Source organism: Staurois parvus, unplaced genomic scaffold (assembly GCF_062004578.1).
Source record: "Staurois parvus isolate SC_StPar_1 unplaced genomic scaffold, SC_StPar_1.0 ptg000813l, whole genome shotgun sequence".
NCBI lineage: Eukaryota > Metazoa > Chordata > Amphibia > Anura > Ranidae > Staurois > Staurois parvus.
Window position 1 is genome coordinate 1,861,116 of NW_028318609.1, and position 144,179 is coordinate 2,005,294.

A 144,179-nucleotide genomic window follows, 5' to 3' on the forward strand; every position below is an offset into this window, starting at 1 on the left:
ATACTACCCCCATCAATACACAGCACCCCTCTCCCATACTACCACCATCAATACACAGGACCCCTCTTTAATTGAACAAACTACAAATCCTGTCTGCCACTGTAGCAGTGGCCTTGGTGATCACTCTCATAGCTCAATGACACTTCCTATGGCTTTAAAACAGAAAGCCTGTACAGAAGTACGGGTAGCTGTGTGCAGCGACAAGGGAGCCTGCTGCATGGTGACATTAGAATTAGGGGGAATTAGGTCTTTCTGCAATGTATGGAAGGTTTGGGCAGTGTAACAGAGCTGTGTAAATCCCAGATCTAGATAGACAGATAAATCCTTTGGCAGTTAAAACAACTTCCTTATCTGTATGTCATCTCTGTATCTAGAATTATGGCTTGAGATCAGATTTATTGTTCTAATGCTGTCACATATCTGGTTAGTGAGCCTGAAGTGCAGAGGAAGGCTTCTCGTACAGCTCAAGGGCCACTAATAGTGGAAGAGTAACCATGAGAGCATGGCGAGGTATGAGGGCCTATGGTCAGTCCAGTGATCTGCGTGGGTAGTAGCCAACACTTTGCTGGAAGGATGTCAGGAACAGCGCAGCTGGTGGAAGGCAGTCATCTCAGCAAGCAGGCTGGCAGCAGGCAGATGTCACAGCAGGGTAGGCTGGATGAGCAGGATGCAGGATTCATTACACAGGACTCCTCCCTCATACTACCACCATCATTATACAGGACCCCCTTCCCTCATTCTACCCCCATCATTACACAGGACCCTCTTCCTTCATACTACCCCCATCATTACACAGGACCCCTTCCCCTATACTAACCCCCTCCCCCTATAATACCCCCATCATTACACAGGACCCCCTTCCCTCATTCTACCCCCATCATTACACAGGACTCCTCCCCTATACTACCACCATCATTACACAGGACCACCTTCCCTCATACTACTCCTGTCATTACACAAGTCTCCTCTCCCATACTTCCACCATCATTACACAGGACGCCCCTTCCCTCATTCTACCCTCATCATTACACAGGACCTCTCCCCTATACTACCACCATCATTACACAGGACCCCCTCCAATATACTACCCCCATCATCACACAGGCCCTCCTTCCCTCATAATACCCCCATCATTACACAGAACCCCCTGTCATACTACCTCCATCATAACACAGGACCCCCTTCCCTCATTCTACCCCCATCATTACACAAGACTCCTCCCCTATACTACTACCATGATTACACAGGACCACCTTCCCTCATACTACTCCCATCATTACACAGGACCCCTTCCCTCATACTACTCCATCATTACATAGGACTCCTCCCCCATACTACCACCATTACACAGGACCCTCTTCCCTCATTCTACCCCTTTCATTACACAGGACTTTCCCCTATAATACCCCCATCATTACACAGGACCCCTTCCCTCATACTACTCCATCATTACATAGGACTCCTCCCCCATACTATCTCCATTACACAGGACCCTCTTCCCTCATTCTACCCCTTTCATTACACAGGACTCTCCCCTATAATACCTACATCATTACACAGGACCCCCTTCCCTCATTCTTCCCCCATCATTACACAGGACTCCTCCGCTATACTACCACCATCATTACACAGGACCACCTTCCCTCATACTACTCCCATCATTACACAGGACCTCTCCCCTATACTACCCCCATCATTACGCAGGACCTCTCCCCTATACTACCACCATCATTACACAGGACCCCCTCCACTATACTACCCCCATCATTACACAGGTCCTCCTTCCCTCATACTACCCCCATCATTACACAGAACCCCCTCTCATACTACCTCCATAATAACACAGGATCCCCTTCCCTCATTCTACTCCCCATCATTACACAAGACTCCTCCCCTATACTACCACCATCATTACACAGGACCACCTTCCCTCATACTACTCCCATCATTACACAGGACCCCTTCCCTTATACTACTCCCATCATTACACAGGACTCCTCCCCCATACTACCACCATCATTACACAAGACCTCCTTCCCTCATACTACCCCCATCAATACACAGCACCCCTCTCCCATACTACCACCATCAATACACAGGACCCCTCTTTGAATGAACAAACTTCAAATCCTGTCTGCCACTGTAGCAGTGGCCTTGGTGATCACTCTCATAGCTCAATGACACTTCCTATGGCTTTCAAACAGAAAGCCTGTACAGAGGTATGGGTAGAAAGCTGTGTGCAGCGACAAGGGAGCCTGCTGCATGGTGACATTAGACTTAGGGGGAATTAAGTCTTTCTGCAATGTATGGAAGGTTTGGGCAGTGTAACAGAGCTGTGTAAATCTCAGAACTAGATAGACAGATAAATCCTTTGGCAGGTAAAACAACTTCCTTATCTGTATGTCATCTCTGTATATAGAATTATGGCTTGAGATCAGATTTATTGTTCTAATGCTGTCACATATCTGGTTAGTGAGCCTGAAGTGCAGAGGAAGGCTTCTCGTACAGCTCAAGGGCCACTAATAGTGGAAGAGTAACCACGAGAGCATGGCGAGGTATGAGTGCCTATGGTCAGTCCAGTGATCTGCGTGGGTAGTAGCCGACACTTTGCCAGGGTAGGCTGGATGAGCAGGATGCAGGGTCAGGCAAGCCGGGTCCCACGTGGAAGAAAAATATATTTAAAATATATTCTTAAAATATTCTTCCCAAGTATATTGACATATAATTGAAATACTACAATTTTGGTCATAATAAATATATATATATATATATATATATATATATATACATTGTGGCAGTGCGGTATCCTGCCACGGTGGATTCTCAACCATACAGGTTGAGGGGCTTCAGGCACTTCTCATCGTGTTGAGGAAACTGGTTTATAAGTTTCCTTTTTGGTTTGTAAAGCCTGCTTTGGGACCTGTAGCCTGGAGATTCCTAAGAGATTTGGGAGGGAGGAAATCTCTAATCCTGGGCCCATGTTTTGAGAGCAGCTGGCGTGCTGATTGCACAGCTGTGTGCAGGCCTTTTTGTGGAGGCCGGGCCATGGTTCTGGGCTCCACCCCAGCAGACAGGAGGGATCCACTCTGGCAGACAGGAGGTCTCTGCCTTGGAGTCAGGTGGGCTTCACCTAGTAGAGGTGGAAGCCAGACAAGCTGTGTGCGATTGGCTAGCTGTGTGCGGGAAAGCCATTTTTGGATAGAGTCTGCAGGAGACAGATAGAAATCGGTGTACCAGCCAGAAGGCTGAATATCATTTGCATTTGTTTGATGTGGACACCCCTGTGTGGGAAGATTTAAGGAACTTTTTCTTTCAAATAAAATTGGGCAAAAAGGCCCTTAATAAGAAGCGAGTTGCTGTGTTTTTTTAAAAAAGCTCTACCATCTGAAGCGAGTTCTCACATATGGTGGAGGATGCGGGCAGAATTGGAGATCCCTGCAAAAGAAGTAAGTTCATCAGTTATATGAACTGTGTTTATGTGCAATGGACAGCACAATTTGTGTGTGCAGGTGAGGAGAACCTGCCTTAAAGAGACAGTGCTTCATTTCTTGGTTGCTGGACTGTGCAAAAGTATTGTGAAGTGACTGTGAAGATGGGGCAGTCAAAGCAAACAAAAGAAGCAAGTTTTGCTGAAATGAGAGACAGAGCCCTGTGGCTGGAGGGGTTGTTATCACCAGAACAAGCCCCATACATGGCTGAACAGAGTTTGCCACAGTGGGAAATGCATGCTGTTGCTCCTGGCAACACTGGTGAAAGGAGACCAGCTATGAATGTGCAGAGTCCTAAGCTGGAAAAAGGATGCAATGTGAAGAGCCTGGACAAGACACGCTGGCAAGAGCGATGCTTGCGGTGCAGGGAGTGGGGGCACACTGTCTCCACATGCCCTTTGTCTCAGCCTCCATTGCAAAGTTGCATAGCAAAGCAAAGGACTGCGTCTGTGTTTAGCAAGCTGGCTCTGAGTGCAAGGAAGGAGCGACAGGCTGACCACAAGTTTGAGAGAAGTGTGGTTGCTCGTAGCAATAGCTGCAATGTAAAGTCCACGGTGAGAGGTGCTGAGTTCTCGGCCTCGGATTACATGCAACCCATGCTACCTACAGAGGGGGTTGGGGACTTCCTTGAAAACTTTGAAAAAGGTTACACAGAGAAAATGGCCTAGGGACCGGTGGCCAGAGTTGCTGCAATCCTTATTACCGAGGGAGTTCCGGTCGATTTACCATTTCATGGATTGGGACCAGGATGACTACTGCACCTTTAAAGAGGAAATCCTTCTTCGAGGGGAAGTTTGGTGTGTCATGGCTGGCCAGCAATGCTCCAGGTTAGGAGAGGTGTCACTGGAAGGCCAAGAGATCAGAAAGCCAGAGAAATGCAAGGTTTTGTGTTACGGCCGCTTAGGTGAAGTGGTCAGCCCAGAACAACAGTCTGCATCCGACATGAGGTATAGCCAATTGCCTTTTGAGAGCGAGTCTACTGTTACCCCTAGCAACAGGGATCTGGTGTTACCTGCAGGGGGTGTAAGTTGGTCCAGAATGGCTGCAGTGTTGCCCCATGACCACACGGGGAAGTCAGCCTGTGGAGACAGCACAGAGGAGAGACTACGCACTCAAGTGAAGGCTATGACACCTGCTGCAGGAAATGGTAAGACTGTTTCGGTTTGTGGGACTGATTCCAAGGAAGTGAGAGTGTGTCCTTCAGGGAGTTCCACAATACAGGTGGACATGGACTGACTGCTGTGTGCTACCCTAAGTAGTGGGGAGGCACAGGGAGAAGCCCAATGATCAGCAGGACTAAATATGGAAAAGGACATGGGGACTCTGCAGGTGCCTGCTATAATCCAGCAGATGGCTGGGGAAGTTAGACTAGGGGTGACCAAAACTGTCTTGTCACCATGCTCCCTAGTGATAGGTGCTGCAGAGATGCCCAGGGAAACCTCCCAGGAGCCCGCAGGGACGGAGCAGAGGATTTCCCAGGTCAGCTATGGAGCTGCTAAAACTGAAAATACTGCTCCTTTAGAGAGAGGGAGTGCGGTGAGGCATGGCTCACAGGCTGCTCAGCTGGGTAATAGCCAGGGACTACCTGCAAAAGCCACAGTCATGTCTATATGCAATGAGAATGCTGATGGTCATGCCGACAAAAGTGTTACGGTTGGTAAATGTAATGTTATGGTTGGTGATGGGCTAGCACAGCTCACTAGAGATAACCGTGTTGATGTGAATATGAGTAAAGATATGATGTTGCCCTTGGCAACAGTATCCAGGGCTGCAAAGGTGTCCATGGAAACCTCCTAGGAGCTCTGTGTGTTGGAGCCAGAGGCTACCTGGGACAACTATGGTGCTGCTCTGGACAAGAGAGTACTTGAACCAAATGATTTAAATGCTAAAACTGAAATATTTGAAAATGCTCATGGTGAAAATGGGTTAATGGAGTCTGTCAGTACTGACAATAGAATGTATGGAAATGTTCATGAGTTGAATGAAGCGCCATCAGAGTACGGTGGTGAGGGTGTAGTATTGTAACCTGTTGAGGTTACAAATTTAGTGCCACAGTTTGGTTTGAACAAAAGTGAGATATGTGATGTGTCTTCGGCTGCTGAGCCACTCTGTCCTGTGTCTCCTCCGGCAGTTGGTGCAGTACTGCGTAGTACCTCCTGATTGGAGCGCAGAGAAAGTAGACTGGGAGAGATGGGATGAAAACCTGTTGGCTTTGTTGAAAAGGACCTCTGTTGCCAACAATGGAGTGGACACGACTTCTGCTGTGCTAAATGGAGGGACTGCAGAGCAGCTTATAGACAAGGGCGCACTTGCTGTTGCTGCAGATGGTCTCCCTCCCAATATGGACGGGCCAAGTGAGATTGAGCACATAGCAGAGATCGTGCCCACAACCCACAAAGGATCCAATGGTGTGGTAATGAATAGTGTGATACCAAATGAGCTGGTGTTGTTGGAAGTGTCAGATGGCACAAATCAAGTGATTGGGGTCAGTAAACCAAATGTAGAATTATGTTATGATGGTCAGGTGTTAGGACAGCTGCTGGAAGAGGTTCATGTGCCAGTGGGGCTGGTGGATAGTGACGTTGCCATGGGAGACAACCACTCCGCTGTGTGCGCTCGGTCTCCAGACACTGCCCTGCCAAACATTGAAATGAGTTCTGACAAAGGTGTTAATGTTTCTGACCATGAGGAAAAATGCAAGGCCCTTGTAAATGATGATATTTATGATGATGAGCAAAAGTGCGAGGCACTGGTAAATGTTGAAAAATATGATGAGGAAAAGTGCGAGGCACTAGTAAATGTCGATCATTTAGTTTCTGTGGGTGACCATAAGCCTAAAGATGGACCTGAAGGTCATGTGGACATGCGTGCTGATAACCCTGAAACATGTGATGTGACGGGTAAGGAGGTGGTAGTCACAGCTGAGATAAAAGCTGCAGTAGAATTAGGCCCCCTACAGGTTCAGGAGGGTAGTCTGGGAAGGGAAACTTTAAATGGCTTATCTCCCCCGAGCGAAAACTTGAAGGAAGTGGAATATTTAAAGAGGTCCCCTGACATAAAAACATCTGAAGGGAAAGACAATCGGTCTGTCCTTCAGAAGGAGAGTAGGACATTGCTGTTGTCTGAGAATCTCAGTGACAAAAGGAAGCATGCAGTCTACGTGGGGAAACAAGCAGAGCTAAGTTTGGTCAGTAAGAAGATGCCTGTACATAGAATGCAGAGAGGGTCTAAGGTAACCCCAATAAAAGAACCCACACTTTTTGTGTTTAAAAGCGTGGCCCTTTCAAAGGTAAAAGGAAACCGGCTGTTGAAAGTGCAGCGTAGCTTTAATGTTATCCAACTCCTAAAACTCAGGCATCATCCTCATCCTCAGAAAGGTACCAAGTTTTGGAAATTCCTTAATAGTAAGGTGACTTGGGTGGCCCCTAGGAAAATAGAGAGGCAACGCTTTTGGAAGCGAACTCGTAAAAAGGCACAGTGTCTTTATAGAGGTCGCGTCCATGTAGTAGGAGAACACAGGGAAAGTCGCCTCATAAGACAGGAAGGAAAGTTTCCCTTTGAAAGCAATGTCAGTCAGGAATAGGCTCATATGGGTGAAGGCTGGCACAGAGGTGCCAAATTAAAGAGTTTGGGCTTGTGTGTTCTGCCCCCTACGGGATCAAAACAAAGGGGGGGATATGTGGCAGTGTGGTATCCTGCCACGGTGGAAATCACGATGGAGACCCAGGATTCTCAACCATACAGGTTGAGGGGCTCCAGGCAGTTCTCATCATGCTGAGGAAACTGGTTTATAAGTTTCCTCTTTGGTTTGTAAAGCCTGCTTTGGGACCTGTAGCCTGGAGATGTCTAAGAGATTTGGGAGGGAGGAAATCTCCAATCCTGGGCCCATGTTTTGAGAGCAGCTGGCGTGCTGATTGCACAGCTGTGTGCAGGCCTTTTTGTGGAGGCCGGGCCATGGTTCTGGGCTCCACCCCAGCAGACAGGAGGGATCCACTATGGCAGACAGGAGGTCTCTGCCTTGGAGTCAGGTGGGCTTCACCTAGTAGAGGTGGAAGCCAGACAAGCTGTGTGCGATTGGCTAGCTGTGTGCGGGAAAGCCATTTTTGGATAGAGTCTGCAGGAGACAGACGGAAATCGGTGTACCAGCCAGAAGGCTGAATATCATTTGCATTTGTTTGATGTGGATACCCCTGCGTGGGAAGATTTAAGGAACTTTTTCTTTCAAATAAAATTGGTCAAAAAGGCCCTTAATAAGAAGCGAGTTGCTGTGTGCTTTTAAAAAAAGCTCTACCATCTGAAGCGAGTTCTCACAACATACACACACATTGTATGTTGAAATGCTTTTTTTATATATCAAAACATATATGAAAAATATTTTAAAAAATACATTTTCAAATATATGTCTTTGAAAATACATTTAATCTTCATTTTTGGAATGCATGTTAAAAACAAAATCTGAAGAATATATTTAAAAAATATATATTTAAATTTAAATTTTTTAGAATACATGTTAAATATATTAGTGTAGGTCAATAATTTGTAAATATACAGGTGAAACTCGAAAAATTAGAATATGGTGCAAAAGTTCATTTATTTCAGTAATGGAACTTAAAAGGCAAAACTAATATATAAGATAGACTCATTACATGCAAAGCAAGATAGTTCAAGCCGTGATTTGTCATAATTGTGATGATTATGGCTTACAGCTCATGAAAACCCCAAATCCACAATCTCAGAAAATTAGAATATCACATGCAATCAATAAAACAAGGATTGTACATAGAATAATATTGGACCTCTGAAAAGTATAAGCATGCATATGTACTCAGTACTTGGTTTGGGCCCCTTTTGCAGCAATTACTGCCTCAATGCGGTGTGGCATGGAAGCTATCAGCCTGTGGCACTGCTGAGGTGTTATGGAAGACCAGGATGCTTCAATAGCGGCCTTCAGCTCTTCTGCATTGTTCGGTCTCATGTCTCTCATCTTTCTCTTGGCAATGCCCCATAGATTCTCTATGGGGTTCAGGTCAGGCGAGTTTGCTGGCCAATCAAGCACAGTAATCCCTCGGTCATTGAACCAGGTTTTGGTGCTTTTGGCAGTGTGGGCAGGTGCCAAGTCCTGTTGGAAAATGAAGTCAGCATCCCCATAAATCTCGTCTGCAGAAGGAAGCATGAAGTGCTCCAAATTTCGTGGTAGATGGCTGCATTGATCCTGGACTTAATGAAGCACAGTGGACCAACACCAGCAGATGACATGGCTCCCCAACACTTTTGAATGGCCTTTTCCTGAAAATCCTCTCCAGGCTGCAGTCATCCCTGCTGCTTGTGCACCTTTTTCTTCCACACTTTTCCCTTCCACATAACTTTCTATTAATGTGCTTTGATACAGCATTTTGGGAACATCCAACTTCTCTTGCAATTACCTTTTGAGGCTTTCCCTCCTTATGGAGGGTGTCAATTATGGTTTTCTGCACAACTGTCAGGTCAGCAGTCTTTCCCATGATTGTGATTCCTACTGAACCAGACTAAGAGACCATTTAAAGGCTCAGGAACCCTTTGCAGGTGTTATGGCTTAATTAGCTGATTAGAGTGGGACACTTTGAGCCTAGAATATTGCACCTTTTCACAATATTCTAATTTTCTGAGATTGTGGATTTGGGGTTTTCATGAGCTGTAAGCCATAATCATCACAATTATGACAAATCACGGCTTAAACTATATTGCTTTGCATGTAATGAGTCTATCACATATATTAGTTTCACCTTTTAAGTTGCATTACTGAAATAAATGAACTTTTGCACGATATTTGAATTTTTTGAGTTTCACCTGTATGTTAAATATATAATTTTTTTTCTAAATATATTGGAAATATATTTCTCTGCCATGTGGGGATGGCCACAGCCAGGCAGATCAGACATAAAATGGTAGACACGAGGGAAGTCGGGTCACAGGTCAGTGTCTTATATCAGTGGGAGGAATAGTGAACCAAGGGCCAAATTAAGCCAGGCAAAGGACCGTATATGGCTGCTGTTTGGAGATCACTGTTGTATACAGATGTCTATGTATATAATGATATTTATATTATTTGATCTAATGTGGTAGAAAAAACCTCTGTATGTAAGTCAAGTCCTTAATGTTAAAGTGGAGTTCCACTCAAAAAATAAAAGTCAGCAGCTACAAAAACTGTAGCTGCTGACTTTTAAAAAACACACTCACCTGTCCCTTGGTCCTGCGGTGTGTCCCCTGCAGCCCATTTTACCGGCCGTCTTCTCTCCCTGGGCGCCGGCATCTTCAGTGTGGGCACCTGGCTGTGAGAGCTTGTGGCTTCACAGCCGGGTACCCACTGCGCATGCGCGAGTAGCGCTGCGCTTTCTAAATGGTCCTGTAGTTTTCTGGGACCTGTCACGTGTCCCAAAAGACTACGGGGAGGGAGGAAGGGAGGACACCTTCCACTTCCGATCGCCTAGGCCAGGGGTAGGCAAACTGCGGCTATCTAGATGTTGTGGAACTACATTTCCCATGAGACATTGCAAAATTGACAGTTACAGCTATGACTTGCAGAGGCATGATGGAACTTGTAGTCCTGCAACAGCTGGAGAGCCGCAGATTGCCTACCCCTGGCCTAGGCGATCGGAGCTGAAGTGGGAGTGGGTACCTGTCAAATTCGGGTACCTGCTCCCCCCCAAAGGTGCCTATCCTTAATGGGGAGCGGGGAACCAGTCTTTAAAGCGGAACTTCCCCTTTTGGGTGGAGCTCCACTTTAAGTAAAATTCCAAACTGGGCTTTAAATTCTAACAGAGCATAAGGTTTGTTTTATTCCCCCCTTTGCAGCAGCACATACTTACCTTTTCTTCACTTTCCTACTGTGCATTTCAGCCTGTAGGAGCAAGGGAGAGATACCCATACCTCTACGTGTAGAGGAAACTGTGACTTTCTCCATTGGACCGGTCACCAAGCATTTCACTGTCAAACAGGGCAAGTCCTAAGCCCTGTGTAAGCAAACTGAAGCATGAAAAAGAGTTCTCCTTAAATACTCTGAGCTATACAATACCTTTGGAAAATAAGATACACAATAATTATTGCTTCTGCAGGTATTATCATTAAAAAAAAATCATTGTTTTAAATCTGAAACTTTTCCATTTACAAAGTATGTGTAATTTTAATGCTAAATGCTTTAGTCTGTATTAAAGTAAATTTAATGTAGACTAAATTTGGAGGAACTATCCTGCCTTTTAAACCGAGTCTCCTTTGCTCCTCAAATATTTATCTTTCTGGCAAGCCCCAAATTATTACATTTATAAAGGGAAACGTGTTAAAAAATGTAACTCCAGGATTAGCCAACCGTTTTTATGAACAAATTCTTCATAGTCTGTGCAACTGGAGGCATGGTGGAGGTGTGTGCTTTGCCTACATACTTTGTGATAAGAGGTGTCACTCTTTGTCATCTCAGGGAGGTTTGCAATTTATAAAATCTCATATAAGCTTTAGGATGTTAATGTATTTCTTTCCTCTTAAGAAAGATGTCTTATGACAAAACACATTGAGGACAGAGTCTGACAGCATCTGACAGCGTGTGGTGTGTGGGAGAGCAGGGAGCAATGCCTTCTTATACAGTGGTCAGCCAATAAGTGAGCTCCATCAGAGGTCTGTGCCTGCTACCTAGGACAGTGCTGATGTTGGTTTCCGTTGATGTACTTTGCATAATTGTTAGGAAGTGCAATCTTACTTTTAAATAAAACTTTTTGAACCTCTTCCTGTCCATACAACATATCCACAGCTGCAGCGATGTCCGGGATATCATTTTTTAGAGCCCGCGATTCTCTTCAATGTAAAAGTAATCCTAGCGGCTATAGAGCCCCAGGATTACTTTTAGAGGAAGCAGAAGGGGTCCCCCGCCACTGCCGCCTTTCCCAGGCTCTTTGGTCCCATAGGGGAGGTTGGTAAGGATGCGATAAGCGACATCTACTTCCTGGGACATAGCAAAAAGAACTGATATTGTTCCTCCCACTGTGTGATGTCAGAAACCAGAAGCGACAAGCTGTTACTGGCTTGTGAGCGCACTTGATTAAACCAATCTCAGTTTGATCAGATGCCTTGGAGGGTAAAGGAGAGATATGGGATCTACTAGACCCCTGTTCTTTCCATAAAGAGGACCTGTATTGCAAGGCATGTTGTTCATCCCTTGTGATAGAAATAAAAGTAATTAAAAAAAAGTGTAAAAAAGTTTAAATAAAATAAATAATAAAATAAACATTTTCAAAGTGCCCTCGTTCCTCCCGTGCTCATGCACAAAACATGCATGTCAGTCCTGCACGCACATGTAAACAGCAATCACGTGTGGTATAGCCACGAATGTCAGAGCGAATGCAATAATTTTAGAACCAGACCTCCTGTGAAACTCTAAAGTGGTAACCTGAAAAGGCTGTTAAAGCGCCATCTATGGAGATTTTTCAGTAGTGTCGTTTGGTGCTATTCCAACGGAGTATGAAATTTTAAAGTGACATGTTTGGTATCTATATGCTAGGTGTAACATCATCCTTTATATTTTACCAAACAATTGGATATTATATTGTGTTTTTGCGCCTTAAATTTAATTAAAATATATTTTTTCCCAAAAATTGGAGTTTGAAACATTGCTGTGCAAATATTGTGTGTCATAAAAATATGCAACACCAACCATTTTATTCTCTAGGGCCTCTGCCTAAATAAATATATAACGTTTGGGGGTTCTAAGCAGTTTTCTACCAACACATTTTTTTTTTACATGTAAGAGTGGAATGTCAGAATTGATCCGGACTAGAAGTAGTTAAACTACATTACCTTATGTGTATTTCTGCTCTATTTTTGTGCCTGTTATCTGTTCGTCTCATGGGCCTGGAGAGGCTACCAGTTAGTCCTCATGCACACTGGACATTTTGATAACGCTGGTAACATTAGCTGTGTAAAGTCATGTTAAAAACATGAGTTTTTCAGCTTTTTTTAGCATTTTTGCATTGGTGTTTTCCCGCGTCTTTCTGCGTTTGCATTTTTTAGCATTTGTTTGGTCAGAAAAAATCCAAAAACGCCGGTTTGCGGCGTTTTACCACGCTTTTCAGCTTTAGAGAGTTTTTACCATTAAAAAACTCCTCTAGAAACCCATTAGTCCTGGGTTTTTTTTCCAGCCAAAAAACGTCCCTGACAAAATTTGTTGATTAGAGTCTATGTGTGCATGGACACAGGAGAACATGCTGGGTGGTTTACTGGCTGTAGAAAAAAATGTCAAAAGCCGAAAACAGCAGCTGTAAAAATGTCCAGTGTGCATGAGTCCAAAGTCAGAGGATCAGCAATGATCTAACCAGAGGGCATTCACCCGAGTCACCACTCTTTATGCCTGTCTTGAGAAAGAGAGACTAAATGAGAGGTTCAGTGAATTTACAACCTAAGGTGGAGGTACTCACCTTAGAAAGAACTAAACACTGTCTAATTGGATATGTATATATTTATGAAGATTTGATGTACATTTATATATATATATATATATATATATATATATATATATATATATATATATTTATGCTTAGAACCACTTTAACCACTAAGCCTTCCTTACGACTATTCTAAATATGATATTTTTAAGGTCCTCTTGGTTGTGAAGTATTCGCTTGTTGATCCTGCCAGTCCCCCTGGCATATTTCCTGTGCCTGGTTGGCAATGCCATGGTCCCATTAATCCATTTTTTGCATTGTTGGCCCACAAATCTGTGCCTTCCCAGTTATCTAAATGGCAATGTCATCATATCACCCCATTCATTACAATACTAGCATTATTATTCCATTAATTAAATGGAGACATCATCACATCACCTTCTCTCCTCACAGTCTAGAAGTGACGTAGGATCTTTCTTAGAGCCAACCCACAGAAACAAGTGATTGTAAAGGATCAACAGTCATGTGACTGAAAATAACTAATAAAAAAGGTATTGACAAGTGTTTTTTTTATTGTATAAGTTAAAAGGACAATGAATTATGGTAAAGGCGAGAGACTCAGTTTAGTGAAATTCAATAAATTATTGGGAGAAGGCAGCAACTTGAGTAAGCTATTCTGTGAACTTTGATATTGGAGGGTTACCCTGAAAAGGGTTATCAAATGACTCGTCACACCTTTCTTTCTTCAAATAGTAGTTTTGAAATTGCTTACCTGGTAGCATTTGAATAGATCTGGACACAATGGGGGAGGTTTACTAAAGCTAGTTTACTCAGAATCTGGTGCAGCTGTGTATGGTAGCCAATCAGCTTCTAACCTCTGCTCATTCGAATAAGTTTTAGCAATAAAACCTGGAAGCTGATTGGTTTCCATGCAGAAGTGCACAAAATTCTCAGCTAACCAGTTCTAGGAATAAACCCCAATCTGTTTATAAACGGTTCCTATTGACTGAATCAAATCATCTTCCAGAATCTTGCTCTGGCTATACGGTAATTCAGCTTTAGAAGATTTAGCCATAAACACCCCCCCCCCCCAAATTAAAGACTGGTTTTTTGAAAGAAAATATTAACTCTAGTTTTTTTTTTATAGAAGATGAATTCCTGGTATGGGAGAACTTTGAATTTATCTATTTTTTATAAAATTATTATTTTCAATATTTTAAGAATTAAATGTGCTAATGTCTACCCAATCGCATCCAATTTCCTGTCATTTATACTTCATTGCAATCTGCTACCATCCTTTTATTTCTTGTTTCCACCTCAAATAGTTTTTAGGGAGTCAGGCATGGATTTATATTGATATCAGATAAAAATGCATACATTTTTATGTTAAAATATACTGCATGTAAACCATAATCCTTGGTCCTATTAATAGAACAAAATGTCTCAATTTAGTGTTTCACAGTGTTTATTGGTACAATATAGAGTAGTTAGTCAAAACATAATTTGTAGAGTATAGCAGTTTTAAGCATTCCTCTGCTTCAGACCAATCCCACTGAAAAAATTCTCCAGTATGGGCCCTTTCACATGGGTGTTCCATTTTTTTTTCATCAGTTCAGTCATGATTTTTCCAAGAAAAAAAGGAATCAGTTTTTAATCCATTTACATCAGTTTACATATGTTGTCCGTTTACACCCATTTTATATCCGTTTACATCCATTTTTCATCCGTTCCATTTTTTTTAATGGAAGAACAATAGAGTTTTCTTCCGTTCAAAAAAAAAGTATATTAATGGAATAGAAGAGAGGAGGGTGGTTCCTTAGGGTCGGTTTTTATTCTTAAGGGGGAAACTGTATGAAATGGAATGTACTCTTGCTAATATATATTGCCCTAATAAGAATCCAACGATTTACCTAGAAGAAATCCTGGGGGAACTGATGGATTTTAAGAAAGGGGTATTTATTGTAGCAAGAGACTTTAATTTTTGTATGAACCCTCAGATTGATACATACGTTGCGTTGGTAGAGGGATGGAGGTAGAGATCTGAGAGCTGTCAAAAAGAAGCTGCATCAATCAGTTGGTGGATGTATGGAGAATTAAGTATGCAGGAATGAGAGATTATACGTTCTATTCCCCTGCACATGCGACATAGTCTAGGTTGGATTACATTAAGGTAGAACATTGATTATTAGAGCTGGTTGTAGATTCCAACAAAGAGGTTGTATCTTTATCTGATCATGCTCCTGTTACGATGAGATTGAAAGTGAGTGGGGTGCAGAATAAAGCATATGCATGAAAATTAAATGAGACACTTATTCAAGATCAAGAAATAGATTCAAGATCAAGAATACAAAAGGAGAGAGAACAATATTTCCTAGCGAATGAAACGAAGGGTATTTCGGCAGCCACAGTATGGGAGGCACACAAGGCGTATATAAGGGGCATTCTGATCGCTATAGAAGCAGAAAAAAAGAAAAAAGCTCAGAAAGGATAAAAAGGTTAATAGAGGAATTATTTACACTGGAGCAATCGCATAAAAAGAGAACAGAAATAGAGGTACAACATAAGATTGTTATAAAGAGAGAGGGACTAAGTAATTTCTTAGAACAAGAAACAAATAAGGTGTATAATAGGGTGCTTAGAGAAAGATATCAGTGGGGAAATAAATTCTTGGGATAAAATTCTCGGCAAGGTTAGTAAGAAAAACGAAATCAATAAATTATATAGAGAAAATCAGAAATGAAACAGGAGAATTAGTGTAACCAACTAAAATAATTGCTAGTGTATTTCAAAAATATTATAGTTCCTTATATGCAGTTAAATCCAAAAAGAAAGATCTGGAAGGAGAGAGAAACAAAAAAATTCACACATATTTAAAAGAGGCGGGATTACCTAGAATAGATCAAGAAAGATGGGTTATATTAGAGAGACCAATAACACAAGAGGAAGTACAAGTTGCGATAAGGAGTACAGCAGCAGGAAAGAGCCCCGGACCAGGTGGATTCACAGTGAGATAATACAGGAAATTTAAAGAACTATTAGTGCCAAAAATGGTTATTCATATGAATGCACTGGGAGAAGGAGGACAGATGAGAAGAGAGTCGCTGATGGCACATATTACAATATTACCAAAAGAAGGCAAAGATTTGTCGCAATGTCCCAGCTACAAACCAATCTCATTATTAAATGTAGATATGAAATTATATGCTACAATTATTGCTAATAGGTTTAGGAATAATAATGAGATACATATGGGTGAATAAAAAACCAAAGAACTGATACATCTAGATCAGGTTGGGATTATACCGGGGACGGAAGTCAGAGATAATGGACTGAGATCGCTATTACTCTTACAAAAAAGGCAAGAAAGAGAAATCCCCAGTGGTATTCCTGTCGATAGATGCTGAAAAAGCTTTTGACAGGGTAGATTGGGGATTTATGATGAGTACCCTAGAGGCAATAGTGCTTGGGCCCAAAATGTTTCAATGAATAAAATCTTTGTACTGCCACCCGGCAGCAGCAGTAAAGATCAATGGTACATTGTCAGGACCCTTTGAAATGTACAATGGAACGAGGCAGGGCTGTCCACTTTCACCTCTTTTGTTCGTGTTAACTTTGGAACCACTGTTAGCAATCTTAAGGAAAAGTGTAGACATAAAAGGGATCCGGATAGGAGAAGTAGAACATAAAGTGGCAGCGTATGCAGACGACATGCTATTTTATGTGGTTAACCCTAGAATAACGCTGCCAGATTTAATACAAACGTTAAAAAGGTTGAATGGACACTGAGTGATGTACAGTTAGATAAAGTAATTTGAGTTCCACAACAACACTGAAGGATTTCTGTAAATACGAGCACTTTTACTAAGAATTTATTTAGGATATGGGATGTAATGCGCAAACAAAATGGATGGGGGTACAACTCTCAATTAATACCATTGGTGGGAACAAATTATTTCCCACCAGGGATGACCAATATCACAGGAAATTGGATTATAGATGGGAATGCATGGATAAAGGATATTATGAAGGAAGAGGAGTTAAGCACTTTACAGGAGTTGAAGCAGAAAAAAGAAATGATTCGGAGGATGCATGAGTGGCGGTAACTTCAACTGAGACATTTTGTTGGTTCACTCCCACAACCACTGAGAAAGGTTAAGAAATTGTATCCAATAGAACAGTTACTGAATTTAAAAGGAACACAAAAACATTGCACTTCGTGAATTTATAGGACATTGACTGCTATGGCTGAAACAGTAGTACCACCGTTTATGAGTAGATGGGAGAAAGAAGTGAAAACAAAGTTAGGTGATCAGTAGAGAAAAATTTTTGAAATTGCACATGAGGCAGTTGATATAAATATTGTTGAGATGAATTATACATTGCTAACAAGATAGTATAATACACTCAGTAGAGCTCATCCAGAGAATTCATGTCTTTGCTGGAGGGGATGTGGGAGGGAGGGTACAATGATACATACAGTATATGGTGGGAGTGCCCCAAATTCAGGCGTTTTGGCGAGACGTAGTTCAACAGATAGGAGAAATCACAGGAGAAGAAATAAGTAAAGACCTTTGGGTGTGCCTATTCCATAACACTGACCTAACAGTTAAGGGGGTTGGAAAATTTTTTATAAATTGTAGATGAGTATGTATAAAAAGGTTTTTTGTATGTTTTGTAAGCTGCAATTAAAAAAAAAAAAAAAAAAGTATATTAATGGATGCAGACATTAACAGATGTAAACAGATGGTCATCAGTTTACATCTGCTAGTCCAATGGTCTCCAAACTGTGGGCTGGGGGCTGGATTTGGCCCTTTACTTACCTTTATCTGGCTCTTGAGACACTATTCCACCAATTGTCACTAGCGATGGAGCACCATTCCCTCTACTGACACCCTCAATGGGGCATTATATTTTTCATTGATATCAACACTGGAGCACTATTCTTCTCACTGATATCAACAATGGGGCACTATTATTCCTATTAAAACCGATGATGGGGCACTGGTGCCGGGGCATTTTCTACTCCCACCAGCTACAGTTCGCCCTCCCCCCCATAGTCTGAAGGACAGTTAACTGGTCCTTTGCTTAGAAAGTTTGGAGACCCCTTCGCTAGTCCATAGAAATACATCAGCATCCGTTTTTCATCCATAAACGGACAGATGAAAAACGGACATATGGAATGTCCGTGTGAAGGGGCCTATGGCCTATTATAAGAGAAGCCTCTTGACAAAACTGTCTGCAGAAAAAGAAAAAAAGGGTATGCAAAGTATATCCTAAAACAGAACAATTTTCTCTAGACCCGTAACAACTCAATCAGTGGCTCTAAAATACAGTACTTCAAACAAAATCCATATTTTTCACAAGCATTTTTCATCTGAGCTGGTTCTTCTCCTTTTGAAACTCCAAGATCTTTTGACACATTAGCCATTCAAGTTGTTGTTGGTACAGAAAAGTCTTGTATTCCAGACAGCAGAAAATATTGTAGACCTTCTAGGCGATGCTATATAGTTCAAGCAAACTGGCAGCAGAGTGCATCCGGTAAAAAATTCCAAAGGGGAGGCAGATATTGGTTATTATGGCCCACATAGAAAATCCATAAAAATTCACCTCCAGTCCTGTGTCAAACATGACCCGAGCTCCAAAGGCTGGCATAATCCAGAACTGTGGAAATATGACAGGCAGGTTAATAAATAACTGCTATAAAAAATCATTTATAGTATCATTAGCATGATAGTTTGTTCTCAATTAATATTGCAGATTCATTTCAGGTAAACTAAGTGAATAAAAAATGTACGTATTACCCATAAACTATTATCTCCTTCTTATCCTGATAACATTCCTCTCTTGAAGAGATTGATCTTCCATCTTTGAGGATGGTGGTGATAATAATGGGGCAGTCAGTAGGATTACATAAGAAGATAGCATGCGAGCGCAAGGTCAAATAAGCAGCTAGCATCAAAGGTAAAACCTCTTAACCTCAAAATAGTCCAATAAATATAAATGCAGCGCTAAAAGTTGCAGTAAAAAAATAACACAAAAAAAAATAATAATAATATTGATAATGAAGTGGGCACTATAAAGCACTAAAAGGTGTTAAAATATAAAAAGTGAGCCGTCATGAAATGACGCATACAGATAATAAAGGCAACTGATATAAAGTGACTAAAGTGCGTTTTTAGATAAAATGCAAAAAGTCCAAATATAAAAGGTGATCCGTGCTGGTGATCTCTGTGATATGGACCAGTAATGTGAATGCACTCACCAGAAGCGCAAAAGATATGCGCATGTATATATAATATCCAAGTGTGGTCATCTGGGTGTAGGCGAGGATAGCGGAATCATCTGGCACACCATAGGCACACAAGGCAACTCCAATCACTCACAGGACACTCTCTGCTCCCAGGGACAGCTCCAAGTAAGCGTCAGATCACCGGATCATTATCACCAAAAATTAGGGAAATCTCCACCTTTGAGGCTGTTCCTGTTAAGCCACCTTCCAGCTTCTCTTCTTACATAAGAAAACTTTCCTAGAATACTTTGTGTTTTTTTTTTTTTCGCTACTGTAATATGGATATAGAGCCCAATAAAGGCCAAAGATGTTTTTTAACCACTTGAGCTCCATAGGGTTTTAGCCCCTTCATGACCAGGGCATTTTTTTTGCTATTCAGCACTGTGCTACTTTAAACTGGCAATTACTTGATCATGCAACACTGTACCCAAATTAAATATATATTTTTTTCACACAAATAGAACTTTCTTTTGGTGCTCACAACTGGGCTTTTTATTTTTTGCTATATAAAAATGGAACAAAATACAAACAATTTTGAAAAAAAACAGGATTTTCTTGGTTTCTGTTAAAAAATTTTACAAACAAATAATCTTTCTTAAATTTAGGCCACAATGTAGTCTGGTACATTTGTGTGTGTATTATTTAGTTTGTGTTAAAGTTAAAGAATCTACAAACTATGGTGTATATATATTTGCAAATTTATTATTCCCAATGTACTGAAGGCTTATCTCATTTCTTGAGGCCCTAAAATGCCAGGACAGTACAAATACCCCCCAAATGACCCCTTTTAAGAAAGTAGACAGTCCGAAATATTTAGTAAGAGGCATGGCATGTTTTTTGAAGACTGGTGTTGCAGTGATCAGGGATACCAACTGGTGACATTATGTTAAAAAAATAATATTAATGTTAATTTAACATTTTTTTTCTTTTTATTTTTTTTTTTTTACATACTGTCATCAGAGTAGTCCAGTGTCACCATAGTGACACTGGACTACTTCGGGGAGAAGATCAGGGATGTTTTTTTTACACTGATTGCTTATAACAGTGATGATCACTGTTATAAGAAATCTTTTTTTTTATAAAATAGTGAAAAAACCTCAGCACAATCACCCTAAAACAGTGCAAACTAATGAAAGAAAAATATATCTAAAAGCTATATAACACGAATGTTAGTATTGCTGCTCACACTTTGTGTTCCCACAAGAAAAAAAAAAGAAATAAGTATGAGTGAGTCAGTGCCGCACAGTGCTAGATCTTCCTAGTGGTAAACTCTCATGTGCCGTGCAACATCACACAAAATCATATAATAAAGCAAATTAGGAGGACATGTGTATATCCTATGTGTTTATGTCCAAATATAGAACATGCATAGAACGTATGCATTATGTCATCACAATTTATCTAGAACAATACTAAACTGAATCTTATAATAAGGTATGTACAGTGGACATGCATATATGTCAAAATAGAATTATGCATAAAATATATGCGTTTAACTCATCCTCATATATACAGGTGAAACTCGGAAAATTAGAATATCGTGCAAAAGTTCATTTATTTCAGTAATGCAACTTAAAAGGTAAAACTAATATATGAGATAGACTGATTACATGCAAAGCAAGATAGTTCAAGCTGTGATTTGTCATAATTGTGATGATTATGGCTTACAGCTCATGAAAACCCCAAATCCACAATCTCAGAAAATTAGAATATTACATGCAATCAATAAAACAAGGATTGTACATGGAACAATATCGGACCTCTGAAAAGTATATGCATGCATATGTACTCAGTACTTGGTTTGGGCCCCTTTTGCAGCAACTACTGCCTCACTGCGGCGTGGCATGGAAGCTATCAGCCTGTGGCACTGCTGAGGTGTTATGGTAGACCAGGATGCTTCAGTAGCGGCCTTCAGCTCTTCTGCATTTTTCGGTCTCATGTCTCTCATCTTTCTCTTGGCAATGCCCCATAGATTCTCTATGGGATTCAGGTGAGGCGAGTTTGCTGGCCAATCAAGCACAGTAAACCCACGGTCATTGAACCAGGTTTTGGTGCTTTTGGCAGTGTGGGCAGGTGCCACGTCCTGCTGGAAAATGAAGTCAGCATCCCCATAAAGCTCGTCTGCGGAAGGAAGCAGGAAGTGCTCCAAAATCTCCTGGTAGACGGCTTCGTTGACCCTGGACTTAATGAAGCACAGTGGACCAACACCAGCAGATGACATGGCTCCCCAAATCAACACAGACTGTGGAAACTTCACAATGGACTTCAAGCATCTTGCAGTGTGTACCTCTCCATTCTTCCTGCATATTCTGGGTCCTTGGTTTCCAAATGAGATGCAAAAGTTGCTCTCATCAGAAAAGAGGACTTTGGAGCACTGAGCAACAGACCAGGTCTGTTTTTCTTTAGCCCAGGTAAGACGCTTCTGACGTTGTTTGTTGTTCAGGAGGAATACGCCATTTGAAGCCCATGTCCAGGATCCGTCTGTATGTGGTAGCTCTTGATGCACTGACTCCAGCCTCAGTCCACTCCTTGTGAAAGTCCCCAACACTTTTGAATGGCCTTTTCCTGACAATCCTCTCCAGGCTGGGATCATCCCTGCTGCTTGTGCACCTTTTTCTTCCACACTTTTCCCTTCCACATAACTTTCTATTAATGTGCTTTGATACAGCACTTTGGGAACATCCAACTTCTTTTGCAATTACCTTTTGAGGATTTCCCTCCTTATGGAGGGTGTCAATGATGGTTTTCTGCACAACTGTCAGGTCAGCAGTCTTTCCCATGATTGCGATTCCTACTGAACCAGACTGAGAGACCATTTAAAAGCTGAGGAACCCTTTGCAGGTGTTATGGCTTAATTAGCTGATTAGAGTGGGACACTTTGAGCCTAGAATATTGCACCTTTTCACAATATTCTAATTTTCTGAGATTGTGGATTTGGGGTTTTCATGAGCTGTAAGCCATAATCATCACAATTATGACAAATCACGACTTGAACTATCTTGCTTTGCATGTAATGAGTCTATCTCATATATTAGTTTCACCTTTTAAGTTACATTACTGAAATAAATGAACTTTTGCACGCTATTCTAATTTTTCGAGTTTCACCTGTATATATATATAACAAGATGATATAGAAATGCAGCGCTAAATAGCGCTAAGAATAAAAACATAAATAAAAACCATCAATAGTATAACCAGCATTAATCAATCGACAGTAATAAATAGAGTCTATAGCAGTGACACTATAAGGTGCATATAGTGACTGATATCTGTAAGTTATCACATCCCGTGACGTGATGGTATAACGTTATTAGTGATTCCTGTGCTTTAAGTGGATATATATTATGCACTAACCAGATAGCGCACACATCTGCACATTTGAGTTATCAGACCACTCCTGGAAGGGGAAGATTCTGGAGATCATCTGGCAAACCAGCAGCCCGGTAGGTGATCAGCATATCATCTATTCCAACTGTGGTAACTCATCCATCCAGCAGGGGGTCATCATCCATGTATCATGAATCCTCAGATGTCTAGTTAGGAATCCCACCAGTTTACGCATAGAGCGTCAAAATAGGAACCCATCTTGAAGGAGGGGGGGGGGGGCTCGTGGCGCAGCGAGCCCAAAACAGAAACTTTGATAGTGTAGTATTTTGGATTCTTTATTGATATTTGTCAAAGCAGATATACACTCACATGTAAAGGGATATAGCAGATTCAAAGATGGCCGCCGGCCTCCGCGTGGCTCGAACAGCGTGACGTCACTGGCTAGGCTCCACCCTAAGCATCATTCAAGCCTCTTTCCCTGAGCCCAAGTTACTCTGGACCTTCCATAGAATGCGACTAGACAGTGAAAGAAGAAGCAGCACAATGATGATCTCATCTCTCCGATCCTGCTGTACAGGGACTGCAAGAGGCTGACACCATGTCAAATGCAGGTACTTACCCACATGGAAGAAAAATATATTTGAAATATATTTTAAAAATATTCTTCCCAAATATATTGATATATTTGAAATACTACAATAATAGCATATTCAATATATTTCATATTGCATGTTGAAATGCGTTTTTTATATATTACAAAATATATGAAAAATATTTTTAAAAATATATACTTTAAATATATTCTTAAGATTTTTCACATATAAAAAAGTCATTTTAACATATATATTTACATTTATTTGTAAATGCATTCCAAAAATGTAAATGAAATGTATTTTTAAAGGCATACAGTATATTTGAAAATGTATTTTTAAAAATATTTTTCATATATTTTGTAATAAAAACGCATTTCAACATAGAGTATATGTATATATATATATTTATTGAATTATATTTTGAAATATATTGAATACGGCCAAAATTGTAGTATTTCAAATATATGTCAATATATTTGGAAGAATATTTTTTAAATATATTTAAAATATATTTTTCTTCCATGTGGGTACAGCTGCTTTTATTTAAAAAAAAAAAAAAAAAAAAAAAAACACATTTAATGATGCATTAGTGATTATATTTGTGTCTTGTACTGTATGTCTGCCAGATGTTTGCTTTAATATTTCCACACTTAAAGCAGAACTCCGGGAAACAACTTTATTCCATGTCCTTGCTGCTGATCTTCTACCTTCACTGAATATGTCCTCCATCTTCTGGGTCATTCAGTAGTTGCTCTAGAATAAGCTGATGATTTTTTAATGAAACCATTAATCCCCTGTGGTTTCCTGTTTGTAAAACCAGTGGCTGCTATTCCTCCTATTCCCCTGGTCTTGGCCCCACCCCACTGTAGTTCTGATTTTAGTAACGATTTTGCCATGATTTTACCTGGACTTTGACTGCGATTTTGCCATGATTTTACCCGGGATTCTGTTGCAATTTTAACTCATCCTGTGTGTGTTATCCACACTGCTTATACTTGCTGTATCTTTTCTTTTAAGTGTCGTGACACAGAGGATCAATTAAAATTGTACCAAAAAGCGGTTTTATCACGTTTGCCATGTGATTGCACTATAATACATTTAAATAAATACATTTTAAAGGTGATAAGGCACTATATTATATTCTTTGATTGCATGACATCTACATTCATGGAGCAACAAGCCAAAAAGGAGTGAAGAGATCCCCCTAGAGGAGAGAGGGATAACTCCATCCTTCCAACTCCAGGAGGAAAGGTTCATAGGAAACAGTGAATCCTACTGTTGGAAAAAGGGAATATTCCATCAATCCATCTGGGATAGGGATACTTAAATCCATTTATTTCCAAGTCCAATTAAAGGGACACAAGCTGTTTATGACCTCACTTGACGGTTTGGTCATATAAATCAGGTAAGCGCACACTGGTGAAGGAGTACATAAGTTAAAGTTTTTGTGGACCTTTTTTTTATGTTTCATTAGAGGAAGATACGTAAAAAGAACACAGATTGTGTCTTAAAATAAACACGCAGTTTTTGAAGGACTGCACACTAAAATTGGACTCACACATGTTATATAATTTTTTTGAAAAAGGTTTTTTGAATTTTATATTGTTTATGAATAAGTTTGTCGAGCATATTGCATATTTATTAGTGGAGCGCGACACGTTTTGCATTTGTTTTTACCGAGAATTTTGCTTCAACTTTACCCGGAATTTTGCTGTGATTTTACCTGCGATTGTGCCACAATTTTAGCTGCGATTTTACCCTTAATTTTGCTGCGACTTTACCTGTGATTGTGCCGTGATTTTACCTGGAATGTTGCCACTATTTTAACTGTGATTTTACCCAGAATTTTGCCATGATTGTACCGGCAAATTGTGCAGAGATTTTATCACTTTTAGGGTGCCTTTTTCATAGGTCATGTGACTCAAAAATGCAGCAAAACCGCAGCACGTATGTGTTTTTGCTGCATTTTCAATGCATTTTAAGCCTGGTTGACACCAATGCAGTTTGCATTGTGTCAGTTTTGCAGTGCTTTGTGTTTTTTGATGCAGTTTTTTTTTTTTTTACTTGTTGCTGGGCAGATTAAAAATGCAAAATGCATCAAAGATGTAAGAAAGGAATGTAAGATGTAAGAAAGGAATACTGAATATTAACACTGGCCACATAAAATTACAGAGTGGGGTCAGCACATGCTGAAGCGCACAGTGCGCAGAAGTCGCTAATTGTAGAGTCCATAGCTAAAGACCTCCAAACGTCATGTGGCCTTCAGATTAGCACACCAACAGTGCGTAGAGAACTTCATGGAATGGGTTTCCATGGCCGATCAGCTGCATCCAAGCCTTACATCACCAAGTACAATGCAAAGCACCAGATGCAGTGGTATAAAGCACGCAACCACTGGACTGTAGTGCAGTGGAGATGTGTTCTCTGAAGTGATCAATCACGCTTTTCTGTCTGGCAATCTGATGGACATGTCTGGGTTTGGCGGTTGCTAGAAGAACGGTACTTGCCTGACTGCATTGTGCCAAGTGTAAAGTTTGGTGGAGGAGGGTTATGGTGTGGGGTTGTTTTTCAGGGGTTGGGTTTGGCCCCTTAGCTCCAGTGAAAGGAACTCTTAAGGTGTCAGCATACCAAGACATTTTGGACAATTTCATGCTCCCACCTTTTGTAGGAACAGTTTGGGGATGGCCCTCTCTTGTTCCAGCATGACTACGCACCAGTGCACAAAGCAAGGTTCATAAAGACATGGATGAGCGAATTTGGGGTGGAGGAACTTGACTGGCCTGCACAGAGTCCTGACCTCAACCCAACAGAACACCTTTGGGATGAGTTAGAGTGGAGACTGCAAGCAAGGCCTTCTCATCTGACATCAGTGCCTGACCTCAAACATTCCCATAGACACATTCCTTGTGGACATTCTTCCCAGAAGAGTTGAAGCTGTTATAGGTGCAAAAGGTAGTCAAACTCAATATTGAACCCTACAGACTAAGACTGGGATGCCATTAAACTTCATGTGCGTGTAAGGGCAGGTGTCCCAATACTTTTGGCAATATAGTGTACATTAAACTACAATTCTTTTGGTTAAGATTTTGCATAATTTACCCTTCAAGACAGTTATACAGTTTTCACAAAGTCCAATTTGTTATACTGAAATTAATCTTTCCTTATAACAAATGAGTTACTTCAATTTCAAGGAAACTCAAAATAGTCAGGACTTATCTTAGAGTGACACTCAGTGGCAAAATGATGGTAATACTAAAACAAACATTAGGTGGAGTCTGAGACAAAGTCACCAATCTAGGTAACACCTACAGGGATATGTCTTAGACTGGTATATGCTAATTTTATAAATGTATTGTATGCCAACAGATAAAAGGGAAAGTCGCGTAGACAGATCATATAAGATGATATCATCAGATTCATTGACACCTTCACAAGATAAAACCCCATCCATCTGATCACAACATTCCAATGGGGACACAATTATCCATCTGACCATCCCTCTTACTGCATATCTGGCACACAACTCTAGCCTCCACTCGCCATTTTGTGAGAGCTCAACTCCATTCCAACTCTATTTTGGTAATTTGGCTTGACCAAATTAATAAGTTTTTTTTTTGTCATTTTGTGGTAACCTAATTGTCTCCTTATGATAAAATAATCACCCACCTTTATATAGTTTAGTTTTTGTAGTATTCTTATTCCTATTTTGTTCTTGGGCCATGTTGGCATACGGTTTTGTGCATTTTGGCGCTTCTTCCTTCTGCAGTGGAATAACCTCTGACATTTTGTAAAACACAGACTATTGTTTGATAGTTAGCTATTGATGGTTATTTTGTCTAGGGCGAGAAATGAATTATTCCTTTTATTTATCATATATATATATATATATATATATATGTAAACTAGTGATACGGAAACATTTTTAAAGTTTATGCAAACTATCTTGGGGTCTATGTGCATCACACTCAAGCTATTACATTATGTGTTTCTATGTGACTTATTGTAAATAAATAATAATTTATTTCATAATCTGTAGTCCAGAATTACACTGATCTAATCTGTGTTTTAAATGATTTTGGTTGACTCTTAATTACTAAGAATTATTATTTAAGTCAGTTAAATTATTCTAAAAATGTTTGCAATATTTGCAAGCACCTTTAGCTGACTGAATTAATTGTCCAGGCGTTACCTGGCAGAATATATTATTTTTGGAGGTACTGCTGGATGAATTATTAATTCATAATTCATCAAAAACACAACAGCCAGCTTGTTGCTGCGCAGATTAAAAATGCTAAACACATCAAAAACATAACACGTTTGCATTTTCTATGTGTTTTCAATGCATTTCAGGCTTGGTTCATAAAAATGCAAAAAGCAATGCAACTTACATTTTGTTCATTTTGCAGTGCGTTTTGCATTTTTGTATGTGCATTTTTTTTGTCAACTTGTTGCTGAGCAAATTAAAAACACAGATTAGGACTCCAGTCACATATTTTCACATAGAACATTTCAAATTATGGGCCCACGATTTGAAAACATGTTGTGAAAATGTGTGATTGCCTGTTCACGTGCCATTCATTTCAAAGGCACTTGAAAATGCGGGACGTTTTTGCCACAAACACGTTGCGATCGTGCAAACAAAATTGCACGACGTGCGACAACCAAAAACTTTTGGCCGACCTGTAAAACAGACAAAACGCATTGGTTTTTGTGGTTTTCTGAACTGAACCAGGGCTGACATGCATTGAAAATGCAGCAAAAAAGCACACGTTACATTTTTGATGTGCTTTGCGTTTTTAATCTGCCCAGCAACAAGCTAACCAAAAAAAATAAAATTTCAGAAAATGCGAAAAGCATCAAGAATGTGCATTCAAAAATGCAAAATGCACTGCAAAATGAACAAAACACAAACTGCACTAGTGTGAGCCAGGCCTGAAATGCATTGAAAACTCAGCAAAAACACTTAAAAAACACACACGTTACGTTTTTGATGAATTTTGTATTTAGCAGCCCAGCAACAAGTTGAGAAAAAAAAAAACATTAAAAAATGTATCTATAAACATGTTAAAGACGCGTGTGCAAAAATACAAAACGCACTACAAAATGAACAGAACACTAACTGCATTGGTGTGAACCAGGCCTGAAATGCATTGAAAACGCAGCAAAAAAGCATTAAAAACGCACAGGTGCTATGGTTTTGATGCATTTTTTAGGCACATGACCTATACAAAAAAAGTGGTAAAATCATGGCAAAATTGCGGGTACAAATCGCTGAAAAATTCCAGGTAAAATCATGCAAAAATTGTGGAAAATTTTGGGGTAAAATTGTGGCAAAACCTCAGGTAAAATTGCAGCAAAGTCGCAGCAAAGTCACAGTTAAAATCGCAGCGAAATTCCAGGTAAAATTGCAGGTAAAATATATAATTTATGCATATATTAAAAAGTAAGTGACCCAACACTGAACCTTGGGGTACACCACTGACAACCCCAGACCATTCAGAGTATGAATCATTAACCACTACTCTCTGAATACGATCTTTTAGCCAGTTTTCTACGCATTTACATATGGATTTTTCCAAGCCTGTTAAGGGGGTACCACTGGGCCTCCTGTAGGGGGCTCGGGCCCCATCAATAAAAAAGGGAGCCCAGCCAGTACATGTTCCATACAGGGGTGGACTGACGATTCAGTCAGGGGGCCTAATGAGAGGCTCCATCAAATGTTCCTGCAAAGCAGCCTCTGTTCACTCTCTCACCCCCTCTCTCTCTCACCCCATCGCACTCTCTCACACCCCCCTCTATCTCACCCCTCTCTCTTTAACCCTCCCTCTCTCCCTCTCACATTCCCTTCCTCTCACCCCCCCCCCCTTACGCTCACCCCCCTATTTCTCACCTCAATCCCCCCTACCTCTCTCACCCTTCTTTCACCTCCCCCTCTTCCCCCACTCTCTCTCTCTTACCACCCCCTCTCTCACACCCCCTTCTTTCTCTCACCCCCTCTTTCCCCCTCCTCTCTCCCCCTCCTCTAAACCCCCTCTTATTCTCATCTCTTCCTCTCACCTTCCCTCACCTCCCCCTTTTCTCATCTCCATCCCCCACCTCTTTCTCCCCTCAAGGCGTGTGGTCGGACAGGGGTCAATCCGCCCACCAATAAGGACTGTCCCCTGTCTGATCTATCTGTCCCATTCTAATCTAATTCTTCCTTCCCCCTTGATCCTAGTTTAAATACTAATCCAGCCTCCCCATAAATCTCTCCCCCAGTACAGCAGACCCTCTTCCATTTAGGTGCAAACCATCCCTAGCATATAGGTTGCACCCCAATGAAAAGTCAGCCCAGTGCTCTAGAAACCCAAATCCTTCCCTCTTACACCAGGTCTTTAGCCATGCATTTAGTTCTCTAATTTTCCCGTCTTTCCTGAGTTTCGCATAGCACAGGTAATATTTCAGAGAATATCACCTAGGAGGTCCTTCCCTTCAACTTGCAGCCTAGTTCTTTAAATTCTTAAGAAGCCTCCACCTTCCAAGTCTTCTGTCATTGGTTCCAACATGGACCAAGACAGCTGGGTCATGTCCAGCCCCTCCCAGTAATTTATCAAGCGGTCCACCACATGCCGAACCCTGGCACCAGGGAGACAGCAAACCATTTGGTTGAGGTGATCCTGGTGACAAATTATTCTATCAGTCCTTCTGATTATAGAATCCCCTACTACCATCAACTGTCTAAGCCTTCCTGCACTACCCTCCCAGATGTTCTGCTCTCCCGGCTGTTAGGGATAGCAGTGACATCCAGGGCTGCCACCCCTGAGCTTGCCACCCACACATCTTCACCCAACTTGGCAAAACTGTTTGGGTACACAAACCCAGGGCCGGCCTTTCTTTTCTGTGAGCCGCTACCACTCCCTCTCGTTACAGTAACCCATCTTCCTACCTGATAATCCTGATTAGCCCCTCCACCCTCCACATCAATACCATTAGCTACCTGCTCAGAGAGCAGAACACCCCTTTCAAGGTTGTTGGTTCTGCCCAGTGTTGCAACTTGCTCCTCCAGATCTCTAGAAGGGCAACCCGCTCACATCTGTCGCAGCGGTATCCATTCTGGAGCTGTTGCTACATTGTTGCATACCTGCGGCACACTATGCACTGCACAAAACCTTCAACCCTGCTAGCACTCATATCCCAGTTACAATATTAATAATAGGAAATATCAGTTGTCACTTACAGGTTAAGTAGACTCCTGTAATCTCCTGTTTTCTACTCTGGTTTTTTTAACAGCAAGCAAAATAAACAAAAGCTCAAGAATGAGCAAGTTCAGAGTGAGCTCTACAGAAAGTTATATAGTACCTGGAGCACCTGTGACTAATTAACTCCTCCGACTAAAGAAAGGAAAGGAAAGGGAAAAAAATGCTATATAAAAAGTGACAGAAAAAGTGATTAAAAAAAGTTTATCAGTGAAGACAAGTTTCTGACTTGATATTTAGGAACAACACTTTAATGATAGAGACCCCTATTGTTTCTCCATTAAGAAATATCAACAACTGAAGGACACATTGAAAACAATAACATGGTACAGCTTTTTGGAATGCTCCTGCAAGGGCTTAAAAATAAAGGAAGGTTAATTAGGGGTGAATGGACTACAATTTACTAATATGAAAACAAAATAATTCAAACCTCATGATCCCTATTGCAAATCATACTTTTAAAATATTAAAACACTTTCATTTTCTGCATATACTGTATAGACATCATACTACTAGCTTTTTACTGTAATATTTATAACAAAACATATGTGTGTTTTGCAATCTATATGTTTTCAGAAGCAAGATGGAAAATAATGCAAAATGTATACAAACATCCATTGGGGAGTAAAAATTAATGCCTTACATGAATTGCTGGATAAAATCACACACCTTCAGCCAATGTTACATGATTAAGATGATTTTACACCAATGATTGATATTTCAAATAATATTAAACATGGCAGGGAATATATCCCTATATACACCCTATAAGAAAAATGACATATTTAAATTAACCCAGGAATAAATATATATCTCTTTTAAGATTGAATTGAATGAAATCCAGATTTATTCCCAGAAGACCTAATATAGGGCTTCTAGTCTTAGAGTGCCATCTGGTGGGCAAGTGAAACCACTGACTATGCAAACAATCAGTACATTTTTAATATTATTCTCCAATCAGATGTGAGTAAATATTCCAAACTAAACCCTATAGGCTAGTCCCTAGATAAGAGAATCTCTTCAGTTTAATCCTCAATCAGCATCTTCTTTCATCATCATTATCCTCATCATCATCTCCTGCACTCATCACCATTAGCTTGCTCTTCTACAGCATGCTCTCAGTCTGAGATGCTCAATTGATTTCCCTGAAGGTCCTACTGCAGTGTGGCTCTTAGTACAACACCAATCACTTGCTGTGTAAACCATATATTGATCATTACTCCTCAGCATAACTTATCTATATATATTTCCTTATTTGTTTACTAGATTTTGACATTACCTGCCACTTACAGTATCACAATCCCTACCTAGGGAATAAGTAATCAGATCCAGCTGTATCATCATAGCCTGTAGATAGACTTGACCCCTTTATTCTGTTGCAGAAGAAGGTCTGATAAATGCACACCTAGCTGGTCTTCTGGGTTAGTTAGATTATTGGTACTCTGTACCTTGCTTTTGAAACCTACAAGTAGACAGTAAATTATCCAATTTATCCTAACATTAGGTAAACAATTTTAGACATATAAGTCATTGTTTTAGTTGTGAAATACATATTTTTTGTGTCTAAGTTATTCTTATATTTATGCTGTTATACGTCATTGTTAGTGATTTACTGGTTAAATAAATCTTAATTTATTTTTCTATTTCTATAGTCCATAGTTTCACATAATTTTATTGTGCTTAAAAATATCTACATTTCCTTGCTTTGTACAGATGTTAAGTGTTTGTTGAGTGTTCTGGCCACCAGATTAAGTAAGGCTATACATACTTTAGTACATCAAGATCAATCTGGGCTTATTCCTGATAGGTCAACTACCTTAAATATTAGGAGAGTATTTTTAAACTTAAAGATTCTACAGATGTGAAAGGGGCGAGAGAAATTCGCTCTCTGCTGCCAAGCATTTGACAGTGTGGCAAGTATTGTCAGCCTTTAAACTTGGTCCTTTTTTTATAAATTGGATAAGGCTGCTTTCTACTGCTCCTAAGACAAGGGTGAAGATTAATAATGAATTATCAGACTTTTTTTCTTTGACTCACCCTGGCTATGTCAGGAGGAAGCCCTGATAAATGTGCCAATGCTCAATATGGCCGCTCCAATTTGCGCAAAAATGTGCGCATGTGCATAGGCGGGCGACACATATTTGCGCATTCCTGTGCGCGAAAGCGCACCGGCACACGCAGGGCGCAATAATTACTGATGCTCAGTGGCCTTTATAAGGACTGCAGCTCTGCTCAATATGTGCTGGATTATCGTCAGCCCCCTGTTCCTGTGTATACTGCTGATTACCCCTTACCGACCCGGCTTGACCCTGACCTTGCTTTGGCTCTCTTCCTGGCTCGCTAGCCTGGCTTGATCCTGACCTCGCTCTTGTCTGCTGCTCTGTGTATGACCCCGGCTTGATCCTGACCTTGTTCCTGTCTGCTGCTCTGTGTATGATCCCGGATTGAACTTGATGAAGCTGATGTGGATGCCTCTGTTTCTTTATATTTTACCAAATCCACCAGCATGGATTGCTGGGACATGGTTTAGGAGGATAGATACCCTGTTTAGGGATCTAGTGTGGAGGCGGGGACAAGTTAGGATACGTTTTCATGCATTACAGTTGCCAAATGATAAGGGTGGATTAGCTTTGCCCAGCCTTTGGATCTACTTTTTAGCAGCTCAGCTGCAACATTTACAGAACTGTGTATTGATGGAGGGTAATTCTTTTTATAGTGGGCTTGCATTGCTGGCTTGTAGCCCTCATTCCACTATTTGGAAGTAGGGTCACTGAGATTCGATTCACAATGCGCTACAATTTACTTATTACTGAAGCTGTGGCAGACTATATGCTCTTTGTTTTGATACACAGGGTCTACAGAATATTTCCCCATATGGGATAGAAAAAACTTACCAGAGCTTAAGGGGTTAGAAAATGTTAATAACTGGAAGCCAAACAACTCTCACAATTATATACCTCTCTGACATTGAAATATTTTCAGGAGTTGAGGGATGAGTATTGCTTCTCGAATAATTGCTTTTACCAATATTTGCAGTTGATACATGCATTAGAAGCTCAGTCCAAAATGAAGCCACTGGAATGAAGTAGTGTACCCCTTTTAAAATCCTTAGTAAGAGCTACTTCTATAAAGGGTTAATATCAAAGTTATATGCCAGTATGCATTTTGTAGCAATGGAGAAGGATGTAGATCTTCCATGTAAACCATGCTGGTTAGAAGATTTGGGAGACCTGACAGATGAGCAGTGGAACTATATTTTATAGTCAGTGGATTTAATATTATTATCCTTGTCACAAAAACTGACCCAGATTTGGCAGGGGTTAAGTCCAGTGGGCACACAGCAGAAGGGGCAGCTCTGGCAGGCAAGCGTTAAGTCCGGCTTGGCCGTAGCGTCTGGCCGCAGCTCAGACCACTCACAGCACCCTGGGTTGCGAGCAGGGGAAGATATCCCTGCCCAGGTCTTGCTCCGGTCTTTTATCTTTGGAGCAGGATGCTCCCAGGTTGGTAGGCAATGACCACCCTGGCGTCGTGTTGCCATGGTAACAAGCCCCACCCTCTCACTCCGGCCATGCACAGGGAGAGCGGCCTATATCTCCAGAGGGTGCAGAGCGCGGGAACCTCGGGGCCATGCTGTGCCTGCCAAGACAAGGGAAGGGGGTGCACGGTGACATCTAGGTGGCCTGCATGTGGAAAATGCAGGTACAGTGGGGTGGCAGACTCCTCGGTGCACGGCCAAGGAGAGGTGTGGTGCCCAGCACACCACTTTATGAGATTCCCCGCCAGCACCCAATGATCGCTGAGGAACAGTAATAGGGGAGAGGTTTGTGATCAAACAACACAGATTTACCCCCTGTCAGCACAAACAGGCTGCTTTGTATTGCTCTGCACAGCTTGTCTACATAGTAAAACACATACAGTTGCAAGAAAAAGTATGTGAACCCCTTGGGATTACGTGGAGTTTTGCATGAATTGGGCATAAAATGTACTCTGAACATCATCTAAGTCACAACAATAGAAGAACACAGTCTGTTGAACATAATACTAAACAAACATGAGATGTTGCCATGGTTTAATTGCACATAACATGTAAACATTCACAGTGCAGGGAGGAAAAAGTACGTGAGGCCCTAGCTTAATGACTTCTCCCAGAGCTAATTGGAGCCAGGAGTGAGCCAACCTTGACTCCAATCAGTGTGATGATATTGGATATGTTGCTGGCAGCTGTCCTGCCCTTAAAAAACACACACCTGTTTTGGGTTTACTGGTTTCAAGAAGCACTGTCTGATGTGAACCATGCCTCGCAGAAAAGAGCTCTCAGAAGACCTACGATCAAGAATTGTTGACTTGCATGAAGCTGGAAAGGGTTACAAAAGTATCTCCAAAATCCTTGATGTTCGTGTGTCCACGGTAAGACAGACTGTCTACACATGGAAGGTTTACATGGAAGGTCTACAAATGGAGAAAGTTTAGCACTGTTGCTACTCTCCCTAGGTGTGGTCGTCCTGTAAAAATTACTGCAAGAGCACAGCGCAGAATGTTGCATGAGGTAAAGAAGAATCCCAGAGTGTCAGCTAAAAACCAACAGAAATCTCTGGCACATGCTAACATTTTTGTTGACACATCTACAATAAGGAAAACATTAAATAAGAATGGAGTACATGGGAGGACACCATGGAGGAAGCCATTGCTGTCCAAAAAGAATATTGCAGCACGTTTGAAGTTTGCAAAAGAGCACCTGGATGTTCCACAGCACTACTGGCAAAATATACTGTGGACAGATGAAACCAAGATTAAGTTGTTTGGGAAGAACACACAACACTATGTGTGGAGAAAAAAAGGCACAGCATACCAACATCAAAACCTCATCCCCACTGTAAAACATGGCGGAGGGAGCATCATGGTTTGGGGCTGCTTTGCTGCCTCAGGGCCTGGACGGATTGTTGTCATTGATGGGAAAATTAATTCCAGAGTTTATCAAGACATTTTACAGGAAAACGTACGACCATCTGTCCGCCAACTGAAGCTCCGCAGAGGATGGATGATGCAACAGGACAATGACCCAAAGCTTACAAGTAATTCAACAAAACAATGGCTGCAACAGCACAGAATATGCCTTCTGGAGTGGCCCAGTCAGAGTCCTGACCTCAGCCTGATTGAAATGCTGTGGCATGACCTTAAGAGAGCGATTCACACCAGACATCCCAAGAATATTGCTACACTGAAACAGTTTTGTGAAGAGGAGTGGTCCAAAATTACTCCAGATTGTTGTGCAGGTCTGATCTGCAACTACAGGAAACGTTTGGTTGATGTTATTGCTGCCAAAGGAGGGTCAACCAGTTATTAAGTCCAAAGGTTCACATACTTTTTCCTCCCTGCACTGTGAATGTTTACATGTTATGTGCAATTAAACCATAGCAACATCTAATGTTTGTGTAGTATTATGTTCAGCAGACTGTGTTCTTCTATTGTTGTGACTTAGATGACGTTCAGAGCACATTTTATGCCCAATTCATGCAAAACTCCACATAATCCCAAGGGGTTCACATACTTTTTCTTGCAACTGTATGTTGTTATCTTAAGTAATGACACATTTTCTCCTAGAACATAGAGGTCCACAACAGAAATGTAAAAAATTGCTGTGATCCATAAGGACCCATACAGTGAGGAACAGAAGTATTTGAACACCCTGCGATTTTGCAAGTTCTCCCACTTAGAAATCATGGAGGGGTCTGAAATTCACATTGTAGGTGCATTTCCACTCTGAGAGACAGAATTTAAAAAAAAAATTCAGGAAATCACATTGTATGATCTTTAAAGAATTTATTTGTCTTGCACTGCTGAACATACGTATTTGAACACCTAAGAAACAGCAAGAATTCTGGCTCTCAAAGACCTGTTACTGTGCCTTTAAAAAGCCTACCTCTACTCCACTCATTAATCTAATTTAGTAGCACCTGTCTGTCTTAACCTCCCTGGCGGTATGATTATTTCAGATTTTTGGTGTTGAAAGCGGTACCATTATTTTGCATGGAAATATGTATTTTTTTTATTGTTGGCTGTAATCTTTAGGAAAAACTCACTGAAATCTGTCCGAACAAGAGTCTAGTAAACATCCCGGGTAGGATAAAACTTGAAACATGAAATCATAAATTATAATTTAATAAATAATCATAAAAAATAATAATATAATAATAAATTTAATTCAATAATATAATCAAACCAAAAGCACATCGCTGAGCAAAGTCGCAGAACCGTTTTCAGTGTCTGATGACGAATTTCCCCACAAATCATTATCACTCAATTCTGCAAGTGGTTCTGATTTACTATCGCTGTTCTCTAGCTGGTCTAAAACCGCTTTTGACATAAAGGGACGCTTTTTGGACGCCATGGACTTTTCTAAGTTTCCAGGCAGAAAGAACAGTCAAAATGCAGGCAGGGCACAGGACAAAGCAGTAGGCACAAAATGTATGTGAAATGGTTTGAAACAGCAATGTTTTACTATGTAATATTTGCTTACAAAAAAATTATATTTTTTAAAAATTTTAAATTTGCAGCCGGTTACGGCAGCCGTACGTCCCAACGTCACAACGTCAGAATGGTGAGGAATCAGCCCAGAACTACAAGGGAGGAGCTGGTCAATGACATGAAGAGAGCTGGGACCACAGTCTCAAAGGTCACTGTAGGTAGAACACTACGCCGTCATGATTTCAAATCATGCATTGCACGGAAAGGTTCCCCTACTCAAGTCATCACATGTCCAGGCCCATCTGAAGTTTGCCAATAACCATCTGCATGATCCAGAGAAGGCATGGGAGAAAGTCATGTGGTCAGATGAGACCAAAGTAGAACTTTTTGGTCTAAACTTCACTCGTTGTGTTTGGAGGAAAAAGAAGGATGAGTTGCATCCCAAGAACACCATTCCTACTGTGAAGCATGGGGGTGGTAACATAATGCTTTGGGGGTGCTTTTCTGTGAAGGGGACAGGACAACTGCACTGTATTAAGGAGAGGATGAATGGGACCATTTATTGTGAGATTTTGAGCAACAACCTCCTTCCCTCAGTCAGAGCATTGAAGATGGGTTGTGGCTGGGTCTTCCAACATGACAACGACCCATAGCACACAGCCAGGATAACCAAGGAGTGGCTCCGTAAGAAGCATATGAAGGTTCTGGAGTGGCCTAGCCAGTCTCTAGACCTAAATCCAATAGAACATCTTTGAAGGGAGCTGAAACTCCATGTTGCTCAGCGACAGCCCCGAAACCTGACAGATCTAGAGGAGATCTGTGTGGAGGAGTGGGCCAAAATCCCTGTTGCAGTGTGTGCAAACCTGGTCAAGAACTACAGGAAACGTTTGACCTCTGTAATTGCAAACAAAGGCTTCTGTACCAAATATTAACACTGATTTTCTCAGGTGTTCAAATGCTTATGTTCAGCAGTGCAAGACAAATACATTCTTTATAAATAATACAATGTGATTTCCTGAATTTTTTTTTAAAATTCTGTCTCTTAGAGTGGGAATGCACCTACAATGTGAATTTCAGACCCCTCCATGATTTCTAAGTGGGAGAACTTGCAAAATCGCAGGGTGTTCAAATACTTCTGTTCCTCACTCTAAGTGTGCCGCATCCTTAACAACCGATCACTCAGGTTCCCCTGATGACAGCTGAACAGCTGAACTGTAAACAGAACAGTTGCCAGCAGGTATTGGTAACTGGTATCAGTGAGTACAAAACAAAAAAGGATTGGTAATCATACTTGCTATATAAAAAAAAATGGTATCGGTGCATCCCTACTAGCTAGGGAACTTGGGTAAGAGAGTGGCAGCAAAAGACATTTGGCCCGGGGGTGCAAAAAGTTTACATCTGGACATTCCTAAAGAAATAGGCGATGTTCACTTAGTGAAGCTGACACTGAAAACCCAATCATGTAAGGGAAATGGCATTATTGAATTCAACCTTGGTCATAGAGTCTGTGAGAAAAAGCCGGTTCACTTGGCTGTCTCCCTGGAACCCCTGAAGATAACAACATCCGGGAACGGTGTGGGAATGGCGCAACTATCTTAACATTTACATCGTAAAGACTTGGGGTTTGCCCTGAAGAGACCAGCTTCTGGAACTTGCCTCTGTTGGATGACACAACTACATGGACCTCTGCTGGAGCCTTTCAGCTTTTGCAGCCTCAGAGTGACCCTTGTACCAGCTCCAGAGAAGGGGAATTACCTAATCCACACATCTCTGCAAGGATATCTCTGGCCTGTGGGACTTCATCTTCACCACACGAGGGCGCTTCATCACCACATTTTCCAGCTCCTATCCATTTTCTGACCAGAAAGAGAGGGGATTCTTCAGGATATTTATACACATGCGTATTACCAATACGCTTCTGGTTAGTGCGCATTTCTATCATTTGCACTGGAGAACAGCGAGCACTATTACAGGACTGCATTTCATTCATTTATGAATTAAATTCCATAATTTCATGTTTGGTTTTATTTCTATATTATTAAAGTTGCCTATAGTAGGGCAACACCACACAGCGCTGCATTTTATATTTGGGCATTATTGAATTGCACACAATAGGATGAATGAAGCTTCATCTTAATCTGCAACCTATAGCGATTCTAAAGGCTGTAATAAAACAAATATTATAATAATAACAAATGTTATACTAACCTGCTCTGTGCAATGGTCATGCACAGAGCATCCTCTTCTTTTTGGGTCTCCCACCGGTGGCCCTGGATCCTCCCTCCTGCCTCCCCCCCCCCTTTTTTTTTTAAAATCAAATCATTTTTACTATTCATTTTCAGTTTTTATACACACACAGCTGCATTAGCACCACTACATACACAAAAAAGAAAGGTAAGCATACAGTGATAGTTCAGGTAATCCAGAAATATTAGAAACAGCTTCCATAAGCATATGGTTTGCAAAGGAAAGAGCACTTTAACAACGTAAAGTTACGTCCATCAAGTCACTTATATATTCCCAGCAGAGTAGGTACACTGTATGAACATGGACCCGTAGCTATCTAATAACCTCAACCTAATTTAACGTAACATGAACAAATAGACCATAATACTTGCAGCTACATATGCCTTGTGTTGAAATAAGACCTCTTCAAGATTGTAATGCCAAGACTGTAAATGTATGTGAGGACTCCATGCTCAGAAGGAAATTACCCTGTCAGATTTCAGGTGGAATGTAGCCAGACCAGGAATTGCCAGGCAAGGGGACCATAATCTATCACATTTTTGGATACAATTCCTATGTTAATATATAAGCTTTTCTCAGGAAATAACAATATTAACATGGTTTTTCCACAGTTGTAGTGATATTAGAGAACATACATTTTTGGGCAATCATTTTCCAGGTCATGTAAAGCAGACTAATTATATAATCCACCACCAGGTCAGGTACTATAGAGTCATCAAAGATATTGAGAAGACACAGTTTATGATCTATCAGTAGAGTAGTTTGAAATATAGAGGATATACTGTAGGGAACATAACCTCCGGCCAATACCTATAAAGTTTTGGGCAATGCCATATCAGGTGATTAAAACCTAAAGGACCTCTAGCATATCTGGGAAATGCATCCTTGTCCCTATGCTTCCACCTATGCATTTTAACAGGGGTATGGTAAACTCTATGAAGGATGAAAAGTTGGGTGAGCCGCTGAGTTGGGGACAAAGGCACCAGGGAAAGAGAGGTTAGTGCTTGCTCTCATAGGTCCCCTACTAATAGACCCAAATCCGTCTCCCAGCCTTTGACTATTGCACCAGAGATAGGCTCGTCCACTTCCCCATTACCACCATTACCGTTCCGCACCAACCCCCTTCCCCTTAACCAATTCTACTAACAAAAGACATAACACCAATTTTGGAGTAAATGGCCAACATGGCCTTTTAATAACAACTCAAGTTACAATACACCAACCATTCCTTATAACAGAAAAACCCCCAGAATTGTTGTTGGTCTTCGAAGGCACCCGAAAATGATCCGAAATGCACCTGCGGGCAACCATATACACTAGGCCTCCAGCCGCTACCAACCAGCTCGGAGACAACCATACCGTCCGCAGTGCAGCACCACCACCTTCCAGTTAAACCTTGGTTAACTGGGAATGTCCCCGGGCATCCCATACCACGGATGGGTCCCACACCATTGTTGTTTACCTTCCAAATAAGAACCGCCTCCAAAGACCAACAACCGCCACCAACCAGACCGTATAACAGAAACCCCCAGAATTGTTGTTGGTCCTCGAAGGCACCCCAAAATGATCCGAAATGCACCTGCGGACAACCATATACACTAGGCCTCCAGCCGCAACCAACCAGCTCGGAGACAACCATACCGTCCACAGTGCAGCACCACCACCTTCCAGTTAAACCTCGGTTAACTGGGAATGTCCCCGGGCATCCCATACCACGGATGGGTCCCACACCAGTGATGTTCACCGTCCAAAAAAGAACCGCCTCCAAAGACCAACAACCGTCCATTAACCAACATAGTCCCCCCCTTCTACCCGGAGGGACCCAAAACTCACCCAAACAGGGAGGGCGGGAGGGAAGCTCACACTCTTGCCGTCCAGCTAACTGACGCCCCCTCACAGAACCTCCCACCCTAAGGTGCAGCAAAACCCCACCTACACAAACCTCTACCAATCAGCTACCCCCCACTAACAATAACAAATCCCCCTGGAGCTACCTTAACCCTTTCTGCTCTTCCTTCCCCCACTCTGGGCCTAGTCATGTATGCCCTGCGCTATTTCTTCTTTATTTCGCTACGGGCATTTCTTGACTATTGCACCAGAGATAGGCTCGTCCACTTCCCCATTACCACCATTACCGTTCCGCACCAACCCCCTTCCCCTTAACCAATTCTACTAACAAAAGACATAACACCAATTTTGGAGTAAATGGCCAACATGGCCTTTTAATAACAACTCAAGTTACAATACACCAACCATTCCTTATAACAGAAAAACCCCCAGAATTGTTGTTGGTCTTCGAAGGCACCCGAAAATGATCCGAAATGCACCTGCGGGCAACCATATACACTAGGCCTCCAGCCGCTACCAACCAGCTCGGAGACAACCATACCATCCGCAGTGCAGCACCACCACCTTCCAGTTAAACCTTGGTTAACTGGGAATGTCCCCGGGCATCCCATACCACGGATGGGTCCCACACCATTGTTGTTTACCTTCCAAATAAGAACCGCCTCCAAAGACCAACAACCGCCACAGCACACTGGGTAAGCCCTTACCCATGCGTGCCACGCCACAAACGAACAGCCCGCTGTATGCCATCCTGCTGATCCAGGGACCATAAATCCGTCCCAACCGCAGTCAAAATGCACCCCCATCACACCTGAGATACCGCCAAGTATCCACCTCCAACTCCAAGTGCCGGACCACCAACCCCCCATGGTGACGAAAGAAACGCCCCACCTCTCTGTCAACCTTGATCCGAGCCTTGTTGAGCCTCTCCACCGACCGCGCCCAACGCCAAGAGGTACGGGCGACAATGTCGGACCACACCACCACCATTCCCGGATAAGCCCGCCGCAACTGAAGAAAATCCAGCTTTACAATCTCGCACCAGCTCCCGCTCAGCGTGCCTGAAAAAACACCCCTGCCCCACTGGACAAAAATTCCTGAACCGCCCGCACTGGGCACACCAGCGAAGCCGGAATAACGAAAAACGACCACCACGTCCCAAGTGGTTCGTCTTAGACCGACGTACCAGCACCTCCACCCAGTCACCTCATCCACCAATAACCCCCCAAGAACCGATTTGGACGGACTAACTAGCTCCCCAATACACAACGCCCCAAAAAAAGGCCACCGCAAAAGCCGCCTGAAATAAGCACACCTCAAAGTCCGAAGAACACACAGACCACAAATGCACAAACAAAGACCCCAACAACTGAAAAGACACCGGACGACGAGAATCCGTACACCGAAGAGCGCTCCGGTAACCCCGGAGAGCCTGCCGAACCCAAAAATCTTCAGTGAAATCCAGACACCCTCGCAACTGAAAGAAGAATGCCAAACCCGCCAGTCGGCAACCCACCGCAGCAGCCGACACCCCCCGCTCAAAATTCCGTCACAAAGTACAATACCACCCCAAAACCACCTCCGGCCCCCAGGGATCAATCTCAACCCGCTGTAGCAGATCCAGCCAGACCCTAGAGTATGCAGACCAAGTCGCCTCACTCACCGAACGCCGGATCCAGCCCGCAAGGACTCCAAGGCAATCTCCCACAGCCCGTCGGGACAATTAACCCCGCGTTGCTCCGCCGCCGGCGCCACCTCTCGGAATTAGTCCCACCGAAAGCGAGACAAAGCGTCAGCCACGGTGTAAGCAACCCCCACGGAGACGCAGCGCATGGAGAAAAAACATTCAGACGCAGACAACGCAACCCTAAATGGCAAAGCAAGGCCACCACCAGTCGTGAAGAAGCTGAGACCCGATTGATGACCTGAACCACCCCCAAATCGGCACAGTGACCACGCACGGTTAGATATCGAAAAAATTCTTTTCCCAAACCCCAACCGCCAACACCACCGGAAAAAATGCCAACAACACCAAGTCGCGAAGAAAAACCCTCCTCCCGCCAGGAAGCAGGCCACAAAGCCGCACCCCATCGACCCTGGAAAAAAGCCCATAGCCCGCCGAAGCGTCCGTGAACCATTCCAAGGCAAAATAGCTAACAGGGCCAGACATCCAGAGAACCCGCCCATTAAACGAAGCCAAAAAGGTGTGCCACAAATGCAAGTCCTCCCGATGATCCCGAGTCAACCGAATAAAATGTAAAGGGGAGGTAATCCCTGCCGTCGCCGTCGCCAACCGGCAGCAGAACACCCCACCCATGGGCAGAATCCGACAAGCAAAGTTAAGTTATGCCCAACAACGACTGTAAGGCCCGCAGCTGAATTTCTCGCTTGCCCCAGCACCCCACGGAGGTCCCCCCGTAGAGCCACCAGCTGAACCTCAGGCAAGCGGCACACCATCGTGCCGGAATCCAAAACAATGGCCCAAGAAAGTCATCACCGTCGCCGGGCCCACAGGTCTATCCACCGCTAGAGGAATCCCGAAACGTACCGCAACGTGTTGCAAAGTGGCCAGCAAAAACTGCCCATACTCCGGAATCCGGCAGACCCACGCAAAGAAAATCATCCAAATATTGGAAGACCGAAAATCACCCCTGAGACATCCCGCACCACCCCACTCCACGAAGGAACTGAACTGCTCGAACAAAGCGCAAGATATAGAACACCCTATGGGAAGGCACTCATCAACGCAAAATTAGCCCTGCCAATGACAACCCAGAAAAAAAACGAAAACTGTCCAGATGGACTGGCAACAGCCGAAAACGCCGACTCAACGTCCGATTTTGCCATGAGCGCACCGCGCCCATACCGACGGACCCAGAAAAGAGCCGCATCAAAAGATGCGTAAGACACCGAACACGACTCTGAATCAATAGCAGCATTCACCGACCCCCCTCCCTTAGGGAAGGACAGGTGGGGAATTAACCTAAACGCAGTCGGCTCCTTCTGGGGCACAACCCCCAAGGGAAAAACAACCAAATCCGAAAACGGAGCGCAAGCAAACGGACCCGCCATGCGTCCCAACCCCACTTCCTTACGCAACTGAGCCGAAACCCCCCCCCTCATGCCGCAAGGCCGACCGCAAATGCCGAGCTAAGGAATCAAAGTCCAAGTACACGGGATGCGGAAACCCCCCGAAAAAACCCGCCGTCAGCAGCACTGAAGCTGCCCGATCAGGAAACCTCTGTAAGAAAGGCCCCATCCTTTGCACTCGCACCGGAGTAGGCCCGCCTACCAGCATGCTCTCCGGGAAGGCCTCGACCCCACTGGAAACAGCGCGACAAGGGATGGGAGCCCCCGCACCTGGAATATTCGTGCCGAAAATGGCAAGACCCACCAAATCGACACGTCCCCTCTCGGAACTGCCAGCAGAACCCCCGACGCCTGGAGGCCGATTGTCCCGGGGAGAACGAACCGCCGGCCCCCGCACTGAAAAAACAAACCAGGGGCCTTCGCCGGTGTCAGGAGTCTCATCCAGAGGCCAATGGCCTTATGATCCCAGCGCAACGACTGGCGAACCGCCCTCCGCTGCCTAAACCGCCATCGTACCGAAGCCACGCAGTACCCCCATAAACCCTGTGAGCCCCACCAATGGCATCAAGGTAACAGACCAGTGTCGAGCAACGTTCAGAAGCCTGCTCCCCAATCACACTAGCCAAGATCGTGAACGCCTGCAACCAATTTGCAAAGGCACGTGGGAGAAAACGAAAAAAAAAACGCCACAGCTCCGCTTCCACACGCCAACTCTCGTCAACCCGGGACCCTTCAAAAAGGAAAACGCCCCAAAGGCAAGAGTGAGAATATATCAACATACTCCCCACTCCAAATCTGCTCCCGTACCTCCGACTGTAAGTGCGCACCCAAAAGGCCCACAAAACACCCGTACACTACGCCCCAGGCTGAGTCCGCCAAGCCGACAGGCCCGGACACCCACGAAACCGCACCCAACACCGCGGAGGGGGCCGCAGAACCCCGATCACCTGTCGTGGCCGGAACAACCCCTAGCCCAGACCCCGGAGGAGAAGAGACCCCCGGACGCCGCACGTCCCCGCAGTCCTGTACAAGAACCCCGAAACCTTCCCCACCATCCGGTGGGAGCCACGCAGAGGCAGGCCCAAGCGCCCCACCACCGCCCCACTCAAGACGCCGCAACAGGTCCCGCAAACCGGAAATACATCACCGAGACCCCCACCCATACCCGACGAGGGAATGCCGACAGCGCACGCCGCAGAGGCCGCGCCCACCGTAGCGGCCCTACCACCCCCCAGCAGGTCCCGTAACGCAGAAGAAAAAGAGATAGACCCCAGAACAGGTAACTCACCAGGCTGCCCAGGAGATGCCCCTTCAGCCACGCGCTCACGATCCACCGTTGTAGAGCGGCCAGCCGTCGCCCCCGCATCGGGTTCCGACAGTTCGCCCTCCGACCTCTCTTCCTCCGCACGCTGTTCAGATGGCCTCCCGGTCCCAGGAGCCACGGGTCCTGCTGGTCTGTGCCGCACACGACTCCGCCTCCCGGCACCAGACACGCTCACCGCCGTCCCTGGGCTCCGACCTGCAGCACTTCCAGCTGCCCTCCGCCCAGCTCCAGTCTTCCACTGATGCTGCTGTGGAGCCAGAGCACCAGACCGTCGGGGGGCCCGCCGGCCGCAGCAGTATACAGCCCAGCAGCCGCAGAACTCCCGCTGCACTCCGTCCAGTGCCGATCCCACACTGCCGCCTCACCGGAGCCAGAGCCCCAGACTTCTCAGGGGGCCCGCCGGCCGCAGCAGAAGACAGCCCGGCAGCCGCAGCTGTGCGCCCCCCACGCAGGGCTCCCTCCCTGACCGGCACCTTGTCAGTGGAGGAGCCGCAGATTCCAAGTCTGACTCCATGCTGTGCGGGCGGGGGGAGGGGCTTCCCCCACGCGAGGCCCCGCCCACCGAGCTCCGCCGATGGCGGGGATTCCCCCTGGCTTCCCCGCTAGAAGAGGAAAAGGAACGCCCTGCAAGCGGAGCCGGAGGGGCCCGAGCGGGGCTCCCATGGTTGTGCAGAGCTCTGGGAGGGGCGGGGCTACCCCCGCGCGAGGCCCCGCCCACCGAGCTCCGCCGATGGCGGGGATTCCTCCCGGCTTTCCCGCAAGCAGAGGCAAAGGAGTGCCCTGCAAGCGGAGCCGGAGGGGCCCGAGCGGGGCTCCCATGGTTGTGCAGAGTTCCAGGAGGGGCGGGGGGGAGGGGCTACCCCCGTGCGAGGCCCCGCCCACCGAGCTCCGCCGATGGCGGGGATTCCTCCCGGCTTCCCCGCAAGCAGAGGCAAAGGAGTGCCCTGCAAGCGGAGCCGGAGGGGCCCGAGCGGGGCTCCCATGGTTGTGCAGGCTCCAGGAGGGGCGGGGCTACCCCCGTGCGAGGCCCCGCCCACCTGCAAGAGATCCGAGCCACGGCTCAGCAGCCAGTCCATCCCCCTGTCCTCTGCTGCCTCCCGCAGCCGAAACAAAAGGCCGTCCATGGCAGGGCTAAAGGTGGCCTGAAGCAAGGTGTGCGAAACGGACACCAAGCTCACACTCTTGCCGTCCAGCTAACTGACGCCCCCTCACAGAACCTCCCACCCTAAGGTGCAGCAAAACCCCACCTACACAAACCTCTACCAATCAGCTACCCCCACTAACAATAACAAATCCCCCTGGAGCTACCTTAACCCTTTCTGCTCTTCCTTCCCCCACTCTGGGCCTAGTCATGTATGCCCTGCGCTATTTCTTCTTTATTTCGCTACGGGCATTTCTTTCTCATACAATTGGAACAAATATATCACAACCTTCTCCCTCCACAGCCAAAAGTCCCGCAATTTAATGAGCTCTGGTAAACATTAGTTATTCCATAAAGGAGTATGGCTATTATAGCCCTCCCACTTCATCAGGTTCTTTACCTGTAGCCAGAGGCAGTGAAAAAGCAGTAGTGTGGGTATTGCTGATTTGCAGCAAACGTATCAGCCTTGAGTTGGGAAAGCAATGGATAATCAGGGTTATGGGAAAGCAGGATTGCTTGGGTAGGATCCTTTGGATCGTCTTTTGCTAGTTGAACAGTGGATAATCTAATTTGTGGGGGCTTCGTTTTCCGAATAAGTTCCCAAAATAAGAAGTCTATTTGTTTATACCAACGCTGCAGTAGCCAGACTGGGGCGTTGTGAAGTATATACAGTAATTGGGGTGTCCAAATTATTTTAATGAGATTAGAGCAGCCGTCCACCCCGAGAGGGAGCTTGCACCAGAACTTAAGTTTCCACTTAAATCTAACCAGTAGTGGGGATAAATTTAATTCAAAATACTTAGGGACTGTTGGGTGAACAAACACTACCAGATATTTAAAGGAGCCAACTATTTTAATCATAGAGGTGACGGAGGGCAGGTCCCTCATTAACGGGTCTAAGGATAACAGAATGGATTTATCCCAGTTTATTCTAAAACCAGAAAGGTTGCCAAAAGAAGATATCATATACAGTACATCAATAAGATCAGTGATTGTTGGGTGTCACCTAAGTAAAGAAGAATATCATCTGTATATAAACTAATTTTATCTTCCCCAGTATACCACTTGAAGCCAGAGTGCCCCCATTTGCACACAGAGTGTGGCTCACCCCCATCCCCCACTTTCTCCTCATTGACTCACTGGCTGTAATTGACAGCAGCAGGAGGCAAGGGCTCTCACTGCTGTGTGAGCCAATGAGGAGAGAGAGGCCCAGAAGATCTGCGGCTCTCATGCACATTGCTGGATCGAGATGAGGCCCAGTTAAGTATAAGTGGGCTGAGGTGGGAGTGGTACCCAAAAGGTTTTTTTACCTTAACGCATAGATCTGTTTATGACTAGGACACAAAGACATGGATTACTTACTGTAATGTTACAGAGGAAGAGAAACAGGTAAACATCCTTCATTGTTTTCCTTTTCTTCAGATGGCTCCTGATGCTTCCCACCAGAGTTGATCTTCTCGACATTCTTTGATTCCTTGGAGGGCTTGTTGGGGACAATTTGTTTTCATTCTCCTGCACAGATGTACGTCTAATAGAATCATGTTGTTCCACAGGCATGGGAGAACTCGTTCCTGAATGAGCATTAAGTAAGTTGGTGGGGGGAAGACGGTGCAGTCCTTCTATTATAAAATCATTTTGAAGGAAGTGTTGAGTAATCATCAGTACAGAATAGGAAAATGATAAACCACACATGAGGCTTAAGGGAACGGTGGATACCATCGCTATAAGAGAATAATATGAAATTCCATATTGGCCTAATGTTGCCAACACAAGTAGAACCGTATCTAAGCTCCGACTTGGGTTCTTCTGATTGCACATGTTTCTCTTATCCAGCTTGAAAATGACGATTCCCACAACATTGGCCAGGCACATAAGAAAAAGACTGATCAAATGAAAGAAGTAGAAAGCAGTCAAAGATACCCAAAGTTTATGAGGATTATCTCTACTCACTTCATACAAGATAAACATTACTAGTCCTGTAATCAGAATGGCCAAACCAGAAAAAAGACCCAGAAGTGGAATGTGTTGACGAACACCTGGCCCCAGCCCATGGTGGAAAAAAGCATTTTCGTCAATCTTGCGTCCGACATTCTTCCACATGATATAGATCATTGCTGCAGCAAAGAGGTTGTACTCAATATTAAAGGGGTACAAGTACATAAAAACTCTTTTGTTAATGCCACATTTGTATGAGCATCCACATCTGTTGTCATCTTCATCGCCATCTGTTGAGAAAAGACATATGGAATTGTACGTAAATATAAGTCCAGTTTCATGTTGGAAACAGTTTTAAAAAATTAGGTAAAATTAACCCATAGAAAATGTACTTCAGTTTCTAACCTTGTTGCAGTCTGTATCCCTACTGGTGAGATTTCCCATCAACATCTGTTTTGACAGGAAGAGAAGAGAAATCTCCCCATTTGGGGGCTGCAAATGAAACCTTACAGATATATTACACCTTTCCCACCCGAATGTCTAATGTCAAAATCATAATTCCACAACAATAGCAGTTCCACATACCAAATGCTGTATAAATCTTATTATAACATATCAAGGGAATAAACTCCCTTGCATAAATGTTAAAACCACAATATGGGTCTATCAGTTTTTCTTTCTTTTTAATCAGTTAAATATGGAATATATCAAGTGAATATTTCATTTTTTAACTCTTGCAGTCAGGAAACTGCAACAGCTGAATAGTAATATAGATCAGATCTTACACACACCATACCGAATGACTCCAAAAAGGGACAGTTCCTGACCTATCAGGATTAGTCAATTAACAGAGGCTACCAACAAGAATGCAGCCCATGTTGGGTTTTCTATTAGAAAAATCAGATTAATAAACATAAACAGTATTATGATTTTTTCTTTTAATAAAGGATTAGTTTTAAAAAGAAAAAAATAATAGAAGCATCATTTTTCTAAAGCTTTAAACAAATAAATACAAAATGGTCTTTAAACCAATGTACATTCTCTCCAAAAACAAAATTATAGTGCACATTGATCTTTGAAAGATGAGTGCAAAACAATATAATAAACATTTAACCACTTGTCCTCCAGAAGGTTTTATCCCTTTCATGACTAGGGCATTTTTGCTATTTAACACTGTGCTAATTTAACCACTTGCCCTCTTGAGGATTTACCCCCCTTCATGACCAGGCCATTTTTTGCGTTATGGCACTGTGTTATTTTAACTGACAATTGTGCGGTCATACAACGATGCACCCAAATCAAATTTATGTCCTTTTTTTCCCACAAATTTTGGTGGTAATTGATTGCCTGTGCCTTTTTTATTTTTTGCATTATAAGCAAAAAAAGACAGAACATTTTGAGAAAAAAACAATATTTGGGACTTTTTGCTATTAAACATGTCCAGTAAACAAATTAAAAGAATCTAATTTCATCATAAATTTAGGCCAAAATGTATTGTGCAACATGTCTTTGCTAAAAAAAATCCCCATACGTGTAAAATTAACTGGTTTACGTGAAAGTTATAGCGTTTACAAATGGTGGCGATCAGTAACTTTTACTGCGGCGGGCATTCTGACACTGGGGGGAACTAACGTGGTGTCACTGATACCCCAGTGACACCAATATAGTGATCAGTGCTAAAAAAAAAAAAGCGCTGACACTGGGCAGGAAGGGGTTAATGTGAGGGGAGATCAAAGGGTTAACTGTGTGCTGGGAGTGTTTTACTAGGGGGCGGGGGGGTGTTCTTCACTGTAAGCACACTGATCAGGATGGCTGTACTGTGCACAGCCATCCCAAGCAGTGTGCTCGAGCTGACAGGGAGGAAGATTGTTTTTAAACAAAACAATCTTTCTCCCCGTTGGAGATGCTCGATAATCAACGGGCACCAGCTGGTAATTACCGGGCGGGACGCCGTGATTGACATCCGTGCCCACGAATGGTGGCGTGGGTAGGGACCCCTACCTGGACATGCAAAATCACGTGTATATATACATGATTCTGTGCACAGGTGCTGCACTGTATATCTGCTATACGGCGGTCCTTAGTCCTTAAGCGATTAACTGGCAATTGCTCAGTCATGCAACATTGTACCTAAATGAAGTTTTTTTTTTTTTTACACAAATAGAGCTTTCTTTTGGTGGTATTTGATTACCACTGGGTTTTTTATTTTTTATTAAATAAACAAAAAATTTTTTGACATTTACTACTTTCTGTTATAAAACACATCCAATAAAATCACATTTCTTCAAAAAATTTTGCCCAAATGTTTTCTGCTACATGTCTTTGGTAGCAAAAAAATCCCAATAACTGTATAGTATTTAGTTTGGATGAAAGTTGTACCATCTACAAACTATGGTATAAATACTGCAATTTATGTGGCTATAACCACTATACTTGCAATGGCGGTGATCAACGACTTTTAACATGACTGTGTTAGTGTGGTGGACAATCTGGCGCTAACAGACACTGGCTGGGAGAGACACTGACTGACACTGATGACACTAGTGACACACAGTGATCGATGATACTTGTACACTGTACTAATAACATTGACTGGGAAGGGGTATACATTGAGGGGTCAATCAAGGGGTTACCTGTGTGCCTAACAAGTGCAATGTGTGTAATTTGTGCTGCTTTTACTCACAGATCTGGCTGCTATTCTCCCTGAACTCATGCTTGAGAAGAAACAGGGGGAAGAAACAGCCAGATCACTGTCTGTGTACAGAGTTCTATGTTTTTGTAAACACAGAACTCTGTGCTATGATTGGCTACAACCGATCAGCAGGTATACAGCCAAAATCATTGGCTGAAACCTGCTGACAAACCTTTGCTCTAGCCAATCACAACACAAGTCAGCCGGGGGTGCATGCATGCACTCGCAAAACCCCAAAGATAGGACATCTAGAATGCCCACAAAATATATACAATGTGTTTGAATGACCTTCAAAGACAAAAAGCTCACATTGTATTTTCACAGGAAATGCATTTCAGGTCTGATAAAATTCCAAAATTGCATATTAACTGTTTTCTATGGTATACCAAAGTGTATCTCAATCCTCCAGATCAAAAGGCACAAGCATATTGTTTTCCAAATCAGTACCCTGGCAGATCCTTGCCTTGGATATAGAGGAAAGATTCTTGTTTCTGAAGAGTCACATTATGAAAAACCCTTTCTTCAGACAAATGTATACTTTATGATTTCTGACCAGATCTCCTTTCTTGAATCCATCCTTTCTAGACTAGAGGAGTTTATGCAAGAAACCCTTATTTTAGGCAGTGATTTCCTACAAGCTTTAGACCAGATGGTATAGGACTTCGATATTCCTTGCCAAACTTTTTCCACACAATAACCCACTTTGCTGGAACTGCAGCAGCCAACTGGGCTACCTTTTACTGTACATATATTCTGGAAATGTCTTATATTGCGCCCTTTTTGGCAGTCAGTCCTGGAGATCATTCAGCAAGTCATACGTTTTATGCTGGATGATAAATCTGAAGCGGTATTGCTTCACCTCAAGCCCATGTCTCAGAAGAGACTTAAAAAGTCACTTGTAATCCACTTATTGAATGCTTTCAAGGCTTGTATCTTGAGCTCCTGGAAACAAGGAAACATACCCACCGCTGACCTTACTACAATGGTTTTCCAGGGTGAAGGACTGTAAGGTACCTGTTGTAAGGCAGAGCCCAAAGTGGAGCTTAGGCTGAGGGTTTGGCATAAGCATAGTTATGCAGGCCGGGTCAGCAACAAATCTGGCAGAAAGGCAAAAAGTCTGAATCTGGAAGACTAGTCAAGGATAGGCAGAGGTTATACACAGTCTGGCAGAGGAAAGCAGAATCATCAGGCAGAAGGGTAGTCGAGTAATCAGGCACCCAGGGAACAAATTCACACAAATGGGCACAGAGCTATTTAAAGGCTGAGCTGATTGCAGATTGACTGCATCTGGAAGGCAGGTGGAGCTAAAGAGTCCAAGGGGCAGAAGCACCAAGCAGAGTACATGTTACAGAGTCTCAGATCTTTCTGTTTCAGAGTGAATAGAGGTGCAGCACCAAAACCAGAAGGATCCAGGTTCAAAGCCACCTAGTTGCATGACAGACCCCCCCCCCCCCAATTGACCCCTCCGGGGGTTTAGTGGGGAAAGCGGTATGAAAGTCACAAGAGCATGCAAATCTTTGGTAGGAACCCAAGACTGATCAGTCATAGGATAGCATCAGCTTTCTTGTTCTTGTGCATAAGAGAGGATAAACATAAGAGAGGATAAAGATTGAAATGTGAAAAGAAAAGAGCCCATTGGGCTTGACATGAATTCAACAGTTTAGCTGCCTGAAGATACAACAGATTTTTATGGTCTGTCAGTATGGTAAAAGGCTTTTGAGTTCCGTCCAGAAGATGACTCCATTCAGACAGTGCGAGTTTAATAACCAATGGTTTTTGATACTCTACATCATAGTTGACTTCAGCAGGAGAAAATTTCTACCTGATTCTGGTTGTCTTTGAGACAGCACTGCACCAATCCCTACTTCAGATGCATCAACTTTAGCAATATACTGGAGTTCTGAGTTAGGACGCTGAGGAATTGGAGCCTTGCTAAATCTGGAAAGCTGGCACTGCTTCAGAAGACCATACTTTGTAATTCACCCCCTTCTTGGTCATACAGTAAGAGGTGCAGCAATAGAGGAAAAATCTTTAATGAAACACCTGTAGTAATTGGCAAATTCTAAAAACGTTGATGCCCTCTCAAGGTGTTTGGCTGTGGCCACTGCGGGACAGCAGCAACTTTTTGAGGGTCCATTTGAAAACCTTCAGGGCTTATAATGTAACTCAGAAATGGTATGCTGCTCTGATGAAAGCTACATTTTTCACTTTTGGTGTAGAGATGAGTCTCTGTCGCTATAGTACTTGTTTTACATGTGAAATGTGTCCTAGGTGAGTCTTAAAAAACATTAAGATGTCATCCAGGTAAATTGTCACAAACTTGTTTCTGAAGTTAGGAAATACCTCATCCATGAAACACTGGAAGACAGCAGGAGCGTTACAGAGTCTAAATGGTATGTGAGTGTTGAATGCAGTCTTCCGCTCATCACCTTCTCTTATATAAATCAGGTTATAGGCTCCTCGCAGGTCCAGCTTAGTGAAAATAAAAGCTCTGTTAAGAACATCAAATAACTCTAGCATAAAAGGCAGAGGATAAGAGTTCTTTACAGTGATTTGGTGTAAACCTCAATCCATACATGGGCAGAGACCCCCATTTTTTTTTCAACAAAGAAAAAAACCTGCCCCTACTGGAGAAGAAGAGGCACAGATTACATCTCTCTCCAAGTTGTACTAAACTCCTCCATGGACTTTTGTTTAGGTGGTGTCAACAGATATGTCTTTCCCTTTTGAAGAGGTGCTCCAGGGATTAGGTTTATTGTACAGTCAAAAGAACGATGTTGGGGTAGAACCTCTGCTTTTTTCTTGCACAACACATCTGCAAAGGTGTGGTATTTTTGAAGCACGTTCGTTTGGAGGTATAGTTACAGAAGCCAGTAGACTGTGAGATAGTCTTTTGGGATGATGTATACCAGTGTTTCTCAACTCCAGTCCTCATGGACCCCCAACAGGTCATGTTTTCAGGATTTCCATTATTTTGCACAGGTGATTTGATCAGTTTCACTGCCTTAGTAATTACCACAGCTGTTTCATCTGAGGGAAATCCTGAAAACATGACCTGTTGGGGGTCCATGAGGACTGGAGTTGAGAAACACTGATGTATACAGTTTTGTTGACAATACGACCCCTAGGAGGTTAAATCTCCATTAACCCAGTCAAAAGAAGGGTTCTGTTTTTTGCAAGCACAGATACCCAAGGATAACAGGCAGAAAGGTAGAGTCAATCAGGGATAGGATCATTTCCTCCTTGCAGAGTGCTCAAAACCTGAAAGGTGACTGTAGTGGGCTCCCTGGACGGGAAAGGGATAAAGGCTAAGCTGATTGCAGATTGACTGCAGCTGGAAGGCAGGTAGAGCTAACGAGTCCAAGGGGCAGCAACGGTAAGCAGAATACATGCTGCAGGGACTCAGATCTTCTTGTGGTGAATAGATGTGCAGCACAAAAACCAGAAAAATCCAGGTACAAAGCGACAGATGACAATGACATCCAAGAAATAGAAGATCTTGCTTCTGCCCTTAGGCACAAGGGTTCTAAATAAACCAAAAGATGGTTTTATTGGGAGGAAATTTAAATTCTCATCCAAATACAAACAAGTGTTTTGAGCCTTTGTCACACCTCCCCATTTCTGGGAAAATATTATGACTGGTACATAGTGAACCGTTACTGATGCTGGGCCCCATCAAATTACTCTCTGCTCTTTGGGTCATGCATGAGGGGTTAGGAGAGAGAGAGGGAATACATATTTCCCTCTTACCCAAGTCCTTCTATCCCTCTCAGTCCTTTTTTTTACCTTCTACTGTATGTACCCTTTACCACCTCTAGGTTTCTTTGGTTCTGTGTTCCCCTGGATTGGAGTATATACTTCCCTTTCCTTACAGTCCCCTCTTCCCTGGCTCTACCTTCCCCTGACTCCCTGCCAAGTCATAAGTATTCCTTGAGACGATTTTCAAAATCAGAATTTTGAGAGTTTTCCTGAATATTTCATGCCAACATTTTTTTCTTTCTCCTATCATGTCACAGTGCAATGTTTTGTATGCTCCTTGCGAATAGAGAGAATGTCAGATTTGTATTTTATAATGCATCCGAATGTGTATGAAAAATGTGAATTTGTTGGGCTGGATACCTTCATGAGTATCTCTTGTTATTGTGAACTTCTCTTATAAAAAAAAAAAATAGAAATGCAAGGCAAAATGTTTTTGTGTATATACTGTGTATATATATATATATATATATATATATACCCTGTTCCAAATGATTATGCAAATTCTATTTAAGTGTCACAAAGATTAAATATTTTGTTTTTCAGTTTAACTCATGGATGGCATTGTGTGTCAGGGCACTTTTGATCACTGAAAACAATCTCGGACACCTGTGATAATTAGATTGGCCGGTAAGCCCAATTTAAGGAAAAACTACTAAAGGAGGGTGTTCCACATTATTAAGCAGAGCACCATTTTCAAGCAATATGGGGAAGAAAAAGGATCTCTCTGCTGCTGAAAAGAGTGAAATAGTTCAATGCCTTGGACGTGGTATGAAAACATTAGATATTTTATGAAAACTTAAGCGTGATCATCGCACTATTAAGAGATTTGTGGCTGATTCAGAGCACATACGGGTTAGTGCAGATAAAGGCACATTGAGGAAGATTTCTTCCAGATCCATGCATCGGATCAAGAGAGCAGCTGCTAAAATACCATTACATAGCAGCAAACAGATATTTGAAGCTGCTGGTGCCTCTGGAGTCCCACGGACATCAAGGTGTAGAGTCCTCCAGAGTCTTGCAACTGTGCATAAACCTTCTATTCAGCCACCACTAACCAATGCTCACAAGCAGAAACGGCTGCATTGGGCAGAAAAATACATGAAGACTAATTTTCAAACAGTCCTGTTCGCTGATGAGTGCCCGTCAACGGGACTTGGAAAGAACATACCAATCACAATTCTTAACCTTTCAGGCTCATCCCACTCTGTATAATAAAACTCAGCTCGATAAGACCAAAGTGGAACTAGGTTTGCAATTAACAGAAGGAGCCGAAAAAGCACTCAGAAGATCCCACTATAATTATTATATGAAAGCTAACAAACCTGACACTTTATTGGCTTTATGCCTCCGACAGCTAGACAGAGAGGAAACCTATCTGTTTGAAATTGGCTAAAGATGTTTATACGAGTGACCCTATCAAGGTCCTCCATCAGTTTCAAACTCGTCTTTCTCACTTATATGCTGATCGCACAACATTTTCTTCTATTCAAGCTGACACTCTTTTTGCTAATATGCCACTGCCATCCCTGAAAGCGAATCACCGTTTGTCAATTGACTGCTCGATATCTACTGAAGAAGTACTGCAGGCCATTAAATCCTTAAAAACGAAAAAAAATGCCCTGGACCAGATGGTCTACCTGCCTTTATTATAAAAAATTTCCAGACTTTTTAACTTTGCTTATGACTAATTCATTTAATGCGCTACTCAGTCCTTCAGCTTCAGCAGCAGTCCTTCAGACCAGAAACACTCACAGTAATCATCGCCATGATCCCTAAGCCTAACTCAGACATAACTATATGGTCTAATTATAGACCGATATAACTACTTAATTTAGATGTCAAGATCTTGGCCAAGATCCTGTCTTTCCAATTGAACCCTTTTATTGGTACCCTAGTTCAGAAAGACCAAGTAGGTTTCATCCCGCAGACGCAGCTGATAACATGCACTGTGCTTCCCTCTTGGCTTATGTGGTACATCACCATCACCTACCTGCCTACTTTTTATCTCTAGATGTGCATAAAGCATTCGATACACTGTCATGGTTGTACTTGCACTCTGTATTAGAAAAATGGGGCTTTGGTCCCAATTTCTTATGGGTCTTATCTCTCTACTCACACCCTCAAGCATATATTAAATATGCTGGATACAAGTCTAATCGCTTCAATATCTCACGAGGAACTAGACAGAGCTGCCCCCTATCGCCACTTTTATTTGCACTCACTATAGAACCACTGGCTGTGCTGATTTGCATGAATCCCAATATCCAAAGCATTGAAGTGGCTGGTTATCAACACAAATTATGTCTGTTTGCAGAGGATATCCTATTGTTTCTTACTGCACCTCTCATAACTACGCCTAACTTATTCCATACCTTGGAGCATTTTACCCTGGTGTTGGGTTTGGAAGGGAAACAACAAAAGTCAAAGGCCTTAAATCTTACTCTCCCCTCCTCAACCCTTGCACAACTACTATCTGCACTTTCGTTTAAATGGGTGTCAAATTGACTTCCCATCCTTCTACTTTATGTCAAGCAAATTACCTGGCGATGCTAACCCATCTAACCACATTAATTTCCAGATGGTCCCCATTTATAAGTCTCTTGGCTAGGTCACGTAATAGCAGTTAACATGATTCTACTCGTTAAAATATTATACCTGTTTAAAGTTCTGGCCGTTACGGTTCCCTCACATTACTTGAGAATACTACAATGCCAGGTTAACTCTTACAGTGAGGAACAGAAGTATTTGAACACCTTGCGATTTTGCAAGTTCTCCCACTTAGGAATCATGGAGGGGTCTGAAATTTACATTGTAGGTGCATTCCCACTCTGAGAGACAGAATTAAAAAAAAAAAATCAGGAAATCACATTGTATGATTTTTAAAGAATTTATTTGTCTTGCACTGCGGAACATAAATATTATGTTCTACATAAAAATCGCAGGGTGTTCAAATACTTCTGTTCCTTGCTGTATATTAGGGGTCAGGTCAAACCGATTTTGCCTAAGGAGGTTCTTATGCGTTCAAACCTCAATGGTGGCTTAGGGCTACCTAATTTTTTTAAATACTATCAGGCCGCTCAGTTAGCCTATCTAGCCCAATACCACACTGTGAAGGAGGCCCCACTCTGGCTAAGCCTGGAAGTGGCAGAATGTGATCCACTAGTAGTGGACAACCTCCTTTAGCTTCACCCCAAGGAACATAGACTAGTTACGAACCCCATTACATTACACTACTTGTCAATATGGGACTTATTAAAAACCTTTTGTAGCCTACAATCACCGCATATCCACCTCTTATCTTTCCTCCATAATCAAGCTTTTTATCCAGGTACTGTGTCCCCGGCCTACTTCCATATATGGAGTTTCTTTGGGTCTTACCCTTAGGCCATCTAGTCATGAACACCTCTTTTTATTCTTTTGTTTCATTGCAAGAACAATTTCAAGTTCCATCTTCGGAAGTTTTTCAATATCTCCAAATTAAACATTTCTTCTCCACATGCATCAAGGGTTGGACAGATCTGCAGACTCAAATCTTCTATGAACGTATTTGTTCCACAGACCCCAGGGCACCATACCTGATCTCCAAAATCTACACTCATTTACTTTCTATCACAAAACTGTCACTACCAAATTATGCCTCCTGGTGGGCTGCTGACATTGATACTCAGCTAGAACCAAAAGATTGGTCTGAAATCTGAGGAAATACAAAAATCATCTTCCATTAACATATTAGCTTTGGAAACTAATAATAAAGTATTAACCTGATGGTACTTAGTTCCGGCTAGGATAGCTAAAATTTTGCCCTTGTACCCATCATATTGTTTTAGGGTTTGCTCTGATGAAGGTACACACCTGCACATATGGTGGACCTGCCTGGCAGTTCTCTCATTCTGGACTGAAGTATTTGGCATGCTTTTGCTCCTGTTGCACACACAATTTACACCTGACCCAACCATAGCATGTCCCCAGGACCTGATGATGGTACAATTTAAGTTATTATTATACATCACTACTGCTTCAAAGGAAACTATTGCTAGATCATGGAAGAAACCCTCCTTGTGTATTCTCGAGGTGAAGCACAGAATAACACAATCCATGATTCATAGCAATTGAGGCCATGATCTTGGATCATATTCCAAAACACCTAAAAGTTTGGAAACCTTGGATAGACAACTTTTTGCTACCTAATTTTGATCACTCTGTTAGAACCCTGATTGACACAAGCAGAGCGTGCAGACTCCTCTGCTGGTTTCATGGATGTTGATAGCTTTTGGAAACCTCCAAACACCCCCTCTCCTAACCTTTCCTCTTTTCTCTTCACCTCTTTCTTACCAGTTCATTTTTTTTCTCTCCTTCCTTCTTTCCTTTCCTTCTTTGATTGCATTTTCCGTTCACAATAAGATGTGTTACAAATCACTCTGATTAGGACGCCTTGGAGCTTTGTGTGCCTCATGCTCCCTGTGTGACAGGGTACCTAAGAATGTTCTATTAGTTATTACTTACTCTGTGATGTTTTCTTATGCAATCAATCCTTTATTGTACTCATTACATTTTCAAAATGTTGCCACTTATGACAACAGAATTTTACAAACCAACGTTTATTGTTATATTTATTTTTGTTTATTTATTTATATTTGTGATCTGTAAACCTACGTGTTTCTCTAATAAATATATTGAACAAGAAAGATTTCTCCTCTATTCCTGCTCTGGTAATATACAGTAACTAGAAGATTTTACCTCATTCAGAGGGAGTGAATTCTCTCAGTAGGTAAAAAAAAAAATAAAACCTGGCAGGGGTTCTAATCCTTCCCTGTTTATTGCCATTAGCTTAGAGTCAGGAAAACGTTTAGGTGTGAACATTGTTGTAGCTCTGGGGAAAGTGCTCATGAAACGAAAATGAAGTTAAACTAAAAAAAATGCTTGTACCTTGATCTTCGCTGCTATTCATTTTTGAAGCCTTTCTGCGAAAGTACAACTTCAGTTCAGTTGTGTGATGTCTGGATTCTTCAGTAACTGTGATAATCCAGATAGTCAGATTTAACGTCAACATCAACATCAGAAAGCACCTGAGAAGATAAACAGTATAATGATATAAGAGGGCCAACTTGAAAAATCATAAAGCTCAGATAAAGTTTTATAGGCAGAAACAATAACATTCTTGCCCATGCTTGGGTGGAGTATCTGATATTTAGGGTTCTATTAGTGGTAATTATGTGATGTAGTGGAACACCTACAATGTACAATATGCAAGAATAGCATTTTTTTAACAGGTTTTTCGTTTGTGAATGAGAACTTTGATATATTTTAGTCTACAATTGTAATATTTTAAGATACCTAAAAAACAAATATATACTTGCAGAAGTCTGACATTGCACTCCTGATCCACTGATACACTGCACCAAACTACATAATACTAAAGTACCATGAGATTTGGTGGCCACAAACGCACTGCCTTGTAATCTGCATACAGATTACAAGGGCAGTGCAGTCACCTCTAATGTGGAAAATGCGCATAGAACGTGCCTGTTGTGAATCGGCCCTGAGGCAGAGAAAGGCAAATGGTGTGAAGATGGGTGCATCCCCTAACATCCCAGCATCTAACTAGGGGATATTTTTTTCCTGATGTATGAGGAAATCAGAACCTATCCTGATAAATTTTACAACTTTACCAGAATATCAGTGTCCACCATTGACAGCTTACTATTGTTAAACCATGTTGGAGATTTACTAAAACCGATGTACTCAAAATCTGGTGCAGATGTACATGGTAGTCAATCAACTTTTAACTTCAGCTTGTTCAATTAAGCTTTGACAATAAAACTTGGAAGCTGATTGGTTTCTATGCTGAGATGCACCAGATTTTACACTCTCCAGTTTTAATAAATAACCCCAAAGTCTGCAAAGAATGAAAACCAACATGAGAAGTAATACCAGCATTTCAGCTCAAGTTTGTATTTACACACAAAAATACACATCTGAATAAGGAGTGATTCATCACCCCACTACCCAAAAAGCCCCTGTATCCAATCAGATGCAGGTACTGTTCGGTATTCTGCCTGCTTTTTAGCATGGATGTGGGAATCAAGTGATTAAGGAGTAGGAATACTTGTGCATTCTCTGAATGCCAAATGCTTTCCTGCAGGTAAGAAGCAGGTATGCAGTAAGTGCTAATTAAATTTATGAAGGAGATGGGAACTCTGTACCAATGTGAGGGTATCTTATATCAAATTCAACTTAATACTTTATCATCATAGGTATGAGCACTCCACAATGACATGTTTTGTTCATATAGCATGCCAGAGTGGACTCTGCTTAACCCCTTGCTTGGTCTACTGCTCCCCTATGCCTGCTTGTTTCATTACATTACAATAATTCCACAGGCCGGTTGGCACATGAGATCTCCCAGTCAGAGAATTGCATGCGTAGTTTCATTGTGGAGTGCTCACACCTGTGATCGTCAAGTCTGATACAAAAGCATCCAAGGTCCAAGCAGCTTTGTCCGAAACGCGTAGACCCAGGATAGTTCACTATCATCCATCCTAAACATGGTTGACCACTTATCAGCACACAAATTCAGGTCCCAACCCTTACAACCTTGGCAAACATATAACACCAGAAGTCTGAAAAAATGCAGCTGTGCTCAAGTGCCTGTGGCGTAAGACTAGGTCTCAGAAAGATTTCAACCAATATAGATATGCCCTTCAAAAATACTATTCTGCCTCCACACTGCCTTCACCCATTACCTCAAACACTGCTCAGAAGATTGCCAATTACTTAAAAATAGGATTGACTCCTTGAGTGTCTAGTCTACAACTATGAGAGCATCTCACTCAAAATAACCTTCTTGATCCCCTTCATTCTGCATTTTGCTTACAACACTCCACAGAAACAGCTTCCTAAAACCCACAAACAATCTACAAACGGCCAAAACCAATGTAAACTATTCTGTACTTATACTCCTGGACCTTTCTGCTGCCTTTGGTATAGTGGACCACCCCCTCCTTCTCAAAAAACTCCACTCCATTGGTCTCCGTGACTGCACTCTTTACTGGCTCTCATCCTACCTATCTCACCGCACCTTCAGCATCAATTATAATCTCACTTCTCTCACTCACTCACCTCTTATCCTCTTCCTTTCTCCATCAGGGTCTCCCAAGGTTCTATTCTTGTACCTCTCCTATTCGTGATATACACCTCCTCCCTGGGTCAGTTGATAGCCTTCCATGGCTTCCAATACCATTTCTACGCTGACAACACCCAAATCTATCTCTCTACCCCAGAGCTCACTCCATCAGTCTCCACACGCATCATTTATCTACTAACCGACATATCATCCTGGATGTCACACCACTTCCTTAAACTCAGTCTATCCAAAACCAACCTCATAATATTTCCTCCCCCATGTGCCTCTTCCTTGAATTCTCTGTCAAGACTGAAGGCACAACTATATAACCCGCCCCTGCATGCTAAGGTGCTAGGTGTTATCAAGGACTCTGAACTATACTTTTGGTCCCACATCCAATCACTGCCCAAAGCTTGCTACCTTAATCTAACCAATGACACCACAAAGCTTCTAATTCACTGCTTGATCATCTCTTGCCTTGACTTCTGGAACTCCCTCCTCATTGGATTACCTTTACATAAGCTATCCCCTCTTCATTCCAACATGAATGCTGCTGCCAGACTCATCCACCTTACCAGCGATTCAGCATCTGCTACTCTTCTCTGCCAATCCCTCTACTGGCTTCCACTCTCCCAACGAATTCAATTCAAAATACTAACAGCAACTTACAAAGCCATCCACAACTCTGCCTCCAGCTACATCACTACCCTAATTCTCAAAATACCAACCAAATGATTCTTTTCATTGCTCCCAAGACCTTCTGCGCTCTAGTTCCCTTGTCACTTCCTCCCATGCTGCCTTCAGGACTTTTCCTGAGTCTCTCTCATCCTATCAAACTCCATACACCAATCTGTCTAACTGTCTCCTACTCTGTGTACATTTAGATGATCCCTGAAGACCCATCTCTTTAGACAAGCCTTTCCTGCCCCACCTAATATCTGTACTGTATTTTCTCCATCAGCTCATCCCCTACATTTATTACCTTTTGTATCAATTGACCCTTCCATCTTGATTGTAAGCTCTAACAAGTATGGCCCTCTGTTTCCTCCTGTATTTCATTGGTTTGTAATTAAACCGTCTGCCCTCACATGGTAAAATGCTGCACAAACTATTAACTCTATATAAATCTTGTATTATGATAATAGTGATAATATTTGATATTTAAAATGCTACTAGCCTCATTTGTTTCAAAGGAAACAGAGGTGCCAAGGTGCCGGATCAGTAAAAGTATCAAAATTTATTGTACAAATTATATCCAAACTTACACTGAGGCAAGCTAAGAGCAGCTTCAAGGTAGACGGTGATTATCCACAGCACAGCACCAAGGACCAACAGACAGATCAATGAGCTGGGTGATGGAGAGTTGGACCTGCCAGGAGATCATGCCATGTGTTTATATTTGAAACACATTTTACATATAAAATGTGTTTATATATGAAATGCACAGTTTTACACCTGGTGTTCTTCGGGCACGGTCGATGACAGATCTGTGTACCAGCCCCGTTGCCAGTACCATGTGACCTGCTGTGACCAGTTGTAAACAAAGGATGGCTACCTACATGTCATCCATTGTATACAAGTGTGTCTAGTTGTGAAAGGTCACAGTAATCACATGCACAGGCTGGGCCAATCACAGCCCATCTGTGTCATGTGATTAACCATGGCCAATCACAGCTAATCACAACAAAAAATGCTTGCTTATAGCAAAGAAATTCTTTGCTATAAGCAATCAAATTGTGTAAAAAAAAAAAAATACTGATCACTTCCCCAGTGTAGTACAATGTTACCATGGTAACATTGTACTACTTTGGTCATAGTGTAATATGAAAAAAATCTTAAAAAAGAGAGAAAATGTAATAAAAAATAAAAAAAATAAAAAAATTGAAAAAAATTATAAAATTTCTATTTTTCCATACTGTCACCAGTCAGTGTCCCTGATCACTGCCACACCAGTTATATGATGATGCTGTACTGCACTGGTGACAGTATGTAAAAAAAAAAATTGTGAAAATATTTTTTTTAATTTCTTCATTTTCCAAAAAATTATGACAAAATTACAACTTCAAAAAACTCGCCATGCCTCTTATGAAATACGTCAGACTGTCTACTTTGCAAAAAGGGGTCATTTGGGGGATATCTGACATTTCTGGGCCTCAAGAAATTAGATTGACTGTCAGTACTTCAGGATTGATCAATGTTCAGATATATCCCAAAGTTTGTGAACTCTATAAGTTTCCTACAGACTAAATAATAAATACTGATTTGGGTTATTTTCACCAAAGACATGTAGTAAAATACATCTTGGCCTAGATTTATGAAGAACAATTATTTATTTGCAAACTTTTATAACAGAAACAAAGAAACATTTTTTTTTCTGTCTTTTTTTGTTAATTTAGCAAAAAATAAAAACCCCAGTGGTGATTAAATTCCACCAAAAGAAAGCTCTAGTTGTGCAAACAAAATTATAAAAATTTAGATTGGGTACAGTGTTGCATGACCACGCAATTGTCATTCAAAATGTGAGAGCGCTGAAACCTGAAAATTGGCCTGGGCAGGAAGGGGGTAAAAGTGCCTGGTATTGAAGGGGAACTCCATGACGAAATGTAAAAAGAATGGCGTGGAGTCCAACCCCAAAATTCATACCAAACCCTTATCTGAGCATGCAGCAGGCCACGAAACCATACCGGGCCAAAACCCTGGGGGGGGGGGGTGCTTTGGGGGAAGGGGACTCCCTCCCTCTACAGCACCTTGTCTTCAGGTTTATGAGGACAAGGGCCTCCTCCCCACAACCCAGGCCCAGTGGTTTTAGGGGTGTGCGGGGGGTGACTTTTCAGAATCTGGAAGCCCCCTTTAACAAGATTCTGGTCCCCATGTGAATGAGTAGGGGTACAATCATGGCTGAATCGCTCTGCTTTTTTAGGTGCCATTGAAATTAATAGCACCTGAACATGCTGATGTGTGATTTAACGTTTTAACACCAACACAAATACAATACTTAAAAAGGGGTCAAAATCTTTGCCAAGTAATTATAGACCTTTTAATATAACTTCTATAGTTGGGAAGATACTGGAGAGTTTAATAAAAGACCACATAGATGAGTTCTTGCTGGAAAAAAAATATTTTAAGCAACAGACAGCATGGATTCATGAAAGATTTGTCAAACAAATCTGATTTCTTTTTATGAGGAGGTGAGCAAAACGTTGGACAGAGGGGTGGCGGTGGACGTGGTTTACTTGGATTTTGCAAAAGCGTTTGACACAGTTTCCCACACACGGCTAATGTGTAAGATAAAGTCTACAGGCTTGGAAAAATCTGTATGTAAATGGATAGAAAACTGGCTAAAAGATCATATTCAGAGAGTAGTGGTTAATGATTCATACTCTGAATGGCCTAGGATTGTCAGTGGTGTACCCCAAGGTTCAGTGTTGGGACCCTTACTATTTAATATATTTATAAATGATATAGGGCCTGGAATTATGAATCCCATTTCAGTCTTTGCAGATGACACCAAGCTGTGCAGTGGAATAACGTCCTTACAGGATGTCTCCAATTTACAAGCCGACCTCAATGCACTGTTTAATTGGGCAACTATGTGGCAAATGAGGTTTAATGTTGATAAATGTAAGGTTATGCACTTGGGGGCTAAGAATATGCATGCATCATACATACTAGGGGGGTACAACTGGGGGAATCAATGGTGGAGAAGGATCTGGGAGTTCTGGTAGATCACAAGATTAATAATGACATGCCATGCCAAGCTGCGTTTTCTAAAGCGAGCAAAATCCTCTCTTGTATTAAAAAAGGTATAGACTCCAGAGAGAGAGATATCATTTTACCCTGGTACAAATCATTAGTAAGACCTCATCTGGAATATGCAGTTCAGTTTTGGGCACCAATTCACAAAAAGAACATTGGGGAACTAGAGAAAGTACAGAGAAGGGCAACCAAACTGATACGAGGCATGGAGGAGCTCAGCTATGAGGAAAGATTAGAGGAACTGAATTTATTCTCTCTTGAGAAGAGGAGATTAAGGGGGATATGATCAACATGTATAAATACATCAGTGGTTCATATAGTGAACTCGGTGTAGAGCTATTCACCCTGAGGTCATCACAGAAGACAAGGGGGTACACTTTACGTCTGGAGGAAAAGGAATTTAATCTCCAAACATGGAAAGGTTTCTTCACAGTGAGAGATGTGAAAATGTGGAATAGACTCCCTCAAGAGTTGGTTCTGGCCAGCTCCGTGGATTGCTTTAGAAAAGGCCTGGATTGTTTCCTAGATACACAGAATATAACTGGATACTAACATTTATAGGTAAAGTTGATCCAGGGAATATCTGATTGGCTCTTGGGGGATTGGGAAATAATTTTTTTCCCCTGCAGGAGCAAATTGGATCATATTTTGCTGGGTTTTTTACCTTCCTCTGGATCAACTGTGGGTATGGGATTATAACTTTTTTTTTTGTTAATGGTTGAACTGGATGGACTTTTGTCTTTTTTCAGCCAGACTAACTATGTAACTATGTAACAACGTGTTTTGAAACCAAGGGCAGGATCATGACAATTCTGCTCACAATTAGAAATGCCTATATCTGAACGGAGCCTCATAGACAGCAAGTGACTGAAAGACATGAACAGCTCAGAAGTGAGTTGCAAAAAATATATAAACAGTATTTTATATATTGTTTTAAAAAATTGGTAATTTTACATGACACATGGCACTTTAGCAAACTAAACATTATCAGAGTTCATTAGGGTTCAGATCTACTCCAACCCTTTGAACAAAAAAAGCCCAGCATTAATTCTATATCATGCAATTATCACACGCACATCCGTCTCTCAGCGCTTCAACAGAAATTCCTTCAGAATTCAAAGGGACAGTGTAGTTATTATTATTATACAGTATTTATATAGCGACAACAGTTTGCTCAGAGCTGTACATTACAATGGGAGACAGTACACGAGACAGTACAGTAACAATACAATTCAATACACGAGGGGTTTGAGGGCCCTGCTCCTTGGAGCTTACAATCTAGGAGGGAGGGGATAGGGGGAAATAGCTGTGGGGGATGAAGTGGTAGGAAGAGTGGGGGAGATCGGCAATTAGCTGAGGGTGTGCTAGGCTTCCCTGAAGAGATGGGTTTTCAGGGTGCGCCTAAAGGAGAGGAGAGTGGGTGATAGTCTGATGGATTGGGGTAGGGAGTTCCAGAGGATGGGGAAAGCCCTGGAGAAGTCCTGGAGAAGGGCATGGGAGGAGGATACCAGGGAACTAGAGAGTAGGAGGTCTTGTGAGGAGTGGAGAGTACATTTTGGGTGGTATTTGGATATCAGGACGGTGATGTTGTTTGGGGCAGTGTTATGGACAGCTTTGTACGTCAATGTGAGCATTTTGAGTTTTATCTGTTGGGCAATCGGAAACCAGTGGAGGGATTGGCAGAGGGGGGTGGCGGATACAAAGTGGTTAGTAAAGTGGATGAGTCTGGCCGCAGTGTTCAGGATAGACTGAAGCGGGGCTGGCCTGTGGTGAGGTAAGCCGGTGAGGAGGGAGTTACAGTAGTCGAGTCGTGATATGATAAGGGAGTGAATGAGTTGCTTAGTAGTTTCTGGGGTTAGGAACGGACGTATTTTGTAGATGTTGCGGAGGTGGAGTCTACATGAGTTTGTCAGTGATTGGACCTGGGGCTGGAAGGACAGATTGGAGTCTAGGATGACACCTAGTACATAGGTGAGCAGAGAGAGACACACATGTGAAGGAATCAAGAGCAGCATGGAAGTAAGAGTAAACACACAAAAGGCTGCAAGCTAACTACAGAGGGGTAGAGAGATAGATTTGCGTGTCATCGGCATAGAGATGGTAGTTGAAGCTGTGAGAGTGTATTAGTTGGCCAAGGAAGGAGGTGTAGATGGAGAAGAGAAGGGGTCCAAGGACAGAACCTTGGGGGACCCCAACAGAGAGGGGGAGTGAGGGGGAGGTGGCAGCGTTATAGGTAACACTGAAGGAGCGCTGTGATAGGAAGGAGAGAGCGGAGTCTCTGAGGCCAAGAGAGTGTAGTTTTTTGAGGAGGAGGAGGTGGTCATCCGTGTCGAAAGCCGCGGAGAGGTCAAGGAGTAGGAGCACTGAATAGTGGACATTAGCTTTAGCGGTTAGTAGGTTGTTGGCGAGTTTGAGTAGGGCAGTTTCGGTGGAGTGTAGGGGACGGAAGCCAGACTGTATTGGGTCAAGGAGGTTGTTGTCGGTGAGGTGGGAACTCAGGCCATTATAGACTAAGCACTCAAGGAGTTTGGATGTAAATGGGAGCAGGGAGATGGATCTAAGGTTGTTCAGGTTGGTGGGATCCAGGGAGGGTTTTTTAAGCATGGGAGTGATGTGCGCGTGCTTCAGAGGGGAGGGGAATGCGCCAGTAGAGAGGGAGAGATTAAAGATGAGGTGAGTGAGGGAGCGTAGGATGGAGGAGGAGGGTGACCATAGGAGTTGTGAGGGGACAGGGTCAAGAGGGCAGGTGGTGAGGCGGGCTTCAGAGAAGACCTTAGTGACCTCTTCAGTGGTAGCAAGGTCGAAGGAGTGGAGTGTTGAGGGGGTTTTAGTGTGAGGAATGTTAGGTGGGGTGGAGGTCTGGACAGTGGCGAGGTCGAAAGAGAGGGATGTTGAGAGGGTTATCATGTGAGGGATGCTAGGTGGGGTGGAAGTCTGAGCAGTGGCAATGTCCCTACGAATTGCGTCGATCTTGTTTTTGAAGTGGTTGGCAATCTCGTGGGCGGTGAGTGAGGTACTGGGTGGAGGTGGAGGTGGGGGCGGAGAGAGTAGAGAGTTAAAAGTAGAGAAGTCAATACATATTTGGGAGGAGGCAGCAACTTGTAGAAATGATTCTGTCACTGTAGAATTAAAAAATTAGCCCTGAATGGGTTATCAAAAAACTTGTCACACATTTCAAATGACAGTTTTGGAATTACTTACCTGGTTGTAATTAAATGGATCTGAACACAGTGTTTACAGGAGATCCAAAGAAAACACGTCTATAAGAAAAGCACAGTTTGCTTAGTCAGCATTTTATCATTAATTCAAAAAGTATTAGAAGAGTAAAAAAGGGAATGATTTCCACTTAAAGTGTTACTAAACCCACAACAGTAAAATCAGTCTGTATATACAGTAAATCATGCTTGATATACTCACTGTGGAACCCAAGAGGTTAATCCTCTGCATTGTGTAAAAAGGCCATTTGAGCCTCTCTTCTCTATTCCTCCCTTTTTTCAAGCGACTGCCTCTTATCACGTGATAAGACAGACTGAACCATAGGCATTTTGCACATGCTCAGTTTGGTGTGTATTGCTAGAGATTTTTTTTCTTTCTTGGGAGAATGCATGTGATAAGCACAGGGCCAATCAGCACTGTCCAGGCAGAGGTCAGGGGTTTTTCATCCTCCTAGAGAAGAAACAAAACTCCTCCTACAAGTTTTAGCTATTGGTGGGCTGGACACTGATAGAAGTCACAAGACTGCTCTAACTGCAGATGAGAAAAGGTATGTAGCAGTTTATATTTATTAAAGTAATTGCATTTACATGTTGTGTGTACTGTGGGAGACCGGATATAGTGAATGCAGGGTCCTGGGTTTAGTAACACTGTAAGGGGTTAAAGTATATGTAAAACAACCCATACAGTTTAGAATAGAAATAAAAGGTTAAACATTTGTGTAGAAATCTAAAAAAAAATTACAAACATCTTTTTTTCCCCTTTTTGCCTTCTGTACTCAGCTGCATAAGAGCAGTACACTGATCTTCCCAGTTGAAGGCTGTGCGGGGGGGGGGGGGCATGTCAGGACGTCTGATAGCAAACTGACCACTCCTGTCCAGTGTGGTCAGTTTTTTTTAAAAGGAACGCAGAGGGATTGGCAGGAACACTGGGGGTTTCACACAAAGGAAGCAATACAAAGAGAACAGGATACTTTTTCATACAAGTACATGGTACAGTAGGCACATATCAGGAATATAAAATGTTGGGTTTACATATTCTTTAAGCATACTTTCAAAGTACACTAATCCTTTTTTTCTCCTCCCTCCTGACCTAAACCATTCTTTTTTTCTCCAGATTCATACTTAACAAATATCCAGCATCACTGCCTTCCACAGTGTTTATACCCTTTGTGGTAAACTTTCTTTAGGCTGGCTGCTCAGTAGTTTTCTGTAGACTTCTCTGGGACTGTCTCCTGTGGTCAGAGATACTCAGGAGATGACCTGGGAAGACAGCCTTGTAAAATCTATAGGAATCTCTGTGTAGGTGCAGCACAATGCATCTAGGGAGGGGGTACTTTAGCTCAGGAGAAGAGGCACAAAAAGGATAAGCACATTTTATTGAAATTCATTATTGGCAAAAATTAAAATCTAATAAAAATTTTTAAAAAATGCATCATAAATGATACTGTGATTTAATGAAAACCTGTGAGGATGACTGTTAGCTTTCACATCTAAGGCTCTCTAGCAGAGCAGGAGGCTGCTGGAATCCCAAGAGCAGTGCTAGTTTCAGGGCACAGTGCACGTCTTCAGCAGAGTGCATAAATGTGACTGGGCTAGAGCGTTATGCAGAATTTGCTCAGTGACATCAGTCTGTGCTAATTTGAACCTCAGTTGTGTCAAGCAATGGCCATGCTACTGTGTGCCCTTTAAATCAATGTTTCTCAACCTTTTTTCAGTCAAGGCACCATTTAAAATTCTGCACAGTCTTCAGGCATCCTTTAAAATTTTACACAATTTTTAGACACCCTTTAAAATTCTGCACAGTTTTTAGGCACCCTTTACAATTCTGCACAGTCTTCAGGAACCCTTTGAAATTCTGCACAGTCTTCAGGCATCCTTTAAAATTTTGCACAATCTTGAGACACCCTTTAAAATTTTGCACAGTCTTAAGGCACCCTTTAAAATTCTGCTCAATCTTGAGGCACCCTTTAAAATTCTGCACAGTCTTGAGGCACCCTTTAAAATTCTGCACAATCTTCAGGAACCCTCTGAAATTCTGCACAGTCTTCAAGAACCCTTTGAAATTCTGCACAGTCTTCAGGCATCCTTTAAAATTTTGCACAATCTTGAGGCTTCCCTTAACAAAAACTGCACAATCTTGAGGCACCCTTTAAAATTCTGCAGTTTTGAGGCACCCTTTAAAATTCTGCACAATCTTGCGGAACCCTTTGAAACTCTGTACAGTCTTGAGGCACCCTTTAAAAATCTGCACAATCTTTAGAAACCCTTTAAAATTCTGCACAATCTTGAGGCACCCTTTAAAAATCTGCACAGTTTTGAGGCACCCTTTAAAATTCTGCACAGTCTTGTGGAACCCTTTGAAATTCTGCACAGTCTTCAGGCACCCTTTAAAATTCTGCACAGTCTTCAGGCACCCTTTAAAATTCTGCACAGTCTTTAGGCACCCATTACAAAATGTAAATAACTAAAATAGTTTACAGAACGCAGCAAATTCTGCACATGTGCGACACCCAACGTTAGAGGTGGTTTATTCTTCAAAAGCAAATACACTTTTGCACACTGGTACTGACTAGTATTCCTTTGTTTCTCTTCTCTCTCAGTTTCTCTCTCTCACTTAGCTAGTGTGGTCCCAGTGCTCCTGTAGGGGGGCAGGGGAGGGGCAAACAAGGATTCTGTGTTGGTGCCTGATGTCCTTCTTATCAACTGATAACATCCTTGGTTGTTATGTTGTCGGCCACTAGAAAGTTGTAATGGTGCACAATGAAAACCTGTGGTTTTGTGTAACTAAAGGCAGGCTTGATCCAGCTGCTGGCTTGTATACAATTTTTGGGCAATTTTTAGGCATTTTCTCAAGGCACCCCTGAAAAACCCTGAAGGCATCCCAGGATGCCCAGGCACCCTGGGGATCCTGGTTGAGAAAGGCTGCTTTAACCACCTTCCGCTCCCGCCATATAGTAAAATGACGGGCGCAAGGTGGTTCTCTCGTTCTGATAGGACGTCATATGACGTCCTTCCATTCTCACTGTGCATGCGCGGCTCAGGGAGCGTGGCGATCACCGGTGCGTTGTGTCCCTCGGACACAGCGGATCACGGAAAGAGCCGAAGATGTCAGCTCGGTCATGTGATCAGCTGTGTCCAATCACAGCTGATCACATGTAAACACGGAAATGCCGGTTATCGGCATTTCTCTCCTCTCGAGCTGTCACGCTGACAGCTCCTGAGGAGAGGAGAGGCGGTAATCGGCTTTCCGTGGAGGGGACATGTACACTGATCATCAGGGCACTGATGACCAGTGTGTCCTGATGATCAGTGTGGCCCCAGAAGTGCCACCTGTCAGTGTCCATCAGTGCCAGCAGTCAGTGCTCATCAGTGCCACGTGCCAGTGCCCATCAGTGCCACATCAATGCCACATATCAGTGCATACCAGTGCACATCAATGCCACATATCAGTGCCCATCTGAGCTGCCTTTCAATGTCACCCATCAGTGCCAGTCAGTGCCAGCTATCAATGCCAATCAGTGCCACCTATCAGTGCTGCCAATCAGTGCCACCTATCAGTGCCAGTCAGTGTCGCCTATCAGTGCGCATCAGTGCCGCCTATCAGTGCCAGTCAGTGCCGCCTATCAGTGCCAGTCAGTGCTGACTATCAGTGCCATATATCAGTGTCATGTATCAGTGCTGCCTTTCAGTGTCCATCAGTGATGCCTGTCAATGACCACCAGTGCAACCTACCAGTGACCCCTCATCAGTGCCCATCAGTGCCACCTAGCAGTGTCCATCAGTGCAGCCTCATTAGCGCACATCAGTGAAGGAGAAAAATCACTTATTTACAAAATTGTATAACAAAAACTAAGAAAAAAACTTTTTTTTCCAAAAATTTCAGTGGTTTTTGGTTTGTTTAAGAAAAAATAAAAATCCCAGAGGTGATTAAATACCACAAAAGAAAGCTCTATCTGTCTCAAAAAAATGATAAAAATTTCATATGGGTACAGTGTTGCATGACCGCGCAATTGTCATTCAAAGTGTGATAGTGCTGAAAGCTGGAAATTGGCCTTTGACAGGAAGGGGGTATAAAAGCCCTGTAGGCTAGTGGTTAAATACATGGACAATAAATTGTGCAGATTAAAGTGTACCTAAAACCCAAACTTTACATTTTGGATAATGTGGAAGGGTTAGAACATCTGTTGAGTTTTTGTTGCTGGCTATAAGCCAGTTAAAGAGACTTGCCTTCTCTATTTCTACTGATAATGACTGTCACCAGTAGTAAGGATTAGCAGATCTTCCCAGGTTCGATTTGTGGGGCTTAGTTGAATCCTGTTTAAAATTTGTGAAAAAAAGGACTTAGGAATGAATCTCATTGATGTCTATGGGTCGTGAATTCTATAAACAGAATTTTGGCCATTTTTAGGGTTAACAGGTAAACTGTCAAAAAAAGACATGGGAAGCTGGGCACAATCGTGGTGAGCCTGTATACATTCCAAAAACATAAAACAAAATACAATAAAAGAAAAATTACAGTAGGGCAGGGTCTCATTTATGCAGCTTAGAGGGCGACATGGAAAATACACAAATATTTCAAATAACAGATCTGAGTGATGGTCTAAAACTGTACATTGTTACCCAGCATGGGATATTTTCTGTCAGTGTACTTTGGCAGTGTATTTTACCCACCTACCAGTAGCACCCTTTTTAGTAAATACAGAATCAAGTATCTTTTTGTGGTGTTAACTAATTTATATGGAATTTGCTAATGATAACAAAAAAGCAGTAATATAGATCCCCTGCTGCCTGCAACATAAGCACCTCCAGCAATAATAGACCCCTCCAGCAACAATAGATCTCCCAGCAGCCAGCAACAACAGACTTCTCCCCCTCAACAGTAGATCCCTCCCAGAAACAACGGACCCTTTAGCAACAATAGACCCCTCCCTCATCAAGCGATTCCCAACCCAGCAACAATAGACCCCCCATCAGCCAGCATCAATAGACCCCCTTGCTGTTTCATATATTCATTGTTAGAGGTGGAAGAGCTGCATTCCAACGCATTCCTGCTGAAAAAAATCCCTGGATAGAGCACACCCCTCTGCCATGCGTTGGGACCTGGGATTGGTTCAAAGTCTCTACAGGAGGAGTTTGGATAAAAGATGAGACTGTACAAGCTAGTGGCTGGCATGTCATGTATGTTTGCACTACAGCAGCACATCTCAGATATGCAACCCCCTTGCTATGCTGTGGCTCGGGGGCTCAGTTTCAGCCACCAAGGCATTTGTGATGCGTCGCTGGATACTGTGTTGCATGTCATGCTCAGGAAAGGTCTGGCAGTATGCCGCACTGGGGATCATGGAGACCCTGGTCCCGGAGTGTACCCTTACAACTGCTCTTACCCCGTGGGCTCATTGTGAGGAGTGCCAGGCTTTCCTGTTTGAGGTGCTCCTAGTCTGGGAGGCACTGTGTGACCACCCAGTACCTTGGGAAGAAGATGCATCCTGGCTGGTTGCAAAGTCACCACCACAACCCTGTCACTGGAAGATTGACATCTAGGCTCTCTAGACCTAGTGGAGAAAGACAGCACCAACCAGGGTTCCCCCTAGGATCGCTGGGTTGAGCGCTCCCCCAGTACTAGCGGGGTCAAGCTCTGTCATGAGCAGGGGCGGACTGACCATTTGGAAACTCGGGCACTGCCCGAGGGCCCGGGGTCAGTAGGGGGCCCCATGAGATGCCCCTGGTACCTTTTTCATAGGATTTTTTGAGCTTGGGCAAGAACACAGGGGCCCCATGATTCCCTATTGCCCGGGGGCCCCATGAGTTGTCAGTCCACCCCTGGTCACGAGCATGCATCAGAGGCGCCTTCAGTGAAACAGTTCTTCAATACCATCTGAGGGGCAACCACCTGTTTTGCCAGCTACGGAGCTGCCACAGTCACTGCCTCCAGCCTCTGGGGGGAGCCCATGGAGTGGCCTGGGGCTTCATGGCATGCCCCTAATGGTACTGCCACAGCAGAGGAGCTGCATCATCAGCACCAGTGCTTGCAACCAGCACCAGTGTTGCCACTGTAACACCTGAAAGGGGGTGCAGTCACAAGGTCCCCTATCCATGGAGTCAGAGGAAAACTAAAAATGAAATAAAAATAAGAATACAAATTCAAATAAATTAACAATAAAAATTAAATTATCTAAGACAACGGCTGAGTAAAATGTGGATGTAATACTCAAAAGCAGACACTAGATGGGGCTAAGTCGAAAAAAAGTTAATATGTAGTATGAATGATAAAACCAAGTGAATAGATATGAATAAAAATCATTATGAGAAATGTATGAAAAGTAACTAAAAAGAAGCAGAGATTATGGTAAATAAGGTTTCTTTAAAAACAAGAGAATAAATATTGAATCAAATAAATATATATAAGTAGATAAATGTTTGTACACATGAATTATAGCAATGGCATCCACATAAAAATTAAATGATAGTGTTGACCGCAATTTCCTCATTGAGGCAACCAAGAGAGAAGGAGTTGAGGGTATATATCTACAAGGTTTCTCTCTCACGTAGGTTTTTAAAATGTTCTACAGGAGAGAGATCACCTGAGATGGACTCAATTACCCAGACTGTGAGCCCAGCTGAGGATTTCTCATGTACTTTGGCAAAATGCCTGGGTATGCTATGCTTGACATTGCCCTCTTCTACAAACCTACGATGCTCGCCAAAATTAGCATTTAGGGTTCCGATAGCCCTTCCGACAATCCACAAGGGCATGTGAGACAATACAGTTTACGACATACTGCAAGGAACATATTTGAAACGATGGAATATTATATTTTTTGCCATTAACCACAAAAGATTTTTGCCCGCATGAGACATCAGATCCCTGATTTGTGTCCCAGGTTCTATTCCTTCTAGTGCAGCAGCCAAGCAAAGATTCAGGGAGTTGTGTGATACTCCACATTACTAACAGGAACAAGAGAACGCCCGATGGGAGGGGCGAAACGCGTTGACGCATTTCCGGTCCATAACCCGTACTTCTGACGTCACTTCCGGTGAGTGGAGCACACGCTGAGCGGTGCGTTCCAGCGACCATCTTTGGGAGCTGTGTTGGTCTGTGTGGATTCTCTGCTCTATCCTGTGGCTGATGTGAGATTCCTGGAATAAGGAGGCTGTTAAAACGCTCATGTTTTATCTGGAGGCTATTATATTCAATAAATGTGCCTTTTACAAGTTGCTGACATGTGAGTGGCCTTAATCTCTGCTTTGAAATTTTACTATTATTTGGCAATATTACACTATTTGAGATTTCTTTCTCCTCGTTGAACGGTGGAGCCTATTCGGATGGTGAAGAATTCTATAGAGAGGATGCTAAAGAGGGTTTAGAATCCCTTTAAAATTCCTTAAAGGCTTCTCGCTCACCAAGTTCTGGTGAGTGCATTTGATGTTGGTTTTTGCACAGGTGGAAGGTGGAAGTTTTTCTTTATATTTGAAGAAGTTCTGGAATTTTTGATCTTTATTACACATGGACATTTTTTGTTTTATAATAATATAATTGAGGTTATTCACTATTAATTTATGCACTTTATATAATAATTTTTTATGAGTAGATTTAGAAATCTATTTTTGCGCTGTTTATTTATATTTCTTGTACTCTATGCGACAGAGGTAGTAGAAGCAACAGTCACTGAAATACTTCCTCTTTGGGTCAACGCTCACAGTGTTCTTCAAGCTTGGAATGTCACTCTCAGACTCCAGTAGGCAGGTCTCCAATGGCACCCCTCTTTGTGCTGGGAGCCTGATGAGCAGGCTGGACCTTCAGAAGGATGGCCAGGAAGGCAGGCAGCCCTCCTGGCTGGTAACCGTTCCTCTTGGGAAAGGAGAACACTACTCTCTGTGGTTCAAGACTCTTTATACACTCTTCAACCACCAACTGGGTACATCTCCCCAGGGGAGCTGCATAAATATGAAGTGTGCTCATTTGACTCTGCCACCCACTAGTGCAGTGAAACCTGCAGCCTGCAGAACCCAGAGAAGCTCTACTCATTAGCGGAGAACCAAGAACTGAATTTACCCAACCAAAAGTTAGCAGTCTATCTGGGAGGGTGCTAAATGTGCTTGCAGGTCAGGCATTTTTTTTTCACACTAGAACATGCTAATGAGTTGCCAAACATGTTTTCTGGTTTAAGTGAAGGTTCTCTCCAGGTAAGCACTTTATTGGGTGCAGTCTTACTCTTTATACTGGGTGCCTTTCTGTAGGAAAATTTGGGCCTAGTCTCAATACTTGATTTGAGATGGGGGTCCTGCAGAAGAATGTTTGGTAATAACCTTTTCCATCTTGGAGTATTGGGCATGGTACTGGGCAACAAACCTGATGGTAGGGGTCTCTTTTTCATACTCTTCTTTTCTCTGATTTTAGGTTTTGTGAGGCATAGAGTATGATTTCTCAACCCGTTCTGTAGGGTAACTCTTATCCGTAAACTTCTCTTTCAGGATAAAGCTCTGCTCCATATAATCCTCTTCTTGTGCAATTGTGTCTGAGTCTGCAAAACTGGCTTTTTGGAATGTTGCATACCCATTTCGGATGGTGACAGCTGGAATATTAATTTCTAGCAGTAGGTTTAAAGTAATTTTTAGCAACATTCCTACTCTCCATATGGCTGAGCTGAAATCTAGGGATACAGGAATACAGCATCACAAACTGAGTTAGGAAGTTAGAAAGGCACCCAGTATAAAGAGTAAGATTGCACCCAATAAAGTGCTTATTTTGGTTACACTGAGTTGCAAACTCTACTATTGCCCGTAACAGACAATGCTGACAGCATAGGGGTTGTTGTTCCAAATATACTGTGATTCCCAAAGCCCCATAGTGGGATTGGAGTAACTTGATTGGAAATGGGCTTCCATGGCTGTGTCGGTGTACTACAGTACAGTATGTAGAGTATGTAACTACCGTCAAACTGGAAATGATTAAATAAATAAAAAGTAAGGCAACAGCTGGTGGCTGCTAGGATAAAGATAGCTTGTCAATCATTTAGGTTGAAATCCATGGAAAGAAAATAATCAACCACTGTTACTGAATGATATATGGGCGTGTAAAGTGAACTCCAGGAAAACCCCATAGGTTTGTGGGCTCCCAAGGATAAGCTTGTAGGTGTTCCAGGAGACCTACTCCATCCCATATATACTATAGGAGGGGAGAGATGTCACTAAAGGTTGTAAAAAGTAGTCCACATATAAAGGCTAAGTTCGTCTTTAGGAACATCATCCACTGAGCGCAGGTGCAATGTTTTGCAGGGTCCTGTCAGTAAAAATAATAAATGCACATTTTATTTCTTGCAAATATATACTCACCAGCCACTTTATTAGGTACACCTGTTCAATTGCTTGGCAACAAACATTGCTAATCAGCCAAAAACATGGCAGCAACTCAATGCATTTAGGCATCTAGATATGGTGAAGACTACTTGCTGAAGTTCAAACCGAGTATCAGAATGGGGAGAAAAGGGAATTTAAATGACTTTGAACGTGGCATTGTTGTTGGTGCCAGACAGGCTGGTCTGAGTATTTCAAAAACTGCTGATCTACTGGGATTTACAGGAGAATGGTCCGAAAAGGAGAAAATATCCAGTGAGGGGCAGTTGTGTGGACAAAAATGCCTTGCTGATGTCAGAGGTCAGAGGACCTATGGGCAGATTGGTTTACCTGAGACATTCAGATGGTAGGGTCAGAATCTGACTACAACAGGAAAGCATGGATCCATTCTGCCTTGTATCAATGGTTCAGGCTGGTGGTTGTGGTGTAATGGTGTGGGGGATATTTTCTTGGCATTAGCAAGGTGCACCTAATAAAGTGGCCAGTGAATGTATGTTATTTTTCTCCTTAACCGCTTTCCCGCCAACCTATAGCAGAAATACTGCTACAGAATGGCAGGGCTGCATAAAATCACGTGATTTTGCATTTCTGGGTAGGGGGCACACGCCATTTGCGGCCTCAGCTGTCGATCACTGGGTCCCGGCCGGTGATTCCCCACCGGCACCTGGCGATCGCCAAGTATCACTGACGGAGAAGAGGTCTGTATGTAAACAATACAGAGCTCTCCTCTGTCAGCTCCTGCACACTGCTTTGTATTGCTCTGCATAGCAGAGCAATACAAATCAATGTGCTTACACAGTAAAACACACACACAGCACATAGTAAAAGTTAACCCTTTGTTTGCCCCAGATGTTAACCCCTTCCTGCCCAGTGCCATTAGTACAGTGTTAGTTCTTTTTTATTAGCACTGATCACTCTATTAGTGTCACTGCGGATGTCAGTGGCAGTTAGTCAATTCCCCCCAGTGTGAGAATGCCCGCCACAGTCCCGCTATAAGTCGCTGATTGCCGCCATTACTGGTATAAAAAAAAAGTTCCAGTATTTATACCGACATTTGTAGACGCTATAACTTTCATGTAAACCAATTAATTTACACGTATTGGGATTTTTTTGTAGCAAACACATGTCACAGAATACAATTTGGCCTAAATTTATGCTGAAATTTAATTGTTAAAATTTTTTACCGGACATGTTTAAGATCAAAAGTTCAAAAATATTGTTTTTTTCTCAAAATTCTCGGTCTTTTTTTGTTTGTGCCGCACAAAATAAAAACGCACAGGTGATCAAATACCACCGAAAGAAAGTTCTATTCGTGGGTTAAAAGGACATAAATTTCATTTGGGTGCAGCGTTGCATGACCGCACAATTGTCAGTTAAACTAACACAGCGCCGTATCGCAAAAAATGGCATGGTCAGGAAGGGGGGTAGCTCCTCTAGAGGGCAAGTGATTAAACAGTGCCAACAATTTGTAAACATTAACAATGCTCATAACAAGTAATCTGCTGGATTTACAAAAAAAGTCAAAACAGCATGACAAAATATGAACAAGACGAACATTATGAAAGACCTGGGGCATCCTGGGAAAGAATAGAAAAATTAGTTCTGTTACATAAGCTACGGTGAACAATGGGGTGAATATTGGCCAGTGGATGGTCTTAAATAGGAAAAAGTCAAAAATATAGTTTTTTTTTCTCAAAATTGTCGGTATTTTTATAACGCAAAAAATAAAAAATGCACAGACGATCAAATACCACCTAACAAAATCTCTATTTGTAGGGAAATAAAAGACATAAATTTAATTCAGGTGCAGTGTTGCATGATCACGCAATTGTCACTTAAAGTAACGCAGCATCATATCGCAAAAAATGGCCTGGTCAGGAAGGGGGAGTAGATCCTCTGGAGTGCAAGTGGTTAATGATGAATTTAGCCTTTAAATATTGAATTTCAGTCATGTTTCAGCTCGTCAGTAAAAAATGTGCTCTATCAATAAATTTTTCATGTCTTGTCAGTAAAAATATTAATTGGGGGTTGGCAACACAGGGAAATGGTGACATCTGCCTTTGTGTGATAAGACAAGCCTGTACAGAGACTGAGCCTGAGAACTTGATTGTAAGTTCTGAGTTACCGGAGACCAGGTTCCTGAGGACAGCAGGCCACCAAGTGCCCAGGACAAGGTTTGCTGTGTGCCAGAACTGGTGAGTGGATTCAGCTGAGCTTACTTTACCACTGTTAGCAGCTCAGTAGAACAGGAGACTTTCCATCTGGCTAGGAGCTCCTAAAACAATTCACTGCAAAGACTGGGCACCACCATTAGCCAAGTGATAATTAGCAGTTAGCCACCAAGCACCGTACAACCACCTCCCAGGGGTACCCTGCTCAGGAAAATATACCTATATCTACACTCAGGAGTATACACACTGAGTGCACTCTGGGACACTATTTGATCATGTGTTGCAGAGGGTTACTGTGAGACTTTTCATTGTTGATTATACTTTTCACTGTCCATGCTTTTCTTCACCAGTGTTGCTGATTCTGGTTAATTTTGCTTGCTTCTGTATTGATCTGCCATTGTATGGGCTAGTGTACACGTCAGTTGGCATATTGAATTCCAATGGACTCTTTTACCAGTTCACTCATTGTTATGCATTGCCATAGTTTATTTACTTTATTCACAACTGTGATGGGAGTCACTTTGGGTGGGGGGCCCATGGAACCCAGCTCACTTTGGAGAGGTGGAGAGACCCCTGTCTCAGCTCCCCCTATCCCTCTTATGTGTAAATCACCCTGTGTATGTTAGGGGTACAGGGTGATCTTTCCTAATATGGTGTGGGCTTTGTTTCAGATTGTGTAGACATGTTAGTAGATGGGTGGGGGATTGTTGATTGTTTAATGTCATGTGGCTGCATCCCATTGTTCTATTGTGTGTCTGGCTTGGGAGCAAACTAGTATGGGATCTATGTGTTTATGTGTATTAGCTTAGTGGGGGGGGGGTGTCTCCAGTAGCCCTCCCCCCAGATGGGACTGTCTGCTGGTGTGAAGTTTGAATACCTTTGTGTCTCTTTTTGCTAAATGAAGATTGCCCCGCCCTGTGTCATTATGCAGGGAGGGGGGACTGTCCCCTGAGTGTATATGTCTTGTATCTGTGTTCAAATAAACTAGTCTACCTCCTGGTTTACTTCAAGACTGGTGTCGTCTAGTCTTGTATGGTCGGCAGTGGTGTTTGTTGTCGGTGTTCGGACAGGGAAGCGGTATTCTAACGGAAGTACTCAAGCGCAGTCTGGGTTGTTTCCGTTACAACAACAAAGTGGCCTGGTGCCTATATCTTACATTCTGGTATAATGGTGGATAGTTCCCGTTATACCAAGCGGCTCCCCCAGGGGAAACTGCTAGACTATCTACACGATATTTAGTAAGGATTTACATGTACACAGTGGAAGGTTTCCTAAAGTATAAGGTCTACAATAATCTCTTCCTATCTGTCAGCAGCATTCACTCTAATAGATAAAGCACATGTTAATATGGCTGCTGTGACCACACCTATTTTGTAATGAGTGGGCTGGCTTATCTGAACCCCCCCCCCCCATGAGCCCTTCAAAACCAGTAGACCTAATTTCAAAGGCCAGATAAGGCATTATGGTTACAAAGAATTAGGTGTGGCAAATTTTCACATTAATGCAAATTTTTAACCTGCTGCAAACCCATGGTAGCACCGAATTTAAATCTCCTCCGTAACCAATAGTAATGAGTTACAAAATGCCACCAAAATGTACTTCCCTATTATCTCTTATGCAATTTGCTGAAAATTTGCTGAAAATTTTGCCATAATCAGTATTCAAAATTATATTTTTACCTTTAGGCGAAATGCACTCTAGTCAAATGGAGGGGAAATGTTGGCAAATTTCACTGCTCATTTTCCAATATTTTACAGTTTTAGTGGGGAATCTCATATAGTGAACTCGGTGTAGAGCTATTCACTCTGAGGTCATCACAGAGGACAAGGGGGCACTCTTTATGTCTGGAGGAAAAGAAATTTAATCTCCAAACATGGAAAGGTTTCTTCACAGAGAGAGCTGTGAAAATGTGGAATAGACTCCCTCAAGAGTTGGTTCTGTTCAGCTCAGTGGATTGCTTTAAAAAAGGCCTGGATTCTTTCTTGGATACACAGAATATAACTGGATACTAACATTTATAGGTAAAGATGATCCAGGGAATATCCGATTGCCTCTTGGGGGATTAGGAAGGAATTTTTTTCCCTACAGAAGCAAATTGGATCATGCTTTGCTGGGTTTTTTTTGCCTTCCTCTGGATCAACTGTGGGTATAGGATTATAGCTTTTTTTTTTTAATGGTTGAACTGGATGGACTTTTGCCTTTTTTCAGCCAGACTAACTATGCAACTGTCTATAAGGGGGTATCCCCATATTTTGAATTGCTTTCCAAATATGGTCTGTTATATGTAGGAAGTGAATGAAAATTGATACAGACTTCAAAAAGGACTCTGACAGATTCCTATTTTATAAAAAAAAAAATAGTTTGGGCGATAGATACTCTAATACTTTTACATATGAATTTTTGATCATTAAAAAACATGTTGGGCAATGAAACTGTATACGTCATTCTTTTGTAAATTGAGCTGATACTGCAATGTGGAAACTGATCGGGTATGCATTTCTCTTACCTGAACAATGACAAAGAGAGCCTGAATGACAGGTTGCATAATATTCATGGGTGTTGCACAATTCGTGTTCTCAGCTGTGTATGTAATCTTCAAAGCGGTCATAATAAGTGCACCGATGCCAAAGAAAATGATTCCCGCTGCAAAGATAAAAAATGAAGAATAGTTAATATTCAAATTTCATGTACAAAGGAATTACAGTATTGCATTTTATCAGATACATACTATATATGTTAATTAGTTCACACATTCCATTTCTTTCCACAGGAAAAATCTGCAACAGTCAATATATTTTGGTAAAGGTAAATATACTTACAGATCTATTTTACTGATCACCCTCAAAGCTGTTGTAGCACCATCCTAGTTAGGTTTATAGGGAGGTTTAGGTAAATTTAGTTGCGTTAGCTCCTCTGTAAACAGTGGAGCTGTGTGTGATTGCTTTTGGCTGTTCTAGGTCTTGTTGGCTGCAGTCTCAACTGCTTTCCCATCTTCTAGTAATTTCTAGAATATAGTGGGTTGGAAGAAGCAGACCCTAGACCTGAATATTTATACAGTCTCTGCCAATCCTTGGGGGGGAAAGTGTCCAGTAGATGGATGATAAGTGCATAAATAGTCTGGGACTTAGAACAGCAGAGTTCTTGTCTAGTAGGAGGGGATCCCAGACTGGAAGGGCTGCTTGCCCTTCTCGGCAAGTTGGTTGAAGTCTGTAGGAGTCCACTGAGGTCCCAGTTCAGAGAGAGCTGTGGGGGCAATTTTTCTAAAACAACAGTTCATGGAGATCCCAGTTCAAGAAGAGCTGGAGGGCCTGCTTTTGGAAAAGAGCTAGAATTCATTCAAGGGGAGTCGACTGAGGATCTAGCCTGGAGGCTCACAGTACAGTGTCTGGCTGGTATTGGAAGGAGGCATCCAAGTACACAAGGACACAGTGTGTAAAGGCCAGAGACAAAGAGAGAGAGCCTAGTGACTGTTGCTACTTTAACCATTTGACCACTTGCTCCAGAGTAGCTGACTTGGGACTGATAATAAACATATTATACTGTACTTACCTGCTCTGTGCAGTGGTTTTGCACAGTGCAGCCTTGATCCTCCTCTTCTCGGGTCCCCCGCTGGTGCTCCTGGCTCCTCCCCCTGCTGAGTGCCCCCATATCAGGCAGCTTACTATTGAGCACTTGTGCATACTCGCTCCCTTGCCCTGCTCTGTGTTTCAATGGCTCCCCCTGCTGTATTTCAGCCAATGAAGAGGGAGAGACTCAGGAGATCTGCTGCTCTTGTGCACAGCACTGAATCAAGATTAGGCCTAGGCCAAGTATTGGAGGGGGGAGCTGCACACAGAATTTTTTTTATCTTCATGTATAGAATGCATGAAGCTAAAAAACCTTCAGCCTTTAGAACTACTTTGTATTTTAATGGTTTTTATTAATTTATAAACATTTGAAGAAAACGTGAGCAACCAGACTCGCCCAAGCAGGGGCTATCAATTGCACATAAAAAGTAAAGAAAACATTGCTCTAACCTTTAGAACTACTTTAAGCAAGTGGAAAGCTATCTTAAAGAGTGGAGAAAAGACAGGACTTGTCCTCTACTAGTTTGTGCACTAAAAATTTAAATATCCCACAGCCTATCCTATACCCCATCCAAGTTTTTAAAGCAAAAGTCCTAAAATGACATTCCCTGCCTGATGCTTGAGTTGGGAGACTGTGTGTGGTATTACTGCATGCCTGGCTGCTTGTACCCACTTGGAAATAGAACCTGAGACAAACAGCAGGACTCTGTGCACTCCCACATGGAAGAAAAATATATTTGAAATATATTTTAAAAATATTCTTCCCAAATATATTGGCATATATTTAAGATGCTACAATTTTGGCCATATTCAATATATTTCAAAATATATTTCAATAAACATATACATATATTTATTTATATATATATATATATATTGACCCTGAACTTAATAAAGCACAGTGGACCAATACCAGCAGATGACATGGCTCCCCAAATCAACACAGACTGTAGAAACTTCACACTGGACTTCAAGCATCTTGCAGTGTGTGCCTCTCCATTCTTCCTCCATACTCTGGGTCCTTGGTTTCCAAATGAGATGCAAAAGTTGCTCTCATCAGAAAAGAGGACTTTGGACCACCGAGCAACAGACCAGGTCTGTTTTTCTTTAGCCCAGGTAAGACGCTTCTGACGTTGTTTGTTGTTCAGGAGTGGCTTGACAAGAAGAATACGACATTTGAAGCCCATGTCCAAGATCCGTCTGTGTGTGGTGGCTCTTGATGCACTGACTCCAGCCTCAGTCCACTCCTTGTGAAAGTCCCCAACACTTTTGAATGGCCTTTTCCTGACAATCCTCTCCAGGCTGCGGTCATCCCTGCTGCTTGTGCACCTTTTTCTTCCACACTTTTCCCTTCCACAAAACTTTCTATTAATGTGCTTTGATACAGCACTTTGGGAACATGCAACTTCTTTTGCAATTACCTTTTGAGGCTTTCCCTCCTTATGGAGGGTGTCAATGATGGTTTTCTGCACAACTGTCAGGTCAGCAGTCTTTCCCATGATTGTGATTTCTACTGAACCAGACTGAGAGACCATTTAAAGGCTCAGGAACCCTTTGTAGGTGTTATGGCTTAATTAGCTAATTAGAGTTGGACACTTTGAGCCTAGAATATTGCACCTTTTCACAATATTCTAATTTTCCGAGATTGTGGATTTGGGGTTTTCATGAGCTGTAAGCCATAATCACCACAATTATGGCAAATCACGGCTTGAACTATCTTGCTTTGCATGTAATGAGTCTATCTCATGTATTAGTTTATTCTAATTTTTCGAGTTTCACCTGTATATATATATATATATATATATATATACAGTATATATATATATATATATATATATATATAAATGAATCCATTACGGTGCTACTAAAAGTGGCAAATACATTAGAGAGCCATTCGGGACAGTGTGCTACATTTCTCTCTGTGCTCCCAATGGATTTCACCTGAGTGGGTTAACACTAGCTCACATCCATCCACCAGGAGGAGCTGACAAGCAAAAGGTGCTCAAGAGACTTGATGATTGGCAGCATTGAATCATGGGAGATGAAGTTCGGGAAAGAAACTTTACTATGGCAGCTAATGGATGGTTGGACTATAATTCCCAATTGGAGCAGTGTACAAAAGAGAGCTGCATATTCCAGAGGTTGAATGCAAAGGGACTGTCTCTTTTCTGTGAGGAGACAGAGATGTGCACATTGCTGCTCCTATGTGCACATCTCTTGCCACAAGTCTGCTACCATGTACTGAGGACTGGTGGCAATCCAGGCAGATTCAGAAGGGAGCTGACATCTAAAAAGCGGGGCTCCTGTTGCTGCATCACTGGGACTGGTGAAAGGATACTGGCAGAGTTAACCTGTTGCTGATAGCAGAGACTGACCACATAGGGACTGACCATCTAATTAATAGCATTATGTACTGCATGCAGACTTTACTGGAACTGTACTCATGTAAACACCCATAAAGATTGGGCTCCAACACTAGCCGGCTGAGGAACTAGGGCTAAAGTCTGCTCACTCAGATAGCTGCTTCACAAGAACATTGTGTATTGTCCATAGTAAGAGGTACCTCTTTAGGGAGTCTTAAATTTCATCACTGCCATTCATATAGAGTGCACTATAAAATGGATATAGCCGACTGTTTACAGAGGAGTTATCACTGAATTGATTATCATTGCTGTTACTGTTTTCTAATGCCATTACGTATTGCTGATTTTATGGATTACCAATTTTACTCTAATTTTGCTGCACAGAACTCCATTCTATACTCTATAGTTTAGTGAATGGATTGTCGGTGAACTGTGACCTAATCCTTTATTTACTCATTTATGTGCATACTGCTATTTACTGTAACCTTTGACAATATGCCATGTTCATTTATCACTAACCATTCTAATATTTGCTTTTTGATACCATACCTTAGATGTGTGCAGGATATCTAATTATGTGCTCCCAGTAGCATTGTGTATATATTTGCTTAACCTGGTGTGTCAGTGGGGCTTAGGCTACTCTCAGAGTAGCAGAGGAACAGAAAATCCAATCTACAAGCATTGCCACATCACTACAACTTGTCTGGAGTTTGCGTGTTCTCTCTGTGTGGGTTTCCGCTGGGTACTCACATTCCAAAGACATGCTGGTAGGTTAATTGGCTCCTGTCTAAATTGGCCCTAGTATGTGTATGAACACATTGGTTATATTTAGAGATGAGCGAATCGAAGTATCCGAAGTGGAATTCGAGTCGAATATCGGAAAAATTTCGATTCGTGCCGAATCCGAAAAATAGCCTAATTCGGACGCGCGAATCAAAATTTTTCAGAAAATGGCGGCTGACATGTGCGGCGACGGAGCGGGGATGTCTGGGAAGGCGCGCAGACAAGGCGCGCTGACCCATAATGCATTCCTCAACGACATGTGATCGCATCAGCCAATCAGCAGCCAGCCAGCCAGCACTGTGTAATGGTCGAGCTATAAATAGCGGCCATTTTGGAATTCTTCATTTGCCTGCAGTCATTGAACAGAGGCAGACCGCTCTGTACTAGGGACAGGGACAGAGTTAGGGCCACAGAAACGATACTTGGGGACAGAGAAAAGTTACTTAGGGACAGAGAACCATTACTCAGGGACACAGACTTGTTAATGAGGGCCACAGAATCGTTACTTAGGGACAAAGAAACGCTAGTTAGGGCCACAGAATTCATACTCAGGGACAGACAGAATTGTTACTCAGTGCCAGAGAATTGTTACTTAGGGCCACAGAAACGTTATTAGGGCCACAGAATTGTTACTCAGGGACAGACAGAATTGTTACTGAGTGCCAGAGAATTGTTACTCAGGGACAGACAGAATTGTTACAGAGTGCCAGAGAATTGTTACTTAGGGCCACAGAAACTTTACTTAGGGCCACAGAATTGTTACTCGCACAGACACAGAATTGTTACTCGCACAGACACAGAATTGTTACTGAGGGCCACAGAACTGTTACTTAGGGCCACAGAATTGTTACTCGCACAGACACAGAATTGTTACTCAGGGCCACAGAACTGTTACTGAGGGCCACAGAACTGTTACTTAGGGCCACAGAATTGTTACTCGCACAGACACAGAATTGTTACTCAGGGCCACAGAACTGTTACTGAGGGCCACAGAATTGTTACTCGCACAGACACAGAATTGTTACTCGCACAGACACAGAACTGTTACTCAGGGCCACAGAACTGTTACTTAGGGCCACAGAATTGTTACTCGCACAGACACAGAATTGTTACTCGCACAGACACAGAATTGTTACTGAGGGCCACAGAACTGTTACTTAGGGCCACAGAATTGTTACTCGCACAGACACAGAACTGTTACTCAGGGCCACAGAACTGTTACTGAGGGCCACAGAACTGTTACTTAGGGCCACAGAATTGTTACTCGCACAGACACAGAATTGTTACTCAGGGCCACAGAACTGTTACTCAGGGCCACAGAATTGTTACTCGCACAGACACAGAATTGTTACTCGCACAGACACAGAACTGTTACTGAGGGCCACAGAACTGTTACTTAGGGCCACAGAATTGTTACTCGCACAGACACAGAATTGTTACTTGCACAGACACAGAACTGTTACTGAGGGCCACAGAACTGTTACTTAGGGCCACAGAATTGTTACTCGCACAGACACAGAATTGTTACTCAGGGCCACAGAACTGTTACTTAGGGCCACAGAATTGTTACTCGCACAGACACAGAATTGTTACTCAGGGCCACAGAACTGTTACTGAGGGCCACAGAACTGTTACTTAGGGCCACAGAATTGTTACTCGCACAGACACAGAATTGTTACTTGCACAGACACAGAACTGTTACTGAGGGCCACAGAACTGTTACTTAGGGCCACAGAATTGTTACTCGCACAGACACAGAATTGTTACTCAGGACCACAGAACTGTTACTGAGGGCCACAGAATTGTTACTCGCACAGACACAGAATTGTTACTCGCACAGACACAGAATTGTTACTGAGGGCCACAGAACTGTTACTTAGGGCCACAGAATTGTTACTCGCACAGACACAGAATTGTTACTTTCACAGACACAGAACTGTTACTGAGGGCCACAGAACTGTTACTTAGGGCCACAGAATTGTTACTCGCACAGACACAGAATTGTTACTCAGGGCCACAGAACTGTTACTGAGGGCCACAGAATTGTTACTCGCACAGACACAGAATTGTTACTCGCACAGACACAGAACTGTTACTGAGGGCCACAGAACTGTTACTTAGGGCCACAGAATTGTTACTCGCACCGACACAGAATTGTTACTCGCACAGACACAGAATTGTTACTGAGGGCCACAGAACTGTTACTTAGGGCCACAGAATTGTTACTCGCACAGACACAGAATTGTTACTCAGGGCCACAGAACTGTTACTGAGGGCCACAGAACTGTTACTTAGGGCCACAGAATTGTTACTCGCACAGACACAGAATTGTTACTCAGGGCCACAGAACTGTTACTGAGGGCCACAGAATTGTTACTCGCACAGACACAGAATTGTTACTCGCACAGACACAAAACTGTTACTCAGGGCCACAGAACTGTTACTTAGGGCCACAGAATTGTTACTCGCACAGACACAGAATTGTTACTCAGGGACACAGAATTGTTACTGAGGGCCACAGAACCGTTACTTAGGGCCACATAAACGTTAATCAGGGACACAGAATTGTTACTGAGGGCCACAGAACCGTTACTTGGGGCCACAGAAACGTTAATCAGGGACACAGAATTGTTACTGAGGGCCACAGAACCGTTACTTAGGGCCACATAAACGTTAATCAGGGACACAGAATTGTTACTGAGGGCCACAGAACCGTTACTTGGGGCCACAGAAACGTTAATCAAGGACACAGAATTGTTACTGAGGGCCACAGAACCGTTACTTGGGGCCACAGAAACGTTAATCAGGGACACAGAATTGTTACTGAGGGCCACAGAACTGTTACTTAGGGCCACAGAATTGTTACTCGCACAGACACAGAACTGTTACTCAGGGCCACAGAACTGTTACTGAGGGCCACAGAACTGTTACTTAGGGCCACAGAATTGTTACTCGCACAGACACAGAATTGTTACTGAGGGCCACAGAACTGTTACTTAGGGCCACAGAATTGTTACTCGCACAGACACAGAATTGTTACTCAGGGCCACAGAACTGTTACTGAGGGCCACAGAACTGTTACTTAGGGCCACAGAATTGTTACTCGCACAGACACAGAATTGTTACTCAGGGCCACAGAACTGTTACTGAGGGCCACAGAACTGTTACTTAGGGCCACAGAATTGTTACTCGCACAGACACAGAATTGTTACTCGCACAGACACAGAATTGTTACTGAGGGCCACAGAACTGTTACTTAGGGCCACAGAATTGTTACTCGCACAGACACAGAATTGTTACTCAGGGCCACAGAACTGTTACTGAGGGCCACAGAACTGTTACTTAGGGCCACAGAATTGTTACTCGCACAGACACAGAATTGTTACTCGCACAGACACAGAACTGTTACTGAGGGCCACAAAACTGTTACTTAGGGCCACAGAATTGTTACTCGCACAGACACAGAATTGTTACTCAGGGACACAGAATTGTTACTCAGGGACACATAATCGTTGAATTAAAGAGTATGTCAGAGAACATGCAGAGGAGTGGCAGAGGAGGCAATGTTTTAGGAGCGAGCAGACGTGGCAGCAGAGGAAGGGGTCGAGGCAGCACTATTCGCAGCCAGAGGCCAGTGCTCCCGGTGTCATCCAGCGGTCGTGTCTCCACCGACAACCCTGCCGTCATTGATTGGTTGGCTCGGTCGTCTTCCTCTTCCCAGGTCACCTCTGACACCTACAGCCAACGGTCGGTGGGTACGTCAGACACAACCGTTAGTTGGCATGGCCCGGGAGCAAGCCCACTGAAATCACATGTCCTCTACCTGCCCCTGTCCTTTGCTGTTCCCTCACCAAGCGAAGTATCGCATGCTGTGGGCTCAGCCCCACTGTACAGTGAGGAAGAGCTAACAGAGGGCGGTCAGGAACGGGGGGAGACATCGGCCTTTTCAGCAGCCAGGCGAAGAAGTACTGGCGAGGAGAGTGGCTCTGTAGCCGGTCTAGAGACAGGTCTGTCTCCTGACCCAGACGCAGCCGAGGGGGCTAGTAGTGAGGCGGAGACCGTACTTGATGATGAGGAGGTTGATCGCACTTGGCTGCCTCGTCGTCATCAGGCAATTTCTTCCGCATCATCAGGAGAAGAGGGTGCCAGCTTGGCAGCGAGCGAAACAGTCGGTGGGTTGCCCAGGAGGCAGCAGGGTCGCATCAGTGTCAGTGGAGCCAAACGTCCACGGAGTAGAGCACCAGCTCCACTGCAGCCTACCACCACGGCCAGTAGTGGTGCCAGTGCGCACGGAGGAAGTAGCAGTCAGCCAGTGAGGAGTAGCGGGGGCAAAGTTTCCTACTCGGTGGTGTGGCAATTTTTCGTCAAGCCGCCCGAGGAAGTAAACGTAGCCGTATGTCGACTATGTGGCCAGAAATGCAAGCGTGGCCAGGGGGCCCATGTTGGGACTACAGCGTTGCGTCAGCATATGCAGCGTCACCATTCGGTGGCCTGGGAAAACCGTGATAAAGATACGGCGGTTCTGCCTGCCCCAGCCCCCGCTCCATCACCCGCTCCGTTACTTGCTCCGTCACCCGACGTCGTCAATTGCCCTCTATCAGCCAGTCAAGGCTCCAACACCTCTGCTGAGGGGAGTTGTCGCTCGTTGGCATCTTCCGCTCGTTCAGATGCTCCTTCTCCTGCTACTCCTCTTCTCGGATTCCGTCAACAGTCTTTCTTGGAATCCGTTTCCAAGAGACAACAGTTTGCGAGCACGCACCCGACGGTGCAAAAGCTGAACGTCCTCCTGTCCAAGTTGCTGGTGCTGCAGTCCCTCCCTTTCCAACTGGTGGACTCAGCACCTTTCCGAGAAATGATGGCTTGTGCCGCGCCGCGGTGGAGAGTGCCAAGCCGTCATTTCTTTGCCCAAAAGGCAGTGCCAGCCCTGCATTCACATGTAGAAGAGATGGTGGGCCAGTCTTTGAGCATGTCGGTCTCTGCCAAAGTGCACGGCAGCGCCGACGTGTGGAGCTGTAACTACGGTCAGGGACAGTACATGTCATTTACGGCCCACTGGGTGAACGTGGTGCCGGCACAGCCGCACCAGCAACTTGGACAGGTCACGACGCTTTTGCCTCCACGTTTGCACGTCCTTGGTCCAGCAAACATGTCCGCCTCTACCACCTCTTTTTCCGCCGTGTCCTCAGCCGCCACCCCCGTGCCAAGTCCCATTACCCGACCGGCATATCACATGTGCAGGGCACAACGGTGTCACGCTGTGCTGCACCTGGTATGCCTTGGCGAACGTAGTCACACAGGGGAGGAACTTCTGAGTGTAATGAACAGAGAAATCGAGAGATGGCTGTCTCCGCGCAAACTGAAAATTGGAACCATGTTGACCGACAACGGAAAGAACATGGTGTCTGCTCTGCGTCAAGGAAGGTTGTGCCATGCGCCATGCATGGCTCACGTGTTCAATCTGGTTGTCAAGCGGTTCCTAAAATCCACCATCCCACTGCAAGACATCCTTAAAATGTCACGTAAACTGTGCATGCATTTCAGCCATTCCTACACCGCAAAGAACACCCTCATTGAGCTGCAGCGGCAGAACGGAATTCCACAGCATCGCCTGATCTGCGACGTTGCAACAAGGTGGAATTCAACCCTACACATGTTAGACCGCCTTTACGAGCAGCGAAAGGCCATCACCAATTTCCTGATGTTACAAGCGGATAAAGGTACTCCCCTGTGTAACTTAGATGTCAGCCATTGGCAGCTCATGCGTGACACCTGCCGCTTGCTCAGGCCCTTTGAGGAGGCCACGCTATTCGTGAGTCGGCAGGACTATGGGATGAACGACGTCATTCCTCTGTTGCACGTCCTGGAACAAATGCTGTTAACAATGGCTGGTCAGGGTGCGGTAGACGTGGCGCACAGATCTCAACGCCACATGACCCCTGTGGGGGCAGGACAGGAAGAAGAGGAGGAGGTAGAGGAGGACATTTGTGCTCAGGAATTATTGAGTGAAATGGGTGGTTTTTCCACTCAGCGGACAGGAGTGGAGGAGCAGGAGCATCTGGTAGAGGAGGAGGAGGAGGAGACAGAGGACCCAGACGCACCGTGGCAGTATGCTGTGGAGATGGAGGCAGGGAGTCCCTCGCATTCCTTGGCACAAATGGCCCATAGCATGCTCAGTTGCTTGCGTAGCGACAGCCGAATAATAACCATCAGACAGAGGGATGACTTTTGGCTGTCCACCTTGTTGGACCCTCGCTACCGGTCCAAAATGGTGGCCTTTTTCACACCTGCTGAGAGGGAGGCCAAAATTACGTACTATAAAAACCACCTATGTAGTCAGTTGGTCTCTGCCTTTGTGCGCCAACGTCCATCCTCAGACACTGTGGGCCCTGTGCGCTCGCGTTCCGCTGGCATGGCAGCAGGGGAGGGGTGGGGTGGTAGGAGCAGTGGCAGCTCCACCAGCAGCGGCTGCCTCAGTCTGCAGTCGATGATGAGTAGCTTTCTTCACCAGCGCAGTGAGGAAACTACTAACCAGCCGCAGCAGCAGCAGCAGCATCAGGTGGACCTGGAGCAGGAGCTCAAACAACAGGCTTGGGCCTACTTGGACAGCACCCTGCCAACCGAGGTAGACAATCCCCTTGACTACTGGGCAACGAAACTTGACCTTTGGCCCCAACTAGCTGAATTTGCCCTTGAAAGGCTGTCATGCCCGGCCAGTAGCGTGGCATCGGAGCGCGTGTTTAGTGCGGCAGGAGGTATTGTAACTCCGCGGAGGACACGACTGTCCACCCAAAGTGTGGAGAGACTCACGTTTGTGAAAATGAATCAGGCGTGGATTAGTCTGGATTTCAAACCACCAGTTCCTGACACAACTGACTAAATCCGCCATGAATCATGCCTCAAACATGTGCCACTTTCAGGTCTCTCACACTGCTGGTGTGTTGAATTTTTTGACATAGGGTGCTGGCAGATTACGGGCCTCCTATAGCTGCTGCCAGGCCCCTAATCTGCCATAGGCCCCTATATACCACCTCCTCCTGCTGCTGCCAGGTCCAGAGTCTCTCATGGGTCCCTGTACGGCCTCCCATTGCTGCTGTCTCCATCGCCACACTCTGCCATGTGCCACTTTCAGGTCTCCTCACACACTGCTGTTGTGTTGAATTTTTTGACATAGGGTGCTGGCAGATAACGGGCCTCCTATAGCTGCTGCCAGGCCCCTAATCTGCCATAGGCCCCTATATACCGCCTCCTCATGCTGCTGCTAGGTCCAGAGTCTCTCATGGGTCCCTGTACGGCCTCCCATTGCTGCTGTCTCCATCGCCACACTCTGCCATGTGCCACATTCAGGTCTCTTCACACTGCTGGTGTGTTGAATTTTTTGACATAGGGTGCTGGCAGATTACGGGCCTCCCATAGCTGCTGCCAGGCCCCTAATCTGCCATGGGCCCCTATATACCGCCTCCTCATGCTGCTGCCAGGTCCAGAGTCTCTCATGGGTTCCTGTACGGCCTCCCATTGCTGCTGTCTCCATCGCCACACTCTGCCATGTGCCACTTTCAGGTCTCCTCACACTGCTGGTGTGTTGAATTTTTTGACATAGGGTGCTGGCAGATTACGGGCCTCCCATAGCTGCTGCCAGGCCCCTAATCTGCCATGGGCCCCTATATACCGCCTCCTCATGCTGCTGCCAGGTCCAGAGTCTCTCATGGGTCCCTGTACGGCCTCCCATTGCTGCTGTCTCCATCGCCACACTCTGCCATGTGCCACTTTCAGGTCTCCTCACACTGCTGGTGTGTTGAATTTTTTGACATAGGGTGCTGGCAGATAACGGGCCTCCTATAGCTGCTGCCAGGCCCCTAATCTGCCATAGGCCCCTATATACCGCCTCCTCATGCTGCTGCTAGGTCCAGAGTCTCTCATGGGTCCCTGTACGGCCTCCCATTGCTGCTGTCTCCATCGCCACACTCTGCCATGTGCCACTTTCAGGTCTCTTCACACTGCTGGTGTGTTGAATTTTTTGACATAGGGTGCTGGCAGATTACGGGCCTCCTATAGCTGCTGCCAGGCCCCTAATCTGCCATAGGCTCCTATATACCGCCTCCTCATGCTGCTGCTAGGTCCAGAGTCTCTCATGGGTCCCTGTACGGCCTCCCATTGCTGCTGTCTCCATCGCCACACTCTGCCATGTGCCACTTTCAGGTCTCCTCACACTGCTGGTGTGTTGAATTTTTTGACATAGGGTGCTGGCAGATTACGGGCCTCCCATAGCTGCTGCCAGGCCCCTAATCTGCCATGGGCCCCTATATACCGCCTCCTCATGCTGCTGCCAGGTCCAGAGTCTCTCATGGGTCCCTGTACGGCCTCCCATTGCTGCTGTCTCCATCGCCACACTCTGCCATGTGCCACTTTCAGGTCTCCTCACACTGCTGGTGTGTTGAATTTTTTGACATAGGGTGCTGGCAGATTACGGGCCTCCCATAGCTGCTGCCAGGCCCCTAATCTGCCATGGGCCCCTATATACCGCCTCCTCATGCTGCTGCCAGGTCCAGAGTCTCTCATGGGTCCCTGTACGGCCTCCCATTGCTGCTGTCTCCATCGCCACACTCTGCCATGTGCCACTTTCAGGTCTCCTCACACTGCTGGTGTGTTGAATTTTTTGACATAGGGTGCTGGCAGATTACGGGCCTCCCATAGCTGCTGCCAGGCCCCTAATCTGCCATGGGCCCCTATATACCGCCTCCTCATGCTGCTGCCAGGTCCAGAGTCTCTCATGGGTCCCTGTACGGCCTCCCATTGCTGCTGTCTCCATCGCCACACTCTGCCATGTGCCACTTTCAGGTCTCCTCACACTGCTGGTGTGTTGAATTTTTTGACATAGGGTGCTGGCAGATTACGGGCCTCCCATTGCTGCTGCCAGGCACGTAATCTGCCATGGGCCCCCGTACCGACTCCTCATGCTGTGACGTTGCAACAAGGTGTAATTCAACCCTACATATGTTAGACCGCCTTTACGAACAGCTAAAGGCCATCACAGATTTCCTGATGTTAAAAGCGGATAAAGGTACTCCCTGTGTAACTTAGATGTCAGCCATTGTCAGCTCATGCGTGACACCTGCGCTTGCTCAGGCCCTTTGAGGAGGCCACGCTATTCGTGAGTCGGCAGGACTATGGGATGAATGAGGTCAAATCGGCCATGGGCCCCCGTACCGCCTGTTCACGCTGATGCTGGTCCCACAGTGTGACCTGGGTCCCTGTACGGCCTCCCATTGCTTCCACTCTGCCATGTGCCACTTTGAAATCTCCTCACACTCCTGCGGTTGTCCATTTTGTCATAGGTTGCTGGCAGATTACAGGCCTTCCATTGGTGCCGCCAGGCCCCATATCGGCCATGGGCCCCCGTACCGCCTGGTCACGCTGCTGCTGGTCCCACAGTGTGACCTGGGTCCCTGTACGGCCTCCCATTGCTTCCACTCTGCCATGTGCCACTTTGAAATCTCCTCACACTCCTGCGGTTTTCCATTTTGTCATAGGTTGCTGGCAGATTAGCGGCCTTCCATAGGTGCCGCCAGTCCCCATATCGGCCATGGGCCCCCGTACCTCCTGGTCACGCTGCTGCTGGTCCCACAGTGTGACCTGGGTCCCTGTACGGCCTCCCATTGCTTCCACTCTGCCATGTGCCACTTTGAGGTCTCCTTACACTCCTGCGGTTGTCCATTTTGTCATAGGTTGCTGGCAGATTACAGGCCTTCCATTGGTGCCGCCAGGCCCCATATCAGCCATGGGCCCCCGTACCTCCTACGGAGTAGAGCAGCAGCTCCACTGCAGCCTACCACCACAGCCAGTAGTGGTGCCGGTGTGCACGGAGGAAGTAGCAGTCAGCCAGTGAGGAGTAGCGGGTGCAAAGTTTCCTACTCGGCGGTGTGGCAAGTTTTCGTCAAGCCGCCCGAGGAAGTAAACGTAGCCTAATGTCGACTATGTGGCCAGAAAGTCAAGCGTGGCCAGGGGGCCCATGTTGGGACTACAGCGTTGCGTCAGCATATGCAGCGTCGCCATTCGGTGGCCTGTGAAAAACGTGATAAAGATACGGCGGTTCTGCCTGCCCCAGCCCAGGGTTCCATTTTGTCATAGGGTGCTGGCAGATTAGCGGCCTTCCATAGGTTACGCCAGGCCCCATATCGGCCATGGGCCCCCGTACCTCCTGGTCACGCTGCTGCTGGTCCCACAGTGTGACCTGGGTCCCTGTACGGCCTCCCATTGCTTCCACTCTGCCATGTGCCACTTTGAGGTCTCCTTACACTCCTGCGGTTTTCCATTTTGTCATAGGTTGCTGGCAGATTAGCGGCCTTCCATAGGTGCCACCAGGCCCCATATCGGCCAGGGGCCCCCGTACCGCCTGGTCACGCTGCTGCTGAGCCCACAGTGTGACCTGGGTCCCTGTACGGCCTCCTATTGCTTCCACTCTGCCATGTGCCACTTTGAAATCTCCTCACACTCCTGCGGTTGTCCATTTTGTCATAGGTTGCTGGCAGATTACAGGCCTCCCATAGGTGCCGCCAGGCCCCAAATCGGCCATGGGCCCCCGTACCGCCTGGTCACGCTGCTGCTGGGCCCACAGTGTGACCTGGGTCCCTGTACGGCCTCCCATTGCTTGCACTCTGCCATGTGCCACTTTGAAATCTCCTCACACTCCTGCGGTTTTCCATTTTGTCATAGGTTGCTGGCAGATTACAGGCCTTCCATAGGTGCCACCAGGCCCCAAATCGGCCATGGGCCCCCGTACCGCCTGGTCACGCTGCTGCTGGGCCCACAGTGTGACCTGGGTCCCTGTACCGCCTCCCATTGCTCCCACTCTGCCATGTGCCACTTTCAGGTCTCCTCACACTCCTGCTGGGTTCCATTTTGTCATAGGTTGCTGTATGGCCTCCCATTGCTGCTGCCTCCACCGCCACACTGTGGCTCCAAACACTGGTTTTGGCCCCGTGACTGGCCAAATGAGTGAAGTGTGCAGTGATTCTAAGATCGACGGCACTCATCTGCATGTCATACTGACTGACAGTATTATTTCTCTTCCCCAGCAGACTCCAAGGGCATTTAAATTAAAGGTACAGTGTTCTGCACTAATATTAAGTCTCTCTGAAGCCTAGAAACACCCTTTTTTAAGTTAAATTCACAGCGAATTTATTCGACTCGAATCGAATATTGTCCACGAATTCGCCGAATCAGTCGAATCGAATTTTTCATTTCTTCGCTCATCTCTAGTTATATTACACACACATGGACAGTTGTGCTCAAATGTTTGCATACCCTGGCAGAAATGGTGAAATGTTGGCATTGATATTGAAAATACGACTGATCATGCCAAAAAACTGTCTTTTTTTTAAGTATAGTGATCATATGAAGCCATTTAGTATCACATAATTGTTTGGCTGCTTTCTAAATCATAATGATAACAGTAATCCCCCAGATGGCCCTGATTAAAAGTTTATATATGGAATGTTTGACCTTGGTACAAACACGCAAGGTGGCACACATAAGTTAAAACTGCAATTAACAGTTAATTTCTCACATCTGTGGATTTTTAAATTGCAACTAGTGTCTGTGTACAAATAGACAATGAGTTTGTTAGCTCTTATGTGGATGCAATGAATTAGGCTAGCTACTGAGCCATGGGGAACAGAAAAGAACTGTAAAAAGACCTGTGTAACAAGGTGCAGTGTTCTCTCTCCCTTTCCTGTTTTCTGTGTTTACATGACCATTGGTGAGGAAACTCCAGAACTTGCTTGAATGAAAGACTGCTGACACTGTAACAGTGTGTTTCCTCAATTACCTGCGTAACAAAGTAGTGCAGCTTTAGAAAGATGGAAAAGTATATAAAAAGATATCCAAAGCCTTGAATATGCCAGTCAGTACTGTCAAATCATTTATTAAGAAGTGGAAAATTCGGGGATCTCTTGATACCAAGCCAAGGTTAGATATGTCAAGAAAGATTGCCACAACTGCTAGAAGAATTGTTTGGGATACAAAGAAGAAACCCCAGGTAACCTCAAGAGAAATACTGGTCTGGAAAAAAATGGTGTGGTTGTTTTAAAGGAGCACAATACGACAATACTTCAACAAAAATTAGCTGCATGGTGGAGTTGCCAGAATAAAGCCTTTACTGCACCAATGCCACAAAAAAGACTGCAGAGGGGTGTCAAGATGTTGTCGAGCATATTGTAACCAGGCTTTTTTGTGACCCTAGATGTGGTTGAAAGCTTTATATAAGCAATGGTTCTATCTATATAAATGTTCCTGATAGCTCTTCAGAACATTGCAATCAGATGGTTTGAATATACAGCATACGATTCCGTCACATGTACAATGATCAGCCATGACATTAAGATCACTGACAGGAAGTGAATAACATTGTTTACTCATTACAACGCTATCTAAAAGTGGGTGGGATATATTAAGCAGCATGTGAAAATGTTGTTCCTGAAGTTGAAGGGGTGAAAACAGAAAATATGAGCATTGCAGTTTGCTGCGTATCGGGCTGTGTAGTCACTGAGTGGTCAGAGTGCCCATACTGACCTGTGTCCACAGCCAAAAACACCTACAATGGGCACATGAGCATCAGATCTGGAGCACAGAGCAATGGAAAAAGGTGGTCTGGTCTGAAAAACCATGTTTTCTTTTACATCACGTAGGTAGCTGGATGTGTGTTCATCACTTACCTGGGGAGGTGATGGCACCAGGATTCAGTATGGGAAGAAGACAAGCCCACAGAGGCAGTGTGATGCTTTGGGCAATGTTCTGCTAGGAAATCCTGGGTCCTGCCATTCATGTGGATGTTACTTGACTATTACTACCTACCTAAACATTGTTGGTGGCCAAACACATCCCTTCATGGAAAATTCTTTAATGGCAGTGTCCTCTTTCAGCAGGATGATGCCCCCTCCCACACTGCAAAAATGGTTCAAGAAGGGTTGAGGAACACAATGACTTTAAAGTGTTGACTTGGCTTTAAAATTCTACAGATCTTAATCCAATTGAGCAGCTGTGGGATGTGCTGGAAAAATAAGTCCAATCCATGGCGGTCCCACTGTGCAACGTGCAGAACTTTTTCTTTTTCTTGATTCAGTAAATCACAGCAATGCACAATATTGCATGAGGGATGAAGACTGGCTTTTGTCATTTGCTGGAAACATGAAACAAACTAATTTTTTATGTGCCATCTTTGTAAATTTGCCTTTGGATATTTTAATTAAGAATCATTCAACGTCTGAGAACCCTTAACGGAAATTTTCATATTATATGTACCTCCTTATGATTGTCCAGGGACATCATTATGATAAAGATATAGGAGACGCATTTTGATATAACACTCTACTGTATTTGCAAGTTTATACTGTATGAGCTATTATGCCTTCTAAAGTATGGCCTTTTCTCTTCGTTTTGTTTTTAATTCAAGGTGGTATTTCTTGGCTGCTAGTAGAATGATATTTTTTATAATAAGCTTTTTTGTAATTTTCTCTTTATATATTACCATTGTGGAGATTTCCTCTTGCTTCCTGTCATTTCTGACACCCATAACATAAGCAGGAAGCAGAGTGAAATCTCCCTAAGGCGAACTGCAGACAAAGGTTCTTACCCTTTCTTGATGAAAAACAAAAAAAGTTTAGGCCTGAAATATTATTATTATTATACAGGATTTATATAACGCCAACAGTTTTCTCAGCGCTTTACAATATAAAGGGAGACAATACAGCAACAATACAGTTCAATACAAGAGGGATAGGAGGGCCCTGCTCCTTGGAGCTTACAATCTAGGAGGGAGCGAATAGGCTGTTTCCTGTTTAGTAGAGCTGCCCAATGATTGCACCTTACCACTCTTCTCTGACCTAAAATACATTGAGAAACACATATCAAGTGTAGACAAAATTGGACACAAAATAAGCTGTCAGTAAGCAAAGTTCATGTGACAGTTTTTATGCATATGTAGCGCAACTCCCGTAGGGGCTGCTCGACGATGCTTGTCCCCAGTGGTTTCCCTTACCTGGCAAGCCTCCCAACACCTCTAACACTCTAGGTTCAGACATATTTGAGCAATTGAGGATAACAATGCAAGAGACTCAGTTCTTTAGTAGCACCTCTATATTAGTGTTTGCATAAAAGAGTAGACCAAAGAAATAACGGGATTGGTATGCACAACCCCAAATAAAACATGAAAGCAGAAACACTAGTACAACAAAAACAGTCAATTAGCAATGTTTGACAGATTATACAGTTATGTGATGTAAGCTTCAGCCATTTGAATGCAATATCAGCAGTAAGAAGGGGAACATAAGGCTTGATGGCTTGTCAGCTATCTCTGGGCCATCAACATTATAAGGGGATGTTAGGGATCCGGGTAGGACCAGAAATGTGTGGACTGACACAGGGAAGTAGCAGGCTTCAGGAACACTGGCGTAGTCAGGGCTGGAGAGGTGGAATGGTCAGGCAGGCCGTTAGGTACTGTCAGGCACCGCCCGGCGGGATCTCTAGTACCCACAGAACGGGATTCCCCAGGGCGCGGAGTCTAAGCCCCAGTCTGCCTTTCCACCACAGCCCCTGATGGTGGGGATGGACTTGGCGCAGAACTGAGACCAGGTGGCAGCCCCTGAGTGCACCCAACTGTGGTAGAGGGGTCCGCCGAGGGTATGTACCGTGGGAAAGCCTGACGTGAAGAGGCTGGCAGACCTGGTAACAGGGACAGATCCGTGCGGGATGGATGGATCGTCTGGGTAGCGTCAGGCGTAGGCAGGCAGGCCAGGTCAGCAACGTGCGGGCAGCGAGGTACCGGAGGAGCAGGCAGAGAATAGTCAGGGTCACAAGCCGGGTACAGTAACTCACGGACAGCGCGGTACAGAGGATCAGGCAGAAGGATGGTCAGGCATGCCAGGTGTTCAACAGGTGATGGTCAGCAGAGGTCAGGATCAAACCAGGGTCAGCAACTAGGCAGATAGGCAGGAACACATGATAACAGGTACAGGGGCTCATGGGAAACATACACCAAGGCCCTGATCACAGGCCTGGTTCTGCTTAAATACACCTCCTGCAATCAGCTTCAGCTGATGGCTGACTGCAGGAGTGAGCTTCTGGTTGCTGAGAGCACCCGTTGGCCAGCCCTGGCACTGCAGGTGAGTCCCACCACCATTGGTGAATCCATTCCTGACAGGGGCATGCAGAAATTCCTATTTAAATGTATATTCCTGCATAAATATATGTAGGTACCCTTGTTTGCGTAACAATGTCCTTAGAAAGGAAGAAGTCCCTTTATCTAGAAATTGCAGCTTGATTCCCGTGATGCTAAAAGTTCCTAATATGATGGTATCCACTGTCTTCTGCTAGCAATGGCGGGCCCATAAATATTATTGAATACTGGTAATTTGCTTAAGTTAAACAGATAAGCTGTGGTACTACTCAAAGCAAAGGTCTCCTGGCAACTGAGGTGTAAAGATGTCTGCATGCAGTGTCTCTAGAATGATGACAGAAAGAGGTTGGACATCCGCCTGTTCACCAATCCTGTTAAAAATACAGCCTCCCAGGAGCAAAGAGTTCTTGCTCAGGCTCTTAAATGTCTGCAGAGATGTGTACAGTAACTGCCTGACAGCCTGTCAGTATGACGAACAGTGACGGCTGTGTGGGGCTGAACAGTGGCAGTCCCGTTGCAGAGAAGATCCCAGTGTGGCAATCGGTGTCCGAGCAATGCAGATCCACTGCCCAAAGTCCGGCGTCTGAAAGACCTGAAGTCTCTCTCTTGAGACCGGTAGTCTCTCCAAGTCTAGCTCTAAATCCCAGGACAAGAGAGCGAGCCTGCCACTTGCAGTAGAATATATCTGCTTTCCCAGAATGCTTCTGGTTTGCATGCACTCTGGTATGTGTAGTTCAGTCAGCACTCATTAATAAAATATGCATTGGCTGTAGGACTAGATTTCCCAAGATCATCTGCTGCCCAGGAGAATTGTCTCTACTCTGCTAACAGAAAGTGATGTAGTTGTCCCAGTGCTGAGCACTAGGGGAAAAAGGCTCAGTCATAGTCCCACCTGTAAGTGTCCCTGAACTGCATAGTGACATATCCATTACTTGGCTACATTCCCCCCTACTTGAAATCTTTGGTCCCTAAAGAGATAGTATAGCCCTCTGTAATACTAATCGCTTAATAATCAACAATACGTTTGAACATTATCTGTAGAGAAGAAGTCAATCATAACTTATATTAAAAAGTAATTGTACGCCCTTTGAGGATTAGGGCTGATGTGAATGTACAATATACAGTATGTGTAAAGCATAGGGTCAGAAATAACTGGATGAGGTTCAGACTTGGAAATATTTCCAACTTTGAGCCTTGTCACCAGGCCTTGCTACCAGGACAAGTCTGAATCTTGACTCCCCTTCTTGTGGGTCGACTAGCTGCTTCAGTTTTAACATTGGTGGTGTACATGGTGAGGAGGAGGTTGCCACTCCCTGCGCTGAGGTTTCTCTTTTTATTTCCCCAACTGAGAGAGAGGTATCATTATTTTCCTGAGGCTGTGGCCACAACCAGTCAGGCACCATCTTTTCTCTATCACTTTCATCTTCTTCCACTGTATAAATGTCAGTTAGACATTGCCGACGTGATCAAGGCCTAAGATTGTGTGGTTCGACTGGTTTGAAGTCAGAAAGTTAAGGTATTCAGATGGCATCTGAAATGGGCAGCAAGTGATTTTGATGCTACATTTTCAGCAGGACTGTTTTACCTTCAAGGTGGATTTGATAAACTGGCAGCTCAGGAAGTTGCTTGCAGACGGTATATAATTGGGATTGCCAGCAATCAGCTAGCTTGTGTTTCCAGAGTACTCCCATGTTTCTCAATAACACATGATCCCCCAGCTGAAGATCTTGTTCTTATACCTTGAGGTCATGGTTCTTGCTCCCGCTCCCTCCCGGTTGCAGTTTTTCTCACCTTCTTATAAACTTGCTTCAAATTTCTCCTTAGTTGGTCAACATACCCTTGTATAAGTTAAGGATGTGTGATTCGTGGAAGTTCCAAAAGCTAAGTCGACCAGCAGTTGAGCTTGTTTTGCAAACATTAATACGTATGGGGAATCCCCAGTGGCATCATTCATTGTGCTGTTATAGGCATGGACTGCAGCTGCAATATGGTTCCCCCAATGCTGCTTCTTCTCTGAAGGCAACGTTCCTAACATATTCAACAGGGTGCGGTTGAACCGTTCAGGCTGAGGATCTCCCAGTGGATGGTATGGGGAGGTTCGGGATTTTTGGATACCCAGCAGCTTACATAGCTTTTGAACAAGTTTACTCTGAAAGTCTCTGCCTTGGTTGGAATGTATTAGTTGCAGCAGACTTTTCCACCAGTACTTTTGCCACAGTGACTGCTTACTGATTTTTGTTGGGGAAGGCTTGAGCATATCAAGTGAAGTGGTTGGTTACAACTGGAACATTGCTTTTCCCACCGGCATCGGGTTCCAGACACAAAAAGTCAATGTACACCAGCTCCATAGGCTGTTTACTTTATAGATGACCCATGAGGGCAGTTTTGGTTGACAGAGTTTTCCTTTGAATTCACTGTAAACATAAGTGACAGTAGCTCTCTACTTCTGCTCTCATAACAAAGGTAAATGGGGATAGGGAGCATGCAAAACATTTACCCTGAGTGGGTTGGGGGTGGACCATCAGTAGTTGGAGTTAATTGAAGGTCCATATGGAGATAATGTCCAGGTCAAAGTCCATCTTCAATAAAGGGCTTGTGGATATGTGGGGTTGTAAGAGGAGGCAGACGGATGTAAGAGCTTGTAGATACTCCTAGATGCAGGTAGAGAAGAGAGGCAGTGGCGCCACTCTAAGTGTAGAAGGTTTAAAATCAGGCAAATTTAATGGTAAAATGCACTCACATAGGCAGGTAGAAGTAGGCATGTCAAGAGAATGGAGGTCCGGTGGAGGAGGAAGTCCTTAGTTGCACTTTGGGTGTATCCCTGCTGCTCAGGTGGTGTCCAGGGCTCAGGGAGTTGTAGAGGGGTGCAGGGAGGCTCACAGGCATGGCATCACCACATGGACAAGGTTTCCAAGATGGCATGCATTTGGAGCATGCACGCTTCTTCGTAAGGCCGATGTGGCGGCCATCTTAGTGTGGGCTAATACGGGCAAAACAAGTTGGCTTTCTTGTGAACCTCCCTGAGCCCCTCTGCAACCCCTCGAGCCCTGGACACCACCGGAACAATGGGGATACACCCAGAGCGTGGTTAAAGACTTCCTGCTCCACCGAACCTCCATTCTCTTGACATGCCTGCTTGCTACCTGTCTATGTGAGTGCATTTTACCATTAAATTTGCCTGATTTTAAACCTTCTACACTTAGAGTGGCGCCACTGTCTCTCTAATAACAAGCCAGTAGAAGTGGTTCCTAACTATCCTAAAGGACCTATCTGGTCCTAAGTGTCCATGTTCATCGTGAAGAGCCATTAGTACTGCTTGTCTGTTTCTCTGGGAGGAACAACTGCCACCTTTCTTCCGAAACGTCCGAAGGACCCCTCCTATAAATAATGAAGTCTCATACCTGCAGCAAGTCCCATTCTTTGTAAACTAATTTGGAGTTCATGATTTAGTAGCAGGCTGGGATTTTGTTTGGTCAGAGCTTTCAAAGTTAAACTACATAGCAGGTGCTCATTCTGATCTGCCTTCAGGTCTCTCTTTGATAACTGTGAGAACCCCTTGCAGGTCCAAGAACCTGCAGGTCCAAGAACAACTTATGCACCAGGTAGTTCTACTCAGAAGCAATAGGAAGTATACAACCCTGCCCATTCCCTTTCGACTGGCATCCACATAAAGCTTGCATGGTTTGGCAGGGTCTGTGTAAGCCAGCACTGGGGCTTTTATGAGGTGATGGAAAGCTCTTTCACATTGTGAAGTCCATTGCTCCTGAATGGATTCTTGCAACTTTCAAGCTCCTCACCTCACTTGGTTTGCCTACAGTATTCGCCCTTGCCTTTCCCTTCTTCAGTCTGTAGTAACTCACTGAGTGTCTGAGCAATCTTTGTGAAATTTACAATGAATCTCTGATAAAAGGAGCAGAACCCTAAGAAAGGCCTCAATTCAGTGACTGGTCTTGATCTGGGTCACGTGGTAACCACCTTCAAACTCTTAGGGTCAGTGGCTATTCCTTCAACTGAAATGTTCTAGGTAGGTGATAAAAGTTTAATAGAACTGACATTTTTCCAATGATAACTTCAGTTCTTCTCAAGTCTCGCTTTGTGTTCTTCCAAAGTCTTCCAGATAACGATGATGTCATCCAAAAACACCAAGGCCTCAATTAGGTTCATGCTTCCCATTGTACACTCCATTTGCCATTGGAATGTGGCAGAAACCCCTGATAGCCCCTGAGGCATCCGATTGAACTTGAAGAACCCTAATGGACAGATGAACAGCGTCTTCTTCATCCGGATGCATGGGGATCTGATAGTACCCATTTTTCAGATCAAGGACTCTAAAACATTTTGGCCTTGACAGACATTGAAGGGCATCTTTGATTTGAGGAGTGGTGTACTGATTGGGAATGTTTCTTCTGTTCAGAGTTCTGTAGTCAACACACAACCACAGGGACCCATTTTTCTTCTTCACTACAACTATAGGAGAAGCGGAAAGGCTCCTGGATTCTCAAATGACTTCTGACTTTTTCAGTTCAGCAAGTCGTTCTCTGAGGTCTTCTAAGTCACTGAAAGGTATTCGCCTTGCCCTCTCCCTAAGCGTCCTGTCTTGGCCTGCAGCCAAATCCTGTGCTGAGCACTTTTAGCACATCCACGTTAAAGTCATTCTTGGAAAGTATATTTTCCCATCCTTAACAGATGATCCTTGACTCTTTTCTTCCACTGGAGATAATGAGGTGTGCAAGGAAGAAAATTCCCCTCCCAAATTTTCGCTGGACACTCCCTTCACCAGATCAGCAGGTTACTGGAGTAGCCAAACTCACTTGTCCAATCAATATTCAGGGCTTTAAACTGATAGGGGAGTTTGTAACATTACAAAGACTAACTGGCACCTTCCCTTCATTCCGGAACAAGGCTCTTGTGAGCGCTATTTCCGGGACCAGCTCCACTCCTATTTCTTCCTTTTGAGAATCAGTCTCAAAGATGACAAAGGGTCCTAGCTGATCCCAACTCAACTTGAGTGTGGACTTCATACAGACTATTTCACCAGGTTGCAGCACTATTTACTTGGCTCCTAGCCTTCAAAATCTTCTTACTCCTTCTGTCAGGGCTCTCTGCTCCCGAAGTGCCCATCAAAAGCCTTGATGCAATTGAGGGTTTATTCCTTTGAGCGTAAGGTCTTCATTTTCAGCATGCAGAATAAGAAACCTTCTCACTAGTTCACTGTTTATTCCAGTTAGGAGAGTTTTCTGTTGTCTCTGGCAGTCTGAAATATATAACTGCTAACGTATCAAATGTCTCCCCTTCTGTCGAAGGAACAAAAGTTATTTTAATTGGAATGTAGCCATCACAAGGGAATTTTTAAGAGCCAGTACCCCAGATCTCTAACTCTTCCAATTTGTGCAAAGGGATGTGTTTCAGATACTTGTCATAAAAGTCTTTGTATAGTTACTTGAGCCCAGAGTCTAGCTGTGCCTTAGTGTACATTCCCTCCACCTGAATTGAAACAATAGGAGAGGGGCCTACAAGCTTCTCTGGCAAATCAACTGGTGTTTCATGGTTGGCTTGACCCTTTTTTCTCCATGCTAGTTGTTGGACAGACAGTGACCTTAGATTTAGGTGGTGTATTGATCCTCTGTGCATTTCCCCCTGGGTCTGGTTGCTTCCGAATAAAGTTTCGGTGAGGATTCAGATCAGTTTCTAGGGCACTTCTGCCTACATTTTTGCTTGGATTTCAAACTCTTTTGTCTTTTTGAGCACTAGCTTTTCTTGGGTAAGCTGCTTCACTGAGGCCCCCCAAAGTTTCCCCCTTTCTTAGCAAAGAGAAGCTTTTGTATCACCCTTAAAGTGTAACTAAACCCTTGACCCTGCATTCACTATATCTGGTCTCCCACAGTACACAGAACATGGAAATGCAATTATTTTAGTAAATATAAACTGCTAAATACCTTTTCTCATCAGCAGTTAGAGCAGTCTTGTGACTTCTCTCAGTGTCCAGCAGAACACTGGTTAAAGCTTGAAGGAGGAAATTTCATTCTCCACTATAAGGCTGCAGGACCCCTGACCCTTTGTTTGCACAGCACTGATTGGTGCTGGTGCTCTGCTGATTACATGCACTCTCCTAAGACAAAAAAGAATCTCTAGCAATACACACCAAACTGAGCATGTGTGACTTGTCTCCAAGCCTCTGTTCTATCAGGAGTTATATTAGGGACAGTAGAAAAAGGGGAGGATCAGAGAAGAGAGGATCAAACAGCCTTTTTACACAATGTGGAGGATTAACCCCTTAGGATCCACAGTGAGTATAACAAGCATGTTTTACTGCATATACATATACAGACTGATTTTACTGTTGTGGGTTTAGCAACACTTTAATACTATAGCTGTTAGATGTAGCTCAATCTTTCTCCTGTGGCACTGATCCCTAAAGTGTCCAGGTTATTCACACTGAAATACTTCTGCTTTTCTTTGACTGAAGCATGGGCTCCTCTTTGATCTGGTTTTGCTGCCTGCTTTTATACTTGTGTCTCTATTACACGCAGCAAGGTTTGCTGTATCTGACTCTGAACTTGAGCATCTTGAGTCAGCAGGTCGGCTGGGGCTGTCTCACTGATAGCTTTGCTGATGGAAGAGCTTGAGTGTTCATCTGCTTCTGTCTCCCCATCACTATCCTGATCAGTAGAATCAGGATCAAGTCTAGCCTTTTCAATCCCTTTCTTAAGAATAATCTGATGTAGAATATTATCTACTCGAGTAATATATTCAGAAAGTCTCTCGTCCCTTTGCTGGTGAATGTGCTCGAACTTATACAAAAGGTCTATATGTTTCTCCACTTGGCCGAACACAGCAAATAAAGCTTCATTATAGTTCATTGCTATACAGTCCTGCTTTCCCATCATCAGGCTGTGAATCACTTCAGTTGCAGGGCCTCTAAGACTTTCACTGAGTCTCTGTCTCTTTACTACTTCTGGGATATTTCATTCTTCCACAGCCTGAGTTGCCTGATCCATCCAGGTTTCAAAACCTTCTTTTCCTGCAGGGGTTGGAACCACCCCGGAGAAAAAGCAAAGCTTCGATATCCTTGACTGATAGAAGCAGAGCCATTCTTCACTGAGTTCTCAACTAACTTGCTCATGTCTGTGTAGAAAGAGGCAGGGGAAACCCAACTAGGGTTGGATCAGCATTCACCGACACCGGACTTTCTGATCTTGCTTGTGGGTGATCCTCCAGTGAATCACCAGTGAGCAGCAATGGGATCACCTGGGCCTTAACCCCTTCTGCCAAACTTACCTTGTCCTTCTGGAAGCCAGCAGGTATAACTTCCCCACAACACAGATAAGAATTGGTCAGGAGCAGGTGTTATTGTAAAAATACAAACGAGGGCGAACCAGTCTTGTGGATTAACCAAGACACCATTTATTTAAGGGATAGAAATCATTATGCTCACAAATGGACATGAACAATAGGCTCATCACAAATCTCACGGAAGGAATGACCAAAACCATTGCACACAACTCCAGATGAGCTGGGAAGATGTCAAAAGGCCCTGCAGATGCTAATTTGGTTAAAGGGTGCCCCCCAGTGTTGCCAACCTACCAGATTGAAATTCATTGACACTGCATCCAAAACTTACTGGCACAGCTACGTTTTTACTTGGCATTTCCAAAAAGGTACAAAATTACAGTTTTAAGTGCCAATTTCAGTATTTAAGCTTCAAACAAATACAATATGCAATTAGCAATGTAATTTATGGTAGATATTAAGGTTAAAAACATATTTATTTTGCTATTTGTGATATAAAAAGGAAGTGTTATTATAACCAATCGGTTTTGTCACCTATGTCCAACTGGAGAGATTTCCCATGAATTTCTGTTCCATAGCCACCACAAAAAGTGAATGGTAGCCACTAGGATCACAGAATTTATGTCCCCAATTCTAAAGAATCACCTCTATTCCTGTTCTGGAATCTTTTGCTTTTGGTCATATTAGTAAACAGGACAAAAACAGAGGATATATCTCCTTAACCACTTACCCTCCTGAGGATTTACTTACCAGGCCATATTTTGCGCTACAGCACTATGTTACTTTAACTGACAATTACAGGGTCATGCAACTCCCAATACATGTATATTAATTGGTTTCCGTGAAAATTAAAGTGTTTATAAATGGGGGTATAGATACTGGGATTTTTGTTTTTTTCTACTAGTAATCGGGAACTAACTTGGTGTCACTGACATCCCCAGTGACACCAATACAGTGATCAGTGCTAAAAAAAAACACTGACACTGTACTAATGACACTGGGCAGGAAGGGGTTAACATGAGAGGTGATCAAAGGGTTAACTATATGTAGGGAGTGTTTTACTGGGGGGGGGGGGTGCTTCACTGTAAGCACATTGATCAGGATGGCTGTGCTGTGCTCCATTCTTCTCTCATCACATGCACCCCCTCTCTCACACCACCCTTGCACTCCCACCACCCCCACCCCATGTCTACAGGCCCTCCCCATTTTTCGCCAATTTCTCACCCAATCCCTGCATAGACATCCCCATGCACTCTCTGCTCCTGCCATCATACCAGCACACTGCCCCCTTGCTTTCACCACCTACACTCTGCTTCCAACACCACCAACATCTGAACAACATAATCCACTCATCCAGCTGCCTGATACCACATTTAACAACCATGTCTGCGACTCCCTGCTCTCACCATTGTGCCTGAACCCCCCTCTGACACCTGAACCTGTGCATGCTTCACATTACCCTTACTCTCTTCCAGCACAAGCACATCCCCAACTATATCTGGAGAATTCTAATTAAACATAGCCACAGGATTAAAGCAGAGGGAACTAGCGATACTGCTGATCTAATCCTTAAACTTCAACATCTAGAACTACTCCAGAAAGGAACTACACTATCTCCCCAATTTGGCACCAAAATTGCCAAGCTCAGAGAAACACTTCATACTCATTCTCTTTACAAGACAAAGCACCTGTTACTACATAACAGACCTTTCATCTACGCATATGGCGATAAATGTAGCAGGCTCTTGTCACACTATAGCATTGGGTTTGTCTTGGGCCAGATAATCGTCTTTACCAATCCTGACAAAGACCCCTCACAATGTGCCAGCTATTGACCAATATCTTTATTGAACAGTGACCTGAAACTTTTTTCCAAAATTCTGGCCAATACACTCAGCACAATCCTTCAATGAATAGTCCCCCTGGACCAAGTTGGTTTCATCCCCACAAGGGATGCACAGGATAACACCATTTGTACTAATAATATCATCAATACGGCCAGAATATCATCCGTCCCTATGCTTCTGCTGTCTACTGATGCAGAAAAAGGCTTTGACAGGGTGGATTGGACTTTACATTGTACATCGGCCCATATTGGAGTACCAGAACCCATGCTTACTTGTATAGAAGCATTATATTCTACTCCCTCAGCAACTGTCCGTATTAATTGCAGAAAACCTGCTCCTTTTGACATCCACAGTGGAAAAGGCAGGGTTGCCCTCTTTCACCCCTAATTTTCATTTTAACCCTGGAACCTTTCTTGAAACATATTAGGGCTACCCTTGATATTTCTGGCCTTTCAGCCCGAGGATACCATTAGACATTTCGGTTCAGTTTATTCAAATTCATTTTCGGAGATTCGTATTTAAATTTCTAAATGGACAAATCTGAATGAATCCGAAAAAGTTTTAAAGACATTTTCAGATTCATTTAGATTTGTTTGGATCATTCCAATTCATTGAGAAAAGCAGGTTGTTAAGGAATGGGTGGCAGCCCTGTCCTTAACAAGCATGACCCCTGAAATTTTGCTTATTTGGTTTCATTGTGTTGGCCCGTTTCATTTTCGGGATTTCTTTTGCTTCTTCGGCATTTGTTTAATTTATTAATTATACTGGGTGGATTCAAAAAGTTTTCTAATCCACCTGGTATAACTTAGCTGTGGTTGTTAAGGAGCAGGCAGCCACCACATCCTTAGCAACCATGACTCATCTGCTGTCAATGGGATTGGTTGGAATGGGCCCTGTCTGTACCATGTGATTACTGTGACCACTCACAGAGATCAACACAATAGTACACAATGGATGCCATGAATAAAAGCCATCCATTGTGTACAATGGTCATGTGATCTGCTGTGATCACATGGTACTAGCAATACATTTATCAGTTATCCGCTGTATCGGGTGAATGTAGTAAATATCTGTTGTTCACACATTGTATAAATGTTGTGTTTGTAAAAATGATAGGAAAATGCATTTTAATTCTAATTTTAAAAAATTCCTCCACAACACTCTGACAGCAGAATGTGAACAAAAACATACAGGTTAAAAAACAAAAACAAAACAGCATGGAGGTCCCCTCAATCTATACCAGACCCTTACCCAAGAATGCAAACCCAGCAGACCAGGGAAGGGGGTACCCTTTCCTGTGAGTGCCCCCCCTCCTGAACCATAAAAGGACACATGCCCTCAACATGGAGGAGTGCTTTGGAGGAGTCTCCTCCCCGAAAGCACCTTATCCTCATGGAGACTCTCCTCCACAACCCTGGACAGTGTTTGTAGGGGTCTGTTGGTGGGAGGCTTATCAATATATGAAAGCTCCCTCTAACAAGGGGGCCCCCAGAACCCCCCCATGTCTACTTGTCATTGGGCAATTGTTTCTCCACAGGACACATCATTTGCCCATTTAAGTCTCTTCTCCCCCCCCCCCCCCACATATATTGGGAGTTTTACCCTCAGCAAAACAACTTTAAAACTAGAATGGTGTCACCAAAAGTATGTGTCTGACTTCTTGATCTGCAGATGTCAGTTGTGACTGTCACTATACAAGCTTGAAGCAAAATCCTCATATGACGATTGTATATAGTTGGGTATGTGTTTAAAAAAAATAACGACTTGTATGTTTGGTAATGATTATCTTCTCCTGTACTGGTGAATCTTTAAGTATGAATAAAAAATGTTTTAAAAAATAAAATCCTGACAGAGGTTCTAATCTTTCATATTTTATCCAAAATTGAAAAATATGATGGCTTTAGATCCATTTTTACTTTTGAACAAGCTTGACTTAATGAACATAGATAATATGAGGTTAGCAACTCAAAATGTCCATAATTCTATGAATTACACTTCTAGATCTATAAGATATCTCTTGACATTAGTGCATAGGATAATAAAAAAATACATACATTTAAACATTCAGTCGATAGATGTAGAGCTTGAACTCAAAGAAGTAAAACATTTAGAAACAATTAATAAACAAAGGAAGCAAAGTAATAAAAGTTATTACAAATGTTGACTAGCAAAAATAATTAACTGACCTCTCATCCATATTGGACCTGCCTGGCAATCCTTAAATAGAACTGCATTTTTGTTCCTCCAGGTGAAGTACATTTGGAAAAGCATCCATAAAATACAGATGACTATCATGAAAGTGAGGAATATGAGAAAGTCTTTCTCAAAGACGTGAATGTCCTGAGTGAATACACAGGTTAGCAAAGCACAAGTGAAGACCAAGACATTGGAGCCCAATAATGCAGAGAGTAGCCTACTTCCTTTTTTCCAGTCCCTCTTCTGATCTTTCTCCTGTATTACCGGTGTTCCGTTCTGTGGTGGATCATTAGTGGTGTTCAACTCTAGATTATCCTCCATTATAGCTTCAAAAGGAGTCACTCTTGATATGTCAGTACAGTCTTATTCAGCACAATCTCCCACTGCACATCTACAACATTCAATATATTGAAAAAAAACACATTCCTGCAGAACAGAAATGTCAAGTGTTTCCCTTGAGCTGCTGTTTAATTGGTGGATAAAGGTTCTCTTTCGTGTCCCAACTTGCTCCGTTATATGTTTACTCTGGTGAATGTATTCTTTGGCTTTCTATATTCCATTATCAATGACACAAGGCAGTATGACAGGAATTCCTAGAGAGAAAGGAGGAGGCAAAATATAAAATTTCAATGCTGTCCTACCAGGTGAAGGGGCATGAGGCAAAGGTGTGGTGCATTTATGTTACATCCTCCACTTGACTTACATGTGTTTTTTTCACCGTTGGATTCCCAGAGACTTTTATTCACTTAATTTGGTTAAGTCCCAGATGGTTTTTTGCATTTCAGAGATATCTTGGTTTCTCACCATGTATCATTTAGATATAAAATCTACTGTAATGTATTATGTATTTTTTTGGGATAGGGCTTTAATTTGTTAGAAGAGTTATATAAATATATTTTTCCTATTTTTTTGGAGGAATTTTTGAAACATTAAAATGCATTTTCCTATCATTTTCACAAACTCAAAATTTATACAATGTGTGAACACCAGATATTTACTACATCCACCCGACACAGCGGATAACTGATCAATGTATTGCTTGTACCATGTGATCATAGCAGATCACATGACAATTGTACACAATGGATGGCTTTTTATTCATGCCATCCATTGTGTACTATTGTGTTGATCTCTGTGATTGGTCACAGTAATCACATGGTCCAGACAGGGTCAAGTCCAGCCAATCTGTACCAGGTGATTAGCTGTGACCAATCACAGCTAACCACAATAGTAAACACTGAAGGAATCAATTTAATTCAGCAAAAAAGGTTGCTTATAACTGTGAAATTCACTGGTATAAGCAATCATAAGAAAAAAAAAAACTAGTACAATGTTTCTATGGTAGCACTGTATTGTTCCGGTCACAGTGTGTGTGGTTTGCAATCTGTAAAAATCCAAATAACATTACCTTGATATTACTTTCAAGCATTTGACACTTGCACTGTATATATATATATAGCGCTCCCCCTTAGAAGCCACTGGTTTGCTGAGCCCTCCAGGGGTGAACTGACCATTTGGAAACTCAGGCACTGGCCGAGGGCCCGGGGTCAGTAGGGGGCCCCATGAGATGCCCCTGGAACCTTTTTCATAGGCTTTTTTGAGTTTGTGCAAGGACACAGGGGCCCCATGATCCCCTATTGCCCGGGGGCCCCATGAGTTGTCAGTCTGCCCCTGGAGCCCTCTGAAGTTTAGTCCCTTTCTTTAAATAGTGGACCTTGGCAGCTACCACTCCCTGACACACCCTCTCTTTTGAATGAATGACACACAATTAGGTAAACACTATATTGATAGTAGACCAGTTAAATGAAGCAAGGTAACACAAACTGTGACCAAGATAAGATAACATACATTTCTACACAGAGTACTTCTATATCAGGGTTGTGTGAAAGAAACAACACTACAAGTAAATGGGCCCATCTTTTACCAATAAGCCTAAACTGTAACAGAGTCACCTAGAGTAGCATAAGGGCAGCTAGAAATGAATAGTATAAACCCCTGGAAGCTATGCTGCCTTAGGCCCTGGAGTGACTGTGCTAGGTTTAAGTCTGCCTGCAGGACTTCAGTGTTCAGGAAGGTGAAAAATTGCCATGTAAAGTCTATGTAAACACTATCAAGCACGGAGGGAAGAAATATTTCCAAAAAAAGGAAAAGAAAATAGTTATTTCTGCTGCCGTGGTTGGGGCCCTTAAGGTGATACACTAATGATGATGCTACGTGTCTTCCTGATACCCCCAGTTCAAGGAGGTGAGGACTTGATGAAGAGTTCTGATAGAAGGAACTCATACAGGGCTTAACAGAAATTAAAATGCCAGCAACAAGTACAATGAGGAGTTAAGTGGACCTGAGCTAGTGGGGTAATCCAGAACAGATGGTATGTAACTTCTCAGTGGAATGCAGCAAAAACGTGGTAGTGTCTAAGAAACCAGATGAAAAATTATGTCAGGAACCATGAACCAGGAGGAGACAAAAAAGTGCAGTTAAAATCACAAATAGCAAATATAGCATAGATCAGGAACATAGACAAAACAGAAGTCAGAGCAGGTTATCAGATGAGCCAGAGTCAGGAAACCAGAAATCAGTGTAGTCAGGAGCCAAAAATCAGGAATAAGAATCAGAAGAGAAGTCAGCCAGATCAAGTTGTACGCAGGAACACACTGGAGATCATAGACCATGCAATGGAAAGGTGGAAATGAGCTAAGCTGCTAAAATAGCAAAAAGGGCTGGCTGTAGGCTGGACTAATGAGACAGGTAATGGTATCCAGATGAGTCACTGTGGAGACAACAAGTGGCTGTTAATTAACTGACAGCTAAGCAGCTTCTGATCACTGAAAGAAAAGAGCTGCTCGCTAAGTAGCAGGAGCCCAGCCTTGACATCGTGTTAGCTAGAGTCTTGCTTGGTTTTGCAGTGCAGAGTGTTTGGTGGGTTGGCAACCCTCTCACCAATCCTTTTCAGCTGTGGGTATTGATGAGGAAGGGGCCCTTCATGGATTGGTGGCTTGAGCCCCAGTGACTCTGCTCTGTATGGCTGTGGATGCAGATACTGACCGATGAACCTGCTCTGTATGCCTGTGCATGTAGATAAAGACTGACAAACCCAATCACTATGGCTGTAGTTGAAGATGCTTAGGCTACACTGGTCATTAAGTACCTGAGGACTCTTACCTTGACTTTCACTTCCTTCCCCAATCTGGTGCCAAGTTCCCCTGATCCTCCCCGGGTAGAGCACTGAATTTCCCTCCACTTTTCATCCCGGGTCTGAGGAGGTGCTCCTTATAGAAATTGTGCTCTGTTTTTTTCTGATCCACATTTTTGTACAGTTTTTTTGCATAGAAATTCATACTCAAGTTTTACAGTTCCTTTGGCATCCGATTACCCCTAGACCCCATCCAAGTTAACCCTTTAAAAAAACAACTAAAAGCCATCACCAGGACTGTTTACTGACTCCAAGCGTGCAAAGTGTGTCTGGCTGTGCAGAACATAGGGGGACCCAAAACAAACTCAGCGGCCCCTAAGGGGGTAGTGGTACAGTTATATGCAAATAATAAAATAAACAATACATAATATAAATAGTTGCTAAAGTGCCTGTGTTTGTAAAGATGATCACAATTCAATATTCAGTGTTGATACTCTAGACCTGATTGTAACCTGTAGTCACCACCAGGGGCGGACTGACCATTTGGAAACTTGGGTACTGCCCGAGGGCCCGGGGTCAGCAAGGGGCCCCATGAGATGCCCCTGGTACCTTTTTCATAGGCTTTTTTGAGTTTGGGCAAGGACACAGGGGCCCCATGATCCCCTATTGCATGGGGGCCCCATGAGTTGTCAGTCCGCCCCTGGTCACCACAAATATTGTCTCCTTTTTATGATCTTCACAACACCAAGGCCATAATTCAACACCTCTCTGCCCCCCCCCCCTTGCCTTGGGTTAACACAGTGGAAGTTTTTGACGTTTATCAATTGTAGCCTTCTTTTAGGGTGGTATGAGAAATGGTGCTCCCTGAACAGGATATTGTGCTAAACATGTAGGGAGTTAGGAGAACCAGAAGCGTCCCAAAGTGGGAGAGTGGGTTTGATAGTATAGTTGGCAATCCCTTCACTCAGGACAAGGCCTCTGTGAACTGAGGGGATGCCCTTCCTGGGAAATTAACCAGAAATCTAATCAAAGTATTTGGGAGCAAAGGAACTACTGCAACCAGCATATAACATTAACCAGAAGTATATAGATGTACTTCAGTATTGAAATCATACAAGCTTTATATAGAACATTAATAACAGTTCATACATTCAATGTACAAACAGGTATTATCAGCAAAGTGTCCAACAGCAGTCTTGGTGAAATTGTGCACATATACTGGAGTTAGACATGTGCGATTCAGTTCATTTGCATATGTTTTTCGGCTGATTCTGATTTATCCAAATTTCCAAATAGACATAGAAACAAATGGAAAATAATCCAAATAAGATTACAACAAAAATCTGCATTTGTTTATTTGTTTCATTCGAATGATGCCATATTTTTAAAAAGATCCGAATTCATTGTGAATAGCTGTGGTTGTTAAGGAGCAGGCGGCCACCGCATCCTTAACAACCATGGCTCATCTGCTGTCAGCGGGATTCTCCTCTGTCATGCTGTTAAAAAAACAGCATGGGGTCCCCCTTAATCTATGCCAGGCCCTTCCCCCCATACCAGGTCCCCCCCCCCAAAGCACCTTGTCTCCATGTGATGGGGACAAGTGCCTATTCCCCACAACCCTGGTCTGTAGTTGTGGGGGTTAGTGGGCAGGGGGCATATTGGAATCTGGAAGCCCTCTTTAACAAAGGGGCCCCAGATCCCGGCCTCCCCCATGTGAATGAGAATGGGGTACAAAAGGGTGTCTATTTTTTTAAACATTGGCAGAACTATCCTAATAGGTGAGTTATGCAGGACATAAAGCAAGTGTAGAGCTCAAATTATCAGGCTTGTCCAGCTTACAACAGTTAGGGGGAGTTTACTCCATGCTTTATATTTTAGTTTAGATGTATCCAATAGGGGTTGTGAATTGAAATATAAATAATCCTCTACCTTGGGGTGAACCCAGACTCCTAGATATTTAAATGCAGACATGACTCTAATCTATCTTGCACAGTGAGGCAGCATTACATTTTGAAAGTCTAATAGGAGTAGAACTAGCTTGTCCCAATCCATCACAAATTCGGAAAAAGACCCAAACCTGGTAATAATGGACATAAGAGTAGAAAGAGATGAATCTGTATCCCCCAAAAAATAATAACGAATCATCAGAACATAGGGTTAATTTTTCCACCCTGTCTGCCCTTCAAAAGCCAACAATGGAAGCTGATTGGGGAATAGTCACAGCAAGTGGCGCAATCTCCAAAGTGAAGAGGAGAGGGGAGAGGGGACAACATTCCCCTTTGAAGGGAGAAAGGGACAGATTGGGACCCATTAATCAACATTGTAGCTTGAGGTACAGAGTACAGTAACTTCATCCAGCCTATAAAGCGGGCCCCCAGACTGAAAAGATCCAGCACCTCCCAGAGATAGGGCCACTCCACACTATCAAAAGCTTTGGATGCATCTAGTGATAGAATGGCTCTACCTTCCATATTATCCACCCCGCTTCTGCCAGCCCCCTCTCTCATTCCCTCCACTGGCTCCCGATCGCCCAACGCATTCAATTCAAACTACTAACACAGACATACAAAGCCATTCATAATGCTGCACCAAACTACCTCACCGACCTGATGCCCAAATACCACCTTACCCGTACTCTTTGCTCCTCACAAGACCTCCTACTTTCTAGCTCCCTGGTCTCCACCTCCCATGCCCGACTGCAGGACTTCACCAGGACTTCCCCCATCCTCTGGAACTCACTACGTCAATCCATCAGACTGTCACCTACCCTCCTCACCTTTAGGCACACACTGAAAACCCATCTCTTCAGGGAAGCCTACCCCACCCTCACCTAATAGCTAATCTCCTCCACTCCTCCTACCACTCCATCCCCCACAGCCACTTCCTCCTGTACCACTATCCCCTCCCTCCTAGATTGTAAGCTCGAGAAAGCAGGGCCCTTGAACCCCTCGTGTTTTGTTTTGTACTGTATTGTCTCATGTTCTGCCCCTCACTATAATGTACAGCGCTGAGCAAACCTTTTAGCGCTATATAAATACTGTATAATAATAATTATCCAATGGTAGCTGTTGATTCAAGAAAAGCCTATGTATGTTGATTGAATATTATAATAGTGTAGCACTAAATAACATAATCAAAACAATCTGTATGAAAGTGATAAATTAAATGTATTGACCTTGTGAGAAATCTCACAGTGCCTATAATACTCTAAGTGCTCATCACGCGTGTCACTTATCTCATAAATAATATTACACAACATATATCATAATGGTGCTATGTTAGAATCATTAAACATAATTTGTTTTAGTGCCACTTCAAATAAACATATAACATGTGATTGTGCCAAATCACTATAACTTAATATATCGTCCAATGTCCAAAAAACAATATAAAACAATGTAATCCAAGTGATGTTTAAATGCACATGCAGTGTGTTATCATAGTGCCACTCGTGAAAACACACTCTTCCACTTTGGCTGCAATGCCTCCTCACCTCCTTTCAGCGACCCCTAGGGGCCCACAAGCCTCTAGGATCACCTTGGATCCTCAACACTCCTGGATGGTACCTCTCAGGCTATCCTCCTATTTGGCCTCCTCCACACCTTTACGCCTTATGGAGTCCTCTACAGCGATCCTCTGTGAATTCTCACTCTCATAATAGTGAGTTCAAAAAAAGAGATCCTCCATAGTGTAGTCATTTTCAAATCCAGCAAATATTTTTTTTTATAGGGCAAATAAGAAGTAACTCACATTTGTGTACAGCGTTTTTTCTTCTCCCCTGCATGGGTAAACTGCACTCATGTGTTACTCTTGGAAAATGGCGTCCCGTACCGGAAGTGCATCACTCCGGACTCCGGAAACTGCGTCTCTGCGTGCCTACGCGTTACGTCACGTAACCTCGTGACTTCATCGATAAGGGCCCTATGAGGGCCTATGTGGTGCGATGTCATGCCTATTCATTTTAATATGATGAAATCGCACCGCACCACACTAAAAATAGTGCATGCACTACTTTTTTTAAACATTCGGCAACCACATTGCATGGTACTTTGTATCATGCAGTTTGGTGCGGACCAGCACGAACAAACGCAATGCGTTTGCGGTCTGCATTCGCGTTCGGGGTGTCATGAACTTTAACTGACCCCCTTAACAGATCGCAAAGGCACAGGAAAGCAGCTCTCCCGCACCACATTCCAGTGAACGAGCACCAAAAACACAAAATGCATCATTAATGCAACACATTATGCATTTTTGCGGCTTTTACAATGCATTTCAGGCCTGTTTCCACACCAATGCAGTTGGCATTTTGTCTGTTTTATAGTGCTTTTTGAAGTGTGTTTAGAGTTTTTTGCACGTGTTTTTGGTGCCTTTTTGACACTTTTTTTTAAGCGCTTTGCGTTTTTGTGTTTTTTTTTTTTTGAGGGGTGAGGGGCAGCTTACTGCTGGGCAGATAAAAAATGCAAAACCATCAAAAACACATCACATGTGCATTTTTGATGCATTTTCAGGCCTTTTTCACACCAATGCAGTTTGCATTTAGTCTGGTTTTGTCAGTGCTTTTTGCAGTGTTTTGCTTTTTTGACACGTTTTTTGATGCGTTTTGCATTTTTAATGGGGTTTTTTTTGGCCAACTTGTTGCTGGGCAGATTAAAAAAGCAAAGTGTGTGAAAATGCATAAAAAACTACATGCGTTTTCTGCTGCATCTCCATTATATTCTGTTGATCCAAACGCACAACGTTTTTCATTTAAAAAAGTTCCTGACCCTTTTCAAAAACGCAGCAGCTCAAAAGAGCATAGATGTGAATGTGTCCCATAGGAAACCATGTTAAATGGACTGCAGTGAACTTCTGCAAGAAGCCCTAAAAAACACATTGGTGTGAACCAGGCCTCACTGGGGAGGTGAATTTTTGGTGAATTTTGTTTAACTTGCCAAATATGCACCAAAAATGCGGCAAGTAGAATTTTTTAACACTGCAAGGGAAGTGCAACGAACCAGTGCAAATACATACATTGAATTGAAAGTGATGCATTTTTCTTGCACCTTTTTTCTTGAGCTTTTCTTGCACCTTTTTTTTTTCAAGGCAAAAGCTCTGCAAAAATGACTCATTGTGAAAGCAGCCTATTGGCCGAAAAGGTGCTTAAAATAAATTCATATTCAGTTAAATTCATGATATTATTGAACAGTCGAATATAATATAATGTATAAAAAATTTTTTTAAAAAAACTGTCCATTTCGGTACTGGTTTTTGATCAACTGCATCCAGAATTTTCAGTCTCGGTTCAAGAATTTTCATTGCTGTGCACTACAAAAAAATCCCCTACTCATTCACTAAAAAATTATTTTGGATGCATTAATTAGGTAGAGATTTAGTTTATTTTGTTTCGTTGTGTTGGTCTGTTTCGTTTTCAGGATTTTTTTAGCTTCTTCGTCATTTGATCAAATTTGTTGTAAATAGCTGTGGCTGTTAAGGAGCTGGCTTGAGCATAGATGGATTCAACTACAGGAGTTAACTCAGTTCAGTATCCTGCAGGCAGTGACCGTGATAACAGTGTTTCTCACCATGGACTAGGATGGGATGGTTGTGGGGAGAAACCATCATCCTAGAATTTACCCCTCCGGTGGTGTCAGCGAGGGGGCTCACATTCTCTGAGGTGCAGGTGGCTGTACTGAATACATGGGTATAGAAAGTTCATTGGCTGGAGTGAATCACGTCCTCCAAGCTTTCAACCAGGTTGTCATAGGTCAGTCTCATGGGCTTTTATAGCCCATTGTCCTATGGGCTCTGAGAGTGAGTCAATGTCGTCTTCAGTCTCTGAGGCCCTTTCCTCATGTTCCGAATCACCATGTATGACCTCAGGAATTGTAGGCTCAGTGAAGTACTCTACTTCTAAGTTTGAGATGTTAGGCTCAAGTACAGGTGGCTCGTGGTCACTAGGCTCTGGATCCAAGTCAGGAACCAGCATGCTTGTGTTGGAAGGGGGTAACATTGCACTTTCTCCAATTTCTTCTACCTCTTCTGGAGCCTTTTGCTCTCTATTCACCCACTGATAAGCTTGCTGTAGTTGCCTTCAGTGGGTACTATACTCTGTACAGCCAGTGCAGTGGATAAATCTCGTACCAGGTCAATGTTCACTCCAATTAACGGAACTCTGCTTCGCCCCTGCTGGCCTAGGACAGACCACGACCAGAGTGTAAAATGTTTCTGCCTTTCCAGTGAGAGAGGGGCTGAAGGTCAAGGGAACAGGAATGCACCCGTTGTATGGGGACTTCTGGGTTCCAGTTCCCCAGATCTCTATTTCTTTCAGCCTCTGCAGAAGTAAGTGTTTCAACTGCATGTCATAAAAATCTCTGTAGAGCTGGATCATCTGCACCTGTGTCCAAATATGGCTTTTATGTAGACTCTCTCCACTTCTGTGGAGATGAGTGGAGTGGCCTACCAGCTCGTTTGGAAGTCTGCCTGAGTGGGGATTTGCAATTCGAATCTGGGCCTATCTCAGTTGCGGTACTTTCTTCTTTGGGGGATTTCTTCTAGATTTTGAGGAGTGTTGTGCATCGATTTCCTGCACCCGAGGGCCATTTAAAGAGTTGGAAAGTAGGCGGACATTACTAAAGGAGGTTTGAGTGGTTTTAGATTCCCAAGTCTGTGTTCCTTGGGAGGTGGAGAACAAAGTTTTCTTTGGGTCCTCAGTTGGCTCTCTCACTGAGTCCCCCTGACGTTTCCCATCGGCTTTGGAAGGAATCATTTCTCAAAGCTTATACTACATCAGCGGTGATGTCAGCAGCTGTACCTCTGTGTAGGCACTGAGCTTGGAAATGTCCCAACTCTCCACACTGATAACACCGCCTGGTTGAGCCAGCAATAGGTTCCCCCTTCTCTGCAGTCAGGGCTGTCACTGTTTGTTTCATCTCAGTCATAGACTTTGATATTGCAACATGGGCTTCCATGACTTGCCCTATTGTCTTCTGCATCTCACAGAAAGATTTTTGAATGGTGGCCTGAACCTAAGCTAGTTTTTTTAGGGCCTGAGCTATGACATCTACCTGAGCTGAGGCTTTTACATCATAGTTACCTTCGTTATCTTATGCTATCTGTGCAACATAAGTAGGAGCCGTCAGCTTAGCCCATTTAAGCGTTTCAGTCTTTTGAACCTTAGCTGCAATTAGAGCTTCCTCCTCTCAAATAATCTTTAACAGTTTGGAGTATGTCATTGGGTTGTTTGGGTTTCTAACTGAAAGCCTTGGCACAATGGGGTCGAGAGGTTGGGCTCCTTTTTGTACTTGTGGCCACAGGGCTTTGCTGGTGTCCTCTGCTTTTACGCCCCCTGCACTATCACTTGGCAAAGGATCTTATCCAGCCTTCTAACAGTCAGACAGTTTTTCACTCTCCCGTTGGTATGTGTGCTCAAACAGGTACGTCAGTTTGGTGTAGTGATGGGACAAACACCTCCCTGTTCGATTCGTGGTCCAACATTCGGACATAACAAATGTTCGATCTCGAACTTCGAAAAGAGGGCACAATTCACTAAGCAGTATCGTATAGCATCTGAGTACAGCTACTAAACACATTCTTTATTGTCTCAGCTATCAGTGGGGTTCCCCAATGACAGCTGAATGTAAAAAGAATTGGCGACATTGCCCCATCCTCCCCAGAAGGGGTAGGCTTTTTACCGGAAAAGAATCTCAGCTTTCCGTAATTGTGGCCAGTGGTTGAGATTGAAAGAGATTTTGAGTAGGGTCTCTATAAATTTTCCAAGTTTGGTTAGATTGATTGCTGATATGTTCTCAGACATGGCAACTAAATGACATGCCTCTGAGTCAGGCATGGACCTCCCTGAACAAGCCCTCACATGTAGCACTACCCCTGCAAGAAATGCTGGTATATTTGAGTCCTCTGTTCCTCACTAGGCCCAAGACACAGCCACACTCCTACTGACACCACCAAAAGTACCTTAGCCAGGAAGTCTCCCAGCTGCCAAACAAGGAAAATATGCCCACACTTTTGTAAAATGAAAGAATATGTTGTATTCAGATCAATAGAAAAAAGGAGGTAGGCAATTTAACGGTTAACAAAGGTTCACAATAAACAGGGTGATTCAGCACAGAAACCAGTCAATACAGTACAAATATACTTCTTACTGTGGCCACTGCAGGATTGTGGATATAATCCTCTGACTGGAAGATTAAACCCTAAGTGAGTCATGTATGAGTAGCAAGGGATATAAGGCAAGCTCCCCTGTTGGCCCTCTGTCAGAAGAGTCAAGGCTTAAGCTCTAAAAAAAGTGTCAAATCTCCTGTACACCAGTACTTCTATAAAAAAAATAGTCCCTAAGCGCAAACAATCTGAAAGAGTAATTCTTCTGTTGGCTTAGTTGGGGTCCATAAGTTGGCGTGCAGCGAAAGATGCAGTCCCTTTAATATATGGATATATATATACTCCAAAAGACATGCTGGTAGGTGAATTGGATCCTTCTAAATTGGCCCTAGTATGTGTATGCATGAATGTGAGTTAGGGACCTTGGATTCTAAGCCCCGTGAGGATTAGGGACTGATGTGAATGCACATATATATGTAAAGCGCTGCGTAAATTGACGGCGCTATATAAGTACCTGTAATAAATAAAATAAATAAATAATATGGAGAAACAGAGTATTTCCCTCTTTTTAGACAAAGGGGTTAGCGGAGTCCTCCTTAATATGTGAATAGTTTCAGGAAGTTGTCTTCATTTTCTCGGTTCCGTTGGGCATCCCATACAGCTCTTAGCCCATCCAAGTTGAAATTCCCCTAATAAAATAAAATTTAAAAAAAAAAAAGGTAAAGGGCCGGTTACCAACTCGTGGATGCAAGTCTGAGAAAAATGTGTGTTGCCTGGCTGTGCAGGACTATAGGGGGACCCAAATACTCAGCAGCCCCTAAGGGAGTAGTGCTACACTACACAGGATATCACAGCATTACCACTCACTGATTGGTTGCTAGAGGTTACTGCACATCATTACAGCTCACTGGCTGCTAGAGGTTACTGCACATCACTACCACTCACTACCTTGTTGCTAGCGGTTACTGCACATCATTACTAATCACTGATTGGTTGCTAGAGGTTACAGCACATCATTTCTGCTCACTGGTTGCTAAAGGATACTGCACATCATCACTCACTGATTGGTTGTTAGAGGTTACTGCACATCACTACCACTCACTGTCTGGTTGCTAGAGGTTACTGCATATACTGAGTAGTGGATAACAGAAGGCAACGTGAAGGCAGCATATCAGTACACCAAAGACTTAAACTTCCAAATTGTCTTTTTTTCAAAAGCAGTTGGCACTCACTTTTTTCTCCCGGGCTTGTTGTTTCTGCGGCAGGCAGCAGGTGGCAGGCGGCAGCCATGACACCTATGCCCGATATCAGGCCATGGAGTTTCCTCCAGCTCCTCCCCTCTTCACAGTCAGCTAACCTATCATTTCCGCCCCCTGGCCCCCGACAGTTGAACGGCTGGCCGCGGAGAGGCCTGGTAAGTGGCACATACCCAGTGTGCCCTATGGTCAGTCTGGGCCTGATAACCAAGTATTGCGCCACAGGTACAAGTGGATGCTATCACATCCCCATGACAAACCACATGTACCTGTGGAGCAACGCGCAGGGGAGGGGCTCTGACGTCACCACACACCCAGGACGGCGAGTATAGGCTGTATGCAGCACACACACAGAGTACGCTCTTTTTGTGTTTATTAAGCGTGTAATGCTTTTACAAAATGTGAGTGCAGCAATATATTGGGCACTAAATAAAGTATTTTAAAAGGATAAGGCACTATATTTTCTTTCTTTTATACACGTAATACGGTGGAGAATCTAGGAGAGAATCGGAGGGACGTAGGAGAAATCCCGCAGTGTAAGGAGGGAGAGATTCCAGCAGCCATATCTGCAAACAAGGAGTAGATTACTTAGGAGCTCCCAGGAGATATGGATTACAAACTAGATCCCAATGGCACAACAACTGAATACATCAGATTCTAATTATGGACATAAAGTGATGTTTGCCTAAATTCAATATTAGTCTTTCATGGAGGTGAGCGCATATTAAAGTCACAAATAGGAGCATACATGATTTTGATATATCGTTTGGATCACATTAAGGATTTATGGGACTGTCACCATTTATTTATTTAATTATGGACTAATTTATTCATTAGAGTTATATCACATTTAAGTTTTAAATTTTTTATATGGCACAGTTGATGATTATTTTTTCATATTAATTGATTAATTTATCACACAAATTTTATAATTGAGTTTATGGTAATCATGGTATATTGCACAGTTGATTATTTATATAGTAGAGGATTTAAATAATTGAGAAATATTTTTTGATATATTATATTTTTGCAGCGCGACATTTTGGTTTTCAATGATATGGTATAATTACACATGATTATGTGGATGTGATTAATGTCAGCGAACCACACTATTAATTAATTTAGTATTTAATTAACAATTTTTGTAGCTCACAAGTATAATTCATACACTTTAACTTAACCAATAAATAGATAGTTAAATGTATATATTAGAGCATTATTAACAATATACAAATATTTGAATGGATAAAAAGATAAAAATGTATTTCTATAGGGACACTTGAATTTACATAAAATCATAATGGCCACTAGGTGGAGCAAACTGAACAGAGCCTGAAGAGAGAAAAGGATGATGCGAATATAAAATAACAAACAAAGTGATACAAGAATTCAATCTGGAATGTAAAGTGTTTTAGTCTGCACTGTGATATTTATAGATGGTGCCAGGTACAATTTCTAAGAAAGTATAGGCTAGTATACATACAATAAAAGTGTCAAGCTATTTAAAAATAATTATTTATAAAATAGTGAGGTCAAGTTCTTCATCAGGCCTTGCAGTGTTCAACCCGTATATCCAGTAAGTCTCCTGGTTACATAATTTGCAAAATCCTTCAGCCAAGAATAGGTTGGAAAAGATTTCTATTACAAACACCCTCAGCACTTCAGTACATTTGTTGGGTTTTATCATTAAGAAATCATTGAGATCTACTTCACCAGGAATAAAAGTTTACGGAGAACTGGCATTGAGGGAAAGACATGAGCATATGGATTACCAGGTATAAAGTATGTAGGGCTACCCTCATGAAGGCCCTTGTGTTGAGGGTATCCCTAAGCCTTTCTCTGCACAGCCAGTCAACAGCTATTTCTCACACAGGCTTGCATCCAAAGACAATGACCAGTCCATGGGGTTTGTCTTATTGTTTTATTAGGGTAAATCAACTTGGATAGGGAAATAGGGCTTATGGGATGCCCAGTTTGGCTTGAATCAATGGAAGGGAGAAACTTCATTCTATGTAGAGTTGTCTTCCACCTACCCCCCCCCCCCCCCATTGGGTTGCTCCCAGTTCCACAGCACACAAGCATTACCAGCCTTCCTGGCTTCTCAGAAGATCTCCTGGGGCAAGGATAAGGGATTGGGACCAGCCCTGTCCTTAGAAAGCTTGCTACATGTGGCAGTCTTTCCCCTAGTAGACTCAAGAGTGTGCTGCTGTACTCACTCTGTCCTCTTTGCTCCCTGCTGCTCCAGGCCATGATCTCTTCCATGCCTCTCCACAAAATGTATCTTCCTGAGCCAGCCTGACCTGAACTAGAGGACCCCTCCCAGGCACCGAAGGTCTCCTCAGCACTCAATCTTCCACTCTCCTGTCAGTGACTCTCCCATGATTATGGGGCCGTCCACCACTCTACCAGGACAAGAGATGAGCGAATCAAACCAGGCGAAGTGAAATTCGTTTCGAATTTCAGGAAAAATTCGATTCGTGCCGAATCCGAATATTAGCCAACTTCGGATGCACGAATCGGATTTTTCCCGATCAGCCGGCAAAAAGTGTCCCTGCAGAGAGCTCCGCTATTTCTGACAGTTCTCTGACAGTTCCTTCACATGTACAGCGGTTGAAACATTGTATCTATTTGTTTCCATTTAGGATACAGATGTTTTTATTCGGAAACAGATACAATGTTTCAACCGCTGTAAATGTGAAGGAACTGTCAGAGAACTGTCAGAAATAGCGGAGCTCTCTGCAGATACACTTTTTGCTGTACTGGAATACTTCTTCTTTTCATTCTTCTTTTCATTCTTCTTCTCATTCTTCTTTTCATTCTTCTTTTCATTCTTCTTTTCATTCTTCTTCTTTTCATTCTTCTTTTCATTCTTCTCATTCTTCTTTTCATTCTTCTTCTTCTTCTTTTCATTCTTCTTTTCATTCTTCTTCTTCTTCTTCTTTTCATTCTTCTTCTTCTTTTCATTCTACTTTTCATTCTTCTTCTTTTTCTTTTCATTCTTCTTTTCATTCTTCTTCTTCTTCTTTTCATTCTTCTTCTTCTTCTTTTCATTCTTCTTTTCATTCTTCTTACTCTTCTTTTCATTCTTCTCATTCTTCTTTTCATTCTTCTTTTCATTCTTCTTCTTCTTCTTTTCATTCTTCTTTTCATTCTTCTTCTTCTTTTCATTCTTCTTTTCATTCTTCTTCTTCTTCTTTTCATTCTGCTTCTTCTTTTCATTCTTCTTTTCATTCTTCTTCTTCTTTTCATTCTTCTTCTTCTTCTTTTCATTCTTCTTTTCATTCTTCTCATTCTTCTTCTCATTCTTCTTTTCATTCTTCTTCTCATTCTTCTTTTCATTCTTCTTCTTCTTTTCATTCTTCTTCTTCTTTTCATTCTTCTTTTCATTCTTCTTTTCATTCTTCTTCTTTTCATTCTTCTTCTTCTTCTTTTCATTCTTCTTTTCATTCTTCTTCTTCTTTTCATTCTTCTTCTTTTCATTCTTCTTTTCATTCTTCTTCTTTTCATTCTTCTTCTTCTTCTTTTCATTCTTCTTTTCATTCTTCTTCTTCTTCTTTTCATTCTTCTTCTTCTTCTCATTCTTCTTCTTCTCATTCTTCTTTTCATTCTTCTCATTCTTCTTTTCATTCTTCTTCTTCTTCTTTTCATTCTTCTTCTTCTTCTTTTCATTCTTCTTCTTCTTTTCATTCTTCTTCTCATTCTTCTTCTCATTCTTCTTCTCATTCTTCTTTTCATTCTTCTTCTCATTCTTCTTTTCATTCTTCTTCTTTTCATTCTTCTTCTTCTTCTTTTCATTCTTCTTTTCATTCTTCTTCTTCTTTTCATTCTTCTTCTTCTTCTTTTCATTCTTCTTTTCATTCTTCTCATTCTTCTTTTCATTCTTCTTCTCATTCTTCTTTTCATTCTTCTTCTTCTTCTTTTCATTCTTCTTTTCATTCTTCTTCTTCTTCTTTTCATTCTTCTTCTTCTTTTCATTTTTCTTTTCATTCTTCTTCTTCTTCTTTTCATTCTTCTTTTCATTCTTCCTCTTCTTCTTTTTTTCATTCTTCTTCTTCTTCTTCTTCTTCTTCGTCGTGCCCCGTGACTGCCCAAATGAGTGAAGTGTGCGGTGATTCTAAGATCGACGGCACTCATCTGCATGTCATACTGACTGACAGTATTATTTCTCTTCCCCAGCAGACTCCAAGGGCATTTAAATTAAAGGTACAGTGTTCTGCACTAATATAAAGGCTCTCTGAAGCCTAGAAACCCTTTTAATTAGTTAAATTCGCAGCGAATAAATTTGCATCGAATCGAATTTCTCCCGCAAATTCGGCGAATCAGCCGAATCGAATTTTTGAATAATTCGCTCATCTCTAACCAGGACCTCCAAACCTGGGATTGGCTGGACCCCATGGATATGTAGATTAGACCTTCACCCCTTTCTACTTACTGACTTATGGAAGGTTCTATGGTCCTCCAGAGTCAGGAGGAGGTGATAGAATCATCCAGTTCATCTGCAATAACCCGACCTTAACCACATGATTTACACAACAACCATGAGTGATACACAATGATTTTGCCTATAATACACTACACTATTCTAGTTGCATACTAAAGGGTGCTACCAGTATATCCAGTGGATGACCAAAATCTCACAACTGAGTAGAGAGAGGCGAGGATAGCATAAAAAATTCAATGCAATGATAAAGGCCACCAGATAGACTATTCATGCTGGCAACTATTGTTCTATTGGATAGATTTTCAAAAATTGCATATGCCTTTTGGGATGATAAAACTATTGGGTATTGAACAAAATCTCATTAGAGATAGGCCCATTCATTTTTAATGCTATTATTATGGTTTAGAGCAGTGGTGCTCAACCTCTTTAAAAGAGAGGACCACTTAAGTGATATGGTAACTGGTCATGGGCCACAATTAAATAAAAGGATTCTGAATTTAAACTTTTTTATTTTGAATGGCATAATGAACTTTTCCTCCTGCAGTCACTGAATGCCAATAGGAAGGAGAAGAGGTGAAGTTGGTTTTCAGTGGTTGCAGGAGGAAAATGGAGAGCATCGATTCCTGTATATGTTGCCCCTGCCGCCCCTTCTGTCTGAGTGTAAAACAGAATGTGAAAGGGAGGCCGCACAGGCCCCCTGGAGCATGGGGTGAGGTCACCATTGCAACTTACATCAGTAGTTGGAGGTAGGTTAAAAATACGTCTCAACCATTCGGGTATACCGCCCCCTAAACCGCAAATGTTCACAAGCCCTTACTGTCCTGAGCCTCCTAAAAGGCTCCATTCACACCAATGCGTTTTTTTTAGTGCTTTTTGCTTTTTGCAGAAATGCACTACAGTCCATTTAACATGGTTTCCAATGGAACATGTTCACATCTATGCTTTTTTGAGTTTCTGCATTTTTGGAAAGGGTCAGGGACTTTTTTAACCTCTTGCCGACCGCGCATAGCCGAATGACGGCTTCACCGCGGCCGGCCAGTTCTGAGTGGACGTCATATGACGTCCTCCCAGAACGCGCTCTCCTGCGCGCCCCAGGGGGCGCGCACCCGGCGATCTCCGTGATCGCTGTGTCCTACGGACACAGCTGATCACGTGATGTGGTGAAAGGCCGATCCCACCGGCCTTTTACCACGTGATCAGCGGTGTCCAATGACACGCTGATCACAGGGAAATGCAAGTGCCGGTTCTCGGCTGCACTTTCCTCACGCTGTCAGATCGTGAGGAAAGTACTGCCGAGAACCGGCAGTTGTCAGAGCGGGGATCGGCACCGATCATCAGGGCACTGATGATCAGTGCCCTGATGATCGGTGCCCAGCAGTGACACCCGCAAGTTCCGCCCAGCAGTGCGCCCACTAGCCCCGCCCACCCGTGCCCAGCAGTGCTCCCACCTGTGCCCAGCAGTGCCCCCACCTGTGCCCAGCAGTGCACCCACCTGTGCCACTCTGCAGTGCCACCTACCTGTGCCCAGAAGTGCCACCTACATGTGCCCAGCAGTGCCACCCACCTGTGCCCAGCAGTGCCACCCACCTGTGCCCACCCACCTGTGCCCACCAGTGCCACCCACCTGTGCCCACCCACCAGTGCTGCCCACCAGTGCCGCCCACCAGTGCCGCCCACCAGTGCTGCCAGTCAGTGCCACCAGTCAGTGCCCAGGGGTTGTGCCAGTCAGTGCCGCCAGTCAGTGCCCAGAAGTGATGCCAGTCAGTGCCGTCTATCAGTACCCATAATCAGTGTCACCTATCAGTGCCGCCTATCAGTGCTGCATATCAGTGCCGCCTATCCGTGACCCCTAATTAGTGCTGTCTATCAGTGCCGCCTATCCGTGCCACCTCATTAGTACTGCCTATCAGTGCCCTTTAGTGCTGCCTATCAGTGCCCATCAGTGCCGCCTATCAGTGCCCATCAGTGCCGCCTCATCAACGCAAATCAGTGAAGGAGAAAAAATACCTGTTTGAAAAATTTTATAAAAGAAACAAATAAACTTTTTTTTTTTTTCAAATTTTTTGCACTTTTTAATTTATAGCGCAAAAAGTAAAGCGCCCAGTGGCGATTAAATACCACCAAAAGAAAGCTCTATTTGTGAGAAAAAAATGATCAAAATTTCATATGGGTACAATGTTGCATGACCGCGCAATTGTCAATCAAAGTGCGGCAGCGCTGAAAGCTGAAAATTGGCCTGGTAAGGAAGGGGGTATAAGTGCCCGGTAGGCAAGTGGTTAAAAGCAAAAGGCAATGTATTTGCTACAATAGAGTTCAATGGAGAAGCTGCTGAAATGCATGGTAGTGCATTTTTGACGCGTTTTGCATTTTTATTCTGCCCAGCAACAAAAAAATCCACTTTAACGTAAAAAAATAAAAACTGAACAAAACACAGTAAAAACGCATCAAAAACGCAAGTAGAAAAACACAAACTGCAAAAATCACTGGAGAAAGCATCAAACACAAAATGCATATATGTGAACCAAGGCATATGCTGTTTTTGTACTGATGATCTGCAGTTTACTCACACCACGTGTGCAGCACCGTGCGCTTGTGACTTTCCTACGGGTCAGCTGCACTTTGCCATAGACTATTATATTATATCTTGCAGGTGTGGCACACCAAAGCACACCAAACCCGCAGGATATAATAGAAGTGAAGCACCGTCCTAGATAGGTGCTAGTATCTGTATAGTTAGGATAATATAGCTGTGCTTCTCTGCTGTTAGGTAAATTCAGTTTGCTATGCTGCTTAACGGAGTGCTGTGATTGATTAGTCAGGTCTGCTCATGATACTATTGTGCTGTTTGAGTTTGTCTAGAGCTCCACCTGCCTTCTGGAAGCTATGAGAGCCTTCCAGAACATAGGTAGGGGCTAGGCAGATGAACAGTATGAATATGGATACAGCTCTGGCCAATTGCAGGCAAGGGTGGCCCAATTGCATGCTGGGAGTGGTATTTATGTTCTGTGAGCACATGGGCTTCAGGGTCATTTCCTTGAGAGGATTGCACCAAGTCAGGCTGGAGGCAGGCTTGCCTCGCCTGGCACTTGCTGCCATGAGGGCCTCAGGTAGGCGACCTGAGGGCCTGAAGTTAGACTGAGGAGAGTTTTCTGCTAAGGATCTGTCTGGTATCACTGGAGAGAGTCGCTTGGAAGATTGGAGGGGCTGAGAAAAAGGGAACAGTGGTGTGTGTTCTGAAGAGCTTGTCCAACTGTTGCTACTTTGTTCGGTTTCTGCTGTTTTTGGACTGCCAGTCTTCCGTAATAGGCCTGTACCTGAGGAGCTCAGCCCTACAACTACTATTACTGCTAATGGGACTTTGCTCACTCCTAAATTACTTGTTGCTATCTGCTTTCAGTCAGGACTTCAACAGTGCTTAACTAAGAGATAAAGTCAGATGTCCTCAGTGTGACTAGTTCTTGGGGCATCCTATTAAATTCCCCATCCCTACCCCCTGTTCTACAATAAAACTCCAAAAACAACATCCCCTGGACTGGTCATTGGAGAGAACGAGTGAACGTATGTGTGTGCACCTGGCTGTGAAAAATATATTTTGCCAGGCTGCAGGTCACTGCAGGGGGAGACCTGTGCATTAATACAAGTGGCTCCTGTGGGGGTAGTTCTACAGAAGTCTATGGCTCGGTGCAGGTAATCCGCAGGACAGCTGCAGGTGCAGATCAGTGTGAAAGCAGCCTAAGGCTCCACGCACACAGGGCATTTTGATAACGCTGGTCATGTTAGCTATGTAAAGTCACGTTAAGGTGAGTTTTTCAGCTTTTTTTAGTGTTTTTACATTAATGTTTAGTGGAGTTTTGCCGCGTTTAGTTTCCCACATTTTTTCACGTTTGCATTTTTTTGACCAAAAAAATTATTTTTTTTCGTAAAAAGAAATCTGAAAACGCAGGTTTGCAACGTTTTACCACATTTTGCTGCGTTTTTTAGCGTTAGAGTGTTTTTACAGCTAAAATACTCCTCTAGAAACCCACTAGTCCTGGGTTTTTTTTCCAGCCAAAAAAACGTCCCTGCCAAAACACGTTGATTACAGTCTATGTGTGCATGGACACATAGGATAACATGCTGGGGGGTTTACTGGCTGTAGAAAAAAACGTCAAAAGCCAAAAACAGCCGCTGTAAAAAATGCCCAGTGTGCATGAGGACTAATAGTTGCTAACCTTTTTATAGGTGTTGATATGCCCATTGCAAAAGCACAGTGTATGTGTTGTTTAAAACACTGACCTTCTTTTCCTGTTTCAGCTTCTGATGGCATCACTCTCTGTCTCCAGGCTGCTAGATAGGATTAGAGGCGAAGTGCACTTGCTATCATTCCGCTACAGCAGAAGAATCGACTCCTGCTCCCTCTGTGGCTGCCTACTTCCTCTGCTGCCGGCACTGGCTCCATGTATCTGATGTTCCGAGATGGTGGGTTGGCAAGTCCAGACCGCCATCAATAGGTTGTAGAAATTAGCTCCTCTGGTTTGAAGGCGAGGGAAACATCAGAGAGCTCCGAGGGCCACGGGTTGAGCACCCCTGCTGTAGAGCTTTATCTATTAGTATAGTTTAGTAGGGGATCACTGGACAACTGTGTATAGATGGAGGTGTTTGATAGGAGTCTAAAAGGTAATCTGCCTATCTTATATGATAATTCCCCTTCTTTTGCCTGCCTGTCTGATTACAATATCCTTCTGATCAGAAAAGCCTTTTTCTCTTTACCTTACTGTATTACTGTATGATCCCTTATTCATTTTAATGCAAAGTAAGTTCTCTGTAGGTAACATGAAACACGGTATCTAGAAAGGATCGTTTGGAATGATAGGCATACAACCAGGGAACCAGGGGCGGACTAACTATTTGGAAACTCGGGCACTGCCCGAGGGCCCGGGGTCAGTAGGGGGCCCCATGAGATGCCCCTGTTACCTTTTTCATAGGCTTTTTTGGGTTTGGCAAGGACACAGGGGCCCCATGATCCCCTATTGCCCAGGGGCCCCATGAATTGTCAGTCCACCCCTGCATACAACAGATTTGGCCTTTAAAGCATATATAAGCCAAACATTTCATATTCCTGATATGTACCGGCTGGACCATGATGTACTTGTAAGAAAAAGTATCCTGTTCTCTTTGTATTGCTTCCTTTGTGTGAAATCCCTGGTTTTCCTGCCTATCCCTCTGCTTTTCTATTAAAAACTGACTACAATAGGCAGGAGAGCGCAGCATGGTCAGTTCTCTAGCTGTGCTGCACAGCTATTCACTGTCAGTGTGCAGCTGTTTCTCCTCCCTGAGCTCCCTGTGCAGCTGAGAACAGAGGGTAAGTAATCACTTTTAAAAAAAGGTATTCATAATTTTTTTCATATGTATATATAGCACTACCCCGTTTGAGGGCCGCTGGATTTGATTGGGCCCCCCTAAGCTTTGTACAACCAAGTAACAAGCATTTTTCACCCTTTTTTTCACAGAATCGGTAAAACAGTCCTTCAGCTTGGTTTTGCTGTTTTTATTTGGGGTTGACAACTTGGATGGTGTCTGGGGGTATATGGGATGCCCAAGGAACTGTAAAACCTGAGGACAACTTCTGAGCAAACTGTACAAAATGTGGACAAAAAATCAGCAACAGCCTCTTTAAGGTGTACCCCCTCTGGTGTACCTCCTCAGACCCCAGATGAAACTCTCCTCATCCACCCGGCTGTCTTGAGGGTATCCTTGAGCAAAGGATTCCAGCAGCAGTCCCAGAGGAGAACTAGTTGTGTATTGCATCTGACCACCCTCTCCCTTCTGTGGCCTAAGGGGTGTAGAAGTACTCACACTGTCCTGTAGCTTAGTGGGTTGCAGCTGGCCTTATGCTGGGCTGGCTCCTTCCCTGCTGACAGGATGTCCTCCCTAGGAGACTTGTGGTACAGTGGAGATTCTTTCATCCAGCACCAGCCTGTAGGTAAGCCCCTCTCCACTGAGACCCCCTCCCAGGCTCCTCACACCAGCACCTTATTTCAGTCCAGCTATTTTTTATAGCTGAAAGTAAAAAATATTGTTTTTGTTTAAAATATTTGGTCTTTTTTTGTTTATAGCGCGAAAAATAAAAGCGCACAGGTGATCAAATACCACCGACAGAAAGCTCTATTTGTGGGAGGAAAAGGACATAAATTTAATTTGGGTACAGCTTTGCATGATCACGCAATTATCAGTTGAATTAGTGCAGTGCTGAGTAGCAAAAAGAGGCCTGGTCATTAAGGGGGGTAAATCCTCTGGAGGGCAAGTGGTTAAAGGCCCCATTTGCCACCAACTGCCTGCAGTCATGGACTCTGAGTCCTCAGTATCACTGAGAACAACACTGTCCTTGAGAATCTCATACTACAAATTACAATGTTTGGAAGGAATTCAATGTCCCCATTTATGCCTGCCCCATTTCCTCCCCCTCACCACTAGCTCCATTGCCCTCCATCTCCTCATATTCCTCCTCTCATTCCTGCTGCCTCTGCCTTACAGGGAAGGAGATATTGCTAGCCCTTTCTTTTGCTACTGTGTCTTCAGTGTCGTATCTATCAGACCATGGAGTGTGTGCTCCAAGAGGAACACAAGAAGGATTGGATCACTAATTTCCATCTCATTGTAGCTTAACATTTTGTTCAGCTCTTCAAAAAGTGCCAACATGCAGCACATGTCCTGAATGATGAGCCAAAGACACAATAAAAAGAGATTCCAGCTTCCCAGGGCTTGTCCTCATACTCTATTCACACAGATATTCATTGAACACATACTTTTACTTGTACAGCTTCTGCAGCATGGCCAAAATTCCAGTTCCAGCTTGTAGGTTGGCAGGCAGCTTGTGTTGGCACAGAATTCCTGTCTTGGAAGCACTGGAAGTGTATGACTGCCTAAAATTACCACAAATCCTTCTGGCCTGATGAAAGATCTCCTCGAAGTCAGGGTACCTAATGATGAACTGTTGTACTGGCAGTTTGAAGATATGTGCCACGCAAAGCATGTGTGTGAATTTTCCCTGGTGAAGAGCAGCCAGCAGTTTAATTTCATTGACCTTGATGGTGTGGGGTCAGTCATAGGCCTATAAAGCTCCCAGAAGCTCTGGTCCACTGTAGCTTTTGTCCCCAGGCATTCCATATACTCAGGTGTACTTCAGGTGGCTACTGGGCCTAAGAAGTCAGAGGAGGGGGCCAGTAAAGAAGTTTCGGTACATGTGATGTGCTGTCACCAATGTACAAAAACACAGGATTGCACCGCTAGTTCCAGTGGTGTGCTTTGACCTGCTTCTTTCTCAGCCATGAGCAGATTGACTAAGGGTGATGTGAAGAATATGTCTCTACCTATGCTTGCTAGACTACAAGTCTGTGGTCATGTGTCCTCTGCTGTTGACCAGCAATCCAGACACATTACAATCCACATGCTGGTGAAGGACAGGAATGACCTACTGGGGAAAAAAATCTTACAGAAGTTTAAGCCCTCACTTGACCCTACTCAACATAGTCCAGTCAAACTTTTCCCACTTTATGTAGCATAGCCTAAGGCTCTGAAGTCCATTGTGAGACTTCCTTCCCTGTCATTAAATGCTGCAGATGTTGAGGTGGATGCAGTAGGAGAATTCTGTAGAGTGGGGTGTAAAGTGAGGAACAAGGGTGAGAAGGAGTGTGAGCCTTTTGCTGCCAACTTGTCACATTAAGGAGCAATTCTCACCAAGCTTCTCATGTATTTCTTTATGCATGAAACAAATAAAAATAAACATCTTGGCTCAGGTGTGGTAGATGTAGTGAATATTAATATAATTTTCATAGAAAGTCTTCCAATAGGCATATATTCACGCAGATCACCAGGTACTCTAGCCCTCTTCAGACAGGGGGATCAAACAGCACTAAATTACAAAAAGGCAAGAAAGGGGCACCAGCATAGCACATTATCTAGGTCACAATTTATTAAACTGATAAAAACGTAGACAGTTACAGTATGTTCACAAACACATAAGGGTTATTGGCTCATACCTTAAATCAGAGAGTAACCTCAACCATAGCCACAGTCCATGGCCCTGGACATATGTCAATGACGTCCAATGACATGTAGCAGACACTATCACAAATCAAGGGTATACCCTCTTCTTCAGCGCTCAGAAGCACAACTTGTAGATGTGTCACGTACCTGGTTGAGGCCGAGCTGACGAAAGGGCTTTCCTTACAGCTCCTGTCTTGTTTTTCCTGAAGGTGGTAACAGGATATAACAGGGCACGGAGTGGCACGGGTGCCTTGTAGGAGATTCTGGCCGGAAGAACCTTGCAGCAGGTGCTGAACAGCAGGAATGGTGAGCTGGCCGATGTGAAGATACAGCAACAGGTGCAGAACTGTGGGCAGCAAGTGAGCAGATGCAGGATCTTGGGTGGTCAGGCAGGCAGGAGTCGGTATTAGCTGGACAGCAGAGGTGGTATTTGATCACCTGTGTGCTTTTTATTTTTTGTGCTATAAACAAAAAAAGACCAATAATTTTGAAAAAAACGATATTTTTTACTTTACTATAAAAAATATATAGTAAACTCAAAGTTAGTCATATATTTAGGCCAAAATGTATTCTGTCACATGTTTTGGTAAACAAAATCCCAATAAGTGTATATTGATTGATTTGTATGAAAGTTATAGTGTCTACAAACTATGGTATAGATCAGCAATGGGCAAACTACGGCCCGCGGGCCGTATACGGCCCGGCGGACCTTTTAATCCGGCCCACGGAGCTAGGCTCCTCTCACAGTCCACCCTGAAGACCGGTGTAGCATGAAAATCTGTCTCCTATGAGGATCTGTCCCCCTCGACATATCTGCGCATGTGCCGGAGATCGCCGATCGGCTGCTAATGCGTGAAACTGGCACATGCGCAGATACGTCGAGGGGGACAGATCCTCATAGGAGACAGATTTTCATGCTACACCGGAACGGCGCGGGACACGGCGAGAGGAACGCGCGGAGCAAAGGTAAGTGAATTGACACAGGGGGGCTTGGGGACTTAATATGGGGGATGAATTTATATGGGGAATTAATTACTATAGGGGGGATGAATTACTATAGGGGGGATGAATTACTATAGGGGGGATAAATTACTATGGGGGGGATGAATTACTATGGGGGGGATAAATTACTATGGGGGGGATAAATTACTATGGGGGATGAATTACTATATGGGGGATGAATTACTATATGAGGGATGAAGTAATATGGGGGATGAATTACTATATGGGGGATGAATTACTATGGGGGATGAATTACTATATGGGGGATGAATTACTATATGGGGGATGAATTACTATGGGGGATGAATTACTATGGGGGATGAATTACTATATGGGGGATGAATTACTATATGGGGGCATGAATTACTATAGGGGGCATGAATTACTATAGGGGGCATGAATTACTATGGGGGATGAATTACTATATGGGGGATGAATTACTATGGGGGATGAATTACTATATGGGGGATGAATTACTATGGGGGATGAATTACTATATGGGGGATGAATTACTATGGGGGATGAATTACTATGGGGGATGAATTACTATAGGGGGATGAATTACTATAGGGGGATGAATTACTATATGGGGGATGAATTACTATAGGGGGATGAATTACTATAGGGGGGATGAATTACTATATGGGGGATGAATTACTATATGGGGGATGAATTACTATAGGGGGCATGAATTACTATGGGGGATGAATTACTATATGGGGGATGAATTACTATATGGGGGATGAATTACTATATGGGTGATGAATTACTATATGGGGGATAAATTACTATAGGGGGGATGAATTACTATGGGGGATGAATTACTATAGGGGGGATGAATTACTATATGGGGGATGAATTACTATATGGGGGATGAATTACTATGGGGGATGAATTACTATATGGGGGATGAATTACTATATGGGGGATGAATTACTATATGGGGGCATGAATTACTATATGAGGGATGAAGTAATATGGGGGATGAATTACTATATGGGGGATGAATTACTATGGGGGATGAATTACTATATGGGGGATGAATTACTATATGGGGGATGAATTACTATGGGGGATGAATTACTATGGGGGATGAATTACTATATGGGGGATGAATTACTATATGGGGGCATGAATTACTATAGGGGGCATGAATTACTATAGGGGGCATGAATTACTATGGGGGATGAATTACTATATGGGGGATGAATTACTATGGGGGATGAATTACTATATGGGGGATGAATTACTATGGGGGATGAATTACTATATGGGGGATGAATTACTATGGGGGATGAATTACTATGGGGGATGAATTACTATAGGGGGATGAATTACTATAGGGGGATGAATTACTATATGGGGGATGAATTACTATAGGGGGATGAATTACTATAGGGGGGATGAATTACTATATGGGGGATGAATTACTATATGGGGGATGAATTACTATAGGGGGCATGAATTACTATGGGGGATGAATTACTATATGGGGGATGAATTACTATATGGGGGATGAATTACTATATGGGTGATGAATTACTATATGGGGGATAAATTACTATAGGGGGGATGAATTACTATGGGGGATGAATTACTATAGGGGGGATGAATTACTATATGGGGGATGAATTACTATATGGGGGATGAATTACTATGGGGGATGAATTACTATATGGGGGATGAATTACTATATGGGGGATGAATTACTATATGGGGGCATGAATTACTATAGGGGGGCATGAATTACTATGGGGGATGAATTACTATATGGGGGATGAATTACTATGGGGGATGAATTACTATATGGGGGATGAATTACTATGGGGGATGAATTACTATGGGGGATGAATTACTATGGGGGATGAATTACTATATGGGGGATGAATTACTATGGGGGATGAATTACTATAGGGGGGATGAATTACTATGGGGGATGAATTACTATAGGGGGGATGAATTACTATAGGGGGGATGAATTACTATATGGGGGATGAATTACTATAGGGGGCATGAATTACTATGGGGGATGAATTACTATAGGGGGGATGAATTACTATATGGGGGATGAATTACTATATGGGGGATGAATTACTATTTGGGGGATAAAGTACTATAGGGGGGATGAATTACTATAGGGGGGATGAATTACTATGGGGGATGAATTACTATAGGGGGGATGAATTACTATATGGGGGATGAATTACTATATGGGGGATGAATTACTATATGGGGGATACATTACTATAGGGGGGATGAATTACTATAGGGGGGATGAATTACTATGGGGGATGAATTACTATAGGGGGGATGCATTACTATATGGGGGATGAATTACTATATGGGGGATGAATTACTATGGGGGATGAATTACTATGGGGGATGAATTACTATGCTTACTATGGGGGAATATTACTATACTTACCATGGATGACACATACACATAATTCATCTACTCTTGGTCCGGCCCCCGGGTCCAATATATGAACCCATTGCGGCCCTCAAGTCAAAAAGTTTGCCCACCCCTGGTATAGATACTGCATTTTTTGCTATACAGTGCTGCACTAGTTTAACTAACAATTGCACGGTCATGCAATGCTGTACATTGTCCTTTTTTCACACAAATAGAGATCACTTTTGGTGGTATTTGATCACCTCTGGAGTTTTTTTTTTGCGCTATAAACAAAACAAAGACGGAAATTTTGAAAAAAACTGATATTTTCTCATTTCTGTCATATAAAATATCCAAAAAACTCAAATTTCATTATAAATTTAAGCCAAAATGTATTTTGCTACATGGCTTTAGTAAAAAAATCCCAATAACTGCATATTAATTTGTTTCTGTGAAAGTTATAGCATCCACAAACTATTGTATAGATAATGGAATTTACAAAGCTTTTACTTTCTGACTGTCTATCACATTTCTTGAGATGCTAAAATGCCAGGACAGTACAAACACCCCAAAATGGTCCATTTTTGGAAAGTAGACACCCCGAGCTATCTGCTGAGAGGCATGTTGAGTCCATGGAAGATTTATTTTTGTTCCACAGGTTTTTGGAAAATGACAAAAACATTTTTTTTTTTTTTACACAAAGTTGTCACTTAAATGATATATTGCTCACACAAGTCATGGGTCTATGTGGAATTAATCCCCAAAATACATTCTGCTACTTCTACCGAGTATAGGGATACCACATGTGTGAGACTTTTTGGGGCCTAGCCACATACAGGAGCCTGAAATCCAATGACCACTTTAAAAGCCTGAAGGTACGTAACTTCCTTATTTCACTTCCTCACTACCTATCACAGTTTCGGAAGCCCTGAAATGCCAGGATAGCACGATAGCATAAACCCCCCACCCAAATGACCCGTTTTTGGAAAGTAGACACCCCAAGGAATTTAAAAAGAGGCATGGTGAGTATTTTGCAGATCTCATTTTTTGAAATATAAAGGTTTTATAAGGTTTTGAAATATAAAAAAAAAGAAAAGAAATAATATGTTTTTGTTTTCTTTCTTCATTTTCCAAAAACTTGTGGCAACAAACAAGATCTGAAAAATACTCACCATGCTTCTTATCAAATTTCTTGGGATATCTACTTTCCAAAAAGGGGTCATTTGGGAGGGTTTGGTGCTATCCTGGCATTTCAGGGCCTCCGAAACTGTGATAGGTAGTCAGGAAGTGTAATGAGGAAATAAAGCCCTTTAAAAGCCTGAAGGTGCTTATTGGATTTTGGGGTCCTGTATTTGGCTAGACTGCCAAAAAGTCTCTCACATGTGGTATCTCCATACTCGGGAGAAGTAGCAGAATGCATTTTGGGGAGTAATTCCACATATATCCATGGCATGAGTGAGCAATAAATCATTTAAGTGACAATTTTGTGTAAAATTTGTTTTTCTTTTTTAAGTCATTTTCCCAAAACTTGTGGTAAAAAATTAAATTCTTCTATTGATGCAACATGCCTCTCAGAAAAAAGTTTGGGGTGTCTACTTTCCAAAAAGGGGTTGTTTTGGGGAGTGGGGGCATTTTATGCCCAGCATTAGACGTTTATGCCACACATCACTCTTTTAACCACCTGAAGATCAAGCCTTTTCTGACACTTTATTCACATGAAAAATCTGTATTTTTTCTAGGAAATTACTTTGAACCTCCAAATAGTATATATTTTTTAAAGCAGATACCATAGTGAATAAAATGGTGGTTGCTGTAATTTTTTATGTCACATAGTACTCGCACAGTGATTCTTCAAACACAAATGTTTTGAAAAAAATTAACTGTTTTTACTTTTAATGCACAAAAACACAATATATTGGTGAATTATTTGATAAATTATAAAAGATGATGGCATGCCGAGTAAATAGATACCAAACATGACATGCTTTAAAACTGCGCACGTCCCATACAATGGCGACAAACTGTATATATTTTAATATCCATAGGCAATGATTTAAAAGCCTTTACAAGCTACCATTTCAGATTTACAGAGGAGGTCTAGTGCTAGAATTACTGCCCTTGATTTGACATTCGTGGGAATAACTCACATACATGGTGCAACAGCTG

The 144,179-nt window shown here is 43.3% G+C and overlaps 1 protein-coding gene across 1 annotated transcript; it reads right to left on the bottom strand.

Annotated features, from left to right (window-relative positions):
• Positions 1–14,339: 14,339 nt before the first annotated feature.
• Positions 14,340–114,020, bottom strand: LOC149444130 (proton channel OTOP2-like). The gene is made up of 6 exons (XM_089654886.1): positions 113,661–114,020; positions 82,963–83,099; positions 68,918–68,976; positions 59,764–59,903; positions 47,814–48,676; positions 14,340–18,553 (listed from the first exon to the last, which is right to left on the bottom strand). The coding sequence occupies exons 1-6, from the start codon at positions 113,989–113,991 to the stop codon at positions 18,383–18,385; spliced, it is 1,701 nt and encodes a 566-aa protein (XP_089511012.1). The 5' UTR covers positions 113,992–114,020; the 3' UTR covers positions 14,340–18,382.
• Positions 114,021–144,179: the final 30,159 nt, after the last annotated feature.

Coding starts and splice junctions, on each gene's coding strand:
- LOC149444130 (XM_089654886.1), bottom strand. CDS start 113,991: ATGGAGGATAATCTAGAGTTGAACACCACTAATGATCCACCACAGAAC. Junction 68,977..82,962: donor CTCTCTTTGTCATTGTTCAG/GTAAGAGAAATG, acceptor CTTTTCTTATAG/ACGTGTTTTCTTTGGATCTC. Junction 18,554..47,813: donor TCTTCCTCTGTAACATTACA/GTAAGTAATCCA, acceptor ATATTTCCACAG/TTCTGGATTATGCCAGCCTT.